The following is a 103,014-nucleotide window of genomic DNA, read 5'->3' as shown; positions in this document are numbered from 1 at the left end:
AAAACGTCTTTTAATTCAAATTTTAATATTATGTTTGTTTGAAAACTATTTACTGTTATAAATAAATAAGGCAAACAGAATAAATGAGTTTAAAAGTGAGGGGTCTGCTAGACCCCACATAAGTTATATTGCAAAAATTACTCCACGTCAGTTGCAGAGGGTTAAGGTATTTTTATAGTGAAATCAACACCTGTCAACAAACCGTCATTGTTATGTCATTCCTTTTTTCTGAATCGATCAGGCCTGCCACACATTTTCTTCGGAATGGTTTCAATTCCATAGTTTTTATTCTGATCGATTTCGTTTTAGGTTCTTTAGATTCCGTGTAATTTATTAATTTCAAAAATATTTAATAATTCTGCGAAGCAAAAAGCTTGAGGACTTAACGCTTTATAAGCCTGCAGGAATTCCATAGGTAAAAGTTGGGGATTACGACCGAATGTAGTGATCGGTTGTAAGACCCATCATTACTAATGGCTGCACTGTATGGTGGGAGGCAATAACAATAGAATGTCATCATAAGATTCAGGGATGTGCGTCGCTTGGCATTACCGGGCCATCAAGAGCATTTACTGCTCATTGAGGAGTACGTGATGGGAATGGAAACAAGAGCTTTACTGAGGCTGAATGAGACGACTTTATTGAGGCCGAGGGAAAATGGTCAAATCAGCAAATGGAATTTAGAAATTGTAGCAATCAGCATCATAAATTGTACTTTTTCGACTGTAATTGTACCAAAACTACGGTTCCTCCACAGAAAAACTTTTCCCGAGAATATTTTTTTTTTTTGAAATTCCAGTGAAATTTCGCAATATTTTTAAAGTTACAATAAACAAATGAACAGTAATGAATAAATTTGGATCGATTCCATTACATCCATTCATTCTTTTGGTTCTAGCAACAGATATTAAGTTGATAATGAAGCATCGTAGTTTCAATTTTCGAATTTTTGTCACCCATCTAACACAGCAGAAAAATTCTGTCATTAAGAATTACAAATTCTATGGATATTCATATTCAATAGAAAATAATGACAATAATAATGGCTTAAATTTTTTTATATACTTTTTGGTTTGAAAAACACTTAAAACAAGTAATAGAGCTATATTCGGCTATGCCGAATCTTATATACCCTTCACCAAATTATACTTCAAAATACAAATTATAAATATTTTTAGGTAAACAAAATTTATGTTTTGGAAATTTTTTTTTTTATTTTTTTTAAATTTAAAATTTTTATTTCTGAATTTTAAAAAAATATTTTGTTTTTAATTTTTTTTTTGGTGAAAAAAAAATTTGGATTAAAAAATATTTTTTCCGATTTTTTAATTTTTTTTATATTTTTTTTAAATTTAAAATTTTTATTTTTGAATTTTAAAAAAATATTTTGTTTTTAATTTTTTTTTTGGTGAAAAAAAATTCGGATTAAAAAATATTTTTTCCGATTTTGACCCATTGTAGGTCCATCTTACTATGGTCTTATATACGTCGTTGCACAGGTCTTTGAAATATCTATCATTAGATATCCATATTGTCTATATTAATGACTTAGTAATCCAGATATAGGTCAAAAATCGTGGTTGTCCTGGTTTTTTCCTCATATCTCAGCAATTTGTGGACCGATTTTGCTGATTTTAAATAGGAAACTTCTCGAAAGCATGTCTGACAGAATTGTAGAAGATTTGGATCCAGAAGATATCTGGGGTCTTCAGAAAATTGATTTCAACAGAGAGACAGACAGACGGACATGGCTTAATCGACTCCACTATCTATAACAGCTAAAACTATACAATCGTCAAATCCGAGGGTGCTACTTCAACCAGTTGAGTCCATAAATCCATTACTCGAAGTGAAGTAGGCTTGGCTGTACAGTTGAATATGTGGCAAGGGGTTGACACAGCCGGGAAATTTCCCATGTCCGGCTATGTGGCGAGTGGCGCTGTCTTGCTACAACCAATGACCATCAGCCAATTGTGGCCACAAAAAATCGTAACCTGTAAATTTTCAAAATTTTAATACGTTTATCTTGGTTTGTAGCGTACCATAGTTAAAATTTCCAAAGTTTATACTAAATAAATGTCAAAGCTCAATTCTTGACAGTTTGTCATTTGTAGAAGATTGGTGTAAGAAATTATGGATTGTTTTTTCAAAAATGTGTATGGAAATGGTGTTGTTTTTTTGTGTGATACGTAAATAAAACTTGTCTACAATAAAAGCTTAATCAAATTGTTTGTATTCAAATTGCTCTGTCACTTAAAAACAAAATGTATGAAATTTAAAACGTTGCGGTTTTGAATGCAACTTATGATTGAATGAATGCACTTCTACATGACAAGATCAAACCTAAAAAGTTGCCACAGGTTTTTAGATCTGAGATTTGTACTGTCTTTGATCAAACTTTACTTTACTTTTAGCAATCTCGATCGATATTGCTAATGACTCGTATTTGATATTGTTCATGAACCTATGCGAACAAAGGTTTTGCTGCCTTAAATTGAGCGAGAGTAGAATGAATATTTGGCGATAATTACGGAATTATGGAATGTTTTTAAAATTCGATGATACCAAAATGTTTAATGCTCTGGTCAGATGGGTTGTGAGATTTCATTATGTGTGGAAGAAATACTCGTGCCATCTTGAAAGTTTATATTTCAAATAGAAAAACAATGAATTGCCACATCTGGCAATACTAACCGGTTAATATTTATCTGAATATCAATGTTTGCACTTGAATGTATTTGTAGGTTTGAAATAAATAAATAGCAGTACTTTTGATTTGTTTCTTTTAAAATTTTATATTTCTGGTGTCTGTTTAATTTAGTTAAGTTCAGCAGTTTCTATTAAATTTAGTTTTCAGTGCTTAACGTGTTTATTCGCATTCGGAACGGGTACGGTGTGCAACAGTTTTCATTATTTTCAGCATGTGTGTTCTTTTTAAAAATACAAAATTCAACATTTTGTTATAGAAAGATTTTTTAATTGCTTGTTTTAAAAACTATTTGTATCCGTACATACATATTTGACTTTTAACCACATCAAATCAAATTTAAAATTTTCATTAACAAATTTACTGAAAGTGTTTCTAATAAATAATGAAATTTGTTTTTATTTATAAATTTTGTGTGTTAAATTTTTAATGATGATTATAAAAGAAAAAAACATTTATAGTGATATCTAGGTCATTTTTTATAATTTTCCAAAAACATATGTTCGACTATTGTTAGTTTATTTTAAAAACAAATACACACAAGTTTTAGAAAAACTTCTGGCAAATAATGAGAAATAAACATTTTAACTAGACAGGATAGCGTAAATCCAAAAACATCACTGGTGGCGTCATTTACAATATTGGACATTTTCGGTGCTCTCAAGGTGTGAAATTGTTCTCTCTCGTCTAAAAATCAAGTGCATATAAGTTTCAACAGCTAAAATTTGCATTATTATTTCTAATTTGTCATCATTTTTGAAAAATCGTTTAAAAAAATTTGAAAATGTAAAATTAGTTTGAAATAGAGAATTTAAAATTGCAATTGAGAAAAGTTTAAATGAAATATTGAAGGTATTCATTTCAAGAAAATGAAAAATTACACTCTGATTTTTTTACATGTTTTAAAAACCAACAAATTGTATTTTTTTTGTGGAATTTTGTTTAAGTTGTTGTTGTGTAAAAATGTAAAAAAATCAGAGTGTAATTTTCCATTTTTTTGAAATGAATAACCTTATTGAATTTAAATTTTAAATAAAATTGAGAAAACATACTGAATGTAGTGATCGGTTGTAAGACCCATCATTATTAAGTAATGGCAGCACTATATGGTGGGATGCAATAAAAACAGAATGACAACCCATGTCAACCGGAGTCATAAAGAGCATTTACTGTTTATCGAGGAGTACGTAACGGAAATGACAAGAGGTTTACTGAGGCTTAATGAGCCGACTTTATTGAGGCCTAGGGAAAAAGGCTACAAAAGTATCTTGTACAATTACGGGTTCCGCTCATGGATTCACGGTGCTCTGATTATTTCGCACTACATGTAAATGGAAATAAAATTTGATATGATACCTTCCATAGCCACGACGCACAGTGGCGCCCGTAGAACAATTGAGGATGCAAAAATCAAAAATTTCATGTGCCCCTAAAAAATATTGAATAAACCTCTTTTACAGTAAATTGTCCAACGATTTCAAATATGCTACTCTCAGATTTTTGTTTCAAAAAAACAGACCATTTTTAGGTAATTTGGTCCGCTTTCAGATACAATATATCGACAACTATGTAACGGATCGTCATTATTTTTGATTCTATTGATAGATATATTTGTTAAGAATATAATAAACAAAAATTTCTTTGTATTTGCCCAGGTAAATCGATATTTACCAACTATCCATTTTTTCAATATATCTCAACTTTGAAGAAAAATAAAAAAAACTATCAATTTCTATATTTGCCATATTTTCAAAATAAGTTCTTTTATTATTCCTTTACCTAATGCAAAAATTTCCAGCTGCCCGTCCTTGTCCCATTTTTTGATAGAGGTAAAATTTTGAAAAAAAACATGGTTCCAAACGATAGACAGTGTTTGAAAAACAAAAAAAATGTGTTTAAACTATCGGACATTATGACAATATGACCTAATAGCAGACCGTTTAAATCCCCCAATTGTTTTTGATCACCTTCACTGTGTTTGGGGACTTATTTCATTTTAAAAATTTGGGTTCTATTTCATATTTGGGTTCTATTTCTGTTTGGGGCATTATTTCATTTCGTTGGGTTCTTATTTTATTTTCAAAATTGGGGTTTTATTGCATATGAAATAAGCCCTCAAATTTTGGGGTGTTATTTCGTTGGGGGTTATTACATGCCGCCGGTATTTAAGAAACATATGGAGTTATACAAATATGGAGCTTTTTCGTGGATCGGTGCATTGCCTTTTTAGAACTTTTTACTCAAACCGAAATTAAAATTGGCCAAGTTTGGATAGGACTGGGGGGATGATATGTCCGCTTAAGTGAGCCAAATTTTTCTTTACACGCTTTTTCATTAAGTTATCTTTCCGGATCATAAAAAAATCTATATAGTCCCGAAGAAATATTTTTTCTACAAAAGAAAAAATATATGGGCTTTTTTGGAAAGAACTTAAAAAATACGGCCATTTTTACAAGTTCCAACTTTGGATGCGTATAACTTTTTATAGGGAAGATAAACTGTTTTATTTTATTTAGAATTCTATCGCCAATATAGCTGATATTTCTAAAAAACTATATCTAAAAAACCATAAAAAAATCGAGCAAAATTAAAAAAAATAAATAAATAAACCTGAATATCTCTTTAACTAATAGAGATAACCTACATTTGTAAGCGTATATTTTGTAGATCATCTTAAGGACTATTTATATTAAAAATTTCAGCACATTCATAAAATAATTTTTGGCGCTTTTTTTAAAAAATTTGAGACCCGAGGTGATCAACTTTGAGGGGCTACGTACTCGCCCCATTAGCGCTAGGAAGCTGAACAAACGTAAATCAACTTCAAAACACCTCAGCTCAAACCATGTCAAATTTCGATATCTCAATATCTCTTCAAGTTTCTCCAACCCACATACATGCACCTGCCTGTTCTTATTTATTTGCAAATAAAATATCTAAATTTGTACTGCATACTTTAGGGAGCTTTTAACCTGGAATTTTTGATTTTTTTTTTCTTTACAAACCATTTCCTGAAAATTTCGAATCGAATAAAAAAATCAGCCAAATCGCTCCAGCCGTTCTCACGTGATACCATTACATACATGGACCATTTCATTTTTATTATTATCTTTATATATTTAATTCTTCTGTACGTGTGTTAGTAACTAAACTCCTCCTTGACGGCTGGGCCGATTTCGATGAAATTTGTTGTGTGTGTTTGAGTGGGTACCTGGATTGGTTCACAATCGACCTATATATGAACAATAGGCATGGCACCTCCCATACATAGTAAAAATTTATTATTGAATATCTGGATTACTATTATAGTGGAAGTCTTCAAACTTTGTGTGAGCTATGGCAGAACAACGTTTGCGGGGCAGCTAGTTATACATATATATAGATATGCATAAACTGACAATTATCCCAAATTCAAATCTGTTTGATTAGTTTTAAATTTATTAATTTTACAATTTTACAATTATATTCAAATGTTATTGTATAAATTTCATGTATTGTTTTACATATCGTCACCTAAAATGCAAAACAACGTATCATCAAAAAATTCGAAATTGATTTTATTATTGATTACGATTCACTACATCATATTACATATGTGTACAAAATTTTAAACTTTTACTATCAAAAATAAGCAAGTTATAACCAAAATTTAAACTAAATTATCATCAAGTACGTGATTTTCTTAAACAAAATAACGTATACGCTTTGAGTAATTAATAAATTGTTTTTACCTTATTTTAGGTAGTATCCACATTTTTTTTAAATAAATTTTATGCAATTAAATATATCAATGTATATATCAACTGCTTTTATTTAAAATAAAAAAAATATTTTTATTTAAGTTTTTATTTTTTCATAAAAATTTATATTGTTTTTGTTTCAGAAAACAACAATTCAAAAAAACGTAAGCCACATAACTTAAAGTGTGCTTTGAAAAAATTAGTTTTTTTTTATAAAATATATTTCTAGTGTCATTGTAATTCAGATTTGAAAATTTTGTTTCAATATCTCAAGTAGTTTTCATTTTATATCGTTTTTTGCTTCTCGTATAAACTTAGGAAAAGTGATGTTACGTTATTTTGCATTTTAGGTGACGATATGTACTTATATAACAAAATAATTAATGATATTTTCGGTAAGATTTATATCGCAACAATATAAGTAATTTCTTTTAAGAAATGAGATACTGTTGACGATGTCGTCAAGATTTAAACTATTTAATTTTATAAATGAGTATTGATCATATAAATTATATGTATATTTTATTCGGTTTTATTTATACAAAGTTGAATTATTAAACTATCTTTACACTATTTAAGTTCTCATCTGAGTTAAATGTTAAAAAATATGTTTCAAGTATTATACTGGTGTATATTTATAAGATTTGATAAAGAAATATACTCCTTGTCCGTCTCAGTATTTCAACTTAAATGTGAGCCAATATTTCTTCAAGCTATGTTGCATGAGATATCAGTATACTTAAGCAAAAATAAACTGTATGAGAATTATATCAACAGAATTTCCATAAAACCAGTTTGTACGAATTACTCACAAAACGTTTAAAGTGACTACATTCTAAATTACTTAGAGACACTTAAGTGACAATTGTATTTACGCTTGATTGCCTGGGATGTATAAAGTAACAAATTATCTTCTCTCTGCACTACAAAGAGCACATACAAATGACCCAAAATATATAAATTGGAGGCAGCCAAGTGATAGGACAGTGTGACAATTACTGTCTGTAAGGGATACATTGACTACTTGCTGAAATGCTGGGGAGTGTTATTTATTTATTATACCCTACATTAAAGGCGGAATTGTGCGTTTGGTCCCACATCTAACATAAAGTAAACCAATAAATGTCATAGTTAAATAAGTAAAATATAATGATTTCTGAAATCATTGGTATGGCTTTATGTAAGACCTACTCTCTCAATTTAATTTTACGCTGATAAATAAATTAAATGCTGGTATCGTAATAACATTCGTCAAAATTACGATAAATCTTCAGTGGGCCAACAGTACCTAGCCTTCATATAATGAATTCATATAATGCCGACATCCGAGCATATGTTTATTGGCCTCTCTCTTACAAATCTCTTACAAATATTGCTATCAAGATTAAATTCAAGAAAAATAAAATATATTTTAACCGATAGCTCCTATTGTGGGTATCTATATAATAATAAAAAATATAATGATTCTATATTCCCGGATTATAGCAATATATATAAAACTCATTAGATTTAAGTTAAATTTATCCAATAAATATTTGATTAAATATTTATATTGTTACTTGTTAATTGGAACTATTTTAGGGTACCATACGGGGTCGGACATGCCCTACTACTATACTTTATTATTTGTTTTATTTTGTCAACACTGGTTACTACCGGTTAATTGATTTGTACATATCTTGTTAGTTTGTTGCGAAGTTTTCTATATTTATGGAATAATACTAGTATTCATACACCTGCCCAACCCCTTTTTGTGGAGAGGCACGTTTCTTCGCAGAGAACAAGTTTTATCTCAATTTATTTATAATCGTGTTGCTCAATTATTTATTAAAAAAAGCAGCAGCAGTTCCCAATATGTATAGAGTACACGGTAAAAAATATTTGTGAATTGAAAATTATTAATAAAGTACTCAGATACGAGCAGTTTACAATTAACTATTTATATGTAAAGTACTTTAGATGTGCTGAGACAAATTTTGTTGGAGCCGAAAAATTTTATAATTTCTATCGAGTTCATTTTATTATATAATATATATCAAGGCGAATTTACTATATGGTTTTGACGATAGCCCAGCTGATTATTTTTCGCTTTACTTCTTTTGAAGTTTGAGCTGTCAAATTATCATGTGTTTGTTGCGGCTAGTGCTAACAACAACAACAGACAAACCTTGACAGCTTAAACAAAAACAATTTACATGCTGTTTTTGTAAATGTTGTATTTGTTGTAGAACTGACTTCACCTTGGTATATATGTATCTTAAAAAACGTTGGACCAATATTGGAGAATGAAAATATCATATCCGAAAAAACTTTACCGGTGAATTCTCGGATATCAACTTTTTTTATTATTTCCTGGGAATACAAAAAGTCCGGGAAATTAGGAACCCTAATTCGTAATTGTATCATAAAACATGTTATCGTTTTTCAAAAATTTCCATAGGATTTAATTAATGAGTTTTATGTATGATTTTGTAGAGAACAGCTGATATAAATGAAACGAGTAGACTCTTGAAGTGCAAAGCCTAAACAATTTGTAAAAGATAAGAAAATAAAACATTTCTTAATAAACAAAAAAAAAAATAAATAAAAATATTCCTAATAATAAAATAATCATATTGATCGTGTCAATATGGGGCGATTGTCGTTCAGGTGTTTGACTCTAAAAAAAACATTTAAAATAGACAGCGCTGTAGGGGTTGTCATTTGTTGTTTCAACATTAGGAGATAATAATAAAAAGTATTCCAGTTCATACTTTAATATAAAACTTTTTATAGACCAATACTATATAAAAATGTTTAGGTACATAGTATATGTTTTTATGCTGGCATATATTTTTAGAATCTATGGATTGATTCACAAGTTGTCGTCTGCCTGCTTTTTAAGTACATTTAAACTATTTATTCGTTTGTATTATTTCTAATAATCTGTTGACAAGTTCAGAATATTTATGTATAATTTATTAATAATTTTTTGTTTACTTACATTTTGATGACGATTTATTTGTTTCAATTCTTATCATTGATTTACAAATTATTTTTTGGGGGTACTCGTTTTATAATTTTAATATAAAAAATCATGTCCGTTTGTCTGCCAGTTAATACCAGATTTAGAGATTAAAATATTCGTGTATGTGCATTTAATTTTAGTAAAAAAATTAATGATATTTAAGGTTTATAAATGGAAAATTTTCAAAATGATTGTGAAAAACTACATATTAATCATATTTCATAATACATAGACAGAAAATTCTTACAAATAGTGTTGATCTTAAATTAGTTATTACTTTGTTGTTACCAAAATTACTATTATAAATAGTTGATCCTCAGTATTAGGACAGAGAATAGGCCACGAGCTAGTTTCGTACCTCGGAAAAGCTGTATCGTTTAATGGAATTTTTATCAACCATTTCTGCTTGAAATGTTTGACTTCAGAACTTGTTCTATGGAGCGTTATTTAAGAAATAGTGTTTTTGGTTCGAGATTCTCACAATTACTCAGTTTTTTTTTTAATTTTATTAAAGAAAAGGTTTCGGAATATTTACAAATTTATTTCTGTGAACTTTTGACAAAACAACTTAAGTGGAATTTTAAAATTTTTCGGGAGAGCGCAAAAACTGATGAATTTATCGATCAATATTTTATTATTTGTCCTTGTAGAGCTTTATTATTTGTCTCAAAGAATTATACAACGAATAAATAATAAAATAATTATCGATAAATTCAACAGTTTTTGCGAATTAAGTTGTTTTGTCAAAATCAAATCATGAACAATCCCAAATAAGTGGATTTGTTTTTATACCCTTCACCTTCGTGAGAAGGGTATATATAAGTTTGTCATTCCGTTTGTAATTTCTACATTTTTCATTTCCGACCTTATAAAGTATATATATTCTGGATCCTTATAGATAGCGGAGTCGATTATGCCATGTCCGTCTGTCTGTTGAAATCAATTTTCTGAAGACCCCAGATATCTTCGGGATCCAAATCTTCAATAATCCAGTCAGACATGCTTTCGAGAAGTTTGCTATTTAAAATCAGCAAAATCGGTCCATAAATAACGGAGATATGAGCAAAAAACCGGGACAACCTCGATTTTTGATCTATATCTGGATTACTAAGTCATTAATATAGACAATATCTAATGATAGATATTTCAAAGTCCATTGCAACGATGTAGATAAGGCTATAGTAAGTTGGACCTACAATGGGTCAAAATCGGGAAAAATATTTTTTAACCCGAATTTTTTTTTCATCAAAAAATTTTTTTGTCATACATTTTTTTTCCAAAAAAAAAAATAAAACTAAAAAAAAAAATTTTAAAATAAAATTTTAAAAAAATTTGGAAAAAACTTTTTTAAAAAAAAATTAAAAAACAATTTGAAAAACAATTAAAAAAAAATTAAATTTTGTTTACCTAAAAATATTTAAAAAAATTTATTTTAAAGTATAATTTGGTGAAGGGTATATAAGATTCGGCACAGCCGAATATAGTTCTCTTATTTGTTTTATGATATCTCGGAAACTAATATTCGTAAGAAGAAGCAGATTAGTGTAAACGGAGCGTTTTGAAAAGTTAGTTTTATTATAAAAAAACTAAGATATTTTCTTATCTCGACTTAAGATGGTTTGTCCAAACTCCACAGATTTTAATTTGTTATAAAGAAATGTAAAAGTTCTTTAAATCAGTTTCATGGAGTTACTTCGGAATTAACTACACTATTTTTCATTGAAATTAAGAACATTATACATGATATTGAGTAAATTCCAAATGAAATTGAGATTTTCAATATGAAATTGAGAAAATTCCAAATGATATTGGGAAATTCCATTTTAAATTGAGAATTTCCATTTGAAATTGAGAAAATATAATTGAAATTTAGAAAAGTTTAAATGGAATTTAGAAAATTTTATTTTACTCTACATAAATAATATACATATGTACATTAAACAATAAACATATGTACAAAGTCTTATTGACCAACAGGCATATCTTGCAATTCCAAAGAGCTTTGGTGGAATGATGTTGTATGTTTTATAGCTCTACTGCAATCTCCAGTAGTTATACAGGACTTGGAATCGTTAATTAATTCTTGAAGATATAAAATCCTCTGCTCTTCTACATTAGGAGGATTTACGGTTAGTATATTCATCTTTGACTTCACAATACTTTTGATTTTGGACCAAATTATTTCAATTGGTTTAATCATTGGTGAATAGGGACTCAATCATAAAAGTGTTGCTGGAGAGTTGTCGAAAATTTCACGTAAACGACTGTGGCAAGGGGCATTGTCACATACCAGAACGAGTTCAGATAACTGATTACCCAACTCTTGCTATCAACTCATTGGTTTGCACTTTCGGCAGTGAACGGACCTCAGGTGGATGTCGGCGCCACGGGAAGTAGGTATCGAAAGAACTGTTCGGGATCCAACACGAGACCGACCATGTTGAAATTGGTCTCTCTATCCAGACCACCACATCTTTCCACATCTGATATAATCGTTAATTTTGCCAATTTCATTTGGAATTTCTAAATTTCAATTTCAATTTGAATTTCTCAATTTCATTTGGAATTTTCTCAATTTAAAATTGAATTTCTCAATTTCATTTGGAATTTTCTCAATTTAAAATGGAAATTGTCAATTTCTCGGTTTCTATGCTGAAACCGATGGAACACATTCTCCATAAGCTTCGGTGAGCAAATGGTTGTCTTTCTTGAAAGCCTACATCCCTTCTTTTAGATCCAATTCACATTATTGCCTCCATTCATCGAACAAATAGGCCCTCAATAAGGCCTTCTAAAGTAAGCCAGCAAGAGAAAGGCATTGTTGAAATATATGATCACGCAATGGGACATGCAGTGGTGGTGTCTGCTAAATGAAGAATTTTAGAAGGCCCTTTACCTATTATTTTAGCTCAAAGCGATATTTTGGTTGGATTAGAACATATTTGACCACAGCCCCCATATAACGTCCACTTCAGAAAATCAATAATCCTCATAATTGGTCATGGCTATACACAACCAAATTTTTGATATTTGGATAAATTTAATTTGATCATAAGTATGTATATCCTAATCGTCTACGTAATGTCTATGCCTACTAACAAATGACTTGACATATATTTAAGGTAAATAATTTTTATAAAGGTAAATAATTATACAACATAATCCGATTTGTATTTATAACACATAATATCAAAATACAGACCCCCCTCTCATTAAAATCTGTATTATATTTAAAAATTCTCTCTATGTACCTATTTAAATCTAGAAAATACGATTAAAACTATTTGTTTTGGTATTAAAAAGCTACGTTTCATGATTTTCGATTTGGCATTATTCTGGTTTTGTAGGTATCATGATGATTCGAAATTTATTTTTGACTAATCATGATGACAATGCTAACACATGTACCCATACAGATGCGTTATTTTTGGACAAACAAATAATAAATTTTTGAGACTTAAACAAATTTGTTGTACTCGTTCGTAGGTATGTAATAATTTTTTTTTTAAATTTTATTTTTCATATCAATACCATTTTGTTGTACATAAATATAGTTATGTACGAGTACATAAATAAATAAATATTTATTTCTATATTTGTTATTGTTTTTCTATTTCAGTCTTATCAGAATTTCAGCAACAAATGTTTTTATGTATTTTATTTTTTTCGACTTTTTTTCAAATCTGTTTTCACTTTAAAGTCAGCATTTTGAGTAGAACACGATTAGTATCAATTAGAACCGGCTCGAAAGAAGTTGCTCCTAATTTATATTCCGTAAACATAAACCTTTTGAAAATTATTTAAATACATATTTTATAATCAAAATATTATTTGTTATTTAATTTACAGTTTAACTTAAGAATACCAAGTAAATATATAGAAACATGTCCAACGCTAATCCCGTGAAAAAGGTACCACTACATTTGCAGGTGATTAATATTTAGAAATGTAAACAAATCTAAGTATTAACATTAATTGGTTATTATCAAAGAATACAGTGAAATCATCAAATAGTAGACACTACTAACAATGTAAACAAACAAATACTTTTTTAAGATTTCACTGGTTATTATTCAATTTGAAATATATAAATATTTACCTAAATTATTTGTTTCGTTTTTGTTTAGAGCGCCCAAAACCGCGTCTACATTAAAAATGGTCAAGTCGTCAATCACGATCAAACATTCAAAGCTGATGTTTACATCGAAGATGGCATAATCAAGTAAGTTTGCAATATATGATTAAGAACATAAATAAATAAATAATTTATTAAACAATTACACTGTGTTCATGTAAATGGAATTGATATTTAATTCTCTACTGAGAAGAAAAAAATAGAAACTGATTAGAAATTAAACAAATATATCGATGCCTTAATATAAAAGGGCCCTAACTCGTGTTTTTTTGTAAGTCTAGATTTTCGTTTATTTCGATAAATGGTCATATAAATATCATAATTAGCCAAAAAATCTCGACTAAAAAAACACGAGTTAGGCAATGATATATTTTATATAAAATATATTTCTTTAAAGTACATATTTATAGAAATTAATACAAATAAAGTTGTATTGAACAAGCCATATAATTTAAATGATGTTTAAAATGGTGTATACAATTTTTTGGTGAAACAAATTTGTTTCTCGATTTGATATATGTATATCGTTGCAAAGGTCTTTAAAACATCTATCATTAGATATCCATATTGTCTATATTAATGACGTAGTACTCCAGATATAGATCAAAAATAGGTAAAAAATCGAGGTTGTCCTGGATTTTTTCTTATATATCAGCCATTTGTGGGCCGATTTTCTCTTTTGATGTATGAATCATGTATGTCAGTTACTTGGGGGCTACGTCAAGTTGATTTCAACATATAGACGGACAAAAAGCCGATGGCTAATTCAAACATTAATGGGACTACTAAACTGATTCTGTATAACCAGAACAGAAAAATTCCCGCTGTATCAAGTTTAACATTAGAGATTGGAATTTTCATTTGATATTTATATCGAACCAGTTGCTGCCTGAACGGGTCGTAGTAGTTCAACTCAAATGAAAACTTGAATATTGTATGGATCATAGAGAAACACATAGAGCGGAAACTCTCCTGTCAAAGACCTAACTCAGTTGTCAAAAACCTATGTGGTGAGAATGTATTAGTAAACAAAACTATGTGAAAACAAAAGCAACACTCGTATGTGTGATTATTTTGAGTAATTTTTTTGTTTGAGTTTTTTTTCGAGTTTCCGCTCTATGTTCTCTATGGTATGGATATTTTAAATTAACATGAATGAGTTGTTAGTTAAAAACCGAAATTTTTATTTTAGATCATTTTTAAAAAAGGAAAAAGTTCCATCTTTATTTAGTTTTGCTTTTACTGACCTCAACCACTAATATATATTGAAATGTAATTTTTGCCCTACACCTTCATAGTTGATGTTTGTAAAGCTCTAAAATTAACCTATAATCACCCACCTCAATCGAATCAGAATCCCTTTTACTGATGTCCCTTCATTCGTCTGTCCGTTCATGCAATCCATATAATCAAACGACAGGTCGCATTTTGGAATATAATACAACGAAATTTGACAAGAGACTTTCAGCACTGCCAAAGGCAAAAATATTGATATCGGTCAATTATATATCGAATTAAGTTTTATTTGCACAGAACTCATGCTACTTTATAATGATTAGTCTATAATGGAACACATTATAAAGCGAAAAATTGTCTTAAAATATATAATATAAAAGGATTTCAGAAACACTTTGGTGCATTATAAATCGGATTTTAGTAAAACATTTCTTAAGGTTTAACCTCTTCATTTCATAATGCAATTATTTTTACAAAATCTGATCTGATAAACATATAAACAAAAGTGATATATTCGCCAGACTGGGAAATAAGGCCTTTAGGAAGACCTCTTTACAATAACTTTTTCCCGCTGTGTAAAATCTCATTTTTCAAGTCAGACACTAAATGCAAAAGTTCATTACCCACATGTATACAATAGGGTGGCCCTTAATAAACGAAAGTTGGATTTTGGCCATTCTCACCCTCCAGTTTGGTGAACATTAGCAAAAAAATCATCCTGAAAAAATTTTAGGTAAATCGGTTGGGGTTAAGACGTGCCGCAAGCCCTCTGAAGTTTTGAGATGCATTTACAAGGGGAAAAAATGCATTTTTTTCAGTTTTTGTAAAATTTTGCCATTAAAAAATTACTTTTGTAATTTAATTTAAAAGAATCGAAATGTGTACGTAATTGTCGTTCTAATGAGACATAAAAAACAGAAATCGGTCAAAAAATGTTAAAGTTATTAAAAATTCGCCAGGCCAAACAAACAGGAACAAAATTAATATATTTTGAGAAATATTAAAATAAAAGCTCATTTTTACTTAAAATATGTCCATATTTACTTGTATATGAGTTTTTGTCTTCGTAGGATACCGTTAACCTATTCTTAGGTATGAACAAAAAAAATTAATTTTTTTAACGGCAGTTTCAAAACTCCATTTTCAAATTTTTAAAAATTTTGTTAAACAAATTTCAGAATTTTTTGATCATCTCATTGGGATTTATTAAGAGTATAATAGGGAATAAAAATGTGAAAAAATTATGAAAATATCTCTTATAGTTTTTCCGTACCTGCGATTTAAATTTTGAAATTTTCGAGAAAAACCAATTATTTGGCAATTTTTAGGCCAATGAGCTCTATTTCCTTACTCTTATGAATTTTAGTGTTGCTATACTTACAAACAATGCTAATAACTGCGTGCAACTTAAACATTTAGTGTTGCTATACTTACAAACAATGCTAATAACTGCGTGCTATCAACATTGTTGATAAGTAGAAGCTTCGACTGATGGACATGTTTATAAACATGATGAATGTTTCAAGTAGTCGTTACAAATGTATATACTCTACTAAAAACGAGTAAAATAATGTGCTGGGCAACGACTATTCATTACAAAGTAATGAAGCAACTAATTGCCATAGCAATATTGTTGGTGGGCAGATCAGTACATTTGTATAAAATTAAAAGTATTTCAAATATTTTTTAACGCGACTCTTTGAAGGATATCTGAAAAATCGGGTAAAGCACCTTCAAATAAGATCTATCTAAAGGTTCTATAAATACAAGATATCAAGCTTAAATTTAATGCGCAGTACGACCCTGTATGTGTCCATAATCAGGAGATATGAATTACCTGTTTTAAAAAACCCCAATCGAATTGTGTGGTTTCTAAAATATTTTACTCTCATCTATTCTCTTCTAAATTGAACAACATTTCAAATATTTTAGTCTCAAAATCTAGACAGATAAATATTGTTTTAACTGACATTATCTTATAGAAATACTCGTATTTGTGTCACTTTTATTTTCATTAAGCGATTCCAATTCTGAAGTGGTTTTAATATATTATAAAATTATTCTGATACAATAAACGATTGAGTTTAATACTAAAGATAATAAATTTAAAGTAAAATAATTAAAACTAATTTAATTGTTAAACGTGAATACTAGAAAATGATAGATAAGATAACAGAATATACTAACAGCTGTTATTTGTTATCAGAATTTTTATAAATTTTTAATAAAAAATAAACAGTACATGGTAAACATAAATTACGTAGTTATGTTTCATAATAAAAAATAGCAATTTAAACAATACCCCTCTTTTCTAGATTCGTTGGTCCCGCCTCCGAGATTAATGTGCCAGGTGGTGCTCGTGTTATTGATGCTGCTGGAAAATATGTTATTCCCGGTGGTATCGATCCCCACACCCATTTCCAATTTCCCTTCCAAGGAGCTGTGTCTGTTGATGATTTCTATCATGGCACCAGAGCAGCTGTATCTGGCGGAACCACCACAGTTAGTAAGTATAACAATATAAATTAGTCATACTGAAAGATATTTAATTTCTCACCTTTTTAGTCGATTTCGTTGTACCCGACAAGGGTGAATCTTTGATAACCGCCTACAAAAGATGGCGCTCCTGGTCTGATGGCAAAGTATGCTGTGATTTCGGTTTCCATGTTGCTGTGACCTGGTGGTCTCAACAGGTGTCCGATGAAATGAAAATATTGTGTGATGAATTCGGTGTGAACTCTTTCAAAATGTTCATGGCCTACAAGGGTATTTATCAATTGAATGACTCCGATATGTTGGATGCTTTGGAACGTATACGCGCCTTGAAGGCCGTAGCTCAAGTAAGTTGTGTGAGAGATAATTCTTGAATTTGTGATTTTTTAATGGGGATCTGTTGTTTTAGGTTCATGCTGAAAATGGTGATATTATTGCCAAAAATGTTGGCAGACTTTTGAATGCTGGTGTCACTGGACCCGAAGGTCATGAATTGTCTAGACAAGAAGAGGTTGAAGCTGAAGCTGTTCACCGTGTTTGTGTTTTGGCTCATCAGGTAAGTTGGAAGACTAAAACAGTTTAAATTCCCAAAAGCTAAGAGCTGACACAGAATTATTCAGTTTATTGAGGATAGAAACTGGTTATAGGTGTACACAAATTAGAAATAAGTGCATTTGATTTAGCTGATGAAACAATATCTTAACTAGTCTCTGTTGTTAAATAATTTTCAGTGAGACTGTGGTTAGTGGAAATATAACAAGTTTATTGAATTTCCTTAATATTTCAGGTTGACTGTCCCCTCTATGTTGTTCACGTTATGAGCAAATCGGCTGGTATTGAACTCGCCAGAGCCCGTCAACGTTACAACAACCGTGGTATTTATGGTGAAACCTTGGCTGCTGCCTTGGGTACCAATGGCACAAATTGCCAGCACATTTGCTTCCATCATGCTGCCTCACACATTTTGAGTCCTCCCTTGAGATCTGATCCCACAACACCCGAATTCATGATGCGTTTGTTGGGCAAGTAAGTTTTCAAATACTTTTAACAAAATCAATACCATATTAACCATCATTTACTTCTTCTCCGCCTTAGTGACAATCTCCAGACCACCGGCAGTGACAACTGCACCTTCAACAAGGAACACAAAGAGTTGGGCAAGGGCAACTTTGCCAATATTCCCAACGGTGTTAATGGCGTTGAGGATCGTATGTCTGTGATATGGGAAAATGGTGTACATGCTGGTATTTTGGATCCCTGCCGTTTTGTTGCAGTCACCAGTACCAATGCTGCCAAGATCTTTAATATCTATCCACAAAAGGGCTACATTGGTGTAGGCTCTGATGCCGATATTGTTATTTGGAATCCTAATGCAACTCGCAAAATTTCCAAGGATACCCATCATCACAACTGTGATTTCAACATCTTTGAGGGTATGGTGTGCCATGGTGTTCCCGAAATTGTTTTGGTTCGTGGTCGTGTGTGTGTGGAGGATGGTGAAGTTCGCGTAGTTGAGGGTCATGGTCGTTTCTTGAATACTCCCCTTCGTCCTCCTTACATCTACGATGTTATGGACGGCTTAGTTGAGCCCCCACAAAATTTGGCCTTGAAGAATGCCCATTTACCTGAAATGGAGAGGGAAATTCAAGAACAAATCCCCATTTACAGATCTCTGGCATGTGAAACTCCCTCTGTGGCTGCCTATGGCAGTGATCATATTAAACATTCTTGCAAAAAGCAAGGTAGTTGTTGTATGTTGCTCACTTAAATTACATTTAATCCACTGTAAAACTTTATTAATTTTTATTATTTTTCTTGACTTTACAGAAGAAACCTCTAAAGATTGTCCCCGTTCATCGATTAAGATACAAAATCCCCCTGGTGGCAAATCATCTGTCTTGTGGTAGACTTACTTTTCATACGTAATCTCACCATGTCTTCCATATTTTAATGGAATTTGTATAATTTTCGGCATTTCCACTTTCATAATTATTTTACACATACTTATAAATAAATATAATATCTAAATTCTAAATACATATCAATATTTGATGAAATTAAATATAATTTTTATTTATCCACCATGTTAAATTTCGGTATTATTATTATTTTGCGTTTTCTCTAACATCAGTTGTCAAACTACAACATTTTGGTTACATCAACTGATTTTGTCCAATTGATATTTTACGACAGTGAATGTATATTTTTTGCCAATTAAGATATGTCTATTTCAGTTATTATACCCTTCACATACATATAAGTTTGTCATTCCGTTTGTAATTTCCACAATATAATTTTTATATATTCTGGATGCTTATAGATAGCGGAGTCGATAAAGCCATGTCCGTCTGTCTATCTGTCTGTTGAAATCAATTTTCTGAAGACCCCAGATATCTTCGGGATCCAAATCTTCAATAATTCTGTCAGACATGCTTTCGAGAAGTTTCATATATAAAATCAGAAAAATCGGTCCACAAATGGCACAGCTATGAGGAAAAAACCAGTACAACCTCGATTTTTGACCTATATCTGGATTACTAAGTCATTAATATAGACAATATGGATACCTATCTAATGATATATATTTCAAAGACCTTTGCAACGACGTATAGTAAGTTGGACCTTCAATGGGTCAAAATCGAAAAAAAATATTTTTTAACAGAATTTTTTTTCACCAATCAAAAAAATTTTTTGAACATAAAAAAAAAATAACAATTCGAAAATTTTTTTTTTACAAAAAATTAAAAAAACAGCTTTAGAAAAAAAATAAATTTTGTTTACCTAAAAATATTTAAAATTTGCATTTTGAAGTATAATTTGGTAAAGGGCATATAAGATTCGGCACAGCCGAAAATAACTCTCTTACTTGTTTTAAATACAATTAGTGGATTCAGAAGGTATCCTAAGTATCCATGTCGTATTGTCTTATTTTTTTAATATTTTGCAATGGTTTAAAAATGTTGTTATTGCCTTTCAAGCAAAAAATGTCCTAAAATAATATTACTCTGTATGCTATGTTTATTATGCAGTCGTAACCATCCAGCAGAGATTTGCGCCGAATGCCTAAGAGCCGGATAAGCCGAAATATTGGAACATTTTGACAATATGACATGTGAATCCACTTGACAATCTTCACTACCAGGCTTTTGGGATCGATAAATAAGAGTACAGAGCGGGGAAAAAAGGGAATTTAATGAGCCAAGAGCTACATAACTATTTTCAAAATAAAATGTTTTTTAACCAATATGTATTGTTTTTTCAGTACTTATTAACAATAACCTTGACATTACATTTTCAGAATTATAAAAATTATTGCCCATTAATAGTTGCAATAATTAATCTGTAAACTTATTAACAAACATACTTTTTATTTTATGGTTTTATAAAAATCTAAGGAGAGACTTCAGACCCGAAGGGCCATTATCTTAACAATTTGATGAATCACATTGATGTCTCCGTGCTAGTATCTGGGAAATATCAAGATCAGGTGTTCTCATATGTAAGCTTTAGATTGACGGCCCTTACCCATTTAATTGAACGTATTTTCCATATTTTTATATACAAAAAAAAAAAAAATTTGCTAGGCCATTTCATGCTATACCATTTCAAGTTGATATAGAGAAACTACAAATTAATATTGAAACTAATACTGCGATAAAACAAATTGAAGATAAGAAATCCAATTTAAAATTTTTGAAAATTTAAATTCAAATTCGGAATAGGTGTGTAATTAAATTAACCCCCATTAACACGAAGTCTGGTTAGGTACTAACTAATAGTTATACTGTCGTTTAAAATTATTTTTGTATGAAAACTGTCAGTATAACTATTAGTTAACACATAACCAGACTTCGTGTTAATGGGGGTTTGAAAACAAAAAAAAATTGATGTCTAGAAATTTTTTTTATAAAATACATGCTGCGAGTACACAGAAAAAATTATTGCTTAATTTTTTTCAATTAATTTATTTCTTGGTTTTATTTTGAACTTTAATTATTTTTTTTAATTAATTTAATTATTTTTTTACTTGGTTGTAGCATTTTTTTAAAAACAAAAAAATTCTGACGTTTAAGAAATTAAAATAGGAAAAGAAAAAATATTTAGAAAATTCGTATACTATATTTTATAAGTCAAACATGCTCATAATAGTTTTATAAAAAAAAGTGAAAAATTTGGATTATTTTGAGAGCAAGATATATTCCTGTTCTTCTTTGGATTATGTTCAGCGGTAAGTACGTGTTAAATTATATATAAATTTGTGCAATTTTTAAGACATATTGTTCAGTTTGAACGACAGATTTATGGATGTGTATACATATGTGGAAGATGATGCTTGAAATACATTTTCTTGCTTTTTCTCTTATCATCCCTTAGACTTTTATTTTTGGGAATTCGTGACCGAGCTTACATACATTACATATATTACATACATTACATACATTACATACATTACATACATTACATACATTACATACATTACATACATTACATACATTACATACATTACATACATTACATACATTACATACATTACATACATTACATACATTACATACATTACATACATTACATACATTACATACATTACATACATTACATACATTACATACATTACATACATTACATACATTACATACATTACATACATTACATACATTACATACATTACATACATTACATACATTACATGTATTGTAAATTAATTTTAATCTTTTAAATGCATATAATTAAATGTAAATAATTGTAAAACTTAAATAAAATAAAAAAATTGGTAATTAATTGCATAATTGTCGTAATTAATATTTAATAGTTTTAGTGCAAAATTTCAATTACTTAATTGGTCCAATTAAAAATTTAATTGAATTTTGTAAAGGAACTCAATTACCATATTTAATACTATTTTAATTGGATTTTTTTTCAATTAAAATTTTTATTTTCAATTTAATTAATAGTATCATTTTGATGATTGGAGCAAAAAATATTTTTTTAATTAATATAATCAATTTCGTAATTGAAACTCATTTTTATTTTTTTCTGTGTATGAAGTTAAGTTTGTTTAATATACATTTAAGATTTAGCAACATCAAGTTGTATTTTTCCAAACTGCCTCCACTTTCGGCGGTCCTAATAGCTGTGATAGTAACTGTTGAAAGGACATCATCCAACTCAGCTTGCGGGCTTACCGATCATCAAGAGACCTGTTACACAACCATTAGCCTTGAAATGTTCTCCCGATTCACATTCAAGAGTTTTATAGTGCATTTCTTTTTGTATAAAGGGAATATTTTTAGTTAACTATCTAGTTGTCATCTATGACTTAATCCTTAGTCAGACAATATAAGGAATTACATTGTTCAATTTTTTTAAATATTTAATCCAAAAGAGGTTTGCCGATTCTAACAAAAAAGCTTTTTCAAAAGCTTCATGCACCTAGGCATGGCTAATTTTAAAAGCTAGTTTCGGATACTATGTTCCAAAGTGAAGCTTATTCCAAAGAGAGCGTTTTGCATCGATCGAAACAAATAGTATTCGGACGGGGCACATTCTGTACTATAAAGTGCTTGCACTTCATTCTAAATACTTATTAACAGATATTGTAACATGTTATGATAAATATTATGGTTTCATATCTGGCCGCATATTCTTCGCGTTTTTCGCCCAATGCTCGTTTCAAGCGAATCAGTTGTTTTCGGTATGACGATCTGGCCAGATTTCAGTAGCTATTTTGATCTTAACAAATATTACATTAGCGTCATGGATATTTGGCTTTGGTTTCGATTTTTCTGGTTGGCCGAGCTTCACATACGATCTCTTACGCTTTGGGTTATCGTAATGGATCCACCTTTCATCGCAGGTAATGATACGGTGCAAAAATAATTTTCTTTTATAGCAGACATACAAAATCATCGTTCAAGATCTTTCAGCATCAATTCGTATGTTACCCAATTTCCCTGCTTTTGTATGAATCCTGCTGTTTGCAAACGTTTTGAAATTGCTGATTGAGTAGCTCCCAATGATTGTTCAAGCTCTTGTTGAGTTTTACAATAATCTTCAGGGAGTAATGCCTCCAATTCTTGTTCTTGTTGAGTTTTACAATATTCTTCATGGAGTAATGCCTCCAATTCTTGTTCATCAAACTTTTTTGGCTGGACTGAGTGATCTTTTTCTTCCGTATCAAAATCACCACTTCTGAATCGCACGTTGAAACCGATGAAACACATTTACAATAAGCTTCGGTGAACAATCGGTGTGCTTCCGTGGCAATTTTTTTTTAATTTAAGAAGTATAGAAAAACTTCCTGCATATGACGCTTTGTTGTTATACTAAGTGAAAATAAATGACAAATATGTACCCTTCAATATGACATATAAGTTATTAACAAGTAAGAGAGCTATATTCGATTGTGCCGAATCTTATATACCCTTCACCAAATTATACTTCAAAATAAAAATTTTAAATATTTTTAGGTAAACAAAATTTATTTTTTTTTGAAGTAGTTTTTTTAATTTTTTGTAAAAACATTATTTTCGAATTGTTTTTTAAATTTAAAATTTTTTTTTTGATTTTAAAATTTTTTTTTTTAATATTTAGCGAATAAAAATTTTTGGTGAAAAAAAAACTTAGATATCCATATTGTCTATATTAATGACTTAATAATCCAGATATAGGTCAAAAATCGAGGTTGTCCTGGTTTTTTCCTTATTTCTCAGCCATATGTGGACCGATTTTCCCGATTTTAAATAGCAACCGAGCCGGAAGAATTCCAGAGATATTGATGTATGAATCGTGTTTGTAAGTTATTTGGGGGCTTCGGAAAGTTGATTTCAACAGACAGACAGATGGACATGTCTTAATCGACTCCGCTATCAATAAGGATCCAGAATATATATACTTTATAGGGTCGGAAAATTATATTGTGGAAATTACAAACGGAATGACAAACTTATATATACCCTTCTCACGAAGGTGAAGGGTATAAAAACAAAAACAGCGTTCAAAAAATATGCCATCTATTGTAAATCCCACATTTTTAAGTCATATGTATACCCAATACATATTTGTAATGGAAATCTACCGACCTGACATTCCGTGATAACCCTTACTGTTCCAATGAGTTTTTATTGCAGTTACATGTAACTAATTTTAGTGATATCAAAGTAATGACTAATTTAATTGGAATATTGACCAAATTAATCCAGAAAGTATACGATTTTTTTTAAAGTACACATTTTTTTGACTCACTCCTTAATAATAAACTTTCGGAATGCGAAAATTAGCATTATTTATATACAACACTTTATATCGCAGTTTTTTATTTTATTAAATAAGTCTACGTAATCGCTATCTTAACAAATAAACCAATATTTTTCACTCAAATTCATATTAGACATTTATTGACACTCTTTAAACTTATAAAATTGACAAACAAACGTTATCAAAATAACAATTATTAAAAAAAAATTGCCTTAAAAATTATTTTAATACCACCAATGTTTGTATATCCACCATCGAGAGGAATGATCTTGTCATTACGTTTGTAACATATTGAAATATTGGTCATATTTAATTCTAGAACGATCTAGCTACATCTGTGCGGAAACCAGGATATACATGAATTAAGCATTAGAGATTAGAAATCTACTAGGAAATATGGCAAAAGTCCTATGATAAATACACATGGACAAAATGATTAATCATTTGAGAATTTGTATTTTGAAGTCACCAAAAATCATAAATTTTGGTGATGGGTATCTAAAATTCGGCATTGCTGATTGTACTTTTTTATTTTTATTTGTTTGTACTAATTCTAACTAAAAATTTAAAAGTACGGGAACACAGCTAAAAAAACTAATTATTCTTGGTATAGATATAAAGTTCTTCTGATCGTAACAAACATTATTTTACACTATCAATGTCAAATGACAATAAAATATTACGAGTATCCGCAACGATGATAAGATATTCGCATACCTAAGTACAATACAAGTGTATCCCATTCACTAATGGATTGAGTTAAAAATTGTATTTTGGTTTTCCATTAACTATTAAGAACTCGAGTGTATTATTTACCCATTAACGAACAATAAACATATTTAATTGAGTATCAGAAGCAGCTGGAAATAAGGCGTTATGAAGAGTTTTCCAAACATTTGTATCTATTTCATTTGCTTTGTGTACCTTTCACGTTCTCTACGAACGGATGGTGATTTGTTACAGCAACCTGGTTGTGTAAAAAAATATTTAAAACAATTAATACAAATCAATCGAAATTATACGGATTCTCTTGAGGCCTGTAATGATGAAGACAACATTGATCGCCGACCACCACTAGATATTGATCCCGAGGCAGAAATAGAGAAACATAAACAGACGTCACAGGAAACATGTTCGGATTTGACAGCTTGTAATCTCATTACAGATGCCCATGAATTTTTCCATTGTCATTCAAAAACCGTAAGTTTTCCCGAAAATTAAAAAAAAAATCTTTGCTAATTCTAGTTCCACTTTTAGGCCGCCACAAATACGAATAAATTTGTTATAATGCATTTGAATGCCTCATCCATGATCATTGAGTTAAATGATCAATATGATCCAGAAGAAAAGGAAATTTTACGTTGCCAGTTGGCTGCTAAACGTAAATATATTTTCGAAACTTATTCGGCCTACAATGATCATCTGAAATGTTTGAGTGCCACTAAAGGAAAATGTAATAATGACAGTACAATATCTCAATAAATCATAAATGGTTTAGTTTAATACACATTTTAAAGTACAAAGTGATTTATTATACAGAAATTAATCGTGAAAATAAAAACTTAACAAATAATTATAGTCTTAAATTTAAAGTGTAGTTGTGTTAATAACTGACGATTTTAGTCAGAGGAATGCTCAACGCGAACAAGCTACATGTATGTATGACTAGAAACAGTTTTATGGGAAATTATTATGAACATATCTGTTAAATACCTAACTCAGTTGTCAAAAACCTAAGTGGTGAGAATGTATTAGTAAAAAATACTATGTGAAAACAAAAGCAGCACTCGTAGGTGTGATTATTTTGAGTAATTTTCTAGTTTCCGCTAAGATTAAGTTAAGGTTCTAGTTTCGTGATCGTCGTCATAATTAAATCCAACTCAAATAGAGTTATTTTTTGAGAAACTACGGAACGCTGGTCAAGCAGAGTTCTTTGAACCCATGAATATGCGAGATATATATAGAGTAGAAAGATTTAACTGATCCAACTAAGATGAATCTGGAGTTCTTTTTCAAATCATAGAATATATATAAACAAATTTAAACCAGTATTATTGTCATTATTTACTCTAAATAAAACATCCCTCGAAGTTTTAATGTTAAAAATCTTAATATCCTTTAAGGATTTTAGAAAATTTAACTTTTAAATAAAAATTTTTCTGTTTTTGTCACATTAAAAAGTTTGGCTATGATTCGTTTGCGAATTTATTTTTAATCAATAATCAGTCTAAATGACTGAATTTTTCTGTTGTTTCTGAAAAATTTTAGTTGGTGTAACATAAATTAGATTATTTTATTCGTTATTCTTCTATTTTAACTGAATTTATGTTGCAAGTATCAAAAAGTCTATGGATATAATCGAATTATCACAACGAATCTTTTTTATCTAAACAGAAAAATTACTATAAGTATAAGACCACTTTCACACTAGGCGCAAGTCTCTTGTGTTTGTAGATGCCAGAGGTAATGTCGGGTTAATGAGAAGAAAATTTTGCATGCAGTTTTGTTGTTGGGCAACTAAATTGCCTATTGTGAAAGGGGTCTAATTTAATTTATACAGAAATTCTCGAAAATTCCTGACAAAAATTTCACGGAAATTTCTAAATAAATATTCCCGATTATGAACCCTATTGGTTGCACATATCGTGGGCATTCACTTTATATTTTGTAGGTTTTCTTCTCATAGTACGAAATCAATAGTTTCTGAATTCCCAGACTCTTAACTGTAAGGGCAACACTGTCAGTAGACTTGAATTTGAACAAACTGTGTCATTTATTTTGTGTTTGACTACCATTGATAGCAGACCGACTACCATAGACAACAACTAGATAGGTAACTGAGAGCCAAAAACCTAAGTATGTTGTCAAAAACCCAATTCGTGAGAATGTATTGCATGTATTTTGTTATTGTATCACCAGTATGTGTGAAAAGAGAGTAACTTTTCCATATATATTACTCTCTCCTTCCGTTCTATGTGTTTATTCTATGCCGACTACCTCCTGACTTTTGGAGAAATTGGAAAAAATGAATTTCGTCTGCTCATTAAGCATTATCTCAATCGGGTGCACAAATAGTCGCTCCACGACATTTAGTTTGAAGCTCATCATACTATCCAGAATGAAAACACGATATTATCTGTCGCTTTAAGAATATAAAATGTATGACCACCCTGTTGGAATACAAGGTGAGATACGGGGTGTCCAAGTCGACAACTTCTGATTAGGAAATTGACAGAAATACAAATATTGACAGACAATATTCTCTAGAAGATAAGATTTATTTCAAACGTTATTAAATATTTTTTTTTAATAGGAAAATTATATAAGAAAACTAAATAAGTACCAAAGTATCGGTCCATAATATAACTCCCAAATAAAAACCTTTCTCGAAAATGTCATTTATGAAAATAAATCTTTTAAAAATGTTGGTATCCAAATAAAATTCATCACAAATGAGTTTCATATACATACATATACGCAAATCAGGCTACCAAATTTTGTTACTACCAGTCATAGCTCTCATATAAGGCCCATTTTCGAAAATCATTTTAACGAGTACACATTTCTTAAAAATGTTGGCATTCAAAAAAATTCAACGCAAATAAGATTCATGTAAAAAGAAGGGTGTTTATATATCATATGATCGGGATTGACCCACAATACTATCTAATGTATTCGTAATGGATATGGATTAAGAAAGTTTTAATGATTAAATACAGAATTAATTCTCAAAGGAATTAAATCAATACATTTGAAGTACTAAGGATAATAGAACGGTCAAGATAACAAAATTAATTTGAATTTGGAAATTTAATAAGAAATTAATTCTTTCGAACCTTTTGTTGAGAGGAGAGCTCTCGTTATGTATCTCTATTACTAAAACCAAAAACAGATTTTTAACCAAGAAATACTCTTCCCTGTCAGCAACCGTTATAGTGGGTTAAAAAGTCAATGAATTTCAATCACATTTGGTGGGGTTAATTCTAAATATTTGTGTTTTCATTTCTTATTTATTTGTAAAAAAGTTTTTGGAAATTGTGATATACTGCAAATCGATTGATTTCAAAAACGAGTGATTTTCAAAAACGAATAATTGACAAATTGATGTTCTGTAAATCTCACGATTTTGTACACTGAAACTGGTTTGTGTACTCCAAAGTAAAACGAGTAAATAATGTGGATTTAATTTCGAATTCGTTTCAAAATCTAAAATGTTACTCGGGGCATAATAACAATATCGTTTTGAAGATGATATAGTTTTCGCTTTCATATAGTTCTGTGGTTTGGTTAATATATTTTAAATTTGTTGGTGCACACAGTGCAGAATATTTTATTATTTTCATAATATTTAAATAAGGGTTGTATTTATTTATTTATATGACGAATGCATTATGTTGCCATGGAAACTGTTTTCTAGAAATCAAACGAAATTACAAAATTTTAAAGAAATAAAATTTACGCTGCATCTTAAACAAAATAATAATAAATAAAGAAAGCATTAGAAAAACAAAAAATGCTGCATCAGGGCATAATCCTTAGAGAGGGTCATATAACACGAACCATCTACAATTTGGTAAGAGCACGCAACAGAAGACAGCTTTGGAAATTTTTAATGAATTCTATACATTTTCCATTGCATGTTAATGCATTAATTAACAAATTTCTGCTGTTGTTGGGAAACAGATTAAAGACAAGCGCTTCGAAGATGTCATTGAGTGCATAATCAATTTGGGAGAGGCAGCCAACACTAGATCTGGTCTGTCAATTTTGGGTTACTGTTACTATCATGCCCAGAAGTATGAGGAGGCAGCCACTTGTTATGAACAATTGTGCAATTTGGCACCAAAGATTCCTAAATATAAGTAGGTTTAATAAACAATTCATAAACAATTTTTATATTTATAAAACAACATTTCTAAAACAAATATTAGATGAAAATATTTGTTTTAGAAAACTTTGATAAATTTAAAAAATAGATTATGAATTTGGCCTTAATAATATATTTCTAACGCATCATAATTGTATATAAATACATTTCTAGATTCTATTATGCCCAGTCTTTGTATCAGGCGGGCATATTTTTGGATGCCCTAAAAGTTTTGAAACAAATCAGCGACATTGATGAGTTAAAAGAACAATCTCTACAACTGCAAAGTGCCATTTTGTATTCGAGCGAAGATTATGCGGGAGCTCAAAGTGTTTTGAATCAACGTTCGAGTGGCACTGCCGAAACTCTTAACGATGAAGGTTGTCTGCTCTATCAGGCCGATCAATTTGAAAGTTCTGTGCAACGTTTTAACTCAGCTCTACAAGTGGGCGGTTTTAATCCCTTGATTGCCTACAATTTGGCTTTGTCACACTTTCGTAAAAAGGAAAAAACTCAGGCCCTTGATTATACCAGTAAGAGAAAATTAAGATTTAAAATGTTTGTTAGAATTTATTAATAAAAAAATATATTAAAAATTAAAGCTGAAATTGTGGATCGTGGCATACGGAATCATCCCGAATTGGGTATTGGTGCCCAAATCGATACAGATGGTAGTGCCCGCAGTGTTGGTAACCCCATAACAATGGCTTTGTCGGGCATTACTCAGGCATTGAACTTAAAGGCCGCCATTGAATACAATGATGGAAATAGTAAGTAAAATTCAATATTTAAAATTTATTCACAGAAAAAACTATTTCCTTAACAGTTTCAATTCATAATTGAAACAGTTTCAATTCAGAGTTGAAAGTATTGATGTGCTCAAAAACAAAATTTTCTACTGAATTTTGAGTTTTGAATTTGATAATTTAATATACAATTTTCGTTATTGGTTGAACTTTAATAAAATCAAGGAAGAGAGCTATATTCGACTGTGCCGAATCTTATATACCCTTCACCAAATTATACTTCAAAATACAAATTTTAAATATTTTTAGGTAAACAAAAATTTTTTTGCGCAGTTGTTTTTTTAATTTTTTTGAAAAAATTTTTTCGGAATTTTTATTTCAAATTTAAATTTTTTTTTAAATTTTAAAAAAAAAATATTAAATTTGAAATAAAAATTCGGGTTAAAAAATATTTTTTCCTATTTCGACCCATTGTAGGTCCAACTTACTATGGTCTTATATACGTCGTTGCAAATCATGAGTATGAGCAAATCATTATTCTATTAAAATTTCAATAATTTTCATGAGTGATTTTCGGAAGTGGACCTAATATGGGAGCTATTTATATTACAGATGTGGACCTGTTTGCCGTATATTTTGCCATCTAAAATTAATTTTCATGAAAATCTAAAATACAGGGTATTTAATAAAGGGTTTTACAACAATAGGTGCTATTTTGAATCACCCGGTATTTCGGTAGCTGTCACTTTTTAAGTTTTTATTCTTTGACATTTGTCAAGTAGAAACTACGCCATTACTAAAAATACGCTTCAACAACGCATTGATATTATTAAAATTCACTACAAAAATGGTGAAAATCTTGCAGTCACAGTTCGCAAAACTAAAGCATTTTTGGGTCGTCGTGAAGCACCTTGTAGGACCGCAATACAGAAATTGGTGCAAAAATTCGAGCTGTTGGGACAAGTTAGTGATGTGAAGAATAAAACCCGTGCACGTCGCTCAAGAACAACTGAGAATATTGCTGCTGTAGCCCAAAGTGTTGAAGAAAACCCGGGATTGTCCATTCCTTGTCGTTCTTTTGAATTAGGCAAACGTCATTATGGTTGCAGTTGGATGATATTGATCTGGACAACGTTTACTTTTCACAAGACGGCACTACGTCTTATCTCTCGAAGAGGTGATCACAATTGGCCACCGAGATCTTGTTATTTAACACCTTGCGACTTCTTCCTTTGGGTCCACGTGAAAGATAAGGTCTAAGCCAACAGCCCAGCCTCGATTCAAGACCTCAAAGATAGAATTCGTGAGGCTATCGAGGACATAGGAAAATTTCATGAAAAGTATATGGTCCTGTAATAGACTTGCCAACCGTCTAGTTTTCGTCGGGACAGACCATTTTTAGAGTCAAATGTCCCGTGTCCCGACGATAATTTGAACGGGACGCCAATTGTCCCGTTTTGAAAAAAACATAACATTTTCATTAATTACCACAAAAAATATAAAAAAAATCAAAATTTGGAAATACCTATAGACAAGGATGCTTTATTTTCTGAAATATAGTATTTTCTAAAAACTGAATATCAATGTTAGCAATGTACTTAGTGCATTAACTTCTATGAGTTCCGAAAAAACTCATCAGTAAACATTTTTTAACATTCATGAAAAATAAGAGGCGCGATACTCGCTCTAGGATGTTTGTACCTTATGTTAAAGCTGAGTTGTTGGTCCATTGAAATGGACTGAGTTTGTTGAATTTATTATTTCAAATAATAATAAAAAAGCTGATAAAAGTCATTAAAAATATAAATTTTAAATTAAGGACTAAAATAATTAAACTTTATTAAATACTAGCAAACCCGTTGCGCTTCGTTACCCCTACGTAGTAAAATAAAAAAAATTTGAAAGATTTTATAAACTATTTTTTTAATGAGGTGAAACCAAGTAGATAAAATTATAAAAAATAAATTCTAAGACAAAGTTTGAAGAATCTCGCAATTTTAGATATCCAGATATTCAAAATTAACTATGTACTTCGTATGGAAAGTTCCATACCCACTGTTCTGATCCTGACCATTAAAAGTTTAAATACATTACAATTATAGTACTCCAGATATTCGAAATTAACTATTTACTTTGTATGAGAAACTATGTAGAATAGTAAGGGTGATATTAGGGAGAAATTTTAAGACTGCCACAATTATAGTGATATCCCGTTTTGAAAATTTCAAAAGGTGGCAAGTATATCCTGTAAGCGTGGTCGTGGTGTCCTTTCTATTATAAAATAAACATCCGATCATTTATCTCAAAAAATTCCATTTTTCTTTGAATACCAAAATAACACCTCTTGTTGGAAAACCCTATGTATATAAGTCCATCGATATATTTATACTTTTTACAACGCATTCATACATATTATTCATGTTTTAGTTAATTTTCTTGTAGAAGTTCGAAAGTTTCCATTGTTTTGTCAATGCTGAGAAGTATTCTATAAATGTATGACCTGTATCTGTAAAATTTTACTGGCCGAACCACTCCTGAGCCGAAACCGAATATTCGTTTAAACTGTAGTAATTTTGTAAAATTAATCATTTTAGTTAAAGACGCCTTTAAAATTCCACATTCTATTCCGCCTATTCTGTATATCGAATTCGAATAACGCGTCGAATTCACTTGTTTAATAATTCTCTAATAATTGTATATATGTATTTCAACATTAATTCAATTTCAGTTGATGCCGCCAGAGATTCATTGTTAGACTTACCGCCTCGAGCCGAAAGTGAATTAGATCCTGTTACCTTGCATAATATGGCCCTGACAGAACCCCAGGGACCTGTTGCAGGTTTGAGGAAATTAGCCTTTCTGCTAGATCTGGGACCACCATCATGTCCTAGGGAAACCTTTGCCAATATACTGCTCATCTGTTGCAAACATGAAATGTACGAAACTGCAGCTGATATTCTGGCGGAGCATACAAATCTAACATACACCTATTTATCACAGGTATATTCGACTTTATAAGATTTACGTATGTACAATAATTAAAAAAATGTCCCTGTGTAGTATCTGTATGAATTATTGGATGCCTTGATAACAGCCCAGGCCTCAGCAGAGTTGGCTGAAAAGAAATTGGGCACATTGGCCTCTAGTTTGGCGGGTAAATTGAGAAGTTTAGCGGCTAAAGTGCAGGAAGTCCGTTCGACAACCGATCAAAATGCCTTAAGGAATGCTTTGAAAGACTATGAAAATGCCTTGGAATTGTGAGTTAAGGTTTTTTTATCAGCTACATAGTATGTATAACCATTATTTATTTTTAGATACCTGCCAGTTGTCTTGGCTCGAGCTTGGATTTCATGGCGTGATGATGATTTCGTGGGAGCCGAAAGAGAATTTCGCGCAAGTGCAGAATTTTGTTCGGAAAATTCTATTTGGCGTTTAAATGCCGGCCATGTGCTTTTTATGCAGGGCGATAAATACAAAGAGGCGTCTGCTTTCTATGAACCCGTTATACGTCAGCATGGCGATGATGTACATACCTTCTCAAGTTTTTAAATCTTGTTTTAATTAATTTCATTTTAATTTATAATCCTTTCAGATCATGTCTGTTTCGGCTGCCGTTTTGGCCAATCTTTGTGTTTCCTATATAATGACTTTTCAAAATGAAGAAGCCGAGGAGCTTATGCGTAAAGTGGAAAAGGCCGAGGAACTTAAGGGCAACATGGGCAAACAGTATCATCATTTGTGTATTGTCAATTTAGTGGTGGGCACTTTGTATTGTGCCAAATCAAATTATGAATTTGGTTTATCGCGCATAGCTCATGCTTTGGAGGGTGGTTCGGGAGCTAGACTTTATGCCGACACCTGGCTACATGTTAAACGTTGTATTTTGGGTCTGTTGACGGGTATGGCCAAACAAAATATCATTTTACCCAATGCCTCGTTGCAGGAGGTGATGAATTTCTTGAAATCTTGTGAGGGTAAGTTAAATATTAATTAAGTTTTTCGTTAGGATACAAATGAAAAGGTCCAATTCTACACATAAAAAATCTATGTAACCGTTGTTAAAAACCACACCAAAGTTCAATAATTTCACTATCAGGCCTGTTACAGATCGAAAGTGGAATTAATTTTTTTTTGCTTCTTAAATTGTTTTTGCTTCTTCAGAAAAAGTAAAACGAAAATTTCTTTCGGAATGAAACCACTTTCAAGTTTCAAAGTGGAATTGATATTTCTTTGTAATTATTTGTTTTTCTAAAATTTTTCATCAGTTTCTGTAGCAAAAACTTCACGCTGTTCAAATTAAAATCAGAAATACAGAATTATTAAATATTTTTGGAATTAATAAATTACTCGGAATCTGAACCTAAAACGAAATCGCTCGGAATTGAAACCATTCCGAACTAAATGTGTGACAGGCCTGTAAAAATATGAAATTTAAAAAATGTCTGTCCATTTTTTTCTTTTGCACTGGCGATTTCAATAAACAACTGATTTGTAATGTAAGTTACCAGTGCTGTGAATAATTTACACGAATTACCCTTTATTTTTTTCTATAATGCAGCATAAAATTATTTTAAATTTGAAAAATGCGGAGTTTTGTGTAATGACAAATCGGCAGCAAACGCGTGAGTTTCAGAACAAGCAAAAACTAGAGAGGTTATTCTGTAATTCCTTTCGAAAAGAAATTCGTTAGAATTTGTATGCTTTATACATTGTATTTCGAAAGTGTTTGGTTTCGAATCGAATTACACAATAAGACCCCAAGTTGGAGATTTGTAACTTACGTGTGATTTAACAATAGTGCGAATGTCAGAACATACTAGTTTGGAATATTTGGAATTACCCTATAAGTAAATAAAAGAATTTCCAGAGCAGCAAATAATTTAGCCCATTTTGAAAAAAAGTTAGATTTTGCAAAAAAAAGTTAAAAATTGAAAGTCTTGTGTTAAAAAATATTTATTTTGATAGATCCCACTAAGCGACCAAAAAGGTCTTCAAGGAAAATATCTAAGCTTTTGTTTGATCTAAAAAAAAATTAAAAAAAGGTTCCATTTTGAAAAAAAGTCAAATTTTTTTTTTGATTTTGCAAAAAAAAGTCAAAAATTGTATGTTCTTTACAATTTTTGTGTTAAAATATTTTTTTTGAAAAATATCTTAAGGAATGGACTCAAGCTTTCTTTTGAGCAAAAAAAATTTTTTTTTAAAAAGGGCCCATTTTGAAAAAAAGTTGGGTTTTGCAAAAAAAGTCTAAAATTGTATGTCTTGATTTATAAAACATTTATTTTGATAGATACCGAACTCGCATCCCACTAAGCGACCAAATAGGTCTTCAAGGAAAATATCTAAGCTTTATTTAAGAAAAAAAGTGCCCATTTAAAAAAAAAGTCAAAAAAGTTTATGATTTCGGAAAAAAAAATTACAAAATTTTGATTTTTTTCGAAAGATTGAAATAGGCCTTTTTAAAACGCTTAAATATTTTTATACCCTTCACCTTCGTGAGAAGGGTATATATAAGTTTGTCATTCCGTTTGTAATTTCTACATTTTTCATTTCCGACCCTATAAAGTATATATATTCTGGATCCTTATAGATAGCGGAGTCGATTAAGCCATGTCCGTCTGTCTGTCTGTCTGTCCGTCTGTCTGTCTGTCTGTCTGTTGAAATCAGTTTTCTGAAGACCCCAGATATCTTCGGGATCCAAATCTTCAATAATTCTGTCAGACATGCTTTCGAGAATTTTGCTATTTAAAATCAGCAAAATCGGTCCACAAATGGCTGAGATATGAGGAAAAAACCAAGACAACCTCTATTTTTGACCTATTTTTTACATATATCTGGATTACTAAGACATTAATAGACAATATGGATATCTAATGATAGATATTTCAAAGACATTTGCAACGACGTATATAAGACCATAGTAAGTTGGACCTACAATGGGTCAAAATCGGGAAAAAAATTTTGAACCCGAATTTTTTTTAAAAAAAAAAAAAAATTTAAAAACAAAAAAAAAATTTTAAAAATTTAAAAAAAAAAATTTTAAAATTTAAAAAAAAAAATTTTTTAAAATTTAAAAAAAAATTTTTTTAAAATTTTAAAAAAAATTTTTTTTTTTAAATTTAAAAAAAAAAATTTTATTAAAATTTAAAAAAAAAAATTTTTTTAAATTTAAAAAAAAAAAATTTAAAATAACAATCGAAAAAATTTTTTTTCCAAAAAATTCAAAAAACAACTGGAAAAAAAATGTAATTTTGTTTACCTAAAAATATTTAAAATTTTCAAGTATAATTTGGTGAAGGGTATATAAGATTCGGCACAGCCGAATATAGCACTCTTACTTGTTTAATTCTAGTTTTGATTACTTCTTTTAATCATCACAAGGTCTTCGGATCAAATTTGAAATTAAAATTGAATTTTTTCTAAAAGTGAGTGGTTGATATTTTTGATATTTTATTTTATTTATGAAAACTGGGATTCCCCCCCCAAAAAAAAACCGAAACCGACTTAACCGAAAAAAATGGTTATTAAAAACCGGGTCAATCACCCTAATTACTATCCAATAGAACTAACCTTGGTGCAAATCGGAAGACATCGATTTCAAATGTTGGTTCACTTGAAATGAAATGCCCCATATACACACAGTTACTAAATTATACGTACGATTGACTTTTTGGGCCTTTTTTTTAAAAATCTATATATATAAAAATACAAGACCTGACTCATTCATTCACTCACTCATGACTGATGAGTGAGTGAGTGAATGAAGAATGTATATGTATTTTTAAATATATAGATTTTTAAAAAAAGTTCCAAAAAGTCGATCGTATGTATACTTTAGTAACTGTGTGTACATTATGATCCAATTTAAACGTTATATCTTATCACTTTACAGTTAATGGCATTTTTACACCGGCAAATATCTACAGTGCCTCAGAGGAAGTACCCGCCCAACCGCTGACCATTGGCTTAGAAGCTCGTAAATTACGTTTACTTTTAATAAAATTAAGTGAATATGAACATTAAGCTTATTTAAATTACGATTATAAACTATGTATTTATTAATTATATTTAGTATGTGAAATATTTATACAAAAACAAACATTAAAATAAAGCCCTGTGGCAGGCACATTTGTTTCTATTAGTGCAATTATTTGTATTAATTTAAACTATTGCTAATTTTTTTTTTAGCATAAAAACCACAATGAAACAAAACATAATAAAAATGTTTAATGAATATTTATTGAATTTTTTGTTTGGTTTATAGTTTTTTTTCTCATTCATTTATGACATTCATTCGTTTTTTGTTTATAATAATTTGTTGTTGTTTTGTTGTTGTTATTAAATGTAGTACACAGTGTGCAGTTAATAATAAGTGTGAGTTTGTGTGTATGTTTGTTGAGTATAAGTAAGTTTATGTATGTAAGTATGACTGTGATTAAAATTGTTTGTGCTTTTATATAAGAGGATTATGATTATAATGAGATTTAATTTTTTCACAATTTATGACTTTTTATTTGTTGTTGTGGTGTTAAATGTTGTTTTCTTGTTGTTGTCATTAAATTACTAACATATGAAATACATAATTAAAACAAAAAGACAAACAAACAGAACATAAAAATAACAAAATTTAAAAAAAATTACATGTTTGTATAAATGTTTTTTGTTGTTTAAAAAAATACGTATGCATGAGGATTATAGGTGTTTTGTTGTTGTTGCTGTTTTAGCTTTCGTTTATATATAAAATTGTATTTAAAACATTACGTTAATATTGAGCAACATCTTAAATCTTAAATATCTAATACAGCACTACTGGCCATCTCAGTAAGACCGCAAGTATTGTCACCACGATAAACACGATAATAGCCCTGTTCACCCCATTTACTGCCCCACGAGTTCTTGATAATCCAATAGGGCAAAGTCTTGTTGAACGAGGGATATTCGGAGACGCCATAGCCCACAATTAGAACACCATGATCTAGGGTTTTCTTAGAGCAAAGTAATTTCCAGGGATGCGAAACACCACCACGATAGAATTGCATAGCATTGGCATTGATACCTAAAATAAAATCGTGAGATTTATTACAATGTTTAATATTAGTTTTCTTTTTAATTTTCTTTGTATGAGATTGCTATATATTCAGAAAATACTAATTTATCTGCTTACCAATTGATATGGGTCCATTGGCAATCAACCATTGAGCCATGGCTGTTTCATTTTTGGGCAAATCCACATGACCCTTGACCTTAACATGAACTTTAGTTTTGTTGAAATGACACTGTTCCTTGCGGCCATGATAAGGATATTCCGATTCCAATTCTAATCCTCCAATCTTTTCTAGGGCACTAAAAATTAAAAAAAAAACATAATTAAAAATAACTATAATAAGCTTCGAATCAAAGGTTCGGAAAACTGAATTCTTAAACAAATTATATTTTATCTTTACCAGTCTATGAATTTATAGTTTTAGTTGTTTAGTACTTCAAATGTATTTAATTAACTTTTTGTAGAATTATTTCCTTATTGAATCATTCAAGTTTTCTTTAATTCAAATCCATTACAAAATAGATTGTCTATCAGATTTTTACTATATTCAAAGCAGAGGTTCGAATTAATTCAATTTATCTTTAAATCCATAAAATCTTAATTCGGAATTGAAAAATATCTGCAATTCATTCCATAAAACAATTCCCATCAAAACAAATTCTTTAACTAAATTCAAATGCTTTTATTCTAACAGAATTCATTCATTGTTAAATTAATTCATCTATCGAATTGTTAAATTTTAGTTAATTCGGGTGAATGAATTTCATTATGAATTATTTTAATAATGAATGATGTTAAAATAAAAGCCTTTGAATAAAGCTAAAGAATTTGTTTTGTTGGGAATGGTTTTATGGAATGTATTGCCGATATATTTAAATTCCAATTTAATATTAAATTGAATTTATTAGTTCCAACCTCTGCTTCGAATAGTGACAAAATCTGATAAACAATGTTTATTAAATTCGTCCTGGAAGGTTAGAAGCAGAGATATATTATGATGTATTCGTTTGCTGGTAAAGTCTCTCTCTTTCGAAACCAGTAAAATATTAAATGCTGACAAACAATTGTATCCGACCATTTTAAATCCACATAGGGGTACTCAAAATCTTTAAATGTGATTGTCTACATTATGGAAATGCAAAACACCTTCTAAATTTTGGAAGTCGAGAACCTTAAAAGTCTAAACCTGTAAGAGTAGCCAGTTGAATGAAATCGTTGCTCATAAAAGCGAATCATTGCCAATATCACTGATGGACAATACTAGAGTTTCCAAAAAAACCGAAGAATTTCAAAACCGCGGTTTCGGTTTTAAAAAATTGAAAACCGATCGGTTTCGGTTTTTTTTTAGTTTTGTGATAATTTATTAAATATTAGAAAATGCTATACAAAATTTAAAATTCAAACTTGAGGGGAGTTCCAGAGAATAAAGGAAAATTGGTACTTTTTTTTAATTGTACTTTTTTAATATATTAAATTAGTTAGCTAATATGGATTAAAGTTGGCTAATATGGTTCTCAGTAACGAAATAATCAAGAATATGGGGCTCAATGGTATTATGATATTGAAAATTGGTACTTTTTCTTCTAATGGTACTTTTTATTATACTAAATTATTTTACTTATTGTATATACATAATTGTTGACTGCTATGCTTCTGAGTAAAGAAAGAATCAAGGATGGCTTAATGATATTGAGGTAACAAAAACTATTAGTTTCGAATGAGCTAGAATCCACATTACAATGAACCAATAAACATGAATCTAGAGACATGTTATCCTGAATTAATATTAATTCAGAAAGGGGGAATTAATAGTACTATTTCTTTCTTCTAATTGGGGTGGCGAAGCGCGTCGGGTCAGCTTGTACTCCATACTTTTATCGGCTATTTGAAACAACTAAAGGTCTTATTCATAAACATTTTTTGAATTTATCAAATTTTTACATCGATTTGATTTTAGAGAAATTGGATGAATCATTGGATGATTTCTAAATTTTAAACTGAAGAATAATTGTCGGTTTCGGTTTTAGGCCTTGAAAAACCGCGGTTTTTATTTCGGTTAAAACCGAACACGAAACTCTAGGACAATACTACTTTCGGTAGCCGTGAAAAACTATTTGCTCTTTTCATTAAATCAACTTGAATGCAAACTTCACAACTTCAGTCATTTACAGAGGTCAACTTCAACGAGAGGTTCTACGCACCAGAATGACCCGAGTTTATTCTTTAAATCCCTGACCATGATTTTAAATAATTGGAATTGACAATTCCTAAGAAAATTAAGAGGTGCATCTTAAATTGTATGATTTGCCGTCTATTTTGGGAAACTGTGCTAACTTGCTTGATATCATCATAGCGAGTTCTGGATAGTTCAACTGCATAATCTGGCGATTAGTAATTTGTTCGTCAATCTATCCTTATCCCATATCATTGTCTCTTAACGCGAACTTACATTGTGCAGATTAATGCAGATTGTATCGATATCGCAGCCTCAATGATCTTGTGATCCTCTCTCATGCACACAATATACACAATGTCAATTATACTGACGCCCAGTTTAACCTCAATATAAGGAGGTTGGTAAATGAGGACAATCAATAAAAAAGGGTTAGATCATTGAATGAACACTCCAACGGATACGATGGGTAAATATGGTCAGTAAAACCGTTAACACTGCAGACACTAGCTTCATTCCTTATAATCGAATAGACGTAGCTTGATGAGATTCGTAATAACATCTATATCATTGGATCGCCCAGTTTAACCGCAATATCAGCTGGTTGGCAAATGAAGACAAGCAGAAGAAATGTTGAGATCATTTGATGAACTTACGTCGTTTTTCGACGATAGGATTGCTATTACGTTTACAAATGCCACAATAAACGGTGAGCTCGTTAAATGATACTCGTAAACTGAAGTTTGTCCATCCATGTTGATGTTGATTCACCTTGCCGTAGTTACTGACAATGGTTTCTAACTTGCCAATGTGGAGCCTAATAATACTTGATGATTTAGTTGATGAAACTGGTTGATCATGAATTCCGATAGATGCATAGCTTTAAATGCTAATTTAAATATTTTTTTTTTTTAAATTTAAAAAAAAAATTTTTGTTTGGTCAAAAAAAAATTCGACTTAAATTTTTTTTTCCGATTTTGACCCATTGTAGGTCCAACTTACTATGGTCTTATATACGTCGTTGCAAAGCTCTTTGAAATATCTATCATTAGAAATCCATATTGTCTATATTATTGACTTAGTAATCCAGATATAGGTCAAAAATCGAGGTTGTCCTGGTTTTTTCCTCATATCTCAGCCATTTATGGACCGATTTTGCTGATTTTAAATAGGAAACTTCTGGAAAGCATGTCTGACAGAATTATTGAAGATTTGGATCCCGAAGATATCTGGGGTCTTCAGAAAATTGATTTCAACAGACAGACAGACGGACATGGCTTAATCGACTCCGCTATCTATAAGGATTCAGAATATATATATTTTATAGGGTCGGAAAATTATATTGTGGAAAATACAAACGGAATGACAAACTTATATATACTCTTCTCATGAAGGTGAAGGGTATAATAATCCATTATACGGATAGTAATAGGCCGTAGATAAAAAATAAATTTGTATGTCTCAAAATGTACAAATTTCCAAGACAAAAATTGTTAAGATTGGGCTGTTGGTGTTAAACTGACAATTAGATTAAGTCTTATCATTATCAATTATAATTCTATATAAAGCTAATGAGTCTGTTATGGATGGCAACAGAACTAAATTTGCGTTGTCAATTTCCAAAATAGTATTACAGATGCCAACTGTCTGCTATCATTTTCTGCTCTGATAACGAACTAAAGTTCGGTTGCCATCCATCAACAACCCATAATTTTAAAGAGTTCACAGTCGACCAAATTATCAATTCCTGTGTTATCAGCTCAATAGAATCTTAGGAATAGCCTTAATATCACAATACAACAAAAGGAAAATTTTATCCCCAAAATAAGATTGCACACCTAATAAGGACAATTCAATTTGAGACAGATTCAGTCTTTGTCTTTCGCTGTTCAAATTGAGGTGGTGTTTCTTATATCAACTAATGTTCGAGCAAATTTTATAAGACTCCACAGATTCTGTCCTTTTCTTTGATGTTCATATTTAAAATGGTGTTTCGAAGTTATCCACACAAATAACTAAAAATATAAATAATTCTTTAAGTTAAAAAAAACTTACTCAAAAGCATTGTCCGGCAAACCACCATTACAAGCTGAATCCGAGGTATCACAATCTAATAACTCTTGTTCTGAGTATTCTTCCAAAATGCCAGTTTTAGCTGCATGTAAACCTTCAATATTACCAGTTACACTGAAAGCCCAGCAGGAACCGCAATTGCCTTGATTTTTAACCTTTAAACGAGCAAATAACAAACAAAAATATTAAAACAATTATTAACAACTAAATAATAATAAGAAGAAAATTACAGGAGTAATAGCTCCCTTTGATCGCCAATCAAATTCTTTGGGCAACTCTACATCGGGTATGTCAGCTTTAGGTGTTGTAGCGGCTTTCAGGGGATCTCTTTGCCATAAACCAGTGCGTTGTTTGTATTCAGTGCTAGTCAAATCGGCAAATTCTGTAATGCCATATTTAGCACTGCCTGTAATATAAATAAAAAAATTATTATTAAATTAATTCTTGTATATTTCCACAGGGGAATGTTTGTTAGCCACTCTCACATAAGTCTGCTTTTACACACAGCAAGTTTACTTGAAGCAAGTCTCTTCGATTCCCTTTTAAACTTGCTCAACTGTTTACACTCAGCAAGTCTGTGTTCAATTTTGTATGTCAAAACCTAATAGACGCCATAGTGAAAATGAGAAAACAAAAGAGAATTGAAGACACTTGCTAGTACAAGCAAGAGTGTACCCCCTCTTCTTTCTTCTTGCCTCTCTCCCCAATAAACTCTAGACTTGAACAAGAAAACTTGCTCTGTGTAAAAGCAGACTAAGTTACATACATATTTTATTATTAAAAATTCTTACCCATTTCGTTTTCATTCAATTGTCTAATAATTTCCAAATTTTGCTTGAATATACGTAAACGCATTTGCCTTTCCATGGAGGTGTGACAGCGACGATTGTATTTTATTTGGAATTTCGAGAATAAATGTTCCACTTTGCTCAAGCTGTGATGATTTTGTTTCTTGTGCGTTTTCTTCTCGGCATACTCTACAGAACGACTGTGACGTTTTTTAACCAGCTCCTTGTTGGGACAGTTTATGGTTACTTCATGGGCTTCTTTCATCCAAATGCGAGACCATATTTGTACTTCGCATCTCTCTTCTTTGCCATCGGCATCAATGAGATCACAATCGATTTTGGTTAGAACACCAGCAACAGCTTGTTTGGTGGCAGCATGAATTTTGGAAATTCTATTATCAATATAATTGGATAAGGGTTAATGAAATTTGAAGTGTTTAAGAATGATGATACTTACTTATAGGAGGGACCATCTCCGCTAGCTAGTTTATCCAAAGATGCTTGCAATTTCTTTTCAGCTTCTTCATTACTCAGTTTTTCAACGCCTCCAACAATTTCATTCTTGTCAGCACGTTTGATTCTGCGCTCGAATGGCTCTTCGATCTATATTAAAAATATAAAAATTAGAAATCATTGGCAACATATAAATTAGAAATTTATATAGAATTTATGTAAATAATGCAACAAATGTTAATGCTTTAACAACAAATAATCGAATTTCAAAACATTTGAAATGTTCTTTAATACTGAGAACTCAGACAGGCAAAATGTTGTTTTGATATGGGAGTATTATCATTTCATTTCATAGATATTTGATGAAAATCTTAATTCAACTAAAAATAAAACTTTATTTGAAACTTAAACATGACAGGGACTGGCAATTGAACACATTTCCTTACATTTACTCAATGATAAGATCGAGAGAGGCAATGATTCGTGGATCTATCCACGAGTTTGAAACCAAAATACAGTCAACTGTATGAATCATTCTAATCAAAACATAAATGCTTTTCACACGATAGCTTAGTTTAGGTACCATGGGCTGCTGTCCTCAAGCAGCGCACTTGGGTCCATTCAAATCTGATCCCATCCCAAGGGGTAGAGAGCAGGGTATTTACAATACTTCCGTTGCCTCCAAATTAAACCAGCCATGGAATGGAAATCCGAGAATGTGTTCCCTCAGGTTTGTAAGAGCCGGGCATTGGCAGAACGGGTGATACACAGTCTATTCCTCTTCTTCCGTACCGCAGGCCCAATCTTCTAGCATGTATCCCGATTAAACAGTGTCCTGTTATAAAGGACACAATTAGCCTTATTTGCACACGATGGTATTCTATAAGTAGATTCGTCCTGCTGGCATCATATACGGGCCAAGTCAACCTCGTTGTAGCATAGGAAGGTTCATTAGTCCACCTGTTTTGTGCATTTGGAAGCAAATTTTCTCTTGTTTTGGAAGCAAATGTAGAATTATATATTCTGACCGGAATATTACTACTTGCTAGCAAGAGGTTCCAGGAATTAATGGAACAAATCGCCAAACTCGAATATTTTTTTTCACCTCTACATTGAAAACTCTCACAGGTCGGTGATAGGGAACACCATCATTACTTGAAGAGTACTTGGAGAAATAAAAGTATTGGATAAACATCGGAGTCCCTTCAAAGTCCCTTCAGTCAAAGGTCGAATTATCCCCAAGGTGCAAAACCCGAAAATCTTAAAACAGAAATATAATCAAGGACATTAAAGCTCATACTGGCACCTCTTGGTCGTGAATGAAAATAAGATAGTAGCGACATACAAGGCAATTGGTCGATCTCATCTCAATTACGTAGACCCAGTATGAAATTCATTCCACAGCATCATCAAATGGCAAGGTTTTCAAACGACCAAAAAAAAATGTCACTTCCGTAGTTATTCCAAACATCAGATTCCTTTCGAGGATCATCTTCATCGACACATTCGAATAGACAGCCGACGATTTTTCAACGACATCCCATCGGACGTCGATAAATTGTCTATTCCATAGAAAATGTTCCATCAAATGGCGGTCTCCGAAACCATTAATGACTACAGATACTACAGAGTCTTGAATTAGAGGTAACTCCACAGGTACGCAAAATACAACCTAGCACAATTAAGAGTCAGAACGAATTGTTCTGTTGCCCTATCTAACATCAATAGGTCTACTAATTTGTCCCCATAGACCTATGGTTAAGACCGACAGAGGTGGCAGATATCCAGATCCAGCTGCCATTACCACCCACTGATAAATGGTTATCTCAATGAAATCCACAATTTCTTAACTGCACGTAACCTGCAGTTATCACCAACGAAGTCATCTGCAACACTTTTCACCACCTGGACGAAGGAGGTAAAACTGAACTTAGGCATCATGGTCGACGGTGTAAAAATTCCGACAGTGAACCCGAAAATCTTGGGTGTCACATTTGATAGCCTTTTTACGTCCTCAACACACGCCACTGCAATCATGCATAAACAGCGAAATAGGACCAAGGTCCTCAAAGCACTAGCCGGCAGTACTTGGGGTATGGACAATGAAACCTTGCTATCTACCTACAAGACGATTGGTCGGTCAGTGACCGACTTTCAACTATGCTGCACCAGTGTGGTCGCCTTCGATGAGTGATACCCAGTGGAGAAATATTCAAAGCTGTCAACACAGGCTGGCATCAAATTACCTCGGAATACCACCTTCACGAGGAAACCAAGGTTCTACCGGTCAAGGAACACATCGTCATGTTGACGCAACAGTTCCATCTGGGATGTCAACGGAGGAGTCATTCAAACTTCAACATCACACGGTTGGAGTCTTCTCCGAGGCATGTCAGACAGGACCTACGAAAATACGAGGAGAGCATAGGTATGTGCAGGATCCATTTGATCGCCGCTCGTATATGACAGCTTTGAACGACATTCACAGAGATGCCATCAATTCCGCGGTAGCAGGATACCGTATGAATGTCGTACTTGGAATTCGCCATAGCAGACGCCGAGAAGATTCTGCCGCGTGGAACAAGATTCGTTCTGGCAAAACTTAGATCAGGATGGAGCAACATGACACCCTCCACATATTTAACTGTTCAGCCAGTTAACCCTACTTCACTAGTCCTATGGATTTATGGACTCATCCTGTTGAAGTAGCACAATTTCTTGGACTTGAACATGTAATACGTAGAACATCCAGATTGATTATTGTAAAATGGTTCATGCTGCTACAACAACTACAAACCTACTGATAAAGACACAAATAATTAAAAAATTATTCTTAATACCTTTCAGGAAAGAACTCTCGTAAAGAGTGGAACTGTTACAACAACAACAGACAACCACGAATCATTATTCACATTGACAATTTGGAGACTCTCCGATTGGCTTAAACAAGTAGGTTTTGAGCACTCTAAAATTTATTAATTGATCTACATCAAAAATAAACTGAAAATCACATTTTGTGTTTGCCTGAACAAGTGATTAGTTCGTGAGAGTGTAATTATCTCAATAGCTAGCTCTTTCCAATCATAAGCCCATAATTATTTTGAAAACACAAGTATTTAATTCGAATACTTTGTTTTTTCTTTCTAAAATTTAATAAATTTCTAAACAAATACTACTAATATCAACATATTGTTTAGTAGATTTTCTTTCGCAAAAACCTTTTGCATTTACACCACACGTAATTGTGCTTAATCCAACAAATGAAAGTATCACAATTTTAATGATCACCCTCCCCCGGTCTCTAGCTCGCGTTAATTATATAAATATTTACGTTTCTACATTTGTAGATTTTAATACATAAACTTAACAACGCTATCATCATCATCACAAGTACGGATATATGTGCAGTATTTGATTAAAGGTGGCAAAACGTTAAATAAAATTTAATCAGTAAATTAACAACAACGACAGAATGAATGTAAAAAAAATTATAAATAAAACGTACCCTTTTGTATATTTTGCTACAGCTACAGATAGACAGACATACATTATAATACATACAATAATAAAAATTCATACATTTCATACACATTCATACAAATATACAACGAGATACTTTCAACATTACATTACATGTTACATAAAATAAAATAAATGAATGTAATGAAAAATCATTGCCTGACATGATGACTTTTTCGTCTTATTTTTCTTTAACTTTTTGTGGGTCTGTGTGGCTGGCTCTACTCTGGCGTCTGGATTTTCTCTCTTTGCCTCTGCGGTTGGTTTAATTAAAATAATCAGGTTATCATGTAAAAGCATGTTTAAGCACCTCCCCTGTCCAATTCACCTCTGTCGCCTATAAAAATTTCCCAATAGTAGTGGATGTATTTTCAACCAAGAAAGTTTTTTTTTTTTAAACATACAAACTCGTAAATAGACGTATGATTATTGTTTGCAGGGAGTAGTAAGTACTACATACTAGACACAATTGCAATCAGTGTTGGAAAAGGATTAATTATTCGAATAGGGTTTTATTGAAAATAGGATATTGAACTGGGTAGGGGAACCTATAATTCGATTCGAATGGAAATATTTTGGAACTATCATGTATTTTGCATCCTATACAACTATTTTTATTTTCTAATCGAATTAAGGATAGAAAAAAAGTGCCGCGTTTGTGCGGTTTATAAGTGGAAATTTAGACACGGAAGAGAAAGATCGCACAGGACAGCCGAAAAAGGACCAAAAGGATCCTACCTATTATGAGCTACTAAAATCTCTCCAGACTATCATAGGGAACCTTTACCGAACATAACTGATTCGTTTGAAGCGAGCATTCATTTGAAATATGAACATGTCTCCCTGTCACAATTGAATATATTTCCTTAAAAGTTGAAGCTCACTTATTTTACTGAATGATAAGAGATCGAGAGAGGCAACGAATCATGGATTTATCCGAGAGTTCGAAACTAAAATACAGTCTGTATGAAGGTTTTCAAACAATCCAAACTAATGCACTCCGAATCGCAACCGGATGTGTCAGGATGACAAACGTTGGCATGTCATTTCCGTAGTCACCCCAACCATCAGATTTCTTTGCAGGATCCCCTTCATCGACACATCCGAATGGACAGCCGACGATTTCTCAACGAGCATTATTGCATTACTGCAGCATAACTAAAGTTCGAAAAAGCATATTTGCCATCATTTCTTTACGACAAAAGCATAACAAAAACTGAACAATTCTAAGATTGAATGAATTTTATTGTGAACTAGCTGAACCCGGTCCGCGTTGCTGGCCCTTAGAAAACATCTGTTTCTCGACCTCGATTTTAATGTACAGTGTCGGACAAATACGGTGATCCAACCTTCAATGTTAATACATGTGGTGGCATTCCGGCTGGTTCCAATGAATTCAAAAATTCAGTAGGATAATTGACGGCTTGTCCTTCGTTCATTATTGTGTCAATCGATTTGTATTTTATTGTTTCGCCAGGCAGTTTCATTTGAATTTGGGCATTGAGCTTGTTAACACAGCCAATCCGAATTTTTGTAGTTGGTTCTAAGACTTGGGAATATCTTGTAGACAACGGCTTGAATATTCATTTGCATTTGGCAGAAGTTCAGGAACGAAATATAATTTGTGGCGGGATCAATTAGAATTTTTCCATTTCCAATGTCCAACAATTGTTTTGGGAATATTTCGGCAGAAGGGTCTTGCAGCAATTGCTTCATTTCCAGTGAAATAAATTTGAAGGAACTTCGCATCATCATTGGGAAGCGGGAGCAATGATCCAATTCTGTAATACATTTGGCCTTGAACTTTAAAGCCGACGTCATTTGAAAGCATGAGTTGCACTTTTAGATATTGCTAACTCCTGCACACTTTTCCAGGATTTATGATGAGGATTTACTCATTCAGTGTTTCTGGTCGAAAACTTTAACTTCTAGTCTGAGAAAGTAACGACAGAATGCAACATCTCAACATAAGCCAGACGTATCCCTCAGGTACAAAACCTAAGGAGTCTTCGAAAACCTACTTCACTTTTTCACGGACACCACCTACCTACGTGTATATCATAAAAAAATAATTAAAGTTATAAAAGCTTTTGCAAGCACCTCCTGGGGAAAGGTGGAAAAGGAGACGATTGCAGCGGCAAAGTATTTTATCAGTGACACTCAATGGCGAGGAATGAAATCATGTTTCTGCGATTTGTAGTCATCTTGACATGCTGCAGAGGTTTAGTGCACTGATTTGTGTTGGCCATCCTGGAGCGCACAGTTTAACTGTGCTGTTTCTGGCTGAGTCACAAATGCCAAAAGGACAGACAATGTCTGATAGCGTCTGTTTCTCCTTTGGGCGGATATCAGACGATTCCACTATCCCTCACTGAGAGGTGTGGTGGATGCAACTGGTCCGGTTGGTCTATAAGGGCTACAATTTTGTCCGTCCAACATCTGACCCTTAGATCCCCTCCCACGGCATATTCTGTTATGGCCTAGTATGCTCTTGTTTTCTCAGTTACACTCAATGGATAGGATTGCAGAGGGTCCAAAACTATGCAATTCAAATCCAGATGAGTCAAGATGACTAATCTGGTTCATCTATATGAGGAAATCAGAATGTTGCCTCTTAGACTTACATAATTTTTGAAGAGATATCCGGGACTTCAACTCAACTGATGTCGACAGGTTGTCCATATCAAACCCTCAGAAAACTTTGGCGATCATGGAAGTCATTAACGTGTATTGATACAAATAAAATCTCCAATGAGTAGCCTTCCGTGATTTTGGACAGTGAGCGGCAATTACTTCGCAAACCCGTTAAATTTTGACATAATCAAGTACCGGTTGACGCAGTATTCTTAAATGTTACCGTGAACGAATTGTTTCCCGCACTTTAAATCGTTGCCTAGTCTGGCCCTAGGGCTCTTTCTGTTCACAAAATTAAGCACCACTGACCTATGGTTCATACCAACTGAGGTAGCACGATTTCTTCAGCTAAAATTCGATTAATAATAATAATATATTTCAGGGAAGAACTTTCGACGACAACAGACATATTACATGTACAGATTATCAAGTAACTTTAATAAATCCCTCGCTAACTCCATTTAAATTCGGGAAATACGTTGGCCATAGATAGTGTTTCATCATCAGAAGTGGAAGAGAAGTTATGGTATTAGTTATCTTCAAAACTACTTGACTAATTAAGATACAATTTATGGAAAAACTTGAATGACCGTTTGTCAGTCGAAATAAATCATGGAAGTGGTGTTGAGCATGGGCCAAGAGTGGTGCTAAAGACAACAAACGATTTAAAAAATATATTTTCTTGATAGTGGATGACGAAACATATTACTTTCCAAACATAAAGTCGAGGTCATGCTCAAGATCATTGTAAACTGAAAATTATTTCCGAAATTCCTAAAAAGCAACTAATTTGCATAGCAACCGAATTTGTTGTCAATCGAATGATTCGGTTGCACACATAGAATTTTTCGGTTCTAGCAACAGAATATCAGTGGGTAAAGAAGAAATTCGGTTGAAGCAACCAAACTTTTGTTACCAATTCTAATATTTTGTAGTCACAACTGTAAAATTCGGTCACTAAGGCAGAATCATTCGATTGGCAACAAATTCGGTTGCTATTACGAATCTGTTTTGTCTGTGTATGATTACAACTACTAAAATAGTGACATTAGGTAACGATAATTGCAGTTTTAACGATAATGGAATTTTACAGGTAACGTTAGCCAAGCTGAAAGTTTATTTTAAGGATAACGGTAGCTTAGAGGTAAAAACGAATCAATTCTCTTTACAAACTGTCTGCAATGAAATTACTTTAAAAGTCTCTCTCACACATTAAATATTTTTTTTTTAAAAAGATTTTCCTTCCAACCCAAAGAGACAGATGCATGAAAACATGTACTGGCATGTGGCAACAGACAGAACATACAACAGCAACAACGACAACAAATAATTTGCACAAAGGACATACAAAAACAAAAAATGAACCATCTCATAGAATGGATAAAATACTATACATAGTTTATTTCATTTTCTTACTTATGTGAAATAATGCTACCCAACGAACACACAGGACGACTATGGTGACAATGATGTTGATGATGATGAAGTGTGGTTGGCAGTGGTGCTGATGACGAGGATGAAGAAACCAAGTGCATAAAAAGAGCAAATCGACCGTAAGTGTTTTATTCAACTGGGCCAACAGCATACTGCTGAAGAGCTTTATCATTTTTTCGTTATTAAAAAATATGTTGTGACATGAGGAATATGAATGACCCCAATATGAATAGTAGCTAAAATAAATAAGAGTCTCAAGTAGTTTATATGACGTTGAATATTTTCTCAATAATGTGAGTGATATCCATTCCAGATAACACTGCGATAAATACTTGTGAAGTTACAGGATTTCCATTACAATGAAGATACAATTGAGGGAGTTGGCGGAAGTCTTGATTTGGATTCTTTTAATTCTTCACTGGGAATTTAACACACTAGTACGCTTTTTGTTATCAAAGAAGGCACTATGGAGTTAGTTGGTGGAACCTCTAATTTTGAAATTTCAATGTCGGTAAGAATTTAAACTTGTAGAATGATGTTTACCTCAATCTATTGCAGATTCTCAAACGTTAGGAAGAACAAAAATGCATATTTAAACCACTTATTTAAAGTTATTCTAAGGATACTTTGATTGCAAGAAAGCTCTTTACCCTCAGAGATAAAATAGTACAATCAGAGTGTTAACGATATTTAGGAGAAACAAATATCCATTACACAGGTCAACAGCAAAAAAGGCTTCATTAACCACAATATAGAATTGATGCATGGTTACCTAAGTACAAAAATGGTAAAATTTTTTAATTCTATGGATAGATTTTTTTATTTAATTTTTTTTTTTAAATTGTGAATTTTGTTAGATGTTTCTCAAAATAACTTATGATAACTCAAAAACGGTTCAGCCGATATTATTGATGTAAACTTAGAAAAGTTCAAATGTACATAGCCTTTAATTTGTTAATATATTGCATTTCAATCGGATCAGTAGTTTCGGAGTTATAATAACAAATTGAAGCAAAAAATATATTTTTTACGTGAAAATAGCAAATTTTTGTGTTTTAAAAATTCATGAAAAATCGAAAACGACAGAACTTGTTCAGGTTTTTTAATTTGTCGCAAAGCCGCATATAATAGCAACAAAATGAGATATCGATCATAAAAATCGATTGACTCTTTTTGAATTTATTCACAATTAAGTGAATTCGCTCATTTTCACAAAATTTAACTTTTTTATTTGATATACATAAAATTGAGTAGTTAATTTTCTTCTTTCGACTGATTGAATATTGAAAATATTTTCCCCATGCTATGTACAAATTTTCACATATACATATATTGCGTTTCAATCGGCTCAGTAGTTTTGGAGTAATAATAATAAATTCAAGCAAAAAAATATATATTTTACGTGAAAATAGCAAATTTTTTTGTTTTAAAATTGTGAATAAATTCGTAAATAGTAAATCGATTTTTATGATCGACATTTAATTTTATTCCTATTACATGTGGCTTTGCGATAAAACAATAAACGTGAACAATTTCGGCCATTTTCGATTTTTCATGAGTTTTTTAAAACCCAAAAATTTGCTATTTTCACGTAAAAAATATATTTTTTTCTTCAATTTGTTAATATAACTCCGAAAGTACTGAGGCGATTAAAACGAAATATATAAATGGATTAAATATTATGTAAATTTGAACTTTTCTAAGTTTACTTCAATAATATTGGTCTAACCCTTTTTAAGTTATCATAAATTATGTGGAGAAACATTTAACAAAATTCACAATTTTAGAAAAAAAATTTAAAAAAAAAATCTATCCATAGAATTAAAAATTTTTACCATGATTGTACTACTGGAACCACATCAAAATTGTGTAGTGGTTTAAAAAGCATCCAAAATTTGTTCGATTTTGTTGCCCTGTGTTATATACAATTTATACCAGATATCAGTCATGAAACTGCCGGGTCTAACAAGATATTTGTATAAAAAAATTCTCACTCACAACTGGTGTGAACTTCAAGATGAATTTATCCTGCTTTTAATTTAGCTTTTCATCCATTCACAGCCTTAATTGTCTTAAAAGTCTTTATGGCAAAAACGTATAATTTATGCCACATAAAATTCATTTTAATTTGAATTAATTTAGTTTCAAAAAACTATAAAATAATTTTAAAATAATGGCCATAACCTTTGCTATTAAACACATCTCTTTAGAGCAATTGAACAACTAGTCAATGATTTGGAAAGCAAACAACACTATTTCCTTAAATATTGACGTTTCATTTATTATTATACTCCTCCAACCAGTTGTGCACACAAATCTCTTAAATAATCTCCAAACAATAAAAGTTTCATAAACAAAAGCTGCACTATACGAACGTATGTACTTACTATCTGTATGTTATATTCACACATATGTAGTCATTCCAGAAGGACTAGGTAGGAGTGGGAGTCTAAGAACAAACAGGAATATTTAAACAATACTCTATTGTTGGTAATGCGCGTTAAGATAGTAGGAATATTATAAAAGGGATTTGTATAAAGCTTTAGATATCTGTGTACGATATATTCGAGTAGTAAAACCTTGCAGCTGGCTAAAGAAAATATATTTAGAGAGTAGTGCTTCGTACACCAGCAAAGAAATTCAGCACCATCAAAATAAGTTAGGCTAGGTTAGTGTGATTGGTCAAACAAACTTAGACCTATTGGTCCATTTTGAAGACTATTAAACATATAACCTGACCGATTTCACTATAAAGCTCATAACATGATCCAATTCTATATCCGAAAGATCCGACAGTTTATGGAAGGGATTCGATTTTATGAAGATCATTCGTTTAACTACCAACGCTTAACACAGCCATAGGAGGATGTGTTGAACATTATCCACCTCATTCTCATCTCTGAAAGTTCCTACAGAAATTATTGTATTCAACATATAGAGGCTGCTCATGCCGTTCAAAAGCATTTGACCGGGTGTGACATAATGTACTGGTTTTTGAACTGATCGAGTTGTAGAGTTTCCCAGGCACTTTCCTGTTTTACTTTCCTTTTATGGTTTTCATAAATGATTTATTAGCAATCACTTCAAATCCAAATCTTTCTGAGATTATAACCTCAAGTGGAGTTTCGTGTTCGGTTTTAACTGCGGCTTTTCCAAAAGGATCTATTGGCACGAATAAAAAGATTTTAGATCTTGATGATTCTAATTCTTCACTTTAATTAATTCTACTGTGAAAAATACGAATTTCTGAAGAGCTAAGACACTGATCAGAGAAGAGTACATGAACAAGTATTCATAATTCAGTGAGCTAAAGGTCTCTAAAATGAAACGGCAAAATTTAATTGGGTGGATTCATTTGTATTAATTGCTTAATGTGAAGAAACATGCTTTCGTCTTTCATACGAGAAGCAAACAATTTTCTAAACCATAGTTGGTAAACTTCTAATAAACAATTGTAAAATTCACAATCGGTGTCATAGCGTTGTAAGTTGTTTGTCATAAATATTTTTCAAACTAAATTTTTTGAAACAAAATATTAATAAAAAAAAATTACGACATACAATGATACAACGCTACGACACCAATTGTGAATTGGGCAAATGTTACCAATTCATTGAAAATTATTGATAATAACTTCAAATTGAGTTATCACTGCCACAAAATCCGTCCTTTATATGTATTCATCATACGTTTTTGTAGTATTTTTCCATATTAACAAATGGGTTTCTTGGAACGTTGTCGGACATATTTCTCACCACCGGACATATTTCTCACCGTTGTCGGACATATTTCTCTAATATAAATGCCATAAAAATAATGCAGTTTCCAGAATATCATGCTAACAGTGATACATCAAATATTCGACAATTCATTAGTCCTACCTCGAAGTCGATGATAACAATAGATTAGGATATACTCAAGTATTCCAAATCAGTACGCTTTCAATAAGCAAACATAGCAGGAATAGTTCTAATAAATATTTAAACATTTTTCCTTGAGTTTTACTCAAAAAACATTTCACCACTCCTTCCTGGGTTATACTCTTGATGTGTTTTGCTTAAGACTGGCTACCGATTCTAAACGGTAACGTTATTTGGGATTAATTCGGTAACGGTTTTTTTCCTGTACGGTTTTTTAATGATAACAGTAATTTTAACCTGACTTAATTTATTAAATTTTGTTTACAAACTCTTAACTTCATTTCAAACTGAAATTCGAAAAAAGTTTTTTCATAATTTAAAATTATTTATAGGAAAACGGTAACCGTAATTTCGATTATAACGGTATTTTAGCATTAACGGTAATTGCAGTTATATCGCTAGCTAAATTTTGAGATAACTGTAGTCGAGTTGAAAGGGTACTTCAGGAGTAACGGTAGATTAGTGGTTAACCTTAGATTCGCCTACCTCAAACTTTAGCTTACCTCAAACTTAAATTCCTCTCTTTGAAACAGCTTATTAGTGTGAACTCTGTAGAGTGCAAACGTTTAAGTAGTAACATATTGTTGCTCTTTCCGTCATTTACTCCTCTTCGTATTGCTCCTTTTTTACCATTGAGTCCTTAGCTACTACTTCAAAAAGTTTCCAAATGACAAGTATTTTTTGTTCATGCTTTTTAAATGGATTATTCTTCAAGGGTGGTAAAAAAGTCATCATCTGATGAATGATGTAAATTTTTGGGTAAAACACCATGTAACCTTCTTCACACTTACACTTGTTATGTAGGTAATTTAAAAATATACCCTGCAGACCATGAAACTGGTAACATATTAAAGAGCCACAGAGTTATTCACTGCAAATTGACATCCCACCACTTACTATTGAAATTACTAGTGAATTGTGGAGTATACAGCTATTTGCTAATGTTTGATTACGTTGTTAACCGTTAACTACTGAAATTACTAGTGAATGGTGGCGTAAACAAACGCTAATGATGAGATTTTTTTATCTTTTCGACATTGTTTTTGTATTCAAATTAAGCCACTGATTGCTAATAATTTTGATTCCGCTAGCAATCACTTAATGTAGAGAATGAACTAGCGATTTGGTTGGTGAAAGGGAAATGGAAAGGTTAACACTTGACATCCTCAGCATAACTCCATTTTAAAGAGTTTGGACATAACTATAGCAAAGTGAACATTTTAAAACTGCCTGGTAGCTACGTATGTACGTCAATATGTAAATACAGTAAAAGTAATCGTAGTTAAAATCATTCTTCTACTTATTTATAAAACAAATTAAACAGCAAAACAGAAATCATATTGTTTATTCTCATTCATCTTCAAGAAGTTTTTACTTCTGTTACCGATGACAACAGCACTTGTGTTTGCGTTTATATTTCAATCTTCCTCCAGAGCAGAGTTGAAGAGAATGAGTAAATAAAGGCAAGAATTTTACGGGATTATATTGCACATGATTGAATTTAAGAAAAGGGGATTAGAGTAATTAAATTGTTACGTTTTCAACATGAAAAGGGGAAGTATCACTAACAAAAAAAGTTTGCTAATAAATTTGTTTTAATTTGATGTGAAAAGTTTGTGAGAATAATAAACAATAAAAGAAGAAATTATTACAATATTAAATGGAGTTTGTTAGCCATTTAGGTTGGAACAAATGTACAATTATATAATCATAAGAAAGGGAGTCCAGAAATGGATTTTTGAATGAATTTAAACTTTGTGTAATGTAAGAAATTTGAAGTAAACATTTATTTACGATTACGAATAAAAAAAACCTTCGTTAATCACGATTATCGATTAATCGAAGTAAACTTTTCTCATTTTTATTAAAAAACTAACTTTTTTCAAACTTCTTTTAAAGGTTTATACGATAGGGTGATTCATCGTGCACAGAGAAAACAGATTCGTGATAGCAACCGAATTTGTTGCCAATCGAATGATTCTATCTTAGTGACCGAATTTTACAGTTGTGGCTACAATATTTTGGAAGTGGTGACAAAAGTTTGGTTGCCTTAACTGAAATTCTTCTTTATCAACTGACTTTCTGTTGTTAGAACTGAAAAATTCTATGTGTGCAACCGAATCATTCGATTGGCAACAAATTCGGTTGCTATCACGAATCTGTTTTCTCTGTGTGAGGTTTGATTTTCAATATACTTTTTCTTAAGATCACGCGTGAATTATATCAAATTGCTTTGTCATTTTTGTTCAGTATCGTTTGACAAGTCATCATGGAAAGACTCACACCACAACACCGTCTCCAAATTGTACAGCTTACGAAAAACAGCGTTCTGTAAGAAATGATAATCCAGTGTTTTATAGTGAAATTTTGTTCAGTGACGTTAATAAACAAAATTGCAGTATTTGGGCTGATGAGTAACCCGAAGAGTACCAAGAGCTACCATTACATCCATTAAAAACAACAGTATGATGTGGTTTATGGGCTGGTGGAATCATTCTTCCATTTTTCTTCAAAAATGAGGAATAACAGAATGTTACCGTCAATAGTAACCGTTATCGCATCATTTTAACGGAAATTTCAAGCGCATGGCCTCGGTGAGCTGTGGTTTCAACAAGGCGGCGCTCAACAATGACCTTGTTGAGAAATCATTTTGGTGAGCACTTAATTTCACGTTTTGCTACGGTAAATTGGCCAACTAGATCGTGCGATATCACACTTTTGGACTATTTTCTCTGGGGATATGTAAAGTCTGAGGTCTTCAGGAATAAGCCAGCTTCGATTGATGCTTTCGAAGCCAACATTACTCGTGTTATTCGCGAGCTACAAGTTGCTATGCTCGAACAAGTCACTCAAAATTGGACCTTCCGAATGGACCACCTCAGACGTAGTCATGACCAACATTTACATATAAATTGTTCTTCTAGCCGATAATAAAATTTTAAGTTCACTTTCAAATTTATGTGTTTTATTTTACATTATAAATCAAACCTTTATAATAGTGGTATTTGACCGGAATTGTCAAACTCGTAGTTAATCGATGAAAGTTCAATAATGCCTACAGTTTAATTTAACTATTTAAGAGGTCCGACAAAGATAAATCTAGAAAAAAAATGTCTGTTGTGGATGAAAATTTTTGTTGGGAGTAATATGTTACTTGTGTTGTTCAGAGTTGAGCTTGTTCGAGGAATAGGGTCAATCAGATTATTGCGCTTTTATGGCAGGATAGTGCAAAAGGTATGAAAAGCTTAACGCCCATAAGCTTCCAGGAAGCCTACGCCTGTGCTTAGTCAAAAAAGGAGTGTCAGGCTTCACTAAGCTCTTCTTTGTTCTTACAAGCACTGAAGGAATCCTGAAAAATCAGTCAAATAAGTAACATGAATAAAAATATATGTTTCCCAGGAGGTCACAGGCGTTTGTCAAATTCTCCCGCTTCGGCGGCAAGATCCATGTGTCTGGGATGGAGAAATTCATGTTCAGCCAGTATTTTTGAACCCTCTACAGAGGCCCTATGCTCCACAGGGAATTAAGCGGACAGAAGAGAAAGAAACTGTTATTTGTAGTTGTTAAAACAAAATGTAATTCATTACGGAAGATTTTTTAACAAATCTATGTTTCGTAAGGTATTTTGATTTAATTTTAGCATATTCTGTGAGGCATCTATTAAATTTGTTACATCTTTATATTTCGAATCACTTTCTGATTCGGTAGAATATATAACTTCCATTTACAATAGATGGCGTAACTTTTGAACGAGATTTTTGTTTCATCGGTTTCAATGTGCGAGAAATGGTTTGTGCGGTTCAGAAGTGGTGATTTCGACGTGAAAGCCAAAACGCATTATGCCATGAAGATAGTTGTAAAACTCAACAAGAGCTTTCAAAATCATTGGAAGCTACTCAAGCGGCAATTTGGAAGCGTTTGGGTGCAGCAGGATCCATCAAAAAGCTGGTAAATTGGGTACCATACAAACTGAAGCCGAGAGACCTTATAAGATGATTTTGTATGTCTGAAATGCTGCTTGAATGCTATAAAAGAAATTAATATTTGCCCTGAATCATTCACCCCTATCGCGAATCAACATTTCACATGAAATATTTTCCCTTTTCCTTTTTTCGTTCATCAACTTTGTTCACGTGAAAAAATTCCCCTTGTTGTGAAATTTTTAGATGGAATTTTGTGAACAATAAACAGCTGTTACGAACAAAATCAACTATTGTGAATGTAAAGTTCATCATGATATTCCCGATAGCAATTTTCCCTTCGAGGGAAATGAATATTTCATGGGAACAAAATTTCACATGTTATTGCCGATAGGGGTGATTACTTGCGATGAAAAATATGACTTTGGTTAATCTTAATTGATAAACCAAAGTCACAAATCCATGGCGCTAAGGTAATGTTCTGTATTTGGTGGGTGCAAAAGGTTTTATATATTATGAGCTTCTGAAATCTGGTCAGACCATCAAGGGCACCTGTACCGAACGCAACTGATTCGTTTGAAGCGAGCAGTGGCCGAAAAACGCTCAGACATGAAACCGTTATATTCCATCATGACAATGCTCGGTCACATGTTGCAATACCTGTTAAAAAGTATTTAGAATGAAATGGTTGAGATGTTTTGCCACACCCACTTTATAGTCCAGACCTTGGCCTGTCCGACTACTATTTATTTCGATCGAAGTAGAACGCTCTCTCTGGGATACGCTTCAGAACAGAGTATATGAAATTGGCGTGATTCTTTGTTGGCCTCAAAAGATGAACAGTTCGTTTGACTCGGAAGCCCTATGTTCAAAATAAATTTGTTATTTGACTACATATTTGCAGCTAATGCCAGAGAACGAATTAAATACTAATAAAAACTGACTGTCTTCCGATTGGATTGAATTCTGACTATTATGAGGCTGGATGGAGCTATCCTGGGACACTAACATGTTAAAATAACTACACTGAGGGAAAACCTACAACTTAAAAATAAGAACGCGTCATATTAATTCAATAATATTCATTATAATAGATTTCAATATAAAAATTATGTTGAAATACGTTAAATCAATAATTTTCAACTTTAAATTAATATTTTTCCATATTGAAATAAAAAATTTCAACATTACTAGACTTTCGTTAATGTTTCTTATTGATTCAATATGGTTTTTATTGATTTTAAGTTGTTTTTTTCTGGGTGTAGATAAACTAATCAGTTTGGGAGTAACTAGTGAGGATATACATACGTTGAGATGATGCATCTAGACTGTTTCTTTTGTAATATAAGTAGAGTCAATTGACTTCATCCTAGGCTGTAGCTAATTCATCTTTATTTAAGAAGATAAATGAGACAGATTGTTCGTTCGTTTGTTGTGCGTAGAAATAACGTATATTTTTATACCCTTCACCTTCGTAAGAAGGGTATACATATATGTTTGTCATTCCGTTTGTAATTTCCACAATATAATTTCCCGACCCTATAATGTATAATATTCTGGATCCTTATAGATAGCGGAGTCGATTAAGCCATGTCCGTCTGTCCGTCTGTTGAAATCAACTTTCCGAAGCCCCCAAATAACTTACATATACGATTCATACGTCAATATCTCCGGAATTCTTCCGGCTCGGTTGCTATTTAAAATCGAGAAAATCGGTCCACAAATGGCTGAGAAATAAGGAAAAACAATTCGAAATTTTTTTTTTCCAAAAAATTAAAAAAACAACTTTGAAAAAAAAATTTGTTTACCTAAAAATATTTAAAATTTTTATTTTGAAGTATAATTTGGTTTTCCCCCTATTTTGATGGATGGATTACTCTAAAATACAAATGGCATTTCGTATCTTTCGAGTCTGTGACCTGTATTTCAACATAAGGACCAAATCATTCATTCAACGGCCCATGATATTTGATAGAAAATATAAACAAATTTAAACATCTCGTAAGGATTACTTCCGCCAACAACAAATACAATCTTCACACAATCAGCATCCAATGACATTTAAATGTTTTAAAATAAAAAATAATAATTTTCCTTCCCATCCAGAGTACTGAATTTCAAATTGAGAAAACACACGTCTAATGCCAAATGACAGAATGAACAACAACATTAACAGCAATAACAATAATAGCAATTTCTTTATGGATACCAACACGTTTTCCCAAGTAATTTCGTAATTAAACACTGAATAAACGAACGAACGAATAAATGAATGAACAAACTAACGAATGCTTTCATGTGAGTGAGTGAATTTGTGAGTGAGATGAGGGGGAGCATGGGGAATGAGTGCAAAAATCAAACAGACTGACAAAACTACAAACACAGATGCAGATACAGATACATTAATAACAAAGACAAAATTCCCCTAAATGTACTTAATGGAGTAGTGTTGAGTATAGTACTCCCGTGTATCAGAAAACAAAATGTCTAACGTTTGTTTATCATTTTCCTTATTATTACACAGGTCAGCAGCAAAAAAAAAGGCTTCACTAACCACTATATAGATTTGATGCATCATGGTTACCTAAGTACAAAAATGGTAAAATTATGTAATTTTATGGATAGATTTTTTTTCAATTTTTTTTCTAAAATTGAGAATTTTGTTAGATGTTTCTCCACATAATTTATGATAACTCAAAAATGGTTAGACCGATATTATTGAAGTAAACTTGGAAATGTTCAAATTTACATAGCCTTTAATTTGTTAATATATTGCATTTTAATCGGATCAGTAGTTTCGGAGTTATAATAACAAATTCAAGCAAAAAAAATATATTTTTTATGTGAAAATAGCTAATTTTTTTGTTTTAAAAAAATCTTGAAAAATCGAAAACGGCAGAAATTGTTTAGATTTATTGCTTTATTGCAAGCCACATGTAATAGAAACAAAATGAGATATCAATCATTAAAATCGATGAATTACTCTCGAATTTATTTACAATTAAATTAAGTGAATTCGCTTATTTTCAGAAAATTGTATGTGTGTACAAGCGTGTACTTTGAGTGTACATTTTACATGGGTTTTGTTTTTGTTAAAATTGTTGTTACAATAACAAAACACATGTAAAATTTACACTCAAAGTACACGCTTGTACGCTAGGGTGGCCCATAATTAACGACAGTTGGATTTTGGCCATTCTCACCCCCCAGTTTGGGGGGTTGGGATCGGTTGGGATTAAGCCGCAAGCCCTCTGAAGTTTTGAAATTCATTTACAAGGCGAAAAATGCATTTTTTTGAGTTTTTGTAAAAATTTTTCCATTAAAAAATTACTTTTGCAATTTAATTTAAAAGAATAGAAATGTGTATGTAATTTTCATTCTAATGAGATATAAAAAACAGAAATTGGTTAAAAAATGTTAAAGTTATTAAAAATTCGCCAGGTCATTACCGTGTCTCAGGCAACTAGAACAAGAAATGTAGGAACAAAATTAACATATTTTGATAAATATTAAAATAAAAGCTAATTTTTACTTAAAATATATCAATTTTTACTTGTATATGAGTTTTTGTCTTCGTAGGATACCGTTAACCTATTCGCAGGTATGACCAAAAAAAATAAAAAATTTTTAACGGCAGTTTCAAAACTCCATTTTCAAATTTTTAAAAATTTTGTTAAACAAATTTCGAAATTTTTTTATCATCTCATTGAAATTGATTGAGAATATAATAGGGAATAAAAATATGAAAAAATTATGAAAATATTTCTTATAGTTTTTCAGTACATGCGATTTAAATTTTGAAATTTTCGATAAAAACCAATTATTTGGCCATTTTTTGGCGAATGAGCTCTATTTTCGAAAATAATTCATCGATTTATATGATCGATATCTCATTTTGTTCCTATTACACGTGGCCTTGCGAACAATTAATAAATTTAAACAATTTCTTCGGTTTTCGATTTTTCATGATTTTTTTAAAACAAAAAAATTTAATTTTTCACATAAAAAATATATTTTTTGCTTGAAGTTGTTATTATAACTCCGAAACTACTGAGTCGATTAAAATGCAATGAATATGTGAAAATTTGTACATAGCATGGGGAAATTGTTTTCAAAATTCAATCATTCAAAAGAAGAACATTAACTACTCAATTTTATGTATATCAAACAAAAAAGTAAAATTTTGTCAAAATGAGCGAATTCACTTAATTGTGAATAAATTCGAAAAGAATCAATCGATTTTTATGATCGATATTTTATTTTATTCCTATTACATGTGGATTTGCGATAAAGTAATAAACCTGAACCATTTCTGCCGTTTTCGATTTTCATGATTTTTTTAAAACAAAAAAATTTGATATTTTCACATAAAAAACTTATTTTTTGCTTGAAGTTGTTATTATAACTCCGAAACTACTGAGCCGATTGAAATTAAAGGCTATGTAAATTTGAACATTTCCATGTTTACTTCAATAATGTCGGTAGAACCCTTTTTGAGTTATCATAAATTATGTGGAGAAACATCTAACAAAATTCAAAATTTAAAAAAAAAAAAATATATCCATAGAATTAAAAAAATTTACCATGTTTGTACTACTGGAACCACAATAGATCAAAATTCTGTAGTGGTTTAAAAAGCCTCCAAAATTTTTTCGATTTTGTTGCCCTGTGTTATTGTTATAGTTGTTGCTGCTGCTCTTATTTGTTGTTCATTATTTAAACAACAAATAATAATGAGCAACACGGGAGTAGTTTATGAGAAATTTGCAAAACATACAAAATAACCAGAGCAGCAGCAGCAACAACAACATCACAACATCTAACACTAATAACAATAACAGTGATAATGTCTTTAATGCTGCTGCTGGGGTGATATCAATGATGATAATAATGATGAGATGATGGTGTTTATGAAATTAGAGACAACAAGAATACATAGTTTTGTATAAAAGGTTACCTGCTCCTGTTGCTGAAGATTATCATGGGTTGTGCCGTCTGTGTCGCCTGTGGGCATCAAACTTAAATTGTTTTCAAAATTTAATGCACCAACTGAGAAAATGTCATCCAACCATTTCATTTCATCGGCACTCAATTCAGGTACAGCTGTGGTCGATGATGAAGTTATTTGGTATTGAGGCAATTCAGTGGGATTTGAGTCCACTGCCTGGTCATCGTCTGCTATGGTGGTTTGTTCTGTATTTGCCGGGTATGAGGATGAGGAGGAGGAGTAGGTCTCGTCACCCTCTTCTCCATTCTTGTAAACATTGTCTGTTGCTGCAGTGGTTGTGTCGACTACGTCTTGCTGTTCATGTTCATTATCCTGTTCCTGTTCGACAATTGATTTCTCTGTGGTTGTTGTTGTCGTGGTGCTTGTACTTGTGGTTGGTGTTATAAACTTATTCGCTGGCATACGTTTGTAACTAAGTGCAGAAGAAAATATTTGATCTTCTAAACGTTTCATATCATCATCGGAGAGTTCATTGCGAGAACCTCCATTAAACACCGTACTTTTAACATACTTATCATTGACATCGTTGGCCGGCAGAGGGGTGGTATTGCCGGCAATAGCCTCCGCCGTACAATTGGAATGTTGCAATTCACGTACTTTGTCACCCCATTCGGTGCGTAACCATGGTTTCTCCAGTATAACCAAACGACAGATAATGTCAGCATTATTGTCCTCGGTGTTGACAGCATTCAGCACGATTTCGTAGCGCACTCCATTTACAATTTCCCGAAAAGCATCGATTATGTTGATGAAATTCATGGAGAGTGGCAGGAATGTCATTGCAATGTTCTGTACGCCGATTAAGTTGGGGGAGAGATATTCGCGTTCGCCCGGATTCAGTACATGCACATATTTAATGGGTTCCTCTGATACAGGCTGAATCGTTTGTGTTTCATCCTCTGGCTGTTGTTATACGCATTGACGTGCAAATGTTCCATTAGTTTCAAACGTTGGGGTAGCGGGGAGAAATTTGCAATTTTGACGGTAATTTACACCATAATTTTTTTTTTTTTGGTGGAATTTTTGCGTAGTTTTCGTTGGAGTTGGATAATGACAAAATCATAGGAGTACAGATAAAAGGACACACACAAAAAGACAGAGTGGAGAAAGATAGACAGACATTGTTTGTGGATGTGTGTGGAAGAAGAGCCGTAATAAAGAAAATAAAACAAAGGATTTTAAGCACATTTCTTTTTCTTAAGACAAAATTTACAAAAGCACAATTAAATTTGTAATAGATACAAGTGTGTTGTTTGCTTCATTATTTGTGAGCTGCATTAGACAAGCCATAGCGAATTTTTGTTTTAGTTACACCCATAAATGTGATAATGATGAGGATGATGATGATGGAGTTTAATGTATTTAAGTGTTTGATGAACATAAACAAGCAAATAATGTTAGATGGAATGAAATGAAGTGTCTTAGATCAAACTGTCAAAACTGAAAGGAGTGAGTTGATATGCCCTAAAGTAAAATGTCATGGAGTCAAAAACACATAGTATAAAAGTAAAATTATGTGTTTTGGAATTTTTTAATCATGTAATTACTTTTATACATATGTATGTAGGTAGCGGGTTTTTGGAGAATGAGGGTGATAAAGCAATTGTGTAATGAACCAGTTTATTTGTAAGCCTTATAACCATTTAAAATATAAACATCTTTTAAATCATAATCATTAAATTATATTGCAATATAATACACATAAATCTTTAACCAATAAATTGTAAATGTAGGAAGGTTGTGTGAATTTAAATAACAAATTACAATAATCTATATACACATCTGCTCAAAATAATAGATACACCTAATTGGAAAAAATTTAAATGGCGGTAACATTGAAAATTTCCTCGCAAGCGTTAAGAATACATCATATTATTAAAATTTCTATCTGGCAATGTCATGTCAGTCAAAAATCTGGCAACTATTTGCTTTCATGTTGATTTTTAAAAACGAATTTATTTGAATTACAAAAAATTATTTGCTCATAAAAATAGATACACATCAGTAATTTGTAATTTGTTTATATACAATTTTTTTTTTGTGCAATTTTTTGTTCCTATTTACGTAAAACAGTAAGTATAATTTAAATTTTATTATTTTAAATTTTGTTTAAGATGCAGTGTAAATTTTATTTCTTTAATACAAGTAGATTTGTAATTTCGTTTGATTTCTAGAAAACAGTTTCCATGGCAACATAATGCATTCGTCATATAAATAAATACAACCCTTATTTAAATATTATGAAAATAATAAAATATTCTGCACTGTGTGCACCAACAAATTTAAAATATATTAACCAAACCACAGAACTATATGAAAGCGAAAACTATATCATCTTCAAAACGATATTGTTATTATGCCCCGAGGAACTTTTTAGATTTTGAAACGAATTCGAAATTAAATCCACATTATTTACTCGTTTTACTTTGGAGTACACAATTCAGTTTCAATGTACAAAATCGTGCGATTTACAGAACATCAATTTGTCAATTATTCGTTTTTGAAAATCACTCGTTTTTGAAATCAATCGATTTGCAGTATATCACAATTTACAACTAAATATAAAATGAAAACACAAATATTTAGAATTAACCCCACCAAATGAGATTGAAATTCATTGACTTTTTAACCCTTTAATGCATATTGTTGCCAATTGTCTACATTCCAGTTCCACTTAATTTTAGACGAATATAAGCTTGATACTAATTCAGATTCTAAATTAGAAAAATCAAATGGAGTACGAAAAGTTTCAGCTAACGAAATTCTAAAACTAAAGCTAAATGAAATATATTAAATAAAAATCAACTAAATATTTGATACTTTATAGAAAAATAAAAGTAAAAATCATGCATTTAACGGTTGCTGACAGGGAAGAGTATTTCTTGGTTAAAAATCTGTTTTTGGTTTTAGTAATCTATATATATAAAAGAGTAACGTTACTGACTGACTGAATGACTGACTGATTCATCATCGCACAGCCCAAACGACTGAAGCTAGAATCATGAAATTTTAACTGTGGGTTCCTCCCTCCCCATACGATCCACTAAGAAGGCATTTTTGGAAATTCGAACGATTAGGGGTTAAAAAGGGTAAAAACGGGTAAATTCGGTAACCTTATATCTTCAAAATTAATAAAGATACAAATAAACTTAAAATTGCATGTTACTCCATTTAAAAAATAAGCTGACAGGTGTTTCGTTCTTTTTCGAAATTCGAACCTTTTAGGGGAGAAAACGGGTAAAAACTATATTTTGGTACTTTTTTGGCACCCTATGTATCTTTTAAACCAATAAACATAGAAATAAATTTTAAATCGTATTCTTTACTTATCAAAAAATAAAAAATATAAGTTTGGTACTTTTTGGAAATTCGAATCCTTAAGGGATAAAAATTGTGTTTATTTTTGGTATTTTTTCATAAAATATGTTTTTCTATAATTTGACATAGATATACGAATATTTTATTATGAGCTCCCACCACGATACAGACATTTATTTGAATAAAATTTTACCACCGCAATGGGGATAAAAAAGGTACCAAAAAGGGGATAAAATCGGGAAAATACATTTTATTTGAAATTATTAAGCCCATTTTGATAATTTCTTTAACATTGGGTCCTGGATTCATACTAAAATTAACTAACAGGTTGTTATTTGGAACTCGAGTGCCAAGGTTTATATTGGGCCAAATCCGGGTAAACATTTTGGTACTTTTTTCAAAACATATTTTTTCTTGGGCACATTAACACAGATTTAAATCGTTTGAGACATGTCTGTAGCATAAAAATTTTTGGCAAAATGAAATATTTTTAAATTTCAAACTTGAGCGGTGTTCAAGGGGGAAAAGGCAAATTGGTACTTTTCTCCTAATGGTACATTTTTAATATTTTAAATTATTTCAGTTATCGACATTAATGTTAGCTGATATGTATCTGAGTGAAGTTAGTGTTAGAAATAGGGGATAATATTTAGGTACCAAAATGTGAGAACTAAACTATAGGTACATTTTTATTCTTCTAATGGTACTTTTTGATTTTCTATAACAATGGACTTAGAAACATGAAATTAAGCATATGTGGTCCTACGTGAGTGAAAATTCAAGGAGATACTTCATGGTACTTTTTCTTTATTCTCATGGAACTTTTAGTAATTTCTTCAACAATGAACATAATAACATGAAATAAAGGTTATATGTACCCGAATGGGAAACCGCAAGTGTGGTCTTTTTGGTACTTTTTCTATATTCTAATGGTACTTTTTTGAATTTTCTATAACAATGGACTTAGAAACATGAAATTAAGCTCCTAAGTGAATGAAAATTAAAGGGGATACTTCATGGTACTTTTTATTTATTCTCATGGGTACTTTTTTGAATTTTCTATAATAATGAACATAGAAACATGAAATAAAGCAAATATGGTCCTAAGTGAGTGAGAATTCTAGGGGAGACTTTTTGGTATCATTTCTTTATTCGAATGGTACTTTTTGTAATTTCTTCACCAATAAACTAAAAACATGAAATTAAGCTTATATGGACCCGAGAGAGTGGGAAACCACAAGTGGGGGCTTTTTGGTACTTTTTATATACCTATTCAAATGGTACTTTTTGAATTTTCTGTAATAATTGTCATAGAAATATGAAATTAGGAGTATATAGTCCCAAATGAGTTAAAATTCAAGGGCATACTTCATGGTACTTTTCTTTATTCTCATGGGTAGAGTTTCCAAAAAACGGAAGAATTTCAAAACCGCGGTTTCGGTTTTAAAAAATTAAAACCCGATCAGTTTTGGTTTTGTGATAATTTATTAAATGTTAAGTGTTATAGAAACAATATTAGTTGATAATATAGGAAATGCTATATAAATTTAAAATTCAAAAATGACGGTTTATGGTTTAGTGAATGCGAATTCAAAAGTGATAATCAATGGTACTATTTGTTAATTGCAATGGTACTTTTTGAATATTTTATAACAATAAACCTAAAAATTTAAAATTAGGCACACATGATTCTGAATGAATTTGAATTCACAAAAGGTGATTTCAGTGGTAAGTTTCTTTTGCATGTTCTATAATAATGAACCTAGAAATATGAAATTATACCTTTAGAATTAGATTCACAAAGGGAGACTTAATAGAACTATTTCTTTCTTCTAATTGGGGTGGCGAAGCGCACCCAGTTAGTTAGTTCTTAATATACATAGTTTGTTTAATCCGGCCAAAGATTGAGCGACAGTAGTACCAACCGAAAGTAAGAAAAGTTTCGTCTTTGATGAATATAGAGCCATTCTAACTCAATTCATGGTGAGAAAGGAAAATTATTTTAATTACAAGCGATATTTTGCAACGATTTCAAAGTTTCAACGAATTTCTAAGTTTGATCCCATCGTCTTAGAGAATATTGAACTATGTATTGCCAAAAGAGACAAATATCTTGTCATTATTCTGAATAGAGTTCTGAATTTCCAACAGATTGACTATCCTGCCATGACAGAACACGTAAAAGTTATACAACGAGGATGGAATCGTTTTATTCTTTGGAAACTATATAGGAATGCTTAGTTATGCTTTTTCGCCTAATGGCTTTGATAACAAATAATATATGATTTTGAAACATCATTGATATAAATATTGTCCTTAACTTTCATTTAAAAACGCAACGTTACTCTTCACAATATATAATATTGTCTAGGAGTTGTTCGTCTGATGCTGTCCTCTTGCTCTATACTTAGCGATAATGTATGCTATGGAGATCCTACCCTTTGCACCAACTACCGAGGTATAATTCTCATATCCATTGCATACAAAATACTTTCTAGCTTAATATAAGAACGATTTAAGCCATACATTAACAAGCTGTAAGTCCTCTCTCAAACGACGAAAATAACACTGTACAAATAGTTCATTTTCCCCGTCCTGCTCTATGGTGCTGATACATGGACTATGAAAATATCAGATGAGTCATTGTAGGCAGTGTTTGAGAGGAAAATTCTCCGTAAGATTTACGGCCCTATATGCGTTGATGGTGGATTCTTATTTAGAATTAACCATGAGCTGTACGAGATATACATACGTAGTTAAGCGCATTAAAGTCCAACGAATACGCTGGCTCGGACACGTTTGGCGAATGGATAATGACGCTTCAGCTTGTAAGTATTCTATGGAGTATAATCTAATAAGTTTAATCTTAACAGTATTTTTAAATGCATATCGAAGGCTGACTTCTTCAATTCGTATCTTCTTTATATATATAATTCTTCTGTACGTGTGTTAATAACTGAACTCCTCCTTAACGGCTGGGCCGATTTCTATGAAATTTGTTGTGTGTGTTTGAGTGAGTCCCTGGATGGTTTAGATTCACAATTGATCTATGTATATAGGAACAATGGGCATGGCACCTCCCATACAAAGTAAAAATTTATTATTGAATATCTGGCGTACTATTATAGTGGGAGTCTTCAAACTTTGTGTGAACTATGGCAGAACAACGATTGCCGGGACAACTAGTTCATGTTAAAATCCTTGGAAAGGATCGTTGTTGTCTACAAACATCACTCAAAACATGAGTTCTATACTAATGCAATTCTTATCCCTGTTGAAGTCCTTGGAAAGAATCGTTGATGTCTACTTAATACATGACTTATATCAAACGCTATCCAGAAAATGTCATCCAACCATCAATACAGTTGGATTTAAGTCCACCACTTGTCCATCTCTCACTCCTGAGGTTAATTCCGGGTTTGCAGAGTAGGAGAGAAGTACACATCAGTCTTTTAGCTTTTATTGAGTGTTGAAACGACGAATTCTTTCTGGTACTGTTCTTGCAAATATGTATATTAACGAATTCTTAAATTCCTATTTAGGGCTGATTGCATCGATATATGCGACATAAGAGAATTTTAGAGTCGAGCCAATGGATGTTAATCATTCTGAAACTGAACGGAAAGCGATATACATACATATATCACTGGTGAACATATACTTATGTGACAGAGACACTAATATTGAGTAGAAGTGTGGAGATAAGTTAGCAAATCATCAACCAAAACAGTTTTGTAGTTTCTCAATGAACGCATCGGAAAACTCCCACTCCAAGACATGGTTTGCAATCTTAAACAACATCTTCCTTTCGGAATGGTTACAATTATTCGATGACACATTAAGGGCAACCACAAACTTCTGGTTGCCAATTTGGCAACAGTAATGGTAGCTGCAGTTGCCATCTGTAATACCATTTAGGCAACTGACAACGCAGTTCGGTTGCCATCCATAATCAATCCATAAGCACACGGAATTTCGGAGGTTCTGGTATCTAACGCAGGTTCTGGCAGGAATATCCTAATATTTATTAAAGTCAAAAGATGTTTTACAACTTTAATATTTCAGTAATGCAAATCGAGATAGATTATTTCGTAACTTCAAATATGTAGTGTAGTAATAGATAAGATGTAAAATGTTGTCTATCTGAAATGATTCATGTAAACAATGATGAAGAATATTATATGCTTCAAAAGGAGTTCTATCTGGTCCTGTTGCATAACGAGGACCTTTACATTTCTGTATGAGGTTCGATAAACGATCCGATAAACGAATGAACGAAATCTTTCTAATATCCACCCTCGAAAGATCCGGCAGGTCGTGCAAACTGTCCAAAGTGGCAGTTCTTATCTCCGATAGAGTAGGTCGATGACAGAGGAGGTGTTCCTCCGTCTCCTCCTCGTTCTCATTATTACATGTTCTGCATAAGTTATTAAATGGAATACATATTCAATCTATCCTGTCAACACGTCTACCAGAAATCGATACCGTGACACTCCCATTAGAGCTGCCATCTCATGGCTGTCATGTAGGGGCCATGTAAGCTTCGATATCGAGTCAAATTTATGGTTTGAGAGACACGTAAAATTCCCACTGCACAAGCGACTTCCAGCTTGAAACAGAACACCAATCAAACGATATCCAATTTAGCCAGAATCTCTGCAACATTATTGGCGCAACATTAGTATGGCCTGCCACCAAGAACGGCTCCAGGCGAAATACTCAGCTATTTTCTGAGATAGCCAACTATCTTAAGGAAAACCTATGGCTATTCCTAAATGGGCACATTACAAGAACAAGTAGTAAAGTTGTTAAGGTTAGAGGAACACAAATATTTAATATTTTTAACCAGACATTTTCAAGAATGTTCAACTTTGGAAAGTTCAACTTTTGTCTTGATTTTAGGTTTATTTTATCAGAATCTCAAATTGTATTTTCTCTGCACGAAAGCCACTGTAAACAATTAACACATCTGTTCAAATACAATGCATTGGCAAAGAGCCAACTAACCTCTCTTCATGTTATTTATACTAAAAGCTAATCGTATCTATTACTTAATAATTAAATATTATTTAAAATCAAACACAATTATTAATGTGAATCATAATCATTTTCAAGACCATCATCCATCATTCATCACATTTACACGACACAAAGTGAAAACAGGTTGATTTATGTCATACAACTGCTATGGAGAAGATGATGAAGAAGAAGAAGGTAAAGGTGAAGAAGAGGGACATAAACAAAACGAAACGAAACCACAATTCCAAAAGTCCAACAACAATACAATCAGCCAGTGGTAAGTAACAACAACAACAAACATCAACTCTATTCAACTGAATGAACTGAACTCAACGCTGATCCATTCACAACACTTGTTGTGCATTGATGAAATGTGGTTTAATCAAGTTGTTTGAACCACTGCGTAATTCGTTATTAAAATGCCGGTGGATGGTGGTGGGGTGGTTGGTTGCGATAGTATCAAAATCTGTATGACTAACAATAGCAGCAAAAAACACATGGCCATTTAGTCGATTCATAGTAATGTAATGAAGTAGTCCAGTGGGTTAGTCAGTGTGTTTAAAATATGTTGTAGAATGAGAGTAAATTTTACTTTTTGTGGCCAAACCAGACCTGTAATCGAGCCTAAAAACCAAAAACCATAAACCCCTTAGTGTGGTGTAGCAGTGTTGTTGTGGTCAATGCTGGTGATAATGGTGGTTTGTTGCTAATGATGTTTTCTGATGACTCAAACCCCTTTATGTTCAGCTCTGATGTGATGATGATAAATAAAGATTTTATTAATTTTGGTTTGAAACAACGTAAGAGCAGCAAAATTAAATTTTGTGGTTTTTGAGGTGCATGTAATAATAAAAAATAGTAATAAATAAAATGCTACAACATAATTTCGAGTTAAAACAACTTAAGCTGCATTTGGTTATTATGTTGTCATTATAATTATTATTTATTTATGTATGTATGTAAATAATTACTTGTATGTGTTAATAGCTGTGTGTGTGTGTGTGTTTAAATGGTTTGCATACTTGTGTTTTTGTGTTGAGAAATCCATACCCCAAACTATTCACCACCATATACGTCTTAAAATTAACTACTGTATTTATAAATATTTATGGGCAAACAAACAAACAAACATACTAATAAATACTTAAGATAATTCATACAAACTGACGCGCTGTCAGTTAGACATATAAACAATACATTCAAAGAAGTTACACTATACAGCTAATGCCTAAAAAGCAGACAATGTTGTCAAATTTAGTTTTTCAATAAAAACAATATTTAACCCTCTCATGCCCGAATTAAAATGGGCGTGGCTAAAATTTTTTTGAGTTGCGTATAGGCAACATTGGGCAATGGTGTTATAAATTTAAATATGTACATACAAGTTAATTTTTTTTCAAATGCCGTTTATTTCAATTTATGTATGGTAGAATGCAAAACAATTATTTTGAGGATTGGAGCACAAGTGCACATTGCATTTGCTGCATTTACAGCTTGGAAACCCAGTGTTGCATAGCCTACATCTGCCCCTTGTTCCCCATTCCGGCCAATGATTATAACCATCAAATCGTAGGGATTTTGCAGGCTCTGCAACATATGCTCTTTTATAGGGGTTTAATTCAGAACCCACAGGAGCTGGTGATGATAGAGCTGTTGATGATGGAGCTGGTGATGATGGAGTTGGTGATGACGGAGTCAATGGAGAAAGTGATGAAGTTCCTGAATTCATTGTCAAAAGGAGTGATGATGGACGACCTCTCTGTTTTGCGACAACTGTAGTTTGACTTGCTTTTAAAAGTTCGGTAGCAACATCCAATTGGAAATTTATGAGCGGCATATGCTTCAATTCGCCGTCTGTATGTGTGATGTCTCTGCGGTACAAAGTTACCACAATAGACCAATGTTGCATATACGCAACACTACATTTACAAAATTATTACAGACAAACTAAATAATACTTTCACGCCGGGGTTTTTTTGGTTCCTTGTTTCCAATAAAGCTAATTCCCACTTAAAACGAATTTCAGCATTTGATTTTAAATGTTTATGGTTTTCTTTTTCAATATTTATTGAATATTCTAATTCGTTTACAAAATTTTGCTCCATTTGTATTACAGAAACATCATCATCATCGCTTTGAACAGATGAGGGAACATTGTGGTCAAATAGGAGTTCATACATTTGCTGTCCATAAATTTGTAACATTGTCTTTTTATACCCGTCACCTTTAATTTCCCGGGAATTCCCGATAATAATTTTGTCGGGAAATCTCGGGAATTCCGGACCCCAAACCCTAGCTGCAATGTTTCGCCCTCTTCCATATCGTATTGTCGGAATACGAGCCAGACGAGAATTCAACTCTCAACACATATACTAGTCACCTGAGTGTTGGCCTATTTAGGTTCACAATCTTCTTTGTTCGCTTTAGGTTTGGGTTTCCGAAGAGGATGTTGGTCGTCCTGCCAACTTTAGAGTTCTGTCCGCCTCTAATATGTTCGTATATTGCCCACTCGTTTATTTCATCATTAAACTTTGGGAAGGTTTTGGTATTTTACATATTGACAGTATCCATATGTGATCCTATCCTGGATAGCTTAGCCGCCTTCTAGATTACCTCGATATTTTTATTAATTAAGATTATTATATTATAAGTTTATTTATTTCATTCTTACATTATAAAATATTAAAAATTTCGTTCCTTATGGTTTCAATAACCATTACCCTCCGTAATCGACATGATCTCAGCCTGAAAAACATGTTTCGGCTTATTTCGTAGAAAACCATTCCGCTTTGGTCCACTATTTTTGAACTATCAGGATCATTACTTCATCTCCGTTCGAATTATGTGGTATTGGGTGTATTACTTAAAAATGCGGGATTTTCAATACATGGCGTATCTTTTGAACGCGGTTTTTGTTTTTAATAACGTATATGTCATTTTGAAGGGTCATTTATTCTTGTAAAACGCATGCAAAATCATAGGGAGCTATGCAAACCGCAATTTCAAAACGTTTGCCAGCAGCATGATTCATCAAATCATAGGTCAAAAAGCATAGGTCAAAAATAGATCAAAAATCAAGATTGTCCTGAATTTTTCCTCATATCTCAGCCATTTGAAGACCGATTTTGCTGATTTTAAATAGGAAACTTCTCGAAAGCATGTCTGACAGAATTATTGAAGATTTGGATCCCGAAGTTATCTGGGGTCTTCAGAAAGTTGATTTCAACAGACAGACGGACAGATAGACAGACGGACATGGATTAATTGACTCCGCTATCTATAAGGATCCAGAATATGTATACTTTATGGGGTCGGAAAATTATATTGTGGAAATTACAAACGGAATGACAAACTTATATATACCCTTCTCACGAAGGTGAAGGGTATAAAAAGAACTTCATGAGTCTGGGACCTAGATGGAAGCCAAAAACTACAATAGTAATGAAAATTCCATTCCTGATTTAAACTATAAAATTGCAAAAGTTCAATATAAAAACCAAAGTTGATAGGTCTCGCGATAATTTCATATAAGATTCGGAAAGACCTAAGTTTCACTCGGCCCCATATTGTCAACTCAGCGAAAGCTGTATCAACCGAAAGTATTTTTTTGTTTTCAGGAAAGAACTATTGGCAACAGTGGAACTGTTAAAACAACAACCGACTCGATACGAATAAAATCTAACGATAATTTGGATTATTGCGGTAAAGATAACGAAACGACCCGAGACTCACTCGTACAATTATTATCAATTCAACGATAGCAGTATCAACCGAAAGTTGAACTATAATAACAGCCTATTAGAAACGATTGGAAGATAGCGAAATTTGAATTATGTATTTCGAAAGCCATATTTTAGGGTTATTTGAGAAATTGCACTGAAAGGATAAAGGACTAAAATTATTAACAAGATTTTCACAAAACCATAAATTGATAAGGTCATTAATATTAATACATAAAACATGTTTACCTCGCCAACTGTATATCCATGTATAAAAATAAATTAAAAGTCATTTATGCTAAAGTTAAGTCATTGGAAAATTATGCAAAATCAATTCAGCACAAACTGACAAAAAAAAATAAATCCAGTATCAACGAAGAAACAACGGGAAAAACAAGATTCAAACAAATAAAAGAAAACAATACCACAAATATAAACATTATCAAATACATAAACCAAAATAGAAATAAAAACAAGAAAAAAGTTAACAAATCAATTTATAAATAATGTTAAATATTATTTATTCAAACAAATACAATCATCAGCAGCAGCAGCAGGCCCACAAAACGTTTGTAAATACAACCAAACTCATATAAAATAATAAAACGTCCGCCCAAAATTCACTTCATCCCAAAACACACATCAAGAAACAACAACCGAAACCACAAGAGCTATAAACTAAACGCAATGAATCCCATTCCATATTCCCCTATTACTACTACTGCGAGAATCTTCAGTTTTAAATTCATACGAGTATTGTATTGTAATTTTATTCGAAATACTCATACATACATAAATAAATGAATACATACATATTTACAAGTATCTAGTTATTATACTAAATAAATTTAACGTTTGTCTGAATATCTGAAGTATCAACCAACAACCGAAAACAAATCTAGTATGTTTTCTGCTACTTAGGAAGTATTCAGATGTTAAGCACAGAAATTCACACGCGTTTATGCCTTTGGTTCATTCTTCGCACATTTGCATATTATTGCCTTTAAATAACCCGGCAACAATGGATGGATGGTTGGATGGATGATACAGCTAACCAAGCAACCACCAGCCGCTTGGTTTTTGCTGCTGTAACTGTTTTGCCGCCCTCATCCCTTTACGCCTCTGTCGCCACCCGTCGCCATCATTTGTCTGATATTTCTCGTATTGATACCGCCGCACACACAGTCACACAATTTACAAATTGAATGGTTTATTTATGGTGTTTAATATTGAAATTGTTGTTGCCTGCGGTTTCCAACCTTAAACATTCGATAACAACTCTATTAAGTTTAATTTAATTCTGATTTCTTTGCGTGCATTGTCTTTAGATATTTTTCTACCCACATAATACACAGCGGCAAAGGTCCCTGATAACTCTTTTTATGTGTATTTGCCACTAGATTATTGAGGAGGTGAAAGTTTGAAGAATCTGAAACTGTAGAATCCAGGTTCATGCTTCCGATTGTCAGCATACACTGAATCTCAGATAGATGGTTTATGTGAAGTTTGTACGAAATCGCCATAGTGGCTCCGGAGATATGGCTGAACCGATTTTTATCAAATTTTTAGTGAATCTTCAGATTTTTTATTTTCGGTCTGTGGGCGGAGGGGCGTTGTAAAATCAAATGTTTACACTATACTATAATGACACTATACCTAATAATTTCAAGGTCAGAAATTGTGGCCAAACTTTAGCAAATAAAAAAAAAGTTTAAAAAAATCCCAAAAAAAAAATGCCAAAAAATTATTTTTATTTTTTCATTCGAGAAATAAATGCTACAACTTTGTCAAATGACCACCTCAGTGTTTCCGGTGCGATGTCAGGTCGGGGGACTCCGTGCTTTTTTTTGTCCGACACTGTATATTCAAATCGAGATGCAATATAAAACAGAATTATTGTAAGGGCCAGCAACGCGGACAGGGTTCAGCTAGTAGATTTATATATGCTTAAACAATTATGTACGAATAATTTGAGTTGAAAACAAGTAAGAGAGCTATATTCGGCTGTGCCAAATCTTACAATAAAATAAAAATTTTAAATAATTTTTACACTTTTTGGAAAAAAATTTAAATTTTTTTTTTAATATTTATCGAAATTTTTCAATATTTGGAATTTCTCTTGGAAAGATAGCGAAATGTTGTATATTTTTGGGCCGATTTTGATAAAACTAAACAAAAATATAACACAAACTCTAGGGTTTATAATAACAGCACACGAATGGAATATAATTACAAACGGAATGACAAATTTATATATACCCTTCTCACGAAGATGAAGGGTATAATAAGGATCCTCCAACCCTTCAAAAAGGAACATCGATTCCTAAAAGACATTTGTACTGGACACTTTAAGTAGGTGTTAATAGAACGAGTATAAGCTGGATACTATATTTTATCTCCTCTGTTTTTCCTTTGCTGGGAATAATCCTAGAGTTGATACTTAAAAAGGCATGACACACTGACTAACAGCAAGTTTTCAATGAGGGTGCAATCTTATAGTTTCCGTAAGTCATGGCTGCATTTTTGACAAACCTATAATATGGTATCCTTTCGGATACTTTCGGCCGGACAGAATGTATCTCCACATGCGACTAAGGTTAGAATATAAAAATTTCTAGTTCATGGTTCAGGATGTTTACTAGTGTCTTTGTCTCTTCCTTAGAACTGACTGAGATCTCAACATACCAGTGTGAGAAGGAACAAGTGTTGACGATTCATAACTAAAAGTTTATCATAACTTAAGTGATTTGGGGCCAATTTGGCCGTAAAAATGCTGTTCTAGCGTATAATTTCACATGTTTAACTTTCATATGTTTGGTCTGATAGATATTAACTGAAATATGTGTCTTAGCTCTTGTATTTGGATACAACAATATGTAGTTTTATACACTTGTCGTTGGCTCATCATTGAGAGAGAGTCAGAGGTTTCAGCAGGCCAACGTACTCTTTGTAGATGTAGAAAGGCTTGACCTCAAAGAAATTTTGTAACCATTTCAGGGACATAATTGACGATGCTCTGCTTTTGATCTGGTGAATGAGAACTGAGATATCGGCAGGCCCCATCAATGTCCAATTCATCAAGATGTACAATTTAAACGTACTCTCTGTAGATTTATTAAGGTGTAGCAATGGCTGACTTTAAAGCAATTCGGTCACCACTTCTTCATGGTAGATCATGATGATGAGTAGTAGTTAATTGAGTTTTGCATCAACAGCTGTGTACCTCAACTTTACTTTCGATAACTAGGTGGTGTCTCTATTAATAGGCCATTGTCTCATTGGGTGGCATGCACATCGGTCGGGATACTAGTACAATGATTTCTATAGGATGCACGGATAAGCGAATCTTGCTGAGAAATAACTCTCAATTCTTGGTGAATCGAGATATGCTCTTGAGCATTCAATGAAATTGTAGATCAGTGCAATCAGTTAAATATAATCGAGAAGTAGGCGCTTGAGAAGAGCTCACACAGGTGGTCTACGATTACCACTAGCAGATTATCAAAACTCCTATCAAGGACTCTTCTGAAACGATTGCACTTCTGATAGGTATTCTCACGGTGCACTGTATATCAGAGTGTATAGGAATTGCCATGCGTAAAGGTATTGCTCGCGTCCCTAAATAGACTTCTAATAATGAAAAATATGAATCCTTACAAAACCTTATATGCGAAACGAAACGAAGAGTTGAACATAATGGTATCCGCTCTTCAGGATGTTTTATCTTTAGAACCTAGAGTTAGCACAATGGAGTTTGTGGATTCCGAGTGAACTAGTATTTGTTGGACCTATCCTTTATGTATCTATTTACGTTTACGTCGATCATAATACAGAATTCATAGTTTAGGTTCACTTGGAACCCACAGCATAGCTAACATGGTTTCCTTTGTGGTATCCACACTATTCGCCCTAAGTTTCTTTGGCACCATCACTTTCCATCCTTCCTGTAGCTTTAATGAGGTGTTGGATTCTACTCACAGCTCACTTAGAGAAGCAAGCAAGTATTGACAATAAGATTATGTTGAAAGACTGAGGGATAATCGCAAATAGAATATATACTCCATTTTATCGTATTACGTAATATTGATCGGTCAGTAAACAATTGGATGTTATTCATCGGAATGTGGAATAAGTTTTCATAGTCAGTTATATCCGTTATATTCTTATACCCAGCGGGAAAAAATTATTGAACTTTAGTTTGTAGGCCTTCTTAAAGGCATACTTACACATTCTAAGAGTTCCGATACTCATTCAACTCTGCCTGCACTTAGAAGGTGTTCAAGAAGCCCTATGAATCCCCTTCTGCATCTCTTTGATTAACTCTCTTTACAAATTGACAACAACAAATTGCTTGTTGGACTCTTATTCATTTTCTCTTCCTAAGTAGGCCTACCAACAGGCCTTATCTCAGCCCTCTCAACGAGTAAGCAAGGCCTTGACTCGCAATGTCTTTGTGTCTGCAATATTAGGGCTTTAGGAACTATTGCATTCATTTTACATTTAAATTCAGCAATATTGACCAGACCTGCAACTCTTAAAATTGTATTGTTATTGTTGCCGTAAGTAAGAAAGTATGTATTTCAGTTAATAAATATAAATTTTCGACAAATAAATCGATTTGTAATAAATGAACAAACCAAATTATATTATACATTTATATTTTCCCTAAACGAATAGACAACATATTCCATATTTTATATTATTGTAAATGCATAGAATTCATAACAGAGCAACTCAAATGTGAAGCCTTTAATATACACATTCATTTTTATTCATAAATAATACGGCTTCTCCCATAAATGGTTTTGTTTAAGAATAATTTCGAATTTGGAAGTCTAGTTAATCATATTCCATCAATAAATATTAAGAGATAAAAGTACAATAAAAATGTAATAGTATATAGAGAGATATTTATGGCAGGGTTTCACCAATTGTTACAAAACAAGACATTAATAATATAGAAATATGTAGATATATTATGATAGAATTCATAATAACAAGTTATTAATTGGGTATGCATCAGTGGGAATTTATATAAATTTAGTAAAGTTGTGCTTAATTTGTATGATTGGGAATCTCTGGCTTATTAACAGAGCATCTCGTTAAAGTGCAAAGTACAACAATAGTCTTAAATTAAAGGCAAATCTGGGGAATTATATATTAAGACTAAAAATAACTTAAATGTATTACAGCAAATACAAGTGTTATAATTCATTGTGATTATTTTAGTCATAAAATTATTTGTCTTTAATTTAATAGTTACATTTGATTTTAGCACTTTAAAATTAAATTATAAATGAGTTTGATGCAAGGTACAATGGGAATGTTGCAAAGTAAGGTGTGAGATCGAAAAAACCCTAACACGCGTTTTACATCTTTTCCCAATACATCCGTTAGGAAAGCAGTCAGGTTAGCACAGTACTCGGACTATTTGGTACAAAATATACCTGCTGCATAATGGATGACGAAACGTATGTTCTGGAAAATTATTCGCAGCTTCCTGGTCAATATTTTAATGTTGCTGATGCTCGAGGGAATGTTGTAGAAAAGATTAGGACCCAAAACCAAAAAATGTGCCCAAAACATTTGTTACAAAGGGCTCTATAAATACACAAAAGGATGCTTCCATTCATAAGACTTCTTAATGTGTTCACTTATTATACCCTTCACCTTCGTGAGAAGGGTATATATAAGTTTGTCATTCCGTTTGTAATTTCCACAATATAATTTTCCGACCCTATAAAATATATATATTCTGAATCCTTATAGATAGCGGTGTCGATTACACCATGTCCGTCTGTCTGTCTGTTGAAATCAATTTTCTGAAGACCCCAGATATCTTCGGGATACTCCAAATCTGCAATAATTATGTCAGAATGCTTTCAGAAGTTTCCTATTTAAAATCAGCAAAATCGGTCCACAAATGGCTGAGATATGAGGAAAAAACCAGGACAACCTCGATTTTTGACCTATTTTTTACTTATATCTGGATTACTAAGTCATTAATATAGAAAATATGGATATTTAATGATAGATATTTCAAAGACCTTTGCAACGACGTATATAAGACCATACATAGTAAGTTGAACCTACAATGGGTCGAAATCGGAAAAAAATTTTAACCCGAATTTTTTTTTCATAAAAAAAAAATTGAAAAACAAAAAATTTTAAAATAACAATTCGAAAAAAAAAAATTTCCAAAAAATTAAAAAAAACAACTTTGGAAAAAAATAAATTTTGTTTAGGATCTTTTGTGCAGCCTTAGATTTTTCATCCTAACAGATTTAGGCTACGTTTAAAGCCAAGTATTCTATTTGGTGAGAGATCAATTACGTCCCCCGTCGCCATTAACCCTCTAACCCGCAAGAGTGCCTCAAGGCATGCATTACTAAATACCAATTATCTCAAAAAGTAATTATAATTATTATTATTTTTTAAATTTATTATTCGACAACTTTTTTTTAGCGTCTTAAAGTTTGCGGGTTAGAGGGTTAAGGCCCTTCGCATAGAAAATGTTCAGAGGTTTCGGCATGAAGTCCACAAAACCTGCACTGTTCATTCTCAACGTTACCTAACATACATAAATTGATGATACTTTAAACCACAATGTCCGGTGAATAATCCAGTAAGTATCTTCAAGTCACTCTTTTCGAGCGAAAGCAACGATTGGGATCAACGTCTGGATAGGGTAATGAATCGTTTGGACTGTCTTAATCCTGGTAAATTATTCAACCCAAGAACGTATACGTTCCATAGTGTATCCACGTGGGATGCCAAAGAACGGTTCAGTACCTAAAAACAAGCGTCGAGCGCCCCTGTTGTCAAGACAATCTGGCCAGGTACCCAGCACAACTTAAGTTCATTCAAGGATGTTCAGCAGTCCGTAACAAAACCAGACCTCACTTCATATGATGATAAGGCTCTAAAAGAGCAGCCTGACTGTCAGACATAACAAAAAATATATTATTCCTTAAAAGGTTCATAAATTCATCACTAGTGATTAGAACTATAAAAATTATATTTTTTGTAAGTTATAATAATTTCAATCAGATAAAATAAAATCAAAACTGTAAGTTAAGATTTTTTCGATCTCAGTCCTTATCTAATGTTCCATTAAGGATATTCATGTCTAACATAATTGAATTGTACAAGGGTTTGAAACTGAAACAGATATTTTCAAACAAATATCACCTAATATATTTGAGTCATTTCAAAACAAATCACAAAATTAGAACACGCTTCAATTGTTGTCACATTTTATGTTTTTTTTTCTTCTTATAAATTCAATTGTTTTAAGCAACGAGCATAAATTTCAAAATTGCTATCATTAATACTAATAAATGCGTATTTGACGACAACAATGAAACGACATTTGCTATTGTTTTACTCTAACACAATTGCTGTCATTTAAACAACTCTGTACGATGTACTTTATACGAAAATAATAAGAAATTTATAAATTAAAGATGTTGCCATTTGCCTCTGTGGCCTCTGTCATTGTTTGAAATTTACGAATGACTAATGAAAACCAAATAAACATTAAATAGGAAAAAAATACAAAATAAATAAATAAAACAGCAAATAAACGTGTCTGTCATGAACACTTCCTATGAATTCTATAGAAATTGTCAAAAGCTTCCGTAAGGTAAATAATGGTACCAGTTTGTTTGTTGTTGGAAAATAATCATAATCTATTTTTTTTTTGTATGTTCTTAAATTGATTTAGCAAAAGAACATTTAATTATATACTCTAATGCATATTAAATTTATATAAACATACAAACATATTTATATAATATTGTATACATATTTATTTAGTATAATAATATATAACCGAATTAAAAAAAAAATGTTAATAAAATAATAAAAATATGCTAATTTCAAAAGTGTCATTTGAATGAAATAATAATCTACAATTTAATTAATGCCGTTAAAACAAAACACATGAAAAAACAAACTAAAAATTAAAAACCAACCCAAAAAGAGAAACCTGTAAATTCTATCAACAGCACACACTTTGACTGTATGACCTGCCTCAATGAATTTTATTTATTGTATATACAAATAAATTATAAACAAATTAATTTGTAAAATTATTGTACTTCAAATAAATTATTATTTATTCACGTGTAGAGTTTCTGTTAACGAAATTTTGCAGGAAAACGAAATTCAAAAAAAGCAAGTTTTTGCTATTTTAATTGGCCCCTAAAACTTAGTTAAATATTTAAATGCTGCTTCCGAAATATTTAAACTGATTTATTTGCTAATTTAATCGTTCAATGATGACACATTAAATAAAGATAACGAAGATTAAAATGTAAACCGCTGATAATTAAAAATACACAGATAAACAGATCAATCAGTGGGTTTTTAAATCGATTCCATAAATTACACAGATCAACAAATAAAGAAAACAATTTTAGTGCCGAGATACAGTTAGTGGTTTTATATTAGGTTTGCATTGGTAACTAATATTTTTAATTTTTATTCCTAAGTGTAACTCTGAAACTACCTTTCTTTTTCTATATTAGCTGTCATAAGTAAATTCGTGTGTCCGTTTCGTAATCTTGTATGTACATTTCTATAAATAAATTGATTTTAACATTATGTCCTCATCGAAAAGTGAGAAACGCGTATTTCAATTACTTTAGGATCAAGCTTAAGGCTATGAATAAGCCGTAGGTTTCAAACATTCACCCCTGTCGTGAATAACATATGAAATTTATGTTCCCATTAAATATATCCATTTCTCTCGAAGGAAAAATTGCTATCGTAATATTCCCATGAACTTTTCATTCACAATAGTTGATTTTGTTCGTAACAGCTGTTTATTGTTTACAAAATTTCATCAGTCGTAAAGTAAGTCTGGGTTGATTAACAACTCGCGCATCATTGGAATTATTTTTTAAGTGCAATCAGCCTTCGACAATTTGGCGTCTCACTCTGGCAAGTGTGTGATGTAAGACTTCGTATAACGGTTCCTGTTTTACGTCGTTTGCACCAACCACGTGTCTTTTAATTTGATAAACCCTGGTGAAGACCATTAAAACTCTTCGTTACTGGTGGAGTACCAATTAAAACTCATATCGTGAAGTCTTTTAAGCGTTCCAGCTTCCTATATGAAGATATAGGTCGACTAGAGACTTACTTAAATCGTGTGGAATACCCTGGCGTTTTGGTTACGTACCAAAGTCATAAATTTTGAGAATTTAAAAAAAAAACAAAAGCTCATTTAAAAAATTCGCAAAATGGGTAATTTTTTCACGTGAACAAAGTTGATGAACGAAGAATGGGAAAAGGGATCATATTTCATGAGAAATATTGATTCGCGATAGGTATGGTCGGTCAAGCCCTACCATATAATACCCTACACCAAGTAAATGAGTTAAAATATTTTTCTTTTAAAATATCAATAATTTATATTCGTGAGTGATTTTCGGAAGTGGGCCTTATATGGGAGCTATGACCAATTATGGATCGATCACCATGAAATTAGGTCGTGTGATTTATGTCTATATTAGAGTTAACTATGTTGAATTTTGTGTGTATACCAACATTTTTAAGAGATTTATGCATGTTAAAGTGATTTTCGGAAACGGGTCTATATGGGAGCTATGACTAATTATGGACCAGTCGCAACAAAATTTGGTGACATGAATTTTGTATATATAAAACTTATTTGGAGCAAAATTTGTGTAGATACATAGATAAATTAAACATTTATGACCGATAAAGTCCAATTTCGAGAGGACATTTGTATGGGGGCTAGGTGAAATAATGGACCGATTTAAGCCAGTTTCAATAGGCTTGGTTCTTGGGCCGAAAAAGTAATATGTACCAAATTTTATCGAAATATCTCCAAATTGCGACCTGTACTCTACGCAAAAGGTTTACATGGACAGCCAGCCAACCAGACGGACATCGTTTAATCGACTCAGAAATTGATTCTAAGTCGATGGGTATACTAAGGTCGGTGTTAGACTAATATTTTTGGGCGTTACAAACATCTGCACAAACGCATAATACCCTCCCCACTATGGTGGTGTAGGGTATAAACAGTGGGCAAGCGGTAAATGTTGTCATTTGAAGTTTGGTGTACCTATGATTTGGACAGAATAGAAGAATCACATTGATAAATTGATCAATGTGATTCTTCTATTCTGGAGAAGAAAGACTGGCCTCTGAGAGAAAACATGACAATTAGAAAACAAAAATTCCCCTTTGATTTTTCAGAGATATCTTGTTGTCTCCATTGTGCATCAAATTGGGAGTTAGATTAGATAAAACTGGTCCATGTTTTGCCATTCTTTCAAAAAAGTTTCCAGGTTTGAGGCTGGTATTTTTGATGGCCCACAAATAAAACTTTAATGAAAGACAACGATTTCATATATTCAATGAATGATTCAGAAGCTGCGGCTTGGATATATTTTGTTGCTGTTGTGAAATTTTTTTTAGGAAATCGGAAGGCTGAGACCGACAACCGGTATTTGACGGACCCGAAAACGAATATTCAGTTTCGATGATGTTCCTTCCTCAATAGAATATTATCTCAACAGGTTATTTTGTATGTATAACTTAAAAATGCGTAGAGAAAGCGTTTTGCAGCGATCGAAACAAATGGTAGTCGGACGGGACACGGTCTGGACCATTGGTAGGCAAAAAGAGGCATTTAATTTGTGTGCTCTTTTGGGTAAAAAATAAAATATCCACAACATCAAGAAACTGAATGAATTGTGTGTATTTTTACGCTCTTTTGTTCACATTCGGGTTGTTTGACGAAAATCATCGTAACCTGAACAATATGAACGCCTACCATGGGTCTAGACTATAAATCGGAAACCTTACCAACCACTTCATTATAAATAAGTTTTAAGGACTGAGATCGTAACAATCTTAACATACATAAATGTTAATAAAACAAGTAAGAGAGCTATATTCTTATGTACCCTTCACCAAATTATACTTCAAAATAAAAATTTTAAATATTTTTAGGTAAACATTTTTTTCCAATTTTTATACCCTTCATCATGAGTGGCAAGGGTATATATAAGTTTGTCATTCCGTTTGTAATTTCTACATTTTTCATTTGCGACCCCACAACGTATATATATTCTGAATCGTTATTGATAGCGGAGTCGATATAGCCATGTCCGTCTGTCCGTCTGTGTGTTGAAATCAACTTTCTGAAGCCCCCAAATTAACTTACATACATAAATGATACATCAATATCTCCGAAATTCTTCCGGCTCGGTTGCTATTTAAAATCGAGAAAATCGGTCCACAAATGGCTGAGATATAAGGAAAAAATCAGGACAACCTAGATTTTTGAGCTATTTTTGACCCATATCTGGATTACTAAATCATTAATATAGACAATATGGATATCTAATGATTGATATGTCAAAGACCTGTGCAACGACGTATATAAGACCATAGTATGTTGGACCTACAATAGGTCAAAATCGGAAAAAATATTTTTTAACCCGAATTTTTTTTTTCACCAAAATTTTTTTTCACTAAATTAAAAAAAAATTTTAATTAAAAAAAAATTATAAAATTTAAAAATAAATTTAAAAAACAATTTCGAAAAAACAACTGGAAAAAAAATAAAATTTTGTTTACCTAAAAATATTTAACATTTTTATTTTAAAGTATAATTTGGTGAAGGGTATATAAGATTCGGCACAGCCGAATATAGCTCTCTTACTTGTTTTTTCTTATGTTTGGAAAATTTTTTAAATTTAAAATTTTTTTTGTTTTTTCAATTTTTTTTTTTTAATATTTAGCGAAAAAAAAATTTTGGTAAAAATCAAGATGTAGGTCAAAAATCGAGATTGTCCTGGTTTTTTCTTTATATCTCAGCCATTTGTGGACCGATTTTCTCGATTTTAAATAAGTATCCAGAATATATATAGGGTCGGAAAATTATATTGTGGAAATTACAAATGGAATGACAATCTTATATATACCCTTCTCACGAAGGTGAAGGGTATACAAAATAAAATTCAAATAATACTTTTGTTAAAAGTTTTAAGGAAAAACGTGTGTTAAGGTTTTTTCGATCTCAGTCCTTATGTCGATAGGAAGCTTTCAGTTGAAAATTGTAATTTTAAATATTGAAATATATTAAGATTCTTCTTAACACAATAGAGTACCTGTTTATTCGACCAAACTTACTCAGTGACAACTTACATACATATATTTATTATTTTCATTTTTAGAATTTAACTAATTCAAAAATATACAACTGTATATAGTATTTATTTGTTTGTTTCGAATAAAGTGCGAATAGACTAAGCAAAAACAGAACATCACCTCATGTGAATAATTTCAATTGTACTTGAATAGTTAAACTTGCTTCTATTTTATATTTCAATTTTCTTTGTTACGGTTGGGTATTTATTGTATTTCTCCTGTCTTTTTTTTCTGTTTCAGTTTATTTTTTTTCTGTATTTTTGCTTAATGAAAAATGAAATCGAATGATAAAAATCGTTTATATTCAATATATAAACAATTTGGTAAGAAAAATAGAACAAAAAATATTATAAACGTGTGGTTTTGACACATTTGAGTTGAACTTTAGAAAAAAAAAAGAAGAAAAAAACAATAAATATATTTAGTTGGAAGAACTTTTACTACAATCGTTTTGGTTGGTGTGCGATACGAGGAGTATTGTATTGTCTGGTATAGTAGAGTAGTTTACGAATGTGACGGAAACAAATTGAGTTGCTGCAGAAAGTTGTACATTTGGACTTATTTTTTTTAGGGGGGTTTTTGTTCATTTCTAATTTAATGTTATATGACCAGTGTGTGCTGCTGTAATTGTTGCTCTCCTGCAGATATTTATAGTTTTATTGTACTTTGGTTGGAGCCTGTTATTGCAAACAGTTTTCTTTTTCTTTTTTTCCAATTTATTGTATTGTCTAAAAAGTATTTTATTGTCCAAAATGTAAAATTAACACGAACTGGCATTTTCAGCAAATTTATAATTCCATAATGATTTCAACTTATTAATGATGGACTTTAATTTGAAAATTTATACGAAAACAATTAAAAGTCCTACACTGACTCAAACCAATGTCAGTGCAGTTTGCAATTAAAGATATTTTTGGAATATTTTTATAAATATTGTTCCAATTTCAAACAATTCATTTTGTTACCATCTGTTATAAAGCACTTTTAAATGTTACAATTCCAAATACAGTAAACAATCCTTCAAATTGTTGTAAATTAAAAATATTTTTTTTGATTTGAACCATTGTAGGTCCAACTTACTATGGTCTTATATACATATGTCGTTGTAAAGGTCTTTGAAATATCTATCATTAGATATCCATATTGTCTATATTAATGACTTAGTATTCCAGATATAGGTCAAAAATCGAGGTTGTCCTGGTTTTTTCCTCATATCTCAGGCATTTGTGGACCGATTTTGCTGATTTTAAATAGGAAACTTCTCGAAAGCATGTCTGACAGAATTATTGAAGATTTGGATCCCGAAGATATCTGGGCTCTTCAGAAAATTGATTTCAACAGACAGACAGACGGCCATGGCTTAATAGACTCCGCTATCTATAAGGATCCAGAATATATATACTTTATAGGGTTGGAAAATTATATTGTGGAAAGGGTATAAAAAAGAAAGTGAAGTTACTTTGGGAGTATGCCAAAAACTATGTAAATAAAGCGGAAGACTTCTTTAAGAATGTTATATTTACTGACGAAAGCAAGTTTAACATTTTCGGATCAGATGGCTGCGTATTTGTGTGGCTTAAAGAAAATACAACTCTTGATTTTAAAAATCTCAAAAGCAACTGTGAAACACGGGAGTGCAAGTGCGATGGTGTAGGGTGCCATGTAGCAGAAGGTGTCGAAAAACTCGTATTTGTTGAAACGACAATGGACAAACATCATTATTTAAATATTTTAAAAAGAAAATTTAGAAGCAAGTGCAGTTCTAGGAGAATGTTCCAAACTAGTGATTTTACCAATAATTTAAGGTGACATAACTAGCTACGTGACTAGTTGTGTTCTAAGCAAAGACTGGTTTGGATTACAAAAAAGTTTGAAGTCCAAGAATTGGAGACAATACTCCATGAAATTTGTTGTCAAACTCAAAAAAATCGGGCAAAATCATTGGGAGTTACTCAAGCAGCAATTTTAAAACGTTTGCGAGCAGCAGTATTTATCCAACAGCAGGGAAATTGGGTACCATACCAATTGAAGCCGAGAGACCTTGAAGAACAATATTGCATGTCCGAAATCATGTTTCGGAAATCAATTTTGCATCGAATCATTACCTGCGATGAAAAATCAATCCATTACAATAAACCGAAGCGTAAGAGACCGATTGTGAAGCCCGACCAACCAGCCTAACCAACACCACTCCTTAGCACACGCAACTGCAATCATGCATAAACTGCGAAATAGGAACAAGATCTAGCCGGCAGTACTTGGGGTATGGACAAAAAACCGTGCTTGCTACCTACAATACGATTGGCCGGTCAGTGGTTAACTATGCTGCTCCAGTGTGGTCGCCTTCGTTGAGTGATACCCGGTGGAGAAATATTCAAAACTGTCAAAACGCAGCCTTAAGGACCGTCACAGGCTGCCTTCAAATAACCTCCGAACACCACCTACACGAGGAAACCAAGGTTCTACCGGTCAGGGTTGACTCAACAGTTCCTTCTGGGATGTCACCAAAGGAGTCATCCAAACTTCACCATCACACAGTTGGAGTCTCCCCCGAGGCATGTCAGACAGGACCTACGGAAATACGAGGAGAGCATACATAGGTATATGCAGGATCCATTTGATCGCCGCTCGTTTATGACAGCTTTGAACGACATTCACAGAAACGCCATCAATTCCGCGGTAGCAGGATACCGTATGAATGTCGTACTTGGAGGTCGCCCACCACCGATAGCAGACGCTGAGAAGATTCTGCCGCGTAAAACAAGAGTCGTTCAGGCACAACTTAGATCAGAATGGAGCAACAGACTAACCTTTTGCCCAGTCTGTGGTCAGGGTCCTCATGACACCCTCCACATATTTAACCCTACTTCACTACGTCCTACTTCTGTTGAAGTAGCACAATTTCTTGGACTTTAACAAAATGCAGAACCCCCAGAACACCCAGATTGATTATTGTAAAATTGTTTATGCTGCTACAATAACAACAACACCAAATATCCATGGCGCTAAGGCAATTCTCTGTATTTGGTGGGAGCAAAAGGCTTCTATCTATTATGAGCTGCTGAAATCTGACCAGACCATCACAAGGATCCTGTACCGAACGCAACTGATTTGACAACGCTCGGCCTCATGTAGCAATATCTGTTAAATAGTATTTTGAATGAAATGGTTGGGAAGTTTTGCCTCACCCGCTTTATATTCCAAACCGATCACCGTCCGGCTACTATTTGTTTCGATCGATGCAGAACGATCTCTCTGGGATACGCTTCATTTTGGAATAGAGTATCAGAAATTGTTTTGATACGTTCTTGGCCTCAAAAGATGAGCGTTTCACCCAATAAAATTCAGTTTTCCTTTAATGATCCTGTACCATAATATTTTTGTTGGCCATTCTTAGAGCACTCTTATTACAAATCCAAATCACTGATGTGCACCCAGATTAAAATGTAAAAAGCTGTTAAAAATATTACTTTACAATTATATTGATTTAATTCTTACAGAATTTTACAATTACAATTAAAACTTAATTATTTGTTAGACCACCTGTGTTCAAACAAATCCTAAGTTTAAAGACCCTTATTGATCCTTTAGCTAATTTCTACAATGTGTCACAAATAAACCTGCTGTTCTATTTCCCTTTGATAATTTTTAATTGCCTATTAATAGAATCGCTTTGAAATGTGATTAAAACAAAAATCGAACAACACAAAAACAGCATTTGCTAAAGTGAATAAAATAATTAATTCCCATTGTATTTGCATAAAGTGGCTCTTATGGTGAAGTTTAATAAAAATTAATTGAATCTTTTGTTGCAATCAATTAAAAGCTGTAAGTAGTATTTATTTAATTACACAACAGGCGTATTAACATTTTTGCTGTTTGCCATGTTAACAAATTAATAACAGCCCATAATTTTAATCAGGATTTAAATAAAATAAATAAATAAAAAAAACGGCTGATTAAAATAGCAAACCACTGAATGTCGTGCAAGTTTTAGTTGCCGTGTTGACAAAAAATCAAATTAAAATTTCATTTACCAAAGACTTTCCGTTTCATTCAGTTTTTTGTGTGTTTGTTTTCAAATTAAAAGTAAACGTTACTTTTATTTCAATTAAACGGCACCACAAACTATTCATTCATCCATCCATTCCATCCATCCGTTCATCATCAAACCATCCATTGATCCATTTTGCCAACACAACCACTTAAATTAAAATACGGTTTCCATTGCATCCAACCAACCAGCCAGCCAGCCAGCCAACCTCTAGTGGAGAAACACAATGGAAAATCACAAGAATTAAATGAAGCTTAATTTATAGACAAGTAGGTTGGTGGTTGTTGAAACATTTTACTACAATTCATCATCAACATTATTCTTTACGAGCACTTTAATCAAAAAAAAAATAATGAAACAAAACTGATAAAAACTGGAATAAAAAAATTAAATAAAAATGAACATAAAGAGAGAGAGAGAGAGTACAACGATTCAGAATTAAATTGCAACAAATGCAAAATGATTATTGCTGCTGTTGGTTGCTATTGGATAATGCAATTTCAAAATTGGAATAAGTTAGACAATTGACGAGGGTTATAGGCGACTAGGTAATACACTACTATTTATACAATATGGATTGATCATATTTAAGAAGAATATTATCAAGGAGTGTGTCATAATCAACACATATTAATCTTAATATATTGTTATCATGATCAAAGTTAAGGTTTGGAATAACTGCCTAAAGTTATGGTTAATGAAATCGATTGCCAAATTAAAATTAGGGGAAAATGAAGCTCAGGTGAGCGTTCTGGCCAGAAAAATACAACTTTGAAAGCAGTGTTAATATCAGGAACTTTTTGAACCATGTATTTTTTAAACCTACATTGTCTTGCACTGTTCGTACCAAGATAACCGGACTGCTTTCATACCAGATGAGTTGGAAGCTCTTTTGAAAATGCTTTCTATTTATTGGCTTTAGAAACATCACATTGTAGTATCGATAGAACAGTGAAATACCACCCACATGGGGATGATACACCAATGCATCAATGGAGTTGCAAACCGTGCTTTCCTGTACGCGGTTTAGTAACTCTTCGGAATCTAATGACCGACCATGCGCGGATTAGTGCAGCATCCTACACGAGGTGCATCTCTGTTTAAAAGCAGAACATGGCGGATCTAGAGCGGACGCTCGACAAAAGCCCGTAATTCAGGATGTAATCTGTATCGTGTTCATGGGATGTATGGGACTACGTTAATGTGTCTCCTAACGGTACCTCCGGACATGAGCATTGTCCGGTTGTATTTTTGCCCATCAACAACAAGAGGCTTTGTTGTGGTATTAAACTCTACAACAAATTTAGACAAATCAGAACAGGTCGCTATGGACCTAACTGAACCCGTTGAAGGATCGAATGTTCTTAATACTCCTATGGATAAAATGGATGATAGTGTTGGGGGACTTATGTCTCGAATCAATTGGGTTATCCATCCCAACGGATGAAGAAGATGCGTTACTGGATTCAACGCCAAAAACGCAACCCACTACATCCGCAGATACCGTTGCTACTGAGCACCTGACAAAAAGTGTAAATAACAGACTAAAATTATGTGGGGCTGCACGAATACGTAAAAAAGCGTAACCACTTTTTTTAGCACAAATTTGTTTGACGTGTTTGCTCTTACAAGTGTCAAATAAAATAAAACTTAATATTTGTTTTGAACTATCTTAAGTAAAAGGAGTTTTTGACAATAAATAAAAGAATTTAAATATAATTCATTTAGCGCTTACGTCTTTTTCGTCAAATATTTGACATGTGTGACCCTACCTTTAGGCTATATGTATATTGAGCAAGGTATGGAGGTCGAGCAGGCAAGAATAATGTGACCAAAGCGGATGAAGAAAGTTCGTAATAAGCTGCGTGGCCTTAAGATCCCCAGGAAGAGAGGTAGGTCAGACGAAAAACCAAATCCTCCTAAGAAAGTTACTGGTGCAACTGCAGATGGTATACATCCTACCAAAAGTACAAACACAATCAAAACTCATCTACCGTCGTAAAGCGATGTGACTCAAATTGTACGATATGGTCCGATGACAAGCTGAAGCAACAGTCCTGGACAAAATTGTGGAGCTGAAAAAGGGCTCTATAAAACCGCAATTTGCAGGCTGCACTTTTAAACCTGGCTGTCTTGTATTGAACTGCAAAGGCAACGATTCAGCAAAATGGATCAATGAACGTGTTCCCACGCTGAAACCTTGGCAAGATTCTGCGATTAAGGTTGTATCGGAAAATGAGGTGCCTAGGACTGAAAAATATTTCCTAAAAGCGCCTGAAACACCTAACAGCAGGATCTTATCGCTGTCATAAATATGTCTCCCTAGTCCCCGAACAAGGTCCCCGTCAGAAAAAGATTTCAACATTCATTATTGTCTTATAATAATTAATATCGTGATGAAATTGGACATAAACCTAAATATGTCAATCAACTTTTGTGGGGATCGGTCCATAATTGACCCTACCCCCCATATAACCCCTATATCAGACAAATATTTTATTGTCACATATTGATGGTGGGTAAACAAGATTCGGCACAGTCGTATATAATACTCTTAATTGCTTTTGTTTAAAATTATTACCTTCAGATCTAATTCTAGAGAATATTTTACGAAGTTAGAACATGTTTTTTAATCAAATTTTATTCAAAATCATAAAGATGTTAAAAAAGTTAATTTCAAATAATCTCGTTTGACAAGGTCAAAAAATGTTAATTTACCACTAAATCACAGATGTGCAAAGACGAAAGTTTAAAGTTAAAATTAAAGATTATTAGGATAATAATATGTTAAAAAAAGACTACAATTAAAAAAAGTTTATATCAACAATTTTATGTTTGTTTGAGGAGCTCTAAACTGCTGTAGGGTATTTTAAAAAAACACAATCAAAAAGCTAATTCAATTGTTTATAAATATATAAGACAAAGTTTAGCATACAAATTATATGCAAAATTGCAAATAAGATTAAGAGACAACAAAGAAACGCAACGAAATTGTATAAAAATAGAACAAGTGGCATTTTATTGTGACGTAAAAAGAAGTTTAATGTTAGATGTTAACAAAAACGATAACAAAAACAATAATACAATTGAGCAAAAAATACTTGATTGAAACAATAAAAAATTATGTCGTATGATAAAAATATATTGATAAGGAGAAAAATAAAATAGAACAACATTTGAACAAAGAACATGTAGAGCAAAATTTCAAGTTAACTATGTACTAGTTTTAGCAATGATAAACATTTTACAATTATCATAATTGTAATATGTCGTTACTTCTTCTTAAAGTTTATAATTTAAGAGATTTGAAATCCTTTGTTAAATGTGAATTCAACTTAATGGAATATCTATTGTATATTTTTTTTAAATAATTATACAAATTTGAGGCGAAAAGTCACAACAAAACATAAAGTCCAATTGCCTTTGTTGTAGGCAAATGTCTGGCATTAAATACTTAATAATAAAAAATCAAAGATGTGTTTGCATAAATTACATTTCTTTTAAAATATTGCGTTCCCATTGAGATATTTTAACAGGTAAATGAACCTTAATATGACCTATTGCCACTTGCCTATACATTGGAGGTGAATGCAACAGTCAATAAACTTATATCTTTTTACCTTTAGCTACTTATAAGTTGAGGTGAAATTATCATTATTCATTTTATGCAGCAAGACAAATTTAAGTAGATGTAATTTAATTCTTATTGGGAAAAATAAAAGTCAATAAGTAAACTGAGATTTTCTAAATAAATAGGAATGAATGCACTACTTAGCTGGAAAATAAAATGAGGTCAATTAAAAAATATATATACATATATAAAAACACTTATAATTACTTTAAATGAGTAAAACAATAAAGTACCCTACACCGAGTATTTACTATGTGATGGAAAACAAAATTGTTTTGAAATCGAAATAAGTTGGATTACATTTGTTAACTAATGTAAGAAAAGATAAAAATCTTTTGTTATTTTTACAAATAAAGCTTCTGTAATTCTCATTCACTCTATAGTTTTATTTGTAGAATATCTTTAGTTTTTCTAAAGCCTTTTATGAAAAGGTTTCCTGATGATCTGGGCTAAACAACCAGTGAAATGCGAAGAGGAACTAGCTTATCCCCAACAATAAATTTCAGTGAATTTTTAAATAATTTGGAATTCAGCACATAAAAACTAAATCTTACTAAATTGTTTTATATACAGTGGTTGTCAAAACAATGGAAACTTTTCCAAATATTTCATTAGTGGCCTAAATTCTGAAATAATTTTTTAAAAAATTTTAACATTTTTGTAGTATTTTATTTGTATACTTTTATTAACTTAATTTTACAAAAAACAAAGGACATAATTAATTAAATTCTAAAAATGGGAAAACAAAATTAAAAGATTTCTTTATTACGGCATTGACAAAACAATTAAAAATTTAGGTATTATTTTAACAAATATGGTCTAAACTTTGCAATAACTCAATATTTTGTTAGGTATCCCTTATTTTTTATAACTGCTACACATCGACGACGCATTGAACCAATTAAAGAGGCAATGGTATCCTTTGAAATATTTTGACATTCCCTTATAACCGCCTCCGATAAATCTTCCTTCCTGGTGTAATTTTGGGTCCTTATTTTACGATCTACAATTTCTCATAGATTTTCTATGGGATTGTGATCTGGCGATTGGTCAGGCCACTTCAAAGCACGTACCTCGTTGGATTGTAACCACTCGGTTACAACCCTAGAGGTGTGTTTCGGGTCGTTGTTGTGTTGGAATCTCCAATCTAGGGGCGTATGGATACATAACATCGTTTACTATGGTTATGTATTCCATACCTGTCATGGTATCTTTTATAATATGAATTGGGCCCATACCTTGCCCTGAAAAACATCCCCATACCATAATATTGCCACCGCCAAACTTTACAGTCTTATTTGTGTACTTTGGATCTAATCTTTTTCCCTTTGGTCGTCTTAAAAATGTTCTCCCATCACTGACTCTTAAATTGTATCTGGATTCGTCGGAAAAGAGGACAGTATTCCATTTCTGTATCGACCAGTTTAAATGATCCCTGGCAAAATGGAGACGAGCAGAATGGTTCTTTTTAGAAATGAGTGGTTTTTTCACAGGACGATAGCAACCAAGACCAGCCTCATTTGCCCTGCGACTAACTGTTCGGGTAATTATTTCTAATTTTAGGCTATTAACAACCTCTCGAGGAGTTATTTTTGGGAATTTCTTGAATTCTCTCGCTATTAAATTATGTTGTCTAGGAGTAGTCTTACGAGGTCTTCCACCTAAATGTTGAGTTTTTACAGAACCGGTCTCACGAAATTTCTTTATAATTTTTGAAACTGCTAATTTATTTATTTATTGAATATTTGTCAAAGATATTTTTTTGTTTTAAACCAGCTTTAAAATCGTTAATTATTTTATTTTTTAAGTTTTCACAAATCTTAACTTTAGCCATTTTCGTTAACTTTGAAAAAAAGCAATTATGCGAAAAACTTAGAAAAAGAAATTGTGAAAAATTACCAGAATTTAAAAATAAAATAAAATAACTGTAATCAGGATGCTTTTTACATCGTTCTTTTGAATATTATTTTCGTTTTACACTTCTTTCTAACAGAAGTTTAAAAGTTTCCATTGTTTTATCAGTAGCGAAATAGCGAATATTTTTAATTTTGTTCCCTTTTTTCAGAATATAATTAATTATGTTGTTAATTTATATAAATAAAACTATACAAGTAAAACACTAAAAAAAAATTATTTTAAAAAATTTTTAAATTTTGGGCTACATATGGAATATTTGGAAAAGTTTCCATTGTTTTGTCAACCACTGTATATCTTATTGGCTCTATTTTTGGAAGGAAATAATAACCCACTAGTTAAAAAGTCATTCAGGAATATCATCTCAAACCTAGTTGATAATATGATTGAGGAGTGTTGGCTCCCCTGTTGAATATACTTGCGGTTAACTCTTTTCTAATGCCCGTAATTTCAACAAGTAGATATCTACGGTGTAAAATACCTAGCAGATAAAGTTACCTAAAAGGTAACTTTACATTAATTTCAAGTCAATATCTACGGGTAAAAATTACCAAATACTTTTACTTCATAAGTAAATATTCACTGATAGATATCTATTTGTTGAAATTACGGGCATAAGAATCTTTGAATCTAAAGGTAGGTAGAAAGTTGCCTTTGAGATTTTAATCAAGCCTGGACTAATGGGCTGGGTGTAGAACCAAAGAAAACTGAGCAAGTACTCTTTACTAGGACATATAGAGTAGATAGTTTTAATTTGCAGATTTTATCAAAAAGTAGAAAAGTATTTAGGGACCCGATCAGGCGTGGTCAATTTGATTTACACATCGGTTGTAAGGTCCATTATTACTTATGGTTGTACAGTTTGGTGGGAGGCAATGAGGAAACGTAGCTATTGGATAATTTTGAACAAAGCTCAAAGATGTGCTTCCCATGACATAACTGGAGTCATCGGCAGCACACCAGAAGAAGCCTCGGATATAATCCTAAATTTACTACACATTGAGAACAATAGACTGTACGAGTCTTCTCTAGTAAGACCATTGCTGATAGTCCACACTATAATTTTTTACGATGTAGGTCTAACAAGTCAGGATAAAATTCCTTAGAGAATTTCCGAACAAGGACGAGTGGCTTAAATCTGAAGAACTGTTTGAAGGGTGGACAATTTTTCATTGAATATGAAGATTTTTTGTTCTATTCTTTTTAAAAAGCCGCTACCGCCGACATTTTTTCAGCATAAGTTGGCTTCTTTCGCAATTTTACTTTTTAATTTTTTAAGATTTGAGTAATTATAGAGTTTTTCAGGGGAATTACTTGTAAGGGAAATAACGGAAATTGCGACAAATTTTCAATCCCGGTATCCAGGGAGATTGTGCGAGAATTCCCGGAAATTATTTTCCTTAGTTTTATGTGATGATTTTTGAACTTGACATTCTCTAAAATATGCTTAAAGCTCCAAAACAAATGCAGAAGATTCATGGAAGAAAAAAGATTTAACACAAATAGACAAATAACAAGTTCATTATTCAAAATATTCCAAAAATTAATGTCACAGAATTCTATTCCGATCGAAAGTGGAAGTATTTTAGTACATATTTAGCTTTTTCACAGAGTAAAACAAAAATTTTTGGAATAAAACCACCTTCCGTGAAATTTAATTTTGTTTAATATTATTGGGGTTTCTTCAAGTTTTAATTAACATCTTTACCATATTTTTCATTTAACTAATAAGCAAAACATTCATTGCCAATTCAAAATTAAAAAAAAATAAAATATTTATTTTTTGCGAATTAACGGAATTAATTGGAATTTAAAGAAGGTAGAACAAAATCTAATGCAAATTCCGATACAATGACAAATGGTGACAAGTTTGTATATAACCAAAATCGAGTCAGTTTATCTCTTCATATTAAATTTTTATTGGATTTTTTTATTTGTATCCAATTAATTTTTAAAACTCAAATCATTTTTTAGATTTTTAACGAAGTCTACATTCTTAAAATTGAATAATTTGTTCAGGGCGGGAATACCGGGATCTTGGGAAATTTCAAAACGAATCCCGATTTCCCGGGAAATGAAAAAGTGCGGGAAAAGAAAAACTCTAGTAATTATACAATAAATCATATGCTTGATACAACAACAAAATACATTGACTAGCATGTATTTTGTTGTTGCAAGAGTTAGATTTTTGACAATTACGTCTCGTCTCAATGTTACTCTATGAATAATATTTTAGTCGGTTGAGAGCCGAGCTTTTTTGGAGCCGCAGTGAAATTTAGTCTACTGGGTAGGAGAATGATGTTCTTTTAGAGCATTAAACAAAAAGCATACCATTATAGCGGTCACAATAGGTTTTCAATTATTATCTTGTTGGAAGTACCAGCCTCAGTGTGGACTCATTTTGGATACTGACTTCATCAAATAATTGTTGCGTTTAAAATAAAGTCAGACGAAATAAACTTTCAAATATCGCCAACGTAACTGGGTATGAAATTTAACTTTAATAACTCAAATATAGGGTGTGAAATATGATGAACATACTAATGACATTCTAATCTATGATATTAAAAAGAATTTGTGTCACAAATTTCAAATGATATTTTTAAAATGATAAGTAATAACTTAACAATAACAACAGCAAAAACAAACTTATAAACAAAGACGAACGAAGAAATAAACAAACAAAATGGCTTAAAGTACTTGATTCTACTTGCTGGAGAGAAAGATAAGAAAATAAATAAAATTGGCATTGTTTACAAATTTCATCTAGGAAATAGCAAAAACAAGTAAATAAACAAAAACAGCAGCAAGTAAAAACATAACCTCCAAAGCAAAACAAAGAAAAGTTTTTATGATGACTAGTTGCAAATTCAAAAAGTAAATAAATGGAAAAAGTAAAAACGTAAATTATTATAAATAGACCAACGAATAATTCTCAAGTACATTTTAATATTTTATGTGCGAATTAGCTGCTGCCAATTACATATTAAATGAGATTTTGAATTTACATATTTAATTTCTTAGAATGAGAAATAAAATCAGCTGCATTGCTATTATTAGTAATCACATCAAATCCACCAATCAGTGAAATTTCAAATTATTATTCACAAATTCTCAAATCAATCACTCACTCACACATGCACTCTTCTTTTCCCATTCCAGATTTAATGTTTGTTTGTTGTTAAAAATAAGTAAATAAATAAATAAATTAAAATGACATCAACCTCTATTTGCATGGATTATTCCAACAGATTTTTTTGTTTAGTTAAAGCATTAGCAGGCATGTTTATAAGTAATAAATTGATTAAATTAGCATTTAGATTCCAAAATAAATGGACCCGAATATTGAGTTGAGTTCAAATAATTAACAACTTACCTCGACATTAGCATCTTGTCCAGCAGCAGCTTGTATAATTAACAGGAGCGCAACTGTTGCGCCAACTGCGTAAAATCGCATTTTGTTTATTTGGGTTTTTTCGATAAAGTTTTTATAACTTCAGTTTAATAATTTCCTTAAAACTTTCGTAATTTAAATTTATATTACGTGTTCGCTAACACTTAACACGTTAGCATACAAAGTGAAAGATGTTAAAATTGCTTGGTCACTAATTATTTTCTGTTTTTTTTTTTCGTCGAGCAATTAAATTCAAAAATGAAAAATTATATCTAATTGTTTTACAAAAACTTTTTAACACTTTTATTATTTTTATCCGCAAAATGACGAACACACCAGCTGGAAATCACAAAACAACTGACAACAAAAAAATCGCTGAACATTTGACAAGTATCATTTGAGCAGTGTGGTAATTTAGCTATTGTTTGGTCAAACTTAGCGATTTCGAAATCAATTTAGCGGGGGAATAAGTATATTAGCTATTAACGGTAATTCTAGCGATTTGTTAAGTGTTGCCATTGCTACCAAATCTAATTGTATCCAGAAGAGGCATACAGATAGTGGTATAATGATTTTTGAATCGCTCAATTTTACAACTCCATCACTGCAAAAATAAATCTCAACCCTAGGCGACATAGTCACTGACTTACACATTCCTACAGTAAATAACCTGAAAAATTTGAAGTTGACTTTCATCGCGTTTTCATTTCATCACGTCACTTTAATCACACATAAATTACGAAGTAGAAATAAGGACCTCAAAGCGCTAACCGAAAACTCCTGGCATTGGCCAGTTATTCTGCTCCAGTCTGGTCACTTTTGTTGCATGATAGCCAGTGGATAAAAAAACAGCTTTTAATGACAGTTTGGGCCAAAACGTGTTAAGCTGCCAAAACGTGTTAAGTACGATTTTTTCGTGTTCGACTTGTTAATGGGGCTGTGCGTCAACAAAATCACAAGTAATTGAAAATTTTCAATCACAAATCAGGCGACCAAATCATTCCGTGTGTGGCCAGATTTACACAGAAATAACAAGTCAAAAGCTTAAAAATATTAATTTCATATTCAATTAAAAAAAATCGAATTAAATTCGATCTCTTAACAATTCAATTAAAGAGCATAAAAAAGTTATCTGGTTTATTTGGATGGGAGCTCCTTCAATCACCCCCTTTGATAAATTACATTGGAGACATCGGAAGAGCTATGGATAAGTTCATAAGGTCTATCAATGAAGCTACGGCGCAAATGTGCGCACCCTCTACACGTAGAGGAAAGGGACGGTCTCCATGGTGGTCTTCAAACTCTACTCTACAATGAGGCTAAAAGATCGGGTGACTGAAATTCCAATATATTCTTAAGGTTCTGTTTAGTAAGATATGAAACTTTTGTACTACTTTTAGCCTATTTATTTTTAAGCAAGAGCTTTCTTATTGTTTAGGTAGCAACATCTAGGTTTGGCCAAAATGCGAGCGATGATGAGTAAAAAGGTAATCGATCGAATCTTCTGGTATTTCACTACAAACTGTAAGGTGATTACTCAAGAGAAACTATATGATACATCACAGGACAGGTGGACCAATGAATCCACTTGTTTTAGTATTAATTACAATTCGATTAATTAT

The 103,014-nt window shown here is 31.9% G+C and overlaps 4 protein-coding genes across 8 annotated transcripts; 3 read left to right on the top strand and 1 right to left on the bottom strand.

Annotated features, from left to right (window-relative positions):
• Positions 1-13,198: 13,198 nt before the first annotated feature.
• Positions 13,199-19,409, top strand: LOC135960954 (dihydropyrimidinase-like). Of its 3 annotated transcripts, none has more exons than XM_065512385.1 (9): positions 13,199-13,228; positions 13,304-13,383; positions 13,582-13,676; positions 17,141-17,331; positions 17,391-17,665; positions 17,728-17,874; positions 18,106-18,344; positions 18,414-19,060; positions 19,146-19,409. In XM_065512385.1, exons 2-9 carry the CDS (start codon positions 13,339-13,341, stop codon positions 19,223-19,225), a joined length of 1,719 nt encoding a protein of 572 aa, XP_065368457.1. In that variant the 5' UTR covers positions 13,199-13,228; positions 13,304-13,338; the 3' UTR covers positions 19,226-19,409. The 3 variants fall into 3 exon arrangements, with proteins under 3 accessions (XP_065368457.1, XP_065368472.1, XP_065368464.1); XM_065512400.1 differs by having other exon boundaries at positions 13,212-13,228; positions 18,414-19,069; XM_065512392.1 differs by lacking the exon at positions 13,199-13,228 and having other exon boundaries at positions 13,286-13,365.
• A 5,896-nt stretch (positions 19,410-25,305) lies between these two features.
• Positions 25,306-26,059, top strand: LOC135949261 (uncharacterized). The gene is made up of 2 exons (XM_065498766.1): positions 25,306-25,772; positions 25,830-26,059. The coding sequence occupies exons 1-2, from the start codon at positions 25,449-25,451 to the stop codon at positions 26,052-26,054; spliced, it is 549 nt and encodes a 182-aa protein (XP_065354838.1). The 5' UTR covers positions 25,306-25,448; the 3' UTR covers positions 26,055-26,059.
• A 3,026-nt stretch (positions 26,060-29,085) lies between these two features.
• Ttc30 (tetratricopeptide repeat domain 30) lies at positions 29,086-37,301 on the top strand. The gene is made up of 9 exons (XM_065512362.1): positions 29,086-29,145; positions 29,256-29,434; positions 29,614-29,972; positions 30,042-30,209; positions 32,914-33,185; positions 33,246-33,442; positions 33,500-33,710; positions 33,778-34,159; positions 37,075-37,301. Exons 1-9 carry the CDS (start codon positions 29,086-29,088, stop codon positions 37,203-37,205), a joined length of 1,959 nt encoding a protein of 652 aa, XP_065368434.1. The 3' UTR covers positions 37,206-37,301.
• Positions 37,302-37,883: 582 nt separating this feature from the next.
• Positions 37,884-101,740, bottom strand: CtsF (Cathepsin F). Of its 3 annotated transcripts, XM_065512325.1 has the most exons (9): positions 101,375-101,739; positions 64,660-65,051; positions 64,098-64,560; positions 43,718-43,863; positions 43,264-43,652; positions 42,703-42,878; positions 42,455-42,627; positions 38,347-38,525; positions 37,884-38,238 (listed from the first exon to the last, which is right to left on the bottom strand). In XM_065512325.1, exons 1-9 carry the CDS (start codon positions 101,453-101,455, stop codon positions 37,970-37,972), a joined length of 2,268 nt encoding a protein of 755 aa, XP_065368397.1. In that variant the 5' UTR covers positions 101,456-101,739; the 3' UTR covers positions 37,884-37,969. The 3 variants fall into 3 exon arrangements, with proteins under 3 accessions (XP_065368397.1, XP_065368390.1, XP_065368405.1); XM_065512318.1 differs by having other exon boundaries at positions 64,098-65,051; positions 101,375-101,740; XM_065512333.1 differs by lacking the exons at positions 64,098-64,560; positions 64,660-65,051 and having other exon boundaries at positions 101,375-101,730.
• Between the last annotated feature and the right edge of the window lie 1,274 nt (positions 101,741-103,014).

This window comes from Calliphora vicina, chromosome 1 (assembly GCF_958450345.1).
Source record: "Calliphora vicina chromosome 1, idCalVici1.1, whole genome shotgun sequence".
In the NCBI taxonomy this organism is placed as follows: domain Eukaryota; kingdom Metazoa; phylum Arthropoda; class Insecta; order Diptera; family Calliphoridae; genus Calliphora; species Calliphora vicina.
Note: the sequence above shows the minus strand (reverse complement) of the source record. Positions and strands in the feature narration are given on the sequence as shown.

What these genes read in the sequence shown, in the direction of transcription:
- LOC135960954 (XM_065512385.1), top strand. Translation starts at nt 13,339, where the DNA reads ATGTCCAACGCTAATCCCGTGAAAAAGGTACCACTACATTTGCAG. An exon ending in AGGTACCACTACATTTGCAG is followed by an intron (nt 13,384 to 13,581) that starts GTGATTAATATT and finishes GTTTTTGTTTAG; the next exon opens with AGCGCCCAAAACCGCGTCTA. An exon ending in TTTGTGTTTTGGCTCATCAG is followed by an intron (nt 17,875 to 18,105) that starts GTAAGTTGGAAG and finishes TTAATATTTCAG; the next exon opens with GTTGACTGTCCCCTCTATGT.
- LOC135949261 (XM_065498766.1), top strand. Translation starts at nt 25,449, where the DNA reads ATGAAGAGTTTTCCAAACATTTGTATCTATTTCATTTGCTTTGTGTAC. An exon ending in TCCATTGTCATTCAAAAACC is followed by an intron (nt 25,773 to 25,829) that starts GTAAGTTTTCCC and finishes TTCCACTTTTAG; the next exon opens with GCCGCCACAAATACGAATAA.
- Ttc30 (XM_065512362.1), top strand. Translation starts at nt 29,086, where the DNA reads ATGCTGCATCAGGGCATAATCCTTAGAGAGGGTCATATAACACGAACC. An exon ending in TATGAAAATGCCTTGGAATT is followed by an intron (nt 33,443 to 33,499) that starts GTGAGTTAAGGT and finishes ATTTATTTTTAG; the next exon opens with ATACCTGCCAGTTGTCTTGG. An exon ending in TACGTCAGCATGGCGATGAT is followed by an intron (nt 33,711 to 33,777) that starts GTACATACCTTC and finishes TAATCCTTTCAG; the next exon opens with ATCATGTCTGTTTCGGCTGC.
- CtsF (XM_065512318.1), bottom strand. Translation starts at nt 101,455, where the DNA reads ATGCGATTTTACGCAGTTGGCGCAACAGTTGCGCTCCTGTTAATTATA. An exon ending in GACAAGATGCTAATGTCGAG is followed by an intron (nt 65,052 to 101,374) that starts GTAAGTTGTTAA and finishes GTATAACAACAG; the next exon opens with CCAGAGGATGAAACACAAAC. An exon ending in ATTGAATGAAAACGAAATGG is followed by an intron (nt 42,879 to 43,263) that starts GTAAGAATTTTT and finishes TTTATATTACAG; the next exon opens with GCAGTGCTAAATATGGCATT.